General features: G+C 36.9%; 1 protein-coding gene across 1 annotated transcript; it reads right to left on the bottom strand.

Annotated features, from left to right (window-relative positions):
• Positions 1 to 30,749: 30,749 nt before the first annotated feature.
• GABRA2 (gamma-aminobutyric acid type A receptor subunit alpha2) lies at positions 30,750 to 86,690 on the bottom strand. The gene is made up of 9 exons (XM_010207562.2): positions 86,620 to 86,690; positions 83,982 to 84,097; positions 59,871 to 59,938; positions 49,796 to 50,016; positions 47,047 to 47,129; positions 44,095 to 44,238; positions 43,156 to 43,308; positions 34,983 to 35,185; positions 30,750 to 31,058 (listed from the first exon to the last, which is right to left on the bottom strand). The coding sequence occupies exons 1-9, from the start codon at positions 86,688 to 86,690 to the stop codon at positions 30,750 to 30,752; spliced, it is 1,368 nt and encodes a 455-aa protein (XP_010205864.1).
• Between the last annotated feature and the right edge of the window lie 30,080 nt (positions 86,691 to 116,770).

Here is a 116,770-nt window from a genome sequence, read left to right as displayed (position 1 = left end):
TACGTCTCCTTCACCTTTCAGAAAATTTTGAAGAAAATGGAGGCCAGGACCCTGGATTTCTCAGGAGTCTGGATTTCCCTTCTGCCAAGACACATCTTTGAAAACAGCAGACTTTGCTAGCAAATACAGTGACTGACAAGAAGAGAGGTACTTCCAAGTGTGAGACATGTATGCTGCAGTCAAGGCAAAGAGTCTTCCAGGGGACTGGATCACCAAGGTGCATTCTAGTTCATTTAGGAAGTAAAGTCCAGCTTGGTCTACTTCAATGTCAAGAGCAGGAGGTGAGCACTAGTTCAAACTCTTCTCCCATCTCTGCTGTTTTCCCTGGCAAGGAAGTGATAGAATTCAACCCAGTGAATTACAGTGTTGCAAATGTACAGAGAATAGGTTATATATATTGTCACTTCAGTTCAAATGAGGAGCATGCTTTCAAAGAAAGCCTCCCAATCATCTCCACCTACTGAACTTTGGCTGGCATAACACAGAGGTCCTGGTGTACATGAAGACACTTGCAGCATCTTTTTGGAGGTACTTTCCAGGAGAGCTATAACCTACTACGCTCCAGCACCATGATCTTCAGTCTATAGGTCTTCAGTGTATGGGATTAGATTAGTGCTAGTTTAAAGTCATACATACCCTCCATCAAAACTGGTCAGCACTAGCTAATTCTCTGGGAAGACCTGCTTCTATTCCACCATAGAATTTGTCAATGCAGCCAAAGCCTAGGAGACTGGAGGACGAGAGGGGCTAGGACCCTGGCATTAGTTGTGGCAAATCAGCCTACCAATATAGGTGTTCACATGCTTTGGAATCATATAGAAAAGAACTCTTCATTTTGCTGATTTTTCTTGTTTCCAAGTAGGATGGAAATTCTGTGCAAATGGTAAGAACAAGAACCACTTCACAGCTTACAGGATGTTCTCGGGAGACCAATATTTGATTATCTGCCTGGTCTTATTTTGTTAGAGGCTAACAGAGTGGCTGTTCCACCTGACTACTGCAAGCACTTACTGTTCCAGCCAGATCAGGAGGACAAAGACATGTGAAAATGAAAAATAACAGGGCAGGCAAAAGACTTTGGTCTGTACTTTCTCCAGTTTCAAAAAGATTCAATTGATACTTGGCTCAGCCTTTGCTGAAAGTTAAAAGTGGCTTTTCAGTATACCCTATCCTGACCAATCCTCCTTAGAGTATAAGAAGTTTTTTAATCTGAAAAGCACAAGACATAAAAAGGTCTCTTCATAAGACTGGTCTGTCTGATAATTGAAAAACATTCCCTCCAGAATGCCGATTTAAGCTCTTGGTAGCAAATCTAAATGACAGGTAGTATAATTGCTGTCCAGAACATTAACACTCCCTCTGCAATATATTATGTCACTTGCTGAACTTCTGTAATTGTGATTATTTGACCTCTAGACCTTTCAATTATAAAAAAAGCCTGAGATGTTTAGAGATTGCTTTTCGGTATATTAGATTGTATTTTGCTGCGTTTTACAATGGGTATACATTCTCTGAAGTGACATTAATTTCCTCATTTCTTTGGCATCTCCGTCTTTCTTTGTAAGTTTCTTTTTTCATCTTCCCATTATTTTTTTACTATAGGACAACTTAAAACTCAAATGTTTAATTGCCATTTGGAATGCATTACGATCACCACTATCTCCTGTGATTACTAGGGAAACAAGCAAAGATCTGAACTTCAAATTATTGTTGTTGTTACTGAATATTCACTACGTAATCAAACAGTATTGTCTTACAATATAGCTTAGTGTAAACTCAACTGTCAGGTCAATAGATTTATTTGCAGTGTCAGGAATAGGTCAAATCACATAATGTAAAACCAGCATTGCTTCCAAACTTAATTATTGAGAGAAAAGAAAAAAAAAAAAACAAGCAGCCTTCTTAAGTAGTGAGTCATGACAGATCTTCACTAGATCATGGAAAGAAAGTTATGTTAATTACCAGTAATCATTTGTTGATGATAGCAAGCTCTTACTTCTGTAGTTGTCTTTAATAACTGTCTTGCATATCTGGCATACGAAAATTCATCATTCTAGCATGACAAATAATTGTTGCTGCACAGAGAGAACTCTAGTGAATGATACAGAAATCAACTATTTTAAAAAGTGGGAAAATTATCTTAGGGTTTATCATAAGCTCTCAGGAAGGTCATTCTCAGGTGTGATTATCAATACCAATTCACTCTTTTGATTGGAGACTAATGAAACAGCTGCTTCAGTGTGTATCATTGATGACTCTATTATTCTTGAGAATGATCTTTCCCTGGGATATTCAACCACTCTTTTGAAAATATCTCCTAAAATACTTCCACTGACAAGACCAGTGATACTCATCCTTTTCTTCAGCTGTGTTGCAAATGATATACTGGATGTTAGAGCCTTTGATTTCCCTAATAGTTGTTAAATGCATTGCACGTTCTAATGAAGCTTCACCTCAGCTACCATGCTCTATTGGTGATGTAAAACAGATTTTTATTTAGTTTGAAAAATATCATCCTCATTTAATCTGATTTAGTAAAATAAAATGCAATTAAAAAGCCATTTTCTAATCTGTTTTGTTTCATAGTTCCTTTACTTTAAAATATTACTTCTAAACTGCTAATCCTTTTTTACCATTAAAAACTCATTAGGTCCTGACAAAATGTCCACTCAAAGGCTAGCCTTCCTCTTTAGGACGGCAAAGACAGCAATATGTCTCAGAGGGTCATAGGCTTGTGGCAGGTATTGAGTAGAAGCTACCATTCCTGCAGAATTTGACAGTGTGTCCCATAGCTGTGGGATTTCCACCATTCATCTTCCACAGCTCTTTATCCACAACATGGCTATCTGTTCACAAGAGTTTGCAGTTCCTCCTAGATCAAACTCGTTCTAATAAGAAAAAATTCTTTTAGGAGGACTGTACTTTCATCTTCATTTTTCCAACTTGCTTTTTTCTTATGCAGAATTTCTTTAAGGTATCTACTACCATAGCAGAGACTTTGTATAAGTTCTTAAACTATCTTGTTAAATTTCAGTGTCGGTTACACATGCTCCACTTGAGTAGAAAATCCTATCAGAAGACAAAAAAAAAAGACAGAAAGATATAAAGGCAGTCACTCTTGCTGGTGTTGTCTTTCTGCAGAGCATTATGTCCATTATAAATCTTGCTTGCCTTTGCTACAGAAATCTTCCAGTAAAGTATTATGTCATCTTATAAAGCCCTGCCTCCAGATTTTAACATTTATAGCCTAGATTGTGAGCATTTTCCTTAAGACCAGCAGCATTCTCTAGGTGAATCATGGCAAGAATTAGATACTTTACTCTTAGCCAGTCCCAGATTTGGTTGTAGCTCCACAGACTGTAACAGAATAAGTTCTGCCCCTTGGAATAAATGTAGCACCAAGGGAAAAGATGTGTTCATGCTATTGGCCTTGAATCACAGTGCCAACCGTAGTCCCTGTATAAGTCCTAGAAAAAGTGAGCCATAGCTGCACAAATACCAGAGATTGACAGACCCTACTGCAATTGTAAAATACTTTTGAATAGCAGTGGTATAGTTCCCTGCCAAATAGGTATCAGATAACATTTTTGTCATGATGAGTAAATACTAAAACTGCCTTTAAAAAGTAAAGTCACTTGCCTTCTTGGACTGATGGAGATTCTTGTTAACAGCAAATGTTCTTACTGCAGTCTTGTGTGAATGTCCTAGTCAGGAGTATCTGTTTCTTATTTGGACACAGAGTAAGCTGCCTATTCACAAACATATCATCTTCAAGACTCGTGAAAACTTGGTGACCTTCCACACTGCATCTGTTGAGGACAAATGAGTTCATTAATCCTATTCCAGCCCTTGATTATTAGGAGTGCATAGAAAATAAATCCATAGACTAAAGTGCAGCATAAAGTTTTGATAACACAAAGTGGTGGGACATCTTACTCAATGTACCTAATGTAATCTTATCTAATAGATATTGTGGTTGCTTTTTGTTATTATTTAAATGCTTTTCAAGGTAGCAAGATAATCTTTTGTCCTGTAAGAGTGCTCACTGAAATATTGTCAAATTTTTGTTTGAGAATTAATCCAGGTTAAAAAAAAAAAAAAACAAAAAACAAACAACACTATATTGAAATGATCTTACATCTTTTGTATATCCATAGAGGGAAAAAAAAAAAGTTTTGAAAGGTCATCTGTATGGTTTACCAGTGTGTGTGTTTGGAAAGCAAGGTGTTTAAGTCCAAGTTATAGCTTATGTTGAGGAAGGCACAACTTGGCCTCATTAATACCACTGTCTACAGATGCTCCTGAGAACAGCAAAATTATGTCAGTAGCCAAGTGCCAAGCTAAAACTAAGCTTATTTAGTAGCCTACATTATTTAAGCTACCAGATTTCTTTATTAGCACATAGGCCTTAGGAGTACTGTATTGCAGCAGTTCTGTCCTCTCAACCCGAAGTATGGCATTATGACTGAAATGCTATAGTGCTTCTGGGATGAGCAGGTCAGAAAAAGTAAAGCAACTATTATACACACAAGAAGTATTCTTACATTGTAAATTGTGATGGTGGCTTTTAATAGTAATTTTCCTCTGAGAGAAAATCATGCTGCTGAATCTACTGCTATTTCGTACCTGCTATTTTACACAGATTAACTAGTTAGTCTAGTGGGTTTTTTGTTTACCTTTATAGAGATTTTAAGAAATAAAAGGCAAGAATGCTGATATATATATAGTTTAAATATATTTGAATTTGATGAAGACATACAGATCATGGTAGGACATGGATTGGCAGCCCTGTGGACTTCTATTTAGCTGCAAAATAGACACAGAAAATGTAATCCAATTGCATAGTATCTTTCTACCTATATGATGTGAGAGAGTGAAAGCCAAGATCATTCTTTTGGTCTAGACATTTATACTGTCTTTGAATTTAATAAATACATGAAATAGCATTAACTATGAGTGTCGTTCTTCATACTGAAAAGCCACCATCTCATAACAGCAGAAATTACTTCCTGTTACTCTTACTCTGCCAGCAACTGAGTAGGTGACCAGTGATAGAAAGCTTGGCATTGTGTAACTATGTCAAGCTCTCTGATTTTCAGTGTTGCATTGGTCCACTCAATAGAAAAATCTTTCTTTTTTTTTTTTTTCTTCTGTATTTCTGTCTATGGAAGTAGAGATATTTAAAATGTTATAGGTATTTTAGCAGTTAAACACTTGGAAAGTGAATGACTAAGGTGCCCATTTAGCAAGTGGCTAGATAACTGTAACATACAATTGATTTTGATATTGTTCTGAGGTGTTTAAGTTAAGAGATTCAGTTCCCAGGATCCCTATGTAGTCTACAGAGAGGGAGATAATTATCTTTTGGAGGATTCCATTTCTCTTTCATGGCTGCATAGAGAACACAAAGTTTAGCTGTGTGACAAGTCCTTCCCTCCCATTCCTTCAGATGTTGTTCACTGCAGATGGAACTACTGGTGTGGTAGTTTGAGCCTGGCTGGATGCCAGGTGCCCACCACACCGCTTTATCCCCCACCTCCTCAGCAAACCAGGGAAGGGGAGAAAATAAGATGGGAGTCTCGTGGGTTGAGATAAAAGCAGTTTAATAAATAAGCAGCAAAGCCGCACGCGCGGGAAGCAAAGCAAAAGCAGATAAAGCTGTTACTCTCTACTTCCCATCAGCAGCGATGTCCGGCCACCTCCCGAGAAGCAGGGCTGCAGTACGCGTAGCGGTTGCTTTGGGAAGGCCAGAAATGAATCTCGCCTCCCCTTCCTGCTCCTCTCCCCCAGTTTATATTACTGAGCTGACATCATATGGTATGGAATATCTCCTTGGTCAGCCTGGGTCAGCTGTCCTGGCCATAGTCCCTCCCAAGATCATGCCCACCCACAGCTATTGGTGAAGGTGGGGGAAGGAATGCTGGAGGGACAGCCCTGATGCTGTGCGAGCAGTAGTCATAATATTGATATCAACAGTAAGCACAGCACTGCAGGAGCTGCTGTGGAAAATCACTACCGTCCCAGACCCACTACAACTGGTAAATTTTTTTTCTAATAAATTAGTAGATTGCACTCAGTTCGTGGAAGCCCAGTATGATCAGTCTCCCCTCTGCCTTATGCCCCACCATACAGCCTCTTGCACTCTTCCCTCTACAGTGCTGCACATATTTAGAGTTCCAAGGTGCTAAAAGCCAATACCACACTCATTCCACACACACACACTCACACACCCCCCACCCATTGCTTATCAGGGACTTGCAGATCTCTTGCTGCTAATGCTACCTGTGCTAGTTGTTCAGATTTTTTTCTTAGGATAACCAAAAGGAATCTTACATTTCTGACTCACTTCTCTGAAAATACTCTTTGTCAGAGATGAATGCACTCAACTAATTTTACATACCACTTCTCTGAAGGTGGGTAGGCTCTTCCCATTTCCATCATACACATGCCTGTGGTTATTTTTCCTCTCCAGAAGCAACATATAAAATGCCATCTATAAGAATAATCATTGTAACAGATGGTATGGTATCTCTCAATATTTATCATCACCTTAGACAGATGAACTAAACCCAAATTCTAGACTAAGGAGCTTCTACCCTTTTGTGTAATGTGCTTAGGTCTGTGTGACAGGAAGATATTTCTAGACTGGGTCTGCAGAAGGCTTTCTGTACTTATCATGAAGCCTGCTTAATTCTTTACTTTCACCAGACTGAATACTTTACCCATTGCAGGATGCTTTTCCTCTTGTCAGAATCTGATGTTCTAGTCTCTCTGGATGGAAGGTAGACCCCAGACTTCTTGTGTCCTACAGCAGAGATAGGTATGCACAAACTAAGTAATGTAGCTATGTTTCCATCTGCTGTTTTCAGATTTAGTCCTTCATCCTTGGCTATAGTGTTTATAACCTCCATCTCTCTAAATTACGGTTACTTTCCAATATCTGTTTTAAATTTCCAATTATTCCTCCTTTTGTGTGAGAAATCAAAGTATTTCTCAGGCTTACAGGCCTGGAATTTTTTGTTGCATGCAGATTGTCCAACCATATGCCCATATTGCTCTCCCACTCGGGATACCAGAAACACATCTGTTGTGACAAGAGAAACAAATGTGAGATAGTGTATTAAAGTACCTGAAATAGCTGGAGAAAGTATATGAGCTTGCAAGTACTCAGTGACTTAACCAAGTCCGAGAAAAAAAGTGAAAAATTCCAAGCAAATCTCTGTAGGAGGTAAGAGACAAGGTATATTTGTTTAATGATTTGCAATGTGGTACTGAATCAGAATTTTAGGTTTACGTAGCTCTGAGTTTTTGGTTGCTGGACTAAGAGAATTGATGCTTGGTGCTCGGAAGCCTGAAGAAGGTTTGACTTTTTTAAGCAGAATTCTCAAAATACCAAGGGAGTCAAATGCTCTAAGTTTTAATACCTTTTAATGCCTTTAAGTCTTTCATTAAATCCTATTCAACTCCATACTGAACTTAGTCAAATATTTTTTTTTCAAAAAGCAGCTCAAATCTTGTCCTCTGAAGAGGTTCCACTAATAGAGCTCTTAGGAGTTTGCTGCCTAGTTCTTCACTGCAGCAAGTTTTACTTCTTCCCAGAATTTTTACTGATAGCTAGCATGTTTTATATTTATAGCGCTTCATCTTAATGGACCTTAATGGACCACAGTTTTTGGTAAGCAATTCTGAATTGCATTTAGAATGTATAACTCTCATAACTGTTTTTAGATGGGAGAGGACTTGGTAATAGGTATATTGGGCTGCACTTGTTTTAGGTTACCAACCTGCTTAAGTTTGGTGTCATTACCTATGCAAGACATAAATGGATTTTAAAGAGCTGTTAAGTTGGTGACCAGAACTGAATCATGTTTGTAACAACCAGTTGCCAGTGAGTTAGGAATTACATCCCCATGCTACTTACGAATGAATTTTGCATATGTAGTGCACTCAAATAAAATTACTCCACTGTTAATCTTATAAAGCTTTTGACAATGAGCAAAGTACACTAAGGATTTGAGTTCAACTGTTCAAATCTGCTCTGAGCACTAGAAGCCACTAACTTGCACTGACAAGTTACAAACGTGCATTGGGATTGTCACCAAAAATAACACACTGTAAAATTTTTAAAATAGTTACTCCTTTTCTAGTGACTGAAATAATTCCTGTTGTAAAGCAGTTTTGATAACAATGATATTGCCATTACTAATAGGTATTGTTAGCAAGAAGTTACCAAAATATATTGGTATCTAAATAGGTGCGCCTGTGAAGTGTTTTCTTTGTGGTATGAACAAACTCTTGAATGAGGGTATATGCTTAACTAGATTGTGCTAATATAATACTACTTGCATTATTGGGAAAGGACAGCTCCAAGGCTTTTGAACGCAAACACAGACCTCCAAAAATTTAAGCACAAGATGACAGAATAGATCTTGAAAGTGCAAGAGCAGAATGACAGCAGAAGCTTTAGGGCTGCAAAATAGGGTTGTACTGGATATAGGGATAACAAAGACAAAAAAAGACAAGTATCCAACTAATTAAAAACATGGACTATACACTAAAATCAAATGATAATGTGGAATTTTCAGTTCTTTGAAGAAAAAGCAAATAAGTTTGTCAGCAAACGTATAAAAATAACCCCAAGTGAAACCAGAAATGAGGAGGAAGACTTCCTACTATAACTATCATGGTCCTGCTGGTGAAGCATTTGAGGAACAGTAACACCATCAATCTACTGACACAGAATAAAAAAAGTGAGCATAAAAGAGACAAGGATAGATAGTGTAAAGTCTGTGTTTGACAACTGGATTAGAAATAACTGTAATTGAATAAGTTCTACTACACGTGTTAACATCATTGTAACTAGATTAGATTTCTAATACTTTAATTGGTGTAATAAATTCTTGGCTTTGCATAAGGTGTATTTCTTTAGCCCACATACACTGCACAGTGTTTGATCTGGTACCACACCCTTGAAATGTGACTGTAATTCAGATGCATTGCTTCTTAAAGGTACGTAGCATATCTCAGGTAACATATTCTTTTACATCTGGATACATACATCCAATGTAATCATAGACAGATTAATAGAATAGCTTTCCTTTTAACAAAGTACTGTGCATATATGAGAGCCTAGTTAGTAGACACATTTCATCACCTTTTGTATCACATCAATCAAAATGAGAGCAGTGGAAATTTGTTGAAGAGACTGTCATGGTTGCCCTCGAGCCTCTGATGCTCTGGAAACAAGCAGGTATAGTAGTTAAAAGCACAAGCTTTCGCAGCATTGGCTAACTGCAGTCACTAAGCAGTGCTTCCTAAATCACACGAATAAGGAGCTCCCTGTCACATAGGAGCAAGTCATCTATACAGACACCACATGACCTCTTGACCATCTCCAAAATACCTTCATGTTTTTGTTACTGCAGCTGCAGGCAGACAGGTAATTTCATCTTCATGCAGGCTGTCTGGAGGATTTGTGTGTCTAAGTCTTGTCCAGAGGCGATTCCTTTTCTCATGCTCCCATAGAGCACCTGAGGAGGTCCAACTCTTCCCTTTGCACAGAAAGTCCTGCTTCCTTCTGACCACGGAAGCCTTCTGTCTAAAATTATAATATTTTTGAGACGTAAGTGAGATCAAAACAATTCCTTTTATCTTTTATATTTATGTGGGGATAATTATAATTTTTCACTAGTAGAGGTAGTTTAGGGAAAACAAGTGGTTATAGAATAGTGGTAAATGGTGGTATGAAATGAGCTGCTGGAATCCTTGACAAAAATCACAGCCAGTCAGACCAAGTGTCCTGATTTTACCTGGGAGAGAGTTAATTTTCTTTCTAGTTGTTTCTTTGGGGCTATATTTTGGATTTGTGATGAAAATAGCTTTATTAACAAAGGAATCTGCTGTTTTCTGCTGAGCAGTGCTCACACAACTTCAAGACATTTTCTGCTTCTCACTCTGCCTTGCCAGTGAGTAGGCTGGAGCTGGGATGGACCATGGCCAGGTCAGCTGACCCAAACTAGCCAAAGGCCTATTCCATATCATAGAATGTTGTGTCCAGTACATAAACTGGGGGGGGACTTGAGAGGGAAGCACAGATCACTTCCTGGGGTGGGTCTCGGCAACAGTCAGCAGATGGTGAGAAGTTATATTGCTCATCATTTGTCTTTTCTTGGGCTTTGTTTCTCTCTCTTTTTGTTATAATCTTTTTCATTACAACAACAATAATAATAACAATAACAACATTAATAATAATAATTTACTATTACACTTTTAAAATCTCAATCATAGAATCATAGAATCACAGAATGGTAGGGATTAGAAGGGACCTGTAAAGGTCATCTAGTCCAATCCCCCTGGGTATTAATATGTGTCTTAAGTCTTCATACAGTGCTTGGGATAAGAAGAGGCTACTTGGTGTCTCTCATTTACACTACATGGAGCTGAACTTGGCTACTGCATAGTCACCTCCCAGCTGTACCTGTTGCTATGTAAAGACTCTTCTAATGGAAAACAAACTATTCCCACTTAAACTTCATTGCAAAGTTAAGAGGTGAGCTTTAAACACAGCATCTTGAAGGTGCCATGGTGACTGAGTATTGTAATTGTACAGCAGCTCTGACACCCTGACAAAACTGTTGGCAGACAGAGGGTTATAAATGTTCTTTTGCCAACAAATATAAAATGCTTGTGTGAATGAAAACACAATTAAGATGCGAATTGTGTGTGTAAATTTACTTGTAATAGAAATCCACAACAAAACTGAGGAATGACATTTTGTGACACATTACCCCTACAACTACTTTTCCAGGGTTGAAGTGCAAGCAGGTGGGTACTCCCTGTGTGCAGACTCCTAGGAGCATTGTAGTGTTGGAGGGAAGAATTTCAGGGGTTAGCAAAGGTATTATAAAACTCAGAATCAAACTTATGAGATATCTGAGACAACGAGATTTTAAAGTTAACCTTTCTTTGTTACTATTTCTAGAGAAGGAAATAACAGGACCATTTCACTCTTCATACCCAGGCAAAGAAAGGACAGTACAAAGAGGTTATTTGTGCGTGCAAAGCAAGTGAGAAGAATTCTTGTGAGACAAGTTAAAAGACAAGCAAAATTAAATTATTCTTCATACAATTCAGACTAACTGAATTCGGAATGGAAATGCTGAAGGAAAGGAAATTATAAAAGCCTGAAAATGTTATCTGCTTTAGGAGAATTCCCCAGAGATCAATTCAAGGCATTCAAATGCAAGAATTAATATACTCTCTCACTCTATGTTTCAGAAAAAAAATTAAGACACCAGTCAAGTTGGAGGAGGTAGAAAATACCTTAAATAAACTTAACTAAAATATACCTTGTCAGAATATTGTGGTTTATGGGCCAAGAAGATTCTTTAGGTCTATTTAATACTTGTTACAGTTTCTAATTGTCTCCCACATTATCCCAATAACTAAACAATTCCAGTTGCTTCTAAAGGGAAAAATGATTGCCAACATCTGATACACATAGAGGAAATTTTATTCTCTAAGGCACTTTTAAGATACTTGCTATCTTACTGTCAGAACAAGTGTACTCGATAATTATTATTATATATTACTAACATGGGATTTTCTGGGAGTTAAAAAGGGTTTGAATCCTCTCTGGGGCCTTTCTGGACAAATTTTTGTGTCTATACAAAAAAAAATCTCATTCTATGGATCCTCTAATTGACTTAACTGCATATTTTCTTTTACATCTCTCACTCTCTCCAGGAAACACACTAATTCTCCACCGCAGACTTTTGGAATAACTTTTAGTTCATCTTACTCGAGCCTTCTGCTGCAAAAGGATCCTCCCTCTTGACCTGCACAATCTGAAGTCTCTTTGTAAAGGAAAAAGAGGGAAGAGCAAACAACCTGGCTGCTCAGGCACAGAAATGGTGGCATTTCCCCACCTGCCCTTGTTGCCTTGTAAGAGCAGACGGTTCTCCTAGCTTTTTGCATGCATCTGCAGCTGTAAAAGCCCCTCCTTTTTCCCCTCCCTTAAACAGTGGCTGAGGCAGTGCAGGAGAACCAGGCAGAATTTCTCAGGTGATTCAAAAAAGCTAAGGAAGAGGATTATGGCTTTACATACATTATAAATGGTTACGCTTTTGTACCTTCAAGCTAACTGCAAAGGATGTTATATAGTTGAGGTTTGCCTGTTCTTGACTTCTCTCCAATGTATTCAGAGGTTTCTGAAAATGAAAGCATTTTTTTCCCCAGAATTCTATGCCTCAGAAGTAAGAGGTGCATTGAATCTAATCTTCCTTCGGTTTGGGGAGAGATAGGGGACTCAGAAATGCTCTTATAAGCTCTTACACTTTTATAGAAAGAGATATGATGTTAAGTATTGAAGCAAAGGAAAAAATCATTTCACTAAGCTAAGAAGAAATTCACTAGAATGAAAAATGTTACAAAAACAACCAAAACTGAACAAAACAACTGGAAAAGCCTAACACTAAGGAAGAATATTTTTTCTATTTAAGGAAAAAAATCACTAGGATGAAATGTGCTAGCAAAAAACAAAATCAAACACAAAGCCCTTAACCAAATGGAAGTTAGACAAACTCATTTGGGAAAAAAAAAACAAACAAACAAAAAAAAAAAAACATCCACATCAATTGCTGAAAAAGTGGTGGGTTTTTTGAGAAAGTTGAAGTTGAATAGTTTTCTGTTTGTCTGACTTTCTGCTATGAAAAAAAGCAAAAAAAAAGAATATTTTTCCTTTGATAAAACTCTCCCTTCCTTCTATATGTACTACAAAGAACTGAAACACTGTAACAACTGCCTTTATCCTGCACAAGTCACCTTGAGAAGTACAATCTAACCCTGGATTTATTTATGGTGACTATCAAGTAAGACTCTGAAAAGGATATATAGTACTGAAGAATGATTATGAACTACATTTTAGTTGAAGCAGTACATTATTATATAACCTTCCCTTTGTTATGTAGCCTCTTGTAACCTGATAGAAGGCTGCAAGAACAAAAAGGGAGGAAGATTTTCTAAAGTCAACAGCAACAAGAGCTCCCTGTTAAGTATTAAAGTCCAATTCAGTACAGCCCCCTTCTCCAAAATCTCAGTGGCATGGGGTCTGAATAAAAACGGACATCTAAGTATTGATCTTTTGGGGAAGAAAAAGGTATAGAAGAAGAAAGAACAACTCACAGAAAAAGGAGAAATGCATTTTTCTTTCTTTATGTGTGTGCACATTGGAGGGAAATGTGCCCAGGTGAGAGCTACACTTCTACATCATCATTTGCCCAGGGGAAGAAATTAAATCAAGTATTCATTTATTCAGAGATTTCAACAGGATGTGGGTTACCAGAGATATTATCAATTCCTTTTCCTAAACACTTAAATACTTCTTTTAGATTATCCACATATAATACAGGTACTGATATTCATATCCTGCTGCATTGGGTGTGTGATAACTTTGAGTTACTCCCTAATTATCTAACTAACGACATTTCCCTAAACTGAGTTTCTAGTTCACAATGAGGGAAATATACCATGAAATGAAAATTCAACTCTCATCCCACATTAAATTTACTGAAATCCAGTTGCCTGTTAAACATTTTTATGCTTTAAAGAGCGTTATACAGTTGCATGAGCAGGGAGGATGGAAAAGTTTTGGAGTTTTTATTTTTCTAAATATCAATTATGATTACTTTAAAAATAATTCTTAAAGCACTGATGATCTCTCTCATGGAAGAGTTTTTCACTTATTCTGATTACAGATGCTTGCTGTGAATGAGAAACTTCATTTTCATGCTTGTGTATGCAATATAACTCGTGCAATCTCAATTTTTAACCCTAATTTAACACTTTACTGAAATGGCCATAATTCTGACTTGGCAAGAAAAATGTCTGTTGTGCTTTTTACTGAATTACTTTATAAAAGAAACATTTATTGAAATCATGTTCCTTTCTGCAGTCAGATTTTCTGAAGTGCAAAAGATAGTGAAAAGCATCAATTTTTTACAGGTACATCAGGCTGGGAGAAGGTCCAGATTAGAAATAATCTTTTTTTATTATTATTTTATCTTTAAAATCTATTCCAAATATTTAAACATATGAATAATATGCCAAACTGTTAAGGAATTTGTTTGTAACTTGCTATGAAAATAGTGTGAGTTGTGTTCTTAAATATTCTTGAATGCTTTCTTCCCTTCCAATTATTTTCCAATTAATTTGTTTCCTAGCTGCTTTACACATTTTCCTTTTCTTTGGTTCCCTATGCTACTGTACTGTACAGCAGATGGGATTTTTATAGCTTTTTGCTCTTTCATTTAAACCATTTTCGGGTTTTTTTTTTAGTAGAATTCACTGAATTATTGTTTGAGTAGGATGCTAAACAGACATCCAGGTTCTTTTACAGCCTCAACATTGCATCATATTTTAAAAGCTTTTATGCAAAATGGCAAAATATGAACAATAATCGTTCCTGAAGTCTAGATAATGCCTTCAAGCTTAACTTTTAGCAATCGTTCCTGATTAGGTAGGTTCAAGACAATTCTCAGAATAATTCCTGTGAAAAGAACCCCTTGCAACAAGACTAAGCTATGTACCACCGCAATGAGGGGAGAGAGCAGGGGACTCAGCCTCACTGCATGCCATCTTGCATCATTCAGGACTACAATTAAGCTTACAAATGAGCAGGTCAGATAGCAGAGACAACCATGGGCCTTCCCTTCCTGCTATATACCTGCACCATGAGAGGGTGAACAGCACAACACTGATTTTCCTCGGAGAGTTTTTGGTGGCTCACTTACTGTTTATGGAACCAAATAAAACGTAAAAGATCATCTGCATCCCACAAGATGTAGAAGAGAGAGGCATTAAGCTTTACTTTCCTGCAGTGCTCGCATGAGGTGTCTGTTGGTGTTGAGGAGAATCAGAGAACCTGGAGAGGAAAACTAAGGTCATCTGCCCTCATGGCACACCTTGGCAGGAAAGTGCTTTGTGAGGAGCTCCATTAATTTAAATGTGATTGTTTGAGGAAAGTGACCACTGTATGGGCAAGTGAGCAAATCAGACCTAAAATTAATATCAAAAGGTTGCCTCAACAGAATCCTACTCTGCATTTGTGTCACTCTCAGTTTCCCTTAAATGTAGGCTCATCAAGTCCTATCAGCTCGATAGCATGGAATGGGATTCATCTCTTCTGTAAGTGCACTGGAATATTTGGGAGTAGACTAGCAAATTTAGTAAAGAGTCTTTAAACTAAGGGACTTGGGGGGTGGGGAGAGAAGCAAAATAGAACAAACTGTCCCCTCTAGCTAGGAAACAGAGCAGGACAGGGAATGCAAAGATAAGTGCCCTTCACCTGCACACTGGGCTGAGATATGGAAGGCTGACCACCGGGGAGGAACCTCCTGCACCTGACCAGGGAAACCTGTGTGTTTGAGTAAGCCCCTGCGCTGCCTCTACACCAATGAACGCAGCCTGGGGAATAAGCAGGAGGAACTGGAGATATGGGTGCGGATGCGGGGCTACGACCTCATTGCAGTTACTGAGATGTGGTGAGACAGCTGCCATGACTGGAGCACAGCCATGGAGGGCTATGTATTGTTCAGGAAACACAGAATGACAAGGCATGGAGGTACAGTTGCTCTCTGTGTGAGGGAGCAATTAATGTGTACCGAACTGTGCCTGGGTGGGGATGAGGAGCAGGTAGAGTGCTTATGGGTAAAAATTTATGGCCAGGGCAAGGCACGTTATATTGTTGTAGGAGTTTGCTACAGGCCACCTGATCAGGAGGAGGATGTGGATGAGGCCTTCTACAAACAGCTGAGAGCTGCATCACAATCACAGTCCCTGGTCCTCATGGGGGACTTCAACCACCCTGATATTTGCTGGGATAGCCACACAGCCAAGCACACACAGTCCAGGAGGTTCCTACAGATTGTTGACGACAATTTCCTGTCACAGATGATCGAGGAACCAACAAGGAAGGATGTACTGCTGGACCTGGTACTGATGAATAGAGAGGACCTGGTTGGGATGTGAAGGTTGGAGGCAACCTCAGCTGCAGTGACCATGAGATGGTAGAGTTCAAGATCCTGTGTGGAAGAGGCAGAACACAAAGCAGGACTGTGACCCTGGATTTCAGGCGAGCCAACTTTGGCCTCTTCAAAGATCTACTTGGACAGATCTCATGGGTTATGATTCTAGAAGACAGAAGTGCCAATGAGAGCTGGTCAATTTTCAAGCACCACTTCCCGATAGCCTTCTATGAGTGCATAACCGGCTGGCTAGATGAGGGGAGAGCAGCGGATGTCATCTACCTTGGCTTCAGCAAGCCTTTTGACACTGTCTCCCACAACATCCTCATCAGAAAGCTCAAGCAGTGTGGCTTGGATGAGTGGACAGTGAGGTGGATCGAGAGCTGGCTGAATGACAGACCCCAGAGGGTGGTGATCAATGGCACAGAATCAAGTTGGAGGGCTGTGGCCAATGGAGTTCCACAGGGATTGATTCTGAGGCCAGTCTTGTTCAACATCTTCATCAACAACCTGGATGAGGGGACAGAGTGTACCCTCAGCAAGTTCGCTAATGACACCAAACTGAGAGGACTGGCTGATTCCCCAGAAGGCTGTGCTGCCATTCAGTAAAAAATAAATGTCAGAAGTTATTCTCATATGTGGAAAGGGGATAGTTTATGCACCTTAATAAAAAATATCAAGTTAAAAAAAAGAAACTCTGAGCAGAAAATAACAAGATCTGTGATGGGAGTTAGTGGTAAGTAACAGCTGAGACACACTTCTTATCACAACCCAAATACACTGTTAAAATTAACAAAGTATCACTCACAGCAAAATCTCCTTTAATTGTGATTATTCCTTTAGCATCAATGATCACTATTTCATCAATAATGAAATAATGAAAACAGTATCGATACACATATCATACTTACTGGCCTGGAAAGTTAACATGTTACTGTTGTTATAACTTGGCAACAGAGCAACTACACTTCAAGCATAAATACTTAGGCTTTAGCAACAAATTTAATGTGTGAGTAAGTGATAAAGACAATTTCAAGTAGTCAGCTCTATTTGACTTTGTGATAAGCTCAGACTAAATGGAAATCATCTGATTGTCAATAATGCTCCACAAGAGCGAATGGACAATTTCAAAATTTTCATTGTGAAAATAGAGAACATTGAATAAAAATTATGACTTCATGCAACTTTAGGCTAATAAACATAGATATTGAAGTGCAATAAGTCATGCAATAAGGAAGAAACTGCTGACAACACAAAACATATGAAAAGTCTTCTCACATAATGGCTTTTCTGTGGTGGACAAAAAAATTCTCCCTACAGCCATCAAAACAAGGTGTAGCTGCAATTCTAGTCTGTGCCCCACCATGGGAAACTGTCCTTATTAGAGGGCAAGTATTGTTAGTAAAATCTACAGCTTTCTAACAACTTTTATAGGTAACTGTTAAAAGTGTCCTTCCTTGCCTTTCAACCTGTGATACTGAGTAATATTTGTTTTATAATAATGTGGAATTGCATAAATCTCAGTTTGCTCTTCTTTTATGATTTCCCCTTTCTCATCTTCTATAGAACTATAGACAGTTAAAAATATATATTTGTAGCCTAGCAGAGGAAATAAACCTCTTCCTTGCAGGAATTACTTAAATTATCTTAATTGGAGTACCAATTAAATGATTGACTGATTAATCTACAACACACTTAAATGATACTTATCAGAAGTGATCTATTAAGTCAAATTGTCTGTAGATTCAGGGAGTGCTGTAACTTTTGATGTTAAATGTACAATTCAGAGGCTTTATTTGCAACTGTAAAGAAGAGAATGTTTTTCTAACAGAAAACAAGTCATTAGCATTCAAGGGAAGAAGCAGGACAATAGTGATGGGTTGCCTACTGTATTACCAGTTGTGGAAATGCAAAACATCCAACTATTTTTTCCTAAATTCCCTTAATGTAGGAAAAATATCTGCAGAATTGGCAAAAATCCTAGCACCCCTGACAGTAATGTCCTACTACATACAACTAATGCTAGAAAAGATGCAGTTCTTAATGTTGTACTTTGACATGTGACGTCACGCACAAATTGTCCCTAGAGTGCAATGTCTCTTCTAACACAAGTGAAGTTATTCCTGTCACTAGCAGGATATGGGCCATGGAGTTTAAACAGCCAACTTTGCTTTTCTGGGTGGCTAACCAACCAGGCTATGGGAGTATGTCACTGAATATAAAGAGAACTCAGTTGACAAAGAAGGTGCTGATAGGAAAAAATGTCTCCTGTTGACATTTAACTAAAGACTAAATTATACAGCCAGGGACAAACCCTGGAGACAAAAGGAGATCCACAACTTGAAAGAATCAGACCAGGGTATCACCCAAGGATTCAAAATTCAACAGAGCAGACAAAGCTGAAAGATGTGGGTTCACAGCTATGCTAAGCCCTTCCCTCGCCCCTCTTTGCTCATTCCCATTCCTTCCTTTTTGGCTAACACTCACATTCTGGCTTAAGTCAACTGGTCAAATAAAATAAAACATCAACATATAGCATCATTACCAGTAGTGTTTTAACAGTTTGTGCTGTTATACCTATCCAGATTGGGAAACTTCCTTATAGATGTAACAGTTTGATTCAAGGGACATTAACTGTTCTGCTCTAGGTGTTTTATAATGTGATCCAAGCAATAGTTTTTAGTCATTCACAAATTCTAACAAAAATTTAATTGCTGTAAAGTAATCTCTGAGGCCCGTAGCTTATGCAGAACATTTATCTAATAATATATGGTTCATTAATACCAAGTATAACACATATCCCCTGTTCAGTGTCCATCAAGGTTTTTGTTGGAATAGTATTTACCATGATATTATACTCATGGCTTGCATAAAAGTACAAACTTGCACAACGCTGTATCATATTTATAAAGTATGACTGTGACTTCTAGTGAAACGGATATTTTGTTTTCTGAGCCAATTGACATTACGTATGTTTGCTTGCAGTGTTATGTGTGATCAGAAAGCAAGTACTAATCAAAGTCTATGGAAGTTTAGGAATTTGGTCAGGTTTGACAAAATAACAAGGTGGATGTGTTAAGCTATACTGAATCCTTTGTCTTTCATTACTCTCAATGCTTCTCCAATATGAGACTCTTCATCTTCTAAAGGAAAAAGCAAATCACTGTCTGGGCTTGCTCATGATTTGTGTTCCCATACAGAAATGAAGTGCACAACCATTTCTTTCTGCACTTTAGAATTTGAAGATTGAAATGTATGCATACATACTTGCATTTATGTCTACCCATATAAACCGTTCTACCTTTGCTTTTCTGGTTTTATTTTTGTTTGGGTTTGGTTTGGTTTGGTTTTCCTTAAATCAAATATTTTCATTTTACCATGGAATTAATCAAGAATCAAATTATGAACTTTTCAGATTAGTTCCATAACTTGGAGGGCAACAAAAAGCAAGATCAGTCATATACTGCCTCAGATTCAACTATAAAGCTAGGTATATCTTTGGGAGTTTGATAAATTAAGTATTCAATGTCTCTATAGGCTCCTTTTTAAGAAGGTTGGTATAAATTTCTTTTGGTAATAGATTTATATGAAAGTCACTCTATTTTTAGAGTTAAAGGACTATCATTGTGATATTAACTTATTCCCACTTCCTTTGTATAGCCTGTGTTGGTAGTAGAATATGAAGAAAACCTGGCTGCTATGTTTAGAGCTTTTAGTTTTGAAAATGAAGAGGGGAAAACCACATTAATATACAGCCATGAGTTAGAGGGAATGCCACTGTTGATGTCAGGTTGCCCTACAGTCCACCCCAGAAAGGAGTAATTGGAGTAATCCTCTTCTCTTCTCTTCTCTTCTCTTCTCTTCTCTTCTCTTCTCTTCTCTTCTCTTCTCTTCTCTTCTCTTCTCTTCTCTTCTCTTCTCTTCTCTTCTCTTCTCTTCTCTTCTCATAGGACTTGCTCCAGTATGTTCACATCTCCCTTGTACTACAGGGGACCCCAGCACTGAACACAGTCTTCCAAACATGGCCTCACTAATGTTGAGCAGCAGCTTGACCTGCTGGCAATGCTCATTCTGTTGCAACCCAGGAGGCTGTTAGCCGCCTTTGCCACAACAGCACATTGCAGGCTCAATTTCTTTTCTACTAGGACCTCATGGAGCTTCTCTGCAGAGCTGCTTTTGAGCCTGTACTGGTACACACTTATTCTCCCTCTGATGCTGGAATTTGCATTTCCCTTTGTTGAACTTCGTGAGGTTCCTTTCTACCCATTTCTCCAATCTGTCAAGATACTTCTGAATGGCAACACAACCCTGTAGTGTACCAGCCATTCCTCCCAGTTTTGCACTGTATGTAAGTTTGCTGAAGGTGTCACATCACCTGGGTCATTCATGATTTTAAACAATATTGGCTCCAGTATCAAGCCCTGGGTAAAGAACTAGGGATTGGCTTCCAAGTGAAGTTTGAGCTGTTGATAAAATTCTTTCAAGCCTGCCAGTTGGGCCACTTTTCAGTCCACCTCAGCTCTTCTTCATTGGTTTGTTTAAAAGGGTGTTATAGAAGGTAGTGTCAAAAGTTTTACTGAAGTCAGACAAACACCCAGTGCCCCTCCCTTCTCTATAAAACAAGTCTGCTAATCATAGAAGAGTATCAGACTGGTCAAACATGATTTCCCCTTCATAAATCAATGCTCAACACTCCCAATCACCATCTTGTCCTTAAGATGTTTCAAAATTATTTCTAGGATTTCATTTTTATATTTGAGTTTAGTCAGGACTAGCTTGTTCATCCATGCAAGTCTCCTGTCACTTTGGTTTGACTTGTTGCATGTTGAATTGGACTGGTTTTTTTTTTTTTTTTTGAATTTTGGAGAAGGAGATCCTTTAAAATCTAACAGATGTATTCAACCACTTTTCAGTCCAGGACTACTTTTCAAGGGACTCTTTCATGCATAAGACTCAGCAGCCTGGGGCTGAGTGTGGAGCTAGCACTGTGTAGAGATCAGGGTCAATGCCTGTCTGTTTGGGGTTTTTTTAAGACCAGTGCTGAAATCCTGCTTTTTGATATCTTCTCTCAGCTAAGGATTCTGTACACCATCATCTCATGGTCAGTGCATCCAAGGCTTGCACGTAACCAACCAGTCTGTCTCTTTTGTAAGTAGAGCTACAGCAACACATCTCCTGTAGTTAGTTTCTCCGTCACTTGTGGCAGGAAAGGGCACTTTGAGGGTTTTTTGTTTTTTTTTTTTTTTACTCTGTTTCTTAGTGTTAAGTACAAAGGTAATCTCACCTTTGGTAAACAGGGTGACCAGATGGACCTAGTCTTTGATATTCCCAGTACTACCTGGTCACTTCCTCATTACTGAACACTTATTCTAGTGTATTAATGCTGTCAGACTTTTTTTTTTTTTTTTTTAAATAGAAACATTGACCACCATGTGCAGCTCACAGTAAAAGCAGTTGAACTCTGCTTATAAATGCAGTATGAAACATGGTTTGAATAAACTCACATCACTGTCATTTCCACAGATACTAAACTGTTTAGTGTCAGGTGACTGTGATAGAAAAGAAGAACAGAATAGGATTTTGAAGGAAAATGTGTTTCATCTGGAAGGTTTAACAGCAATATGTCAAGCCACAGCTTAGGGGAATTTTCACTGCCATTTCTTGACTATCTCAAAATATAAACAGTTGATTTGGGGAGAAGGAGAGGAGTGCAGCAGTTAAATAAGTTGCTCTGAACAAAACAGTAATATTCATAAAACTTCATCACGTTCTTTGCACTTGATACTCATGTCTAGTATTAGCAAAAAATGATGCTGGTCTTTGGAAAGTGGAAGAGACATTGAAGTCCTTCCTCTTTAATATTTTATATCAGGGTCTCAAAAGATTTGCAGAAAAATTGAAAGCAGAGTTTCTTTTCAATATTTAAACTGTTATGAATATTCATATTTCAGTTTTACAGTGGCTCCTATCCATCACAAACTCAAATGACAACTGTTCAAAACGTTTTCCATACTGTATCTAGTTAAATACTTCTCTCATTTGATTTTTCAGCTTCAAATATTATTCAGGTCTCCTGTTTATTTCATATCAGTATATGAAGTCAGCTGTTGAAAAGGAATCCTCATTTAATAAAATCTGATTTTTTCATTAAAATTTTACTGAAAAAAATATGCTATATTATAGACTGTTTACTGCATTGCTATTGATCCCTCAGCATTCCATATGAACATAAAAATATCCTTTGATACTATTGAAATATTTACAAAAAAAAATCCAAACTAAAGAAAAACACTTTCCAATAGAACAATGGCTATCTCTGGATGATTGCTAATAAGAGAGCATTGTAAGCATATTTTGCCTTCCAAGCATATTTGGTCTGCATACATTTTTTTCATCCAAGAAGGAGGAAATGTATAAAGAGACAAGCAGAACAGATCGATTCTTCACCAATAACTTCATCCTTATTTTTATCCTGGCATTAGGATGTTGCCTTGTTTCATATTGCAACATTATCTCTGAACAGGAAGAAATGAAGTCTAATTCATCCAGTCGCTCTAGGAGGTGTTATTTTTACTCTATAGTCAAGTACCTTCATCCATTTGAAATTCAAAAATTAAGTCCACCAGCCATAGCATAACCAAGAAGGTTAACCTTATGACCAAGAGTAGTCAATGTATAAAAGGGAGGTTTTTCCTCATCTGATAGAATATGCATTTTGTACTACCTCTCTACCTGAAAATTTACCATGGCAAAGGAAGTGAAAAATCACCCAATGTGAGTAAATGAGGATATGCAATAGCAAGGCTCTTCTGCTGCATCTTGTTAATTCACAGAACTCATCATACACAAACAAAAGATATTGTCCTGATTCACTGAGGCAGGTAGCATTTGTTATGCACTAGATCAAGTATCTTTTTTAGGGTACTAGCAAGTAGGATCTAAGCAGTGATCTTTCAAGGTAAACCCTAGGAAAGCTAGCCTTGTGGTGAAGCTTGAGACCAAATGTTAGCAATCTAAATTACCAATAAAGCAAGATTACCTAGGGCTACAGCTTGGACTTATATATATATATATGGGACACTTGTCTCAAAAGTTCAAAGTGATATTGCAAGTAGCAACCAGCACAATTTGGAACATGGGAAATTCCAACTAAATACAAATAACTGGTTTTATTTCATGAGGGTGCTGACAGAGTAACAGAGATCCAGGAAGGCTGTGTGAATTCCATCCTTGAAGAGGCTCAACACCTGACTGGACACAACTTCATGTAATGTGCTATGTTTTGATCAGGAGATTTGACAGAATGACCTCCAGAAATACTTTCCAATGTAAATTATTGCAACTTTATTTATCTATTCACAATATAGATTGCACACACTCTTTTCTGGCATTCCCAGGCACTCTGAGAGAGCATCAGCCAGCTTCAGCCCAGAGACAAGGAGCCCTACATCTCTTCTGATCAGCAGAATACTTCAGTCTTCCATGAAAACTTTAATGTGTTTCTCATGAGAAGCTGCAGCTATACAGATAAAGAAAGGGTCATCCCTGAAATAGTCATAGCTTTTCCACTTGAAAGACATGCATTTTAAAACAAACAAAAGGCCAAAACCAAACCCACACCCACATGCTATTAACAGTATATACATTTGGGGTGTTTCCAAGTAGTCTTTGCCACCCCATGTACCCCTATTGATGAACCAAGTTGTCTATCAGGAGGTTTTTTTACATCAACTGGTGATTAGTGCATATCCTGTGGCAATATGTTTAATAACCTACTAATAGCATGAAACATTTCTGTGCTTAATGTGAATACATGACGACATTCTCATTATATAAATAGAAAACCCTGTTAAACTCTCACCAAGATAAGGGATATTTTCTTTCTAATATATTGTTTTCTTCCTTTGGGAAATTCTATCCTCAATAATAAAAGCACTTTTATGGAGGCAGTAACGGGTTGCTTGAAAACAAACAAACAAAAAAAACACACACAAATCCTGAGAGAAAAGCCACGAGGGGAATTAAACATTGGTGCTGTCAAAGCATTAAAAACAAAAATACAAAATGTGCTATATTTAAATTAACTTTAATAAGAAGTACAAAAAGATAATGTGAAGCAATATTTTGCATGTGGTTAATAAATATTCTTCAACAGCAAGCAGTGACACATTCAAACATAAATCCAGTTATTTCTTTTACATTTTAGAAAAGTGACAACTTTTTCCAGTTAAAACAAGGTCACAAATTACAGAATATTATCATCTTCTTTAATTATTTATAACTATGAAACCTACTAAATAAGTGAGCTGTCACCCAGAAGATTTTATATGATGTTGATGTTCAAGGTTAAGTAGACTTACATTTATCATGCAGTTTCTTACTGTGCATATTTGACTGGTGTTTAATTTTCTTTAATATTATTGTTTCCATCCTTCCCATTTCTTGATTTCTTGCTAATATACTGTAAGCATCTATTTTCAGACTCCACATATTTTCACACCTAAGTGACTCACTAAAGTAGATTTGTCATACAATGCATTAAACACTCTCTGACTCCAGTCCAGCTGAGAAATTGCTAAAAAACATCTGAATCAGACTCCACATTATTTTTACTAGTTCTTTTTAAATCAAGTATAACAAGATTTAGTCTAATCACGTCCCTTCAAAGAAAATTCCTTCAAATGTTTCCTAATAAAGTGATTATTTGTAGAGAGTGAAAGGATGCTGTTGGGGGACTCATTTTTTGACAGTTTATAGATACGGTCCATATTGTACATATGTATTCTAATAGATGTAAAGTACTACATTGCATTCCATGCTAATGCTAAGCTATAGTAGCCTATAAACTGATAAATTCAGCTAAAATGAACATCTAATAAAGAATATCAAAAGCAGTTGATCAAAGCAATGTCTTGTTCCATTCTCTATTTCCATCTATCCTCAACAATGTAGAGAGATCACTTAAGTACTGGAAAACAAATATAAAACTCCAAGTTGTTAAAGCTCACCTCTTTAAATATCAAATGAATGAAAGCACTCAGTGCAATCATTTAAAACCTTGAATGCATAAAGACATGCTTCAGGCCACCTGATAAGTGAATAGTCACAACATTATTTAAGGAATTAAAATTTTAAAGGAAAATGTAACTTTTAAATCATTCAACAATAAAAATATATTCATATATATTTACGTAGACACCAACGCTAGAGGAAGAGTACACCTCATATTGTGTATTTTAAAACATTCTCCAAATTTCTTTTTGTGACTGTTGTCATCTACTCCTAAGTCGTAGCACTTTCACAGTATTCTTAATGAGATAGCCATCAAGTCCTGTGTTTCAGTTCAGATGGCCCTTCTTTTGGGGTTTATTTTCATAGATTGAAGAACTAAACACTTGTATCCAAAGGAGAGCCTAGGTGTACTCTCAGGTGTACTCCCCTTCCGTAAAAAATCCTTACAGACTTCTGTAACGTAGATGAATATCCTGAGGATGCTAAACAGTTTTATTTTAAATTCAGTGTAAATTTTTCCCTGATCTCAGTCGGAGATGTCAAGCCCTCAAAATTAAGCCTCTTCCAGTAAGATGTAAGCACAGACTCCAAAATGTGAGTTCAAACATTCACCTAAGAGATCTGAATCTAGAAAATGAAATGGTTCAAAGGAGAGGAAACCACACTTTTGATGTGATTAACATCTGCCACTCATTGAAACAAAATTTTGAGCCTTTAGCTTCTACTACTAAAGTAATAAAGGGATGAAGTCCCTCACATTCTCACATGGCTGGAATGAACAATTGGATTCAGAATAAAACGTTGTTAGTGAGTTTGGGTTATCTACAGAAATGAGGAGAAAGCGGTCTCCTTGACTAAATAAAAAATCAAGATAAAGTAATGTTAAAGACATAGAACTTACACTTACTTTGCAAACTGACAGTATTCTAGAAGTTACACTGTCTCTGGGAAGAGGTAGAATGAATCCTAAAACTCTGATTTCTAAAGAACCGTTCCTTTACTGGATGCTGGATACTGGATGCTGCAAGTGTGAACTGGCTTTCATACAAATTCATTTAATGACTGAAATTTTTTGAAGTCTTTGAAACAAAAATTTTATATATGACATCAAATTATATCACACTCAGAGATTCTATTTAGATGTGTTCAGACATCTGTTCATTTATCATGCTCTGTGTTTTTTTAATGAAGCTATTTAACTTTCTGGGCTCATTTTAAAATATTTTCCTCCTCTGTTTAAAACCCATTGCATCGCATTGGTTTCTAAATTTTAGCATTATGTGTCTACACATAATTGGTCATAGAGTGATGATAGCTTCATATCCATCAATCATCTTTCATACAGATTTATTAGGGATGAAAATGTTCAGAAGCATAGATTTCATTTATTTAGTGAAAGACCAAGGCAAAAACTTGTGCACTATTAAGCTTTCAGAATAGGAATGAGAGGTATGGAAGATGGATGCTGACTATGTGTGATAAGTGAAAGTCATACCTCTTAAGAAAACAAAACCTAGATTTAAAAAACGTTTTACTTAATCCCTGAACCTTGTTTTCCCTCTCTGCCCTAGATGTCCCATACGGTGGGAAGCATACAACATTGCATAGTTTTCACAAAGTCAGCAGAAGCCTCTCAGTTTCAAAGGCACAAGTCATGTCCCTCAAGTTCAGCAGAATTATACAATATTTGCTCCCTCTCTTTCCTCCTTTCCTCACTCATACATCCCTATCTCCTCTCAGCTGCTTGCTTTCATGCAGACAGTTTGTGGTCACACCACTTTTCAAAAATCTCATCACCTGCCATGTTACCACTGGGAAGGGAAGGTTATTTAGTAAGGCTTCTGTTTGGCGTCCAGTGAAGCTCTTTCATTCTCTTTCACGCTCTCTCCTACAGGCAGACTACATGCTTTATTTAGCATAATATCCAGGGGTATGAATGATCTCCCAAGCTAAAGCTTTTATCTACGAACGTCTACCAGAACATTTTTTTCTAAAAGAGCTCAAAAATGCAGCAGTTACAAATTGAATTAACACAGATATGCATGGTGAAGGTAATTTCAGTGGCTATAACATAATTGAGAAGGTCAGAAACCACTCTTTTAAATGCAATCTGTTAGGAAGTCTTCAGTAGACAACCCTGGCTGATAAATCCTGTTGATCGCTATACTCTTCATGTTGATTTATAAATTACTGATAAATTACTGAGAACATGCATCCAGAAGTACATGCCTCAGTACTACGTTGGAAACCTTTCATAAACCTCATTCAGAATTATGGTATTTGCCATCCAAGTTTACCACAGTGTAATATCATTGTATTCATTGTATTCAGTACTTAAATAACAAAAAATACGACACCCTGACACAAGAATAATGGGAAAATAAATGAGAATAATATGTCAAAAAAAATTTCACTGGTAGATTCCATGTGCAAGTGTTTGATAGTGAAGTGACTTGCATTTGCTCCCTCATGCTATGTCTCTCCACTTTAAGACCAGCAAGTTTTACTAAAATGAATGAAACTTCTAGGTATTTGGCACATAAATTTGTGAGATTAGCTTTAAAATCCCACAGATTCTATACCTCTCAATAGAAAGATCTAACTCTTGTATTCCAGTGCTCCTTACATGACTCTCACATTCACTTCCAAATTTACATTTCAAATTCACTTATCTAGTTGTTAGTCTTACGATTTTTCTATTTATGTACAGTTAGTTTAATCACTATAATGTTTTGGTAGTGAAACAATAAAGCTGACTCCTTCCTCTCACACAAGGATTTTGTTTTAACACAGATCAACTGAACTAAATGTAAAACTGGAACTCTTCTGGAGTGAGCACAGTCAAAAACCTTGCTGATGCCCACAATAGTTGCATGTGGATTTTTAAAACACAGTAGTTTTCACTCAATGAATTTATATTGTATGCTTATTTTTCTATATTAGTGTGTAATAAATGCATCTTTAGCATGTCAGAAACATCTGTTTTTGTGTCTGACTGACTCCAACACAAGCATAGAGAAAATGGTCAGTGAATGAAAAAATAATTGCACCTCATAAAAGCAGTAGCAGCAGAGCTGACTAACATGAGACAGCATCAAGCTTCTTTGTAAATTGAAGATATACTTTTTGCATGCAGCTCTGAATTACACAGATGTTATCTTCCAAATAAGAAGTCTTGTTGGAGAAGACTTGGACTGTTAAAAACCTTTAAGGAGTACCTTCTTGGATAAGGAGGCAAAATCCTTCCTTATCGGGTAATTCAACATGCCTCTGAGCACAGTCATGTTTGCAGTAGGAGAGCTCTGGCTATACAACATCGTGCGTGAAGCAATACACAACATTGTTTCAATGTGGTGAAGGGTTTGGAATATCTGGGATGTGGCCAAGAGCGAAAAACAGATCTCTGTTTCTCATACCCCAGTCCAGTGAGGTTTGGAGAGTCCCTAGATCTTGCTGACATGAACAGAAGGTAAGAACTCCTGCTACGTCACAGGAAGGAGCCTTCAGCTACAGAAAACATAATCAAGCTACTCAAGTTCAAGAGTAGCTTAGCATGGGCCTCCATTAAACTATACAGTCAGAGCCCTTTACCAAAAACAGAGTTAAAAGTGAAGGGATTTTTCTACAGTTCTAGTATTTACAATTATTTGTACATATGTACATATTTATATATTTATTCATACCAATGTGACATTAAAGGGATAATTTATAATTTACAAATGAAACATTTTTTAAATGTATAATTATATCATGAAAAACCTTTTTTTATTGCTTGCCTTCCAACCTTATACTCATAATCACACTACTGCACACATTTCCACATTACATGGAAGATCTATATTTATATAGAAATATATATGAAAATAAGGATATTTTAATTTTAATGTTTGAGTAAAGTGCTCTTTTTTTAACTACTGTTGATGAGAAAGGTTTAATCTGACAGTTTAATCAGAGGGACTTCAAGGGATATACACCTTGTCCATGCTTCTCCCTTTCATTTATAGCATACAAAATGTCTTTATTTTACTGATGTCAACTCTGTCTTAACTATTAATTCTATTCATAGTATGCATTTGTGACCTTGGCTTCTATACTGTCACACAAAGTACAAAACAGAATCACATTAAAAGCAAAGAAAAAGTAAAAAAATGAAACAGCAAACAAAAGCAGTGTTTCTCTTTGTTGGTTTTAGCACATTTCCATGTCCTAAGATACTCTTTTATTTGATTTTAGAAATATTTGTACAACTTTGTTAAACTCTGAACATATCTATTTTATGCACTATACTCAAGTACTGTACAAAACTGCAATAAATGACACTATACGACTACATATGTCTCTACTAGAAGACATCATCATAAAGGTGTATCTTTTTTTTCAAGGTCAACTAATAACTGCTAATGTATGTGTGAATCAAAATATTTTTGATTGGCCAAGTATACTAAAATCTAAATACAGTACACAATTATTACTTATGTCATGATTTGCCAGGCCTTTAGGGGCATAAAGAATCTTTGCAAAGGATCAGATGAAAAATAATTTTACTGATCAGTACTAAATGTTCATATAAAATTGCAAATGGCAGCTCCAATTTTATTTGTGTATATGAAATAGTTGATACCTATTGATGATGCATGACCTTTTATTAAAAAAATAACAATCAAATCTTAGCAAAACCATTTCTAGTATACAAAGTTGTTGTAAAGTTATGTCAGCGAAATGTAAACTTGCAATTTACAAAAGCAGCAGTAAATTTTATTATATGGACAATTTCCTGAACTTAAACCATGGTTCTTCTTTCCATTGAAAACAATGCTTTCTGGGACAAATACTGGTAAAGATTTTAATGGCAGGTTTTAGGATTACATTAAGCAAGAAAAAAAGTGTATTATATTACCAGTATACTTAACCCCTTGCAAAAATTTCAGAGTGTTTTTATGAACTTGACAACAATCCAATTAAGAACATAATCAAAAAGAAAAAAAGAATTAACTTTGCTGAACCAGACAACCTGGCTTAGCAGCATCAAGTAAATAAATCAGTGAAAAGAATAAATGTTTCACTAGTAGAAGTTGGTTGATACTGGGAATTTGATTGACATTTATTTTCTCTGAAATCAATTAGAAGAGGTAATTACAAACTCCAAACAGAAGTAAGAAACTTGTGGCTTTTGCAATATAGTAGTCTTTACTACTTCTTCATCCTAACTAGTATCCAGAATGTTTGTGAACGGTAGAACTGTATGATCTCCGTACTCTGTTATGTACACGGGTACAGCTATTGTATGAAACAATTACATCTTTTTAAAAAAATCACTTTTTTAAATGACAATTTCTTTCATTAAAGTAGAATTAGTTATCTTATAGAAAAATATTTTAACTTTAAATTAAAAAAATACTGTTTCTAAATAATTATGTAGGATCATATCTTCATTTCATTGTACGGAGAGAATATAATTCTGTATATTTGAATCCTAGCTTAACAGAACTCCCCTGGGTATAACTTTTAAAGAGCTGGCTATATTTGCCATGGGTGCTATCTGTTTATAGACCCACGAATTAATACTGTGTTCCTCCTTTGGAGATACACAGATAAGACGTCTATATACACTCTGTACATAATGGTTCACAGATTAGCAGTTATTAGTCGTACTGTACATAGCGAACAATCTATCTGATTAGAATGATGCTTTAAGTCCTCAGTGCAATTCAGCTTTTAGGTTGATGGCGCAAAGCCAAGTAAGACAGGCTCCCTGTTTAAATATGTAGCCCAATACACTAAATTAAAAGTACCAAATAAGACTGGAAACACTATTCTAGACATTCTGTCAATTTTGCTAACACTATTGAATGTCTTCTTTGCTTCCTGTGGCTTCGCTTCTGGTTTTGCCTTGTTAGGTTCTGCAGTTGTAGCACTCTTGGAGATGGTTGGTAGCACTGAGTCCTTGGTAATATTTGGAGCATAGTTGGCAACAGCCACTGCATAGGCATTGTTTTTCTTAATGACAGATGCTTTTTCTTTTTTCTATTGGGAGACAGTACAAAGTTAAATATTTAATGTGTATTTGCCAGAATAGAATTGACAAAACATTATTTCAAATATAAAATAAACAAATTAGTGACTATGTTCAAACAAATACCAGGAATACCATACTGATAAATGCAAATATAAAGATACCTCCAGCCTATCCAAAAAGAAGCTACAGGTAACAAGAATGCTCTAAAAACGTGCACTCTTTTACCATCAAATGTCCTACTGAAGCTGGAAGGGTCAGTTACTGCAGTTGTAAGGATAACTTGGAAATAAGTGGTCTTTTTCTAGCTGCTTTGTAACTAGTTCCTTACAACAGAATTGCAAGATCTTTAAAATGTTCACTGTTAAGAGAACTAGAATAAGTGAATGGGTGGACTGAAAAAAAGATTACCCGGCATTGTAATAAAATGAAAATTAGGCCATCTTTCCCACATAAATCTAGTATTACTACTCTTTGAACATCCAATAAGATATCTCTAATGAATAAAGGAATTTCAGTTCACATTTTGAAGAGATTCTGAGGAAATACGTGTGTGTTTAGATGTGTAGATACGTAGACATGGATGTCAGAAAAAGACTGCAATTAAGAGAAAGCAGGACTCCAGCCTGGTAGTTGCAGAATTGAGCAGAGAACTGCTTTTCAGAAATTATTGTCTAAAAAATTCCTAACAGTGGTAAAAATTGAGATTAGAATCTAAAAAATAACAAAAGATAAGGAAAGTGGGATGGAATTATAAGAATTCAAAGACGTTCAGCAAATGGAAATTTAAATCGTGCACCTGGGGAAGAATAACCTCAGACATGAGTATAAGTTGAGGCTAATGGGCTGAAAAACAGCTTTCCAGAAAAAGCCCAGGAGGTCCTGGTCGACACCATCTTGAATGCAGCCAGCAGTGTGCCCTCACAGCAACAAAGACCAATAGTCTCCTGGGTTGCATTGCTAAGACCTTGGCCAGCAGGCCAAGGAAGCTGATCATTCCCTTTGATTCAGCCCTGGTAAGACACATCTGGAGTACTGGATCTAACTCTGGGCTCCCTAGTTCAATAGACATATGGACATATGTCATATGGGGAAGTCTGTTGAATGACCACAAAGATGACTTAAGGTCTGAAGCATCTGAAATATGATGATAGGCTGAGAGAGCTGGGATTGTTCAGTCTGGAGAAGAGAAGGCTGAGGTGGCAATGTTATCAACATATATAAATATCTGGCAGGAGAAAATAAGAAAGAAGACCAGAACAGACTCTTCTCACTGATATCCACTGGAAGGATAACAGAAGGAAGGCAATAGACACAAACAGAAATATAGAATATTTCATTTAATGTAGGAAAAAAAACCCTTTTCACTGTGAGCATGATGGAGCACTAGAATAGCTTGCCTAGAGATGTTGAGGAGTCTCCATCTGGACATGACCCTGAACAACCAGTATCCCTAACTGATCCTGCTTGGACTAGGGGAGTTAAATTCAACAACTTCCAGAGGTCCCTTCCAACCTCAGCAATTCTGTGATTGATGTGATTGTATATGCTTTCAAATAGCTAAAGTTCAGCCAATCACAGTCCAATGGAGAGGCTATGTCTATAGCTAGATAAAGAGATGTATAGGTGATGATTATAGGCTTGAGTTTGTAGATATAGATACAGATACGTTAGTGCTGCAATAAGACTATAATGCTATAAATTCATTCACTGTTTTGCAGCAATCCCAAACTAAGGAACTTCTAACAACCCACAAGAAAGATTGAAAGGATTAGAGTTTCTCAGGAAGCAAAATTCTCCTCTTAGAAAGAGGCAAATAAATACTAGATTCAGTCCACCTTTCCCAAAACTGGCCCATTTAAGAAAGCAACATCTGTTGTATTGGTTTGGTTTGATTTTTAATCTAAATGGCGTGGCAAAAGTGAGGGAATCGTTGCGACGTTTCTCATGTAGATACATTCTGATTTTTTACTTATGCTGGGATGTATATACCAAATTTCCAATTTTGGTTTTAAATTACCTCCGATTTGATATTTATGTGAGCCATCTACAAACCTTGATAAGGTCATGATTAGATATTGTGCTCCAAATACCTTGACTCAGGATATGGTGTCATGTGAAAAGAAAAGGAATTCAGCACTGTTCCTTATTGACTGGAGTGTGAAAATGGCTGACCAAATATGTAGCTTGTCCCTGCACCTGCTTTCCTGTGAGTCACATTCCATGTTGACAGAACTTACATGAGAATTTCCATATAACATGAACACAGATGACTATCAATAAGGAAACATATTTAGCTTTATTTGGTGAAGAGTAAGCCTGACTTTCAGTTTGTAGAAGCATTCAGCAAAGAGAAGAGCAAATGACCCTATCAAATTGTGAGACAAACATTCTAATTGATCTAAAATTTCTTCCAATCAGACACACTTACTGTGTTTTTAAAAGGTATCTGTAATGTCATTAATGAGATCTGCATAACAAAAAATGAACATTATTTTTGTATGAGAAATTACAAATGTGTCGAAGCTGAGCGTTAAGGCAGTCTGAAGAAAACAAAGAACTGTATGCGTGAATGGCATACAAACCTTAAAATGGAAAGGCTGATTTTGTCATTCCTAGCGAAAGAATACTACTTCGTTCTTAAACAGCTGCCACCCTTAAGATCGTGAGACAAGATTGGTATGTTAAAGAAAGAGTCAAAGGATGATTGGAGAGTTTATAAGGGCTTCCTGCATTATTACAATGCCAAGGCAATGTGTCAGTCTCAAAAGCTTAACTCACTTTATCATGACATGCTGATAAAGTGATAAAGTTGCAGGGAATTGATATCTACTTCTAGAATGAGGGAACAGATCCTGAAGCTACGGATAGTTCATGCCCTTCTGGAAGCCACAGGGAATTATGAACAATATCCTCTAATTCTCCTTTACAATTAACTGAATATTTTGCTTCTTTATGCATTGTACTTTATACATTCAAAGTGCTGAAAAACCATCAGTTAATTAAATTTTGTTTCATGTCTACTATCATCTAAAAAGTAAATCATATTCTGTTTTAAGGAGAACTAGAGAAATCAGAATATTCTTTGTCAGAGAAATCATTTTCCATTGGTAATACAAAGGACTGTGATAGGACAAAATAATATAATAGAGTCAATCCGTCAAAACAAGTCAGCTTTAACATTCATTCTGTGTGACTAAAATTATAAATTGTAAAACTCGACAGAAATTTAGGCATATCACCAGTTCAATTTGCTCATAAACCTATCAGGTTGAAATTTCTTCATGTTGTCACACCTACACTGCTATCAGTAGCAGAAAATTTAAGGCATAACGGTGTTTCTATACTGTCAGAGCATCAACACATTGTAGGTGAAGTAGTCTCAATTTTGAACAACCGCTATATAAATTAATTTAAAAATTAATGTCTACAAATCACTAGAGATAAATTTCAGCATAATGAAAAGGTGCAAAACTTCTAGGTTTTGTTACTAATAGTTTTTATGTATTTGGACATTCTCTTGTTTTTCTTATGCTTAGTGAACAGGATAATTAATTTAGATATTATGTCTTTCTCTAATATTTTTTAATTTCCGATTCAGTTGGATTAAATCATTTTTAAATGGTCAACCAGTATAATTTGGATTAAATTTTCTGAACAACCAGATAAATAGTTGTATCTGAGGATTCAAGAAACAACTTTCAACACTAAAAAAACAATGTGCTTGATAACTAAATCTGAATTATTAAAACCAAGTGAGATTAGCTACATCAGGGCTGACATAATTTTGTTCATGATAGAAAATCCATCTTTATGTTTTTAGTTTAAAAAATTGTGTATAATTTTTTATACACAGAAAATTTTATCAAAACAATATATATTACAGCTGGTTTTGTGCAATTGAATGGAAATAAGGCTATTTCCTTAGGACTTACCTTATCATTCACTACACTTTTTCCATCCCAGGCCCATCCACGTTTTGTGAAATAATTTACAGTTGCAAATTCAATTAATGCAGAGAATACAAACGCATAACAAACAGCAATAAACCAATCCATAGCTGTTGCATATGCTACTTTGGGGAGTGAATTTCGAGCACTGATGCTTAGTGTTGTCATTGTCAACACAGTTGTTACTCCTGCAAGGGGACATAAAAACAGCACATCAACATTTTTTCTCATATTTTGAGTCTTAACAAAAATACAAAATAAAATTTATGATGGTATATTGTGAAACACAGTGGAAAAATGGCTATATAAGTTGGTGACAAACTGCCAGAACTATTTTAAAGGCTGCATCTGGAGTTTTCTTTGAAGAATTTTAGTTCCTTTTTTTTTTCCCCCCCCAAAACTTCCCTCTTTTAAATAGATGAAGATTTTAGTTACAGAAGATAGATTTTTTTGTTGTTGTTTATTAGCTGTCAGAACAGGTAAGGGATTAAACTAATAATTTATTAATGGAATCATAAGATATATATGAAGCATTACAGTAATAAGGATCAATATGTTAACGTTTGGTGCCTGGCTTCACTGCAGTGGCTGCAGGTCTGGTGTCCATCTTTATCGGCAGTACCAGACAAGCTGATCTCACTAACCATCCAGTGACATGGCTGAAGACATAAACAGGTTACAGGCATTTTAGTTTTTTTAAAATGGTAACATGGATTTTTTTCTAGAAAAGTATATTGATTTGAAATGCCATATTATTGTAACTCTGTATTATGTGTTGGAAAACAAGACTTGATGACCCAGGAAGATTGTTCTTTCTTCCACTGTGTCGGTTATTAAAAGCATTTTACAGTACATTGTACATAATGAAGACCCAGTAGGAAGCCAGTAATTATACTACCCCCAAAAAAATCAGAAAAACTATACATGAAAGGAAGGAAGAAAATTTTTTCCGAATCAGTTTTAGCAAGCAGAAACCCACAGCCACAAATGTACTCTCCATTCCTTAAATCAGTTCTCCCCCCTCAGGCTGAATCACACTTAGACAAACTAAACTATTCCCTTTGTGTCATGCTATTAAATATATCTCCAGAATGAAAAGCAATGCAAAGTGATATACTTAGCACAGATCGGCAAACCTATACTCCATTATGACAGGCAAAAGAGATGCCATGGCAGAAATGTTAGTAACAGCACATCACAGTTGCTACAACTATACACTCATAAAATCGTAAGAGGATTCCCAAGAGGAAGTAAAGTCACTCTCTCTAAAACAGATCTTCCACTGTCAGCAATCTGCCACCTGGGTTCTGCCATATCAGCCTAGTTCCATTTTTCCTTCTGCTACAAGAGAATCATTTTTAACCACTATGAGAGGAAAGAAAGGCAGAAATTACACCTACTCAGACCACTTCAGGCTCTGCAATTACCATACCTCCTGTAAAGAATCACCATCTTTGAGGGTGCTGCTACAAGCATGACAGGACAAAGCTAAGTGGACTCAGCCTCAGAGCTATTCTCGTTTGATGTGCTTCCAAAGCCCTGTGCAGCAGGGAAAACAAGGCACAGTAACATCCTGCTGATTCACACAGTAGCCAAGGCATCTTAGCAAGCATAACTCTCTGATTGCTGTTTTTCATCCTTCATAAATTAAAGAAGTGGATTTAGTCTGGAATCAGTTGTAGCATTGTTGGGATCTACTAGCCTATACAGTGAAAAAGAAGTGGCTATCCCACAATATTATATAAAATATGTAAGCAGTATTGCAGTTACACAACATATGGCTTGATTATTTTAAATACCTCAGGGAAAAGGCAGCCTATCTTATCACATGAAAATTTTAACACCAGCCCTGAGTTGCAGATAAATAATTTTAATTATATAGAAGTATCAGAAAAGTGATTGTTTCTCGGAGATAAGGTGACCTTATCCACATGTAAATATATATACAGTTGCTAAAGTACTTTTCTTTTTAAGTCCAAACTTTTAGAATAAACTCATCTTTTGGAAGCCCAATTGGCTTATCCAGAAATCTAATTTAAGATTAACTGCTGACCTTTTCTAGTCTCAATTAAAACATCATGAATTTACACCTTGTCTCTTGCTATCAGTTGACAATTTCTCCAAAAAGTTCAACAAGCCATACCACTTTGTGACCCAAATACTAAACAGCACAGACAATTGCCAATGCATTTTCATTTACTCCTTCACTTTATAAATTCAGTGATGTTCAAGTTACCATTGTCATTTAACCTGAATTGAGTGAGAAAAAATTAGGCAGAAAATTTAATCTTTGATACATGTTAGTTTAAGAAGTCTAGTACTTTTATACTTGCTAGTCTTCAATCAAAAGGCAGATGACTTTACATAGTATAAAATTAGAATTATCAAGTCTTCTTTATGCAAAAAGGACTGAATGGATATAACCTCTGATCTTCTCATTGCTAAATGTGAGAGAACTGGAATTTTATTAACGTGGAGGGATCTGGTCAGTTTGTAAAGCAAAACATATTTATTTCACAAATATTTAACTTAAAACCCCACAAAATACCTATAATGACCGGATCAAAAACATTCCTCATTGCATTATCTCAACTATCACCATCACAACTTTTGTTCTCTGCAGTGCATGCCTATAAAAGCTAAATACCTTCAACCACTACAGGTTCGGGATAAACCAGAGCTGTTTGATTGCCTAGGATCTTTTTGTTTGTTTGTTTTTAATGGTGAAACAGCATCTGCTCACTGGAGAAAGGATTTCCATCTTCAAGACTGTAAATTCAACACTTCACTGGCACAAAATTTACATATGTGGAAAATATCAGGTCTGTCATATTTTGAATTCCAGGATAGATGGACACCAGTCAAGATGTATTTAAAGTTGGACAGTCACCTTTTGGCAAACAATTTCTGTCACTCAACGGTATAGGGCACTGCCATGCAACAGCAGAAGAGGTAAGCTGAAAAGCTAAAAATGGCTGACTAAAAAGATACAGTGGAAATTGCAGGAGCTAGCACATAAATATTAAAGTTCAAATCTGTCATAATGACTAGTTTATGCCCACATTTTTGTGCAAAAGGCAAGCTACTCCTGGACAGTGACAAGTTCTTTTGGACTTTAATTTCACTTCTTGTGTATCAACGGATATTTCTAATTTTAACACATTTTAATCAACTAAATCATGTCATAATAGGCTTCTTGTGTTAGAATGCTGGCATCTCCTTTGAAACTGAAAATAAAAGGCCTAAATAATGAGTTACCAAAGGACATTTCTGTGACAAAATGAGTACTTCAGTTTTACAAAGAATTTATACAAAATGTTTAAAATGTGTTCCATTTCCTATAATGCCATACTACTCCTCTCACAATTTTATCTTCATCACAGCACTTTGAAAAGATACACATAATGGTTGAAGAACATATCACAAAAGGATTGATAAATTACTTCTTTTTTTATTAGGAAGCTAATTTTGTTGCTCTATTATTTTATTCTTTTTTCTTAGTAGTAATCGCAAATGTTGTTAGGTTTGGACTCAACCTGGTCCAAAACCTGAATAGATTTATAAATAAAAATAACATAACATAAAGATGGTTGTCTCTTTTACAGAGATACAGATTACGATTTCATTTTATTACTCCAAAAGTAAGCAGTTGGAGGTTGACACAAAAGCTTTAAAATTCTGGAGATATTGTAATTTTAAAGTATTTTACCATAACACTTGAATACATGTCATACTGTTTCTTTTTTGCTTAGACAATTATGTATTATTTGAGAATACAACACAAAATGGGTGGACATTAATTCTGCTTAGGCACCAGGAGTTAAGTCTGAACAACCATTGAGAGAAAGATTGTAGAAAATAGCTCAAGTGCTCTGTTTACCCTTTCTTCCATAAGAACAGCAAAAAAGGCCAGAAGCCTTTTTAAATAGCATGGGAGGCCACGGGCCATAACATAGTCTATTTCCAAAAAAGTTGTATTCAGTCAGTTGGTTAAGCTACATACACCTGTCGGGAAGTGGGTGCTTGTGTTGCTTCACTGCACCAATACACCAATGCACAGAGTTCTTCATTGATCAATAGCCAAGCTGTTTCCCAAAGCTGAATGGCAAGTTCTATTTACCCTAGCTCCAGTTAAAGTCACATGTCATTATGCCACTATTGGAACATGAGTCAGTGTTTTGAAACATCACTGACCTGAGAAGACTTATTAGTTCATCTGCAGACATCTCAGTCTCTAATTAAGGGCTACAGTTTTCCAGATATGCTTTCCCATTGCATAGCACTAGAGTGTTATTTCTACCATGAGCAGAAATTCCTAAATAGGAAATTCTAGACTAAAATTTGTGAGTGGTAGGATATCTTTAAAGACACAAAAGATAATCTGCAGAACATTAAAGGAGAAACAAATACAGGCAAGATTTTTTTCAACAGAATGGAGAAAAGTACTTTGTATATACAGAAATGTTCAAAAGGAAGGGTATGTGTTATTCATTTCCTATGTGAAAAGAGCCAGTGAGCCTATCTGAATTTTTCTTAGGTTCTCCTTTTTGTAGTTGCACAAGTAAAAAGTCTATTTCAGGTCTAAATGTTTTTTTGCTTCAAAACGTACAGTAATTAATATACGTTCAGCAAAGACATACGAAGAACATGTAGAACACAGGGATAGGAATGCTGTGGAATTAATTTCTGATTTTTGTCACCTGTATCTAACTACTATTCAAGTACATGTGATGTTTCTAAATGCTATGACCCATTAAAAATGAAGTGACAATTCAATAATCTGCATAAGATTACTTTTGCTAATATTGTTGACACTAAATACGTAACAATAAACACTAAACAAAATAGATTGTAATCTTCCACTAAATTAAGGCATTATGAATCAGGCTTATTCCCTTCTGTTAAAAATGCAATTAAATACTTTTCAAATTTATTGGCTAGAGAAAACACATTCAAGACTTATTTAACTAACAAAGATAAAATTTTCTTTTTCCAATAACTTAAAGCAAAGTCACAACAATAATACATCAGGCCATAATTCATTTGGGATAGCTTAGGTCAACAACATTAAACAGATGCCATAAAGAAAAGGAATTAAAGAGCTCAACTGTATAAGAAGCCTCATTATACCAAGCCCTTAATGTTAGCCTAGAACTTGAAAATACGTTGCAAGAATAGAAAGGGAAAAGTAACTTCTTTCAAGCATAAAATAATAAATTCTATGTGGTGCTTTGAATAAATAGGAATTTCTTTTCTTTGAAAGGAACAGTGTTGCAGCAGTTTGTCCTTTCCAGGACTTGGTAGCTCCCAAGAATGTACTAGAAATAAATTTCTTCTTGATTCTGAAAAACACTTTATCAAAACCCATACTTTCTACTTAACCATATTTTAATATTGATATATTTATTATACAATGCAAAGAGAGATATCTAGCAAGTGACTACTCCACATAGAAATGAAAAATTAAGTATGATCAATAAAAATCACAGAATCACAGAATCTCAAGGGCTGGAAGGGACCTTGAGAGATCATCTAGTCCAACCTCTTTTATATTCCCCACTGGAAGTTGCTTGTTTTATTAACTTAGCTGTAGTATGGGCTTTATTTGTCACTGTGTGGAGTCTACCTGAAAGGACTACCCAAATGAGACCTTGAATGTCCAGCTCTAACTGTCAACATTAACTTGGTACAAGTCATGAAATGGTAAAAAGCAGTACATAAGTTTTATTAAGACACTGTGGCCACCTTCACATTTTTGTGACACATTTAGGCAGGAGACCAGAGGACATCATAAATCCCAGTGACAACTGCTGCCAGTAGGTATGGAGAAAGACTTGGAGATTCGCCGGGGGCTACCTGAATAGAGAGGTCACTGGCAGCTTATACTGACAACCTCATCTAGAGCATAAAAGAATGGTAAGAAATAGCTCTTCAGGGGACATCCAACCCAATGCAGAAGCTAGGCCTGAGGTGCAAATGCTGCCTGCAGGGACTAGGCTGCTCCATCGGGAGTCTGGATGTGGCTCATCACCCTGGGTTCAGGATGCTAGTCTAAGCTGGCCTGGAGGAGAAATGGGGTCCTGACTGGTGCACGAGGTGTATATCTGTCTGTCAGAAATTAAATACTGGCATAGAAATTGCTATGTCCTTGATATACTCATGGTGCTTAGTAAATATACTTTAGATTTTATGTCACTGGGTAGTGCAGTTCTGTTCTTGCAGCCATCCTACCCAATTCCCTCAGGACATGCTGGAACAGGACACTACTCAGTTTCATACTACATTAAACACCCTGGAAAGTAAAGCATCAGGTTGTCATGCAGATATTACTTATTAAAAAAAAAACCCACAAACAAATATAAATTAAGCAAAAAAGAAATTAAGAACAAGAAAGAGTTATGCAGGCGGGAACACAATATTCAAGGAAAATGATCCTAATGCCTTGTTACTGATGACACAGTAACATAAACTGCATTTTAGGAAGAGATGTGAGACTTTCTTTGGATAAACCTGTAACACTGTCCCAAATGTATAGGAGGGGGTACAGAAAAGGATAAAGACAGAGATATAGAAGGATTTGACAGTATACTTGCAAGGCTGCAAAACAGGAATGTCCATTTTGATAAGCAGAAATGGACAAATTCACAGAAGACTTTGAATAGAGAGAAAAAAATCTGCCTGATAACTGTCTGGGAAAACATGGTAGAATTCTAGTCCCACTAAAACTATTGACCCATTTCATCTCACTTCAATAAGGCTTATACTCAAACCTGCAATTTTCACGATGCTTTGTGTGGCATTTTCTCTACCAAGAGAGACAGTAAGTGCTTTGTTGTGCATCATACTTAATACGCATTTGAGTTTGGCCTACTTTTTGAAGAGTGCATGGTGTTTACTGATGACTGATCATATGATTTCATGCAGCACTTCTGATGGCTGATTCCACACAGACATTACTTTCTGTTGTGCTAGTCTCTTTTTCTTTAAAAGCAAACAGAAGAACTTTAAGTTATGTAAATTAGAAAGACATTTGTTATTTTGCTTTAACAAAGATGAAAACAAAAGCTTATTGTAAGAGAAACACCATTACTTTGTGCTGCTGAAGCTGTTTGCTGCCTTATAGTACACTCCAATTTGAATTAGTGAGAAAGTTTTGCCCAGACCCCCCAGAACAGGGTTTCCTTTGAAGACCACAGCTTGCAAAGCTTAATCACAGAATCATACACAGAATCACAGGATAGTAGGGGTTGGAAGGGACTTGTAGAGATGATCTAGTCCAACACACCCTGCAGAAGCAGGTCCACCTAGATCAGGTTGCACAGGAATGTATCCAGGTAGGTCTTGATGACCTCCAAGGAAGGAGACTCCACATCCTCCCTGGGCAGCCTCTGCCACTGCTCCCTCATCCTCACAATGAAATCATTTTTCCTTACATTTAAATGGAATGTTTTGTGTTCCAGCTTCTTTCCATCACCCCTTGTCCTGTCACTAGATACAACAGAAAAAACGGGGTGCCCCAACCTCCTGACATCCCCCATTTAGATATTTGTAAATATTAATGAGATCCCCTCACAATGTCCTTGTCTCCAGGCTGAACAGCCCCAGTTCTTGAAGACTTTTCTCATGAGTAAGATGCTCCAGTCCCCTGATCATCTTGGTGGCCCTGCACTGGACTCTCTCCAGCAGTTTTCAGTCCCTCTTGTGCTGGGTATCCCAGAACTGGGGCTCTCAAATAATACTCTCAAATAATTCAACAAGTTCAATTTTAATTTGCTTAATTTACAAAAATATTTTAAAGTGTGCTTATCTACCAATTGCAAAAATATTTGGATAATATCAAGGTAAGATATTTAAAAAAATAATCTAGATTTACTTTTTAAATAGAAGCAGTATCAACTTCTTCCATTCTGTGAAGCTTCTTCCTTTGAAAAGAATCAAGGATATATGAACAGTTCTCTCATATGTGCTAATTTCCAAAAACTTTGGGATTCTCAGGAGATCTGTAAGATGCAGTTGAAAACTGTTTGAACTAGAAATAGTATCAACTTCTTAAACACTCTAACTTGAAAGCAAAAAGCCTTTACCAAACAGATTTCAGAAATGCTTCCTAACAGCTTCAGCTCTTGTAAACAACGCTAATGGTACTCAGTATACTCACCAAAGACTGTCCTGGCAGGTACAGATTCTCTGTTCAGCCAGAATGATACTTGAGAGAGAATGACAGTCATGATACAGGGGAGGTAAGTCTGAATGACAAAATAACCAATTTTTCTCTTCAAGTGAAAATGAGCCGTCATTACTGTATATTCACCTAGGTGCCACAAACAAACAAAATACAATTAAATAAAAGGTTGTGATCTCAAGAAAGTCCATTTTTTTGCTAAAAGAAAGCTTGGTATGTTTATGTGAACCAATGTGCTAGGGTTAAATTTCACACAACCTATTTTGTAGCTGAAAGCATCTCACAGAACATAAGAACCTTTTTGAGTGCAACTACATTTTATTCCCAGTGAGCTTCAGAAAAGATCAGGGTTCCGGAACTTACAGGAATTCTTGTATGTCCTCACAAGACCTTCAGTCCTGTAGGCTTCTGCACATAAGCAACTTTGTATTCACACAAAGGTACCCTGAGAACTTAATCTACAGCTAGAGGGCAATCATGGGGATCCATCACTGTCTGACACACATAAGAACACAATCTAGCCTTGTAGAATAATGGAGTGTTTAATGACAAAAGCATGATGGAAGGAAAAAATGGTTGAAATCTGCATGCTTCACCAGTTAGTAAACAAAAAGGGTAATTTACTATATGAAATTAAACATTTATGCCCATCTTGGGTTACAAACATTATGACTCAAGACTGAGATCCAGATAGCATTAAAAAACAATCACTGAGAACAAGCTCACCTCTGCGATCACCAGTTACCTATTAACTTGAAAGAATCAGTAAGGTGCTGCTATGTGTTACTTGTACCATACTACACCTAACACGTCACATTTTGCAAGTTTATTTCAGTAGCCCTCTGCACCACCAGTACTGCCTACGTTCTTCATAGCTCAGGGAGTGCTTTTTTCTTCAAAATATCTTTTACTAACCTGTACTTGATTTAACTGTCTCTTTTCCAATCGTTTGGCCTAAAAGATCATACTGATTCAATCTTGAGCCATCTGGAGCCACCTGCACTGAGTCAGAAGCATTATAAGTCCAAATGTATGTCACTTCTGAAGTTGTGTATGCATCTGTGGGAAGTAAAAGAAAATATTTTATCAGTAAATTCCATCAAAATCATAGAACTAGAAGAGCTACTTATTTAAATAAAAAACAAAGCAACTAAAAAACTTGATGTGGTAAAAAATATGTTTGCACATTTAAAATAGCTTTACTGTAGGGTAAATGCCTATTGCAGCATAGGAACATTTGTGTGATTCATTAAGCACAATTAATTGCTATTAAATTACAAAAGCCATCTATAATGTTAAAAACTTGTCAGAGATTAGATATTATAGGTGTTTTAAAACTCATGGTAAGCCAGATGAAAAGAACTACAATTTGCAAGATTTAGGACACACAACATTTTTGAAAATTCAATCCTATATTGTTCTGACTTTCCATTGACCCCACTCTCTACTTTTATTAATAGCTGAAGTTCACATGTAAATATAGGAAGTCAGGTTCAGTGATAATGCCCTTATAAACCTATAGTTTCTCTGTGCCTTGCCATGTATATCCTCCTAAATTTCACTCCTTGGTATCTTTTTGTGGGACACACTGACATTTAGCAGACTGCTCTCTCACTTATGATCAAACATACATTTAGCCTAGGGTCTGTCAAAAATAAACTAGAATGAAAGCAAATCAACATTGTATTTTAAATAGCATTAATGCCTCTCCAGTAAGTAAGAAAGGAAAAAAATTGAGTATGTCCTGCAAGTTTTTCTGGTATTATACCCTACTAACAAATGTACTATGAAAGGAAAAGGGTAAATCACTGCTGGAAAAAAATTGTGAACTGAGACACGTTCATTTTAAGTCTTATATCATAATTGTACTGAAGTGAAACAAATAATGATCATTTCTATGGGGCTGAAAACATTTTCAGTTGAGAAAACTTTGGAGGCCTAAAAAAAAGCTTCTTCATGTAACTAGCCATAAATTGCTTGAATAAAAAAATCTATCAGGTGAGTGGCATGTAAAGATTTTAATACTTCCCTTTTATCTCTCCAGTTTCCCACAAGAAGACCTCTGCTTTAATGCAAACCAGCAATACTGCCAGTTGCTGATTTGTCCCCATCCTCCTCACTGTTGGCTAGACTTTGTGATAAAGAACGGCAATCTATTAAGTTACATTTTCTGCAATGTATTCAATTTGGCTTTTCTTTTCTGTATTAATAAAAAACACATGAGACATTTGCACAGGCTGATGATCCTCTTAGCAATGTAAGATTAGTAGCATAAGAAGAGGTGCGACAGATATATAACACTGGCAGACTTGCCTCAGATAAAGAAAAAGTCTCAAGATTCCTGCTTATTATCACCACTATTGATAATTCAAACCCTATGCCAGAATAAAAGCTGAAAAATTCACACTAGTATAGAAATGGGTTCTAGGTAAAGAAATAAAATGACTTTGAGGTCATTTAAAATGAACAAAAATAACAGTCTCCTGGATCTGCCAACAGGCAGGAGTACAGGTGACTATAGGGGAAGTAAAAGACAGCTTTTCTAAAATCACTTTGTTCACAGTTTGAGTTCTCCCGTTTACTAGAAAATAAGAAACCATGGGCAGAGAATCAAGAACAAATTACTAAGCAAAACAAACAAACAAAAAAACCCAACAAAACAAATGAGGGCAGAAAAAAAAATAAACTGTTCACATAAAGTCTAATATACATACTCAGAAGGGTTTCCAACTTAGGAATGGCATACTATAAAGTAGGCTCTTTGTGGGAGTGTTAGTTTCATTATTATGTGGGTTTTTAAGTCGTTTTGAGGCTACATATGAGACTTTTTTTCTCCCTTACCTTATAAATTGAACATACTGTCTGCATTTATGTCTGTAGCCATTTTTGTCTCACATCTCTGGTGTTAGTTATGCTGTATTACGTATCAATAGTATAATATTTAGGGGGTAAGAAAAGGATCCATGATACAAACATTACTAATTCTAATTGTCTTCTATCTCCATGGCTAAGATTTCCCTCTAGTGTGGAAACGTCATCAGAAACAGAGGCTTAGTTTAATTTGCTCCGAACTTCAAGGAAAAGGGATTTGTCAGGGATGCAGAGAGAGTGTGCACAGTGCTCTGACAATGTTCATCCTATTTTGTAACCAGTGATGGCTGCAAGTAATACAAAATCAGCCAGAATTTAAGAGTATTAACTGGTTTCCTCAAAAAACATTCCCTTTACTGGGGCAGGAGAAAATTTAGGCCACAGACAAAGGAAAAAAGGAAATCTCATCATGTACAAAATTCAGGAAATATATATATGATCCTAATTCACAAAGAAGAATAAAGGCTTCACTGTAGTCAAATGAAGTTATGCTGCTATTAAAATAATACTAGTGTGATTAACCTCCATCTGCCTATAACATGCAAATGCACTGAGTGATATTTCTGTTACAAGAAGCCATTTGTTGTTGTATTCATCAACTACAAATGTAAAAACAAGTATCATTAACATTAAAGAGAAAATAAATGTTTCAATAAATGAAAGCAATTAATTCTTTGAAGTCCTTCATCTGCTCTTCATTAAAGATACACAGCCTACATGCATCCAGATCTGCATTCATCGATATGCACACTGGAATAGAAGTAAATCAGTGCAGTGTTGAAATAGGTTCATGGAGTTTATTATTAACTGGAGTTGAGAAAGCTTTAAAATACAATAGAAGACTCTACACTGAATAGAGAAATTTCAATGTGTCAGGTTACAAACTTTGTAAAAGTATCATCTTGTGTTTCATATAACAACTTATTGAAACAAAGTGATGCTAAGCAAAGTTAGATATTCTCTGACCAAAGGCCAAACTTCTCCTCATATACTTACAGCTGCCAAATTTCAGCGGGCATGAGTGTGCATCCATAGGGAAATCCTCCAAGTGCATTGGACATTCAGCCTGGACTGTAAGCCTAAAAAAGGCAAAAGACCGCTATGCATTTAAGTCAGTTAGCAGCACAAGAAAATCAATTCCACAGAAATGAACAGAGTTCATGCTGATTTAGGAGATGAAACTCAAATGTTATATTAAACTAATTAAAATCTAAATCAGCTCTTGCTTCTTCCCTTTTATGTGTTCCTTTGGAAAGCATTGACTTATCACCAAAAACATTGAAGAGCTGACCTCAAAACTATGAGGAAAGGCCATTTAAATGAAAATATAAATTATGTAACTCCAGGTTGCTAAGAACAGTCATTTTCTTCTCATAATATTCTGGGGTACATGTGTGATTATATAGCTCTCAAAGGCTCATTAGAAAAGCACAGAAAATACTCTGAAGAAAGTTTTTGACAGACTTTTCTTTCCCATTATTTTTTATTAAAAAAAAAGGAAAGCAAACACCCTCCCCTCAAATGCTCTGTTATCCTGTAAGTCTCTTCTGGGTACAGATTTTTCTCTGTATGTGTTTGTTCATCTTCGTCAAGCCTCAAGCATTAACTACATCCTCCTGTACTTCCAGTGGTTCATCGTTATTGTATTCCCCACTATGCCCTCCCACTCCTCCATCCAAAACTATTCCATATTTCTATTTCCCCATTTTAAAGAGACAAGAGATAAAAATGGCTGTTTAAAATCTAGACAATTAAAACAGTCTACACAGTAATCTTACACCCTTAGAGGCAACACAGTTGCAAGTCATGAAAATGTTTAGTTAATTCTAGCTGACATGACCATTTTTTTTTTAATCTTCTTAATGGTTTCAAACAGTATTTCTTCATATTAAAATATTACTATTTTAATATTAATATTTCTTGATACTTTAATATTGCCCCATGCAGGGAGAGACCTGGGATTCCTGGTTGACAATGAATTAAACATGAGCCAGCAATGTGCCCTCGTGGCCAAGAAGGCCAATGGCATCCTGGGATGCATCAAGAAGAGTGTGGCCAGCAGGTCAAGGGAGATTCTGCAACCCCCCTCCTCTGCCCTGGTGGGGTCTCATCTGGAGTCCTGTGTCCAGTTCTGGGCTCCTCAGCTCAAGAGGGACAGAGAACTTCTGGAGAGAGTCCAGCACAGGGCCACCAAGATGATCAGGGGACTGGAGCATCTTCCTTATGAGGAAAGGCTGCAGGAACTGGGGCTGCTTAGTCTGTAGGTGAGACTGTGGCTGAGACACTTATATGTATCTAACAGGTGGGTGTCAGGAGAATGGGGCAACACTTTTTCCTTTAGTGTCCAGTGACAGGACAAGGGGTAACAGATAGAGGCTGTAACACAAAAAAGTTCCATTTAAACATAAGGAAAAACTATTTTATTGTGAGGGTGAGGGAGTCCTGGCACAGGCTGCTCAGGGAGGGTGTGGAGTCTCCTTCTCTGATGGTTTTTAAAACCCATGTGTACATGTTCATGTGCAACCTGATCTACATGGACCTGCTTTGGCAGGGGAGTTGGACTAGATGATCTCTAAAAGTCCCTTCCAACTGCTACCCTTCTGTGATATTTACAGCATATGTTTATAGTATCTTCTGGAGGGAGAGAATTTTAGTCAATTTTTACAGATACAAGTTCAAATATTGATTTGAATCCAAGCAAAGAACTCAAAATGGAGATCTCAATTTATTTCCAGCAAACTTTTCTGAACCTCTGCAATCATCACATTATCCAGCACTACTAGCAGTCCACTTATCGATACTATACACTGTTGGGTGTTGTATAATAAATCGGGTTTAAGGGATGCTGGTATGGCTGCATGGAAAAAGTTGCACATCACATGTTTGCCTTATAGCTCACATTTTAAATCTTAGGGTGGGGATTTTAATTCTATATTCACAAGAAATTAAATTTATAAATATTCTCAAAGAAAAAGAAAGAAATTAAGTCAGGGGCTTCTGGAAATTTGGATTAAACAATGCAAAAAAATATCTATTGGTGACATTATTACTAAAAGAAGAAGAAATCAGTCTAATAAAAATTATGCTTATGCCTGTGTAGGATATTTGTCAATTTTCATAACTTATTTTCTAAGTAAATTTATTATCAGCTAAATGTTTATCTTAGCTGCTATTCATGCACAGGATACAAAAACTAAAAGTCTATGTAAAATATTGTAATTAGATTTAAAGAAATAGTTATTACAGAGTAAGATGTATTTTCCCTGTAGTTCTTGCTGGAAAGAATTTGAGGCCTTATTAACCATTTCTTCTTCCTCTTTATTCTTTATTGCCATTGACAGTAATAAAAAATTTGCTTAAGGGTTCACATGGTCAGTACAATGGGTGTAGTAATAGGCAGAAGTCATATACTATTTTATTTATTCTAAGATGAAGTGGTAAACTTTGAGTATTCTTAATGTTTACACAGTGATAACCATCTGAAGGTCTCAAAACACTTTCTATTGGTGGTCAGGATCTTTTAATAGCTTAGAGAAGTATAAAAACAAAGAATGTGTAGGAAAACTGATCTAACTTATAATCAGCCAATAGACTTCTAATAGAACTAAAAACAAAACATACATTTTCCTGGCTTTCCTTCTGCTATGTCTGAAATGAAACAAAAGAGAGTCTTCTTGGAACCTCATATTGTTATCTGGAAAAATCACATCTATAGCTTGAGTAGGGAACAGACAAAAAGGCTTACCTCATGGTGTACAAGAGAGTCCCATCATCTTGGATTCGTAGAAGCTTATTTGGCATTGTCATGTTATGAGCCACTGACTTTTTCCCATTATGAAAAAATGTATCTGGGGTCCAGATTTTGCTGGCCATTAAGTTGTTCAATCGAAGAATGTTCATTGGGCCTTTAAACTTTAATCTCTCATCCTTCCACCTCTGACGGAAGAAAACATCTATTGTGTATTCCTGCAATGGAATAAACAGATACTTTTTTGACACAATGAAACATTCATCTGTTTTTTGAGGACCAAAACAGAAAAGCTCTAGTTGCAAACATTCCTTTGGTAAAATTTTCAAGGAAGAACAACCATAATACAAAATGACATTTTCCTTCATGATTACTAGTTGTTGCTTGCATATCAAACCTTACAAGATTTAGATTTCTGTATCTGATAGATATAGCATGTGGCAAAGGTAATTTTAATAAACACCGCTAGTTTACATTAAGAAGTAAGAAAACAAAAAATCACAGAAGGATATTAAATAGTTGCTGCAGCAATTAAGTCAAAGGAGAGTAACCCAGCGTTTTAAAAGCATGGAGAATGGCTGAGACTGAAAGAAAAGAAACAAGGCTACTCATAAAGGGTACAACAGACACAGGCAAACTGATGTAAGGAAGAGTTTTCCAAAGGAGAAAGTAAGGCTATGTAGTGGTATGGATTTTATTAACAAAAGTACATAGGTAGGGCACAATAGCTGATGATGAACAAGTGATACAAAATGTCTGCTGAACTTTGATGCCTAATCTTGGGAAGGAAGTCTGGAGAAAATTATGCAGGAGAAAATGATACAAGAGAAAACAGACTGACAACCTAGACCAGATGCCTGTGTCACCCAGTGTGCTGGGCATCCCATCTGCTTGGTTTTGTTGCTGTTCTAAACAAACAAACAAAAAACATACTTATTAAACATTGATAATGTAAATTCATCAACTAATTCCAAATTTGATAGGTAAATTCAGTGGTTTGTTACTTTCAGTGAAGCATATAAATTAGAAAAGATAGAGCTTAGCAAACTGTATTCTGTGTATTGGCAAATGTTACCTTGGTGCAATTTCACTTCTGTTGGATAGATGCAAAATGGCTTCATAATTTCAAAATGTCAGTACGTTACAACATATTGTTTTAACAGTTGTGCTATTGCAATTACTCTGCAAATTTATGTAAACCATTTTCAAGTGCATTATCTTCGAATGGACAAGTCCTGATAAAATTCAACCCATGTAAAATATTCAAGTGATTTCAATGTAAAACTGACTTCAAGGAACTTATCAACCCTCATCACTTTTTGCTGGCTCCCTTGTATGCTGATTAACAAGGCTTAAGTTTTGTCTCAGTTAATCACATCCTGGTATAAAAGGAGTGCTGAGCAGACAGCAAGAAGTGACAGCCCTTTTTAGCTCCTTTGGTCTGTGAGCCAAGGAGCTGTGAAGACCTTTTCCAAGTCAGTGCCAGAGGCTATGATGAGCATATGGAATAAAGGAAAGATAATTCTGTTACCTGAAGGAGTATGGCAGGAGCAAGAGAGAAAGCAGTTGTTATTAGGAAATGTGTCAGGTGCTCAGGGAGATCTTGGAACAATGTAATGGGATACTTAAAAACTAATCTGACCAAACCACAAGCATAACTTTTAGTTATATCAGGAGGTCTTACATTACTACAACATATTTTCCTAATTTATCAAATTAAAATTATAGTTACTCAAGCTAATATTAAAGTAACACTATAGTACACTGAAAATTAATTTACTTGGATTTCTCTAATGTCACTTACTATTATCTCTAATATTTTAGCAAATATATCTGTGAAATACAAAAGTATACACTTCTAAAATATGTATTTCGTTGATTTTATACCTTATCTTTTACTCTCATCACTGCCAGAGCAATTCCTCATGACAAGTAATTTGCTCATTTCTCTATATAGATTATGTTCTATTATCCTGGTTTATTTGCTGATTGATATGTTGTTTTATTTTCTAAATATTGTGTAACTCAAAACCCCATTTAAAAATTCCAAGTTATCCATCCATTCAGTTGTAGACTTGGGAAAGTCACAAAATGAATTGAATAAAATCATGGAGGATCAGGAGCAGCACGCTGGAGCGGGGCAAATACATGAAATCTGGCTATCAACACTATGTTTCCAGGAAAATAATTGCCTCAAAAGCCTCCTTGTGGATTCTGAGGGACTTTGCCAGTAAATCATTGCAATGTATGACAAGATTGATGGTTGAGGTATAAATAAGTGGAAAGAAGAGCCTGAAGGAGTAAGGTATCGAAATTCCACTGAAATTCAACAGGAGTGGCAAGACCTATAGGTTCTTTTGACAAACATCCCTGCATATAAATGATTAGAATATAAATCTTAAGGTTTTTTAATGTTTCCATCAATAAAGAATATCAAAGGTCTCACTTCTTCAATGTCTTCCAACATATATAGTTTTTATATAATTTGTATTTATCAAAGGAAGCATTCAGATCTCAGTTTTGTATGGAGGGAAACTAAGGCACAGACACTAAATTAACTGTCTCAGTCCATTTACAGAATAATTATGAATAGCAAAATAAAATCCATGCCTTTTGCATCCCAGTGCTATATTCTCTGATCTCATATACTCTTCCTAGCCAAATCTATTCCACTTATGGTCATGAATATCCCTATCATGATTACTATACAAAAACACTAAAAAAAGAGGAAACCATTACATTATTTTGAAAATAATCAATGTGATAAAAGCTAGCATTTATCAAAAGATGCTACATAAAGACTTTGTAACTATTTCCTATTTCATATACGTACCACTTTGTGGTAAAGGTTGTGTAATGTTTACTTTCCAAGAAAGACTAACATTCTGTTCGAAACTCCAAGTCTGAATTTCAGGAAAAAAAGAATGTAATACCTGATACTCATTTCATACAACTTGCAGATAATCTCCCATATGAAAAAAAAAAAAAGTGCTATCTCTAGATATTACCAAACCACTCTCCAGTATATATTGCAGTATTCCAGAAAATCACAAGAGTATACTTCAAGGACTACAAGGGATTCCTTTGATCATTTATAGACAAGCAAATGCTTCCTACTAATTTCTGTCTGAAATGAGCCTTTCACAGCTGGACTCTAACACAGTACAATTAAACATAATCTTTCTAATATGTATTAGACTAGCTTACATGGAATTTTAGGTACAGTGAGATTCTTCCTACAGTGTTAAGAAGCACTTGAGGCTCTGTCAGTTCAATGGTTAGAAGAATAAAATTGTGAAAGGAATTTCATCCTTTTAATATGCAATTTTTGTGCATAACAGTAGCACATTTGAAAAAAAAAAAAGACATTGGTAAATCTGGGAGAAGCTTTAACTGACCTGAGTATAAGCAATCCCACCTCACTATACTGCAGTCTTCTCTTTTTTTGCCAAGGCCAGATTTGTCTGGAAAAATTTCAAACAACAAAAAATGTACTCTCATCTTTTCAGCTAGTTGTTGGAAGATTTTGGCAGTCTTTGTCTCTGGAGTAAAGATGGAAGTGTTCCAAAAATCTCAAAAATTGTGAACATCCATTAGCAAGCAGAATTTTCATGGAGCAGACTGACATTTTATTAATCACCCTCTGCTTGTAAAGATCTTTCTCAGTCAATTCTGTAAAGAAAGTCTGGCTTTTTCTTGACCACTGTTAGAGTCATTAACTGACATCAATTTAACCATGAAAGTAAATTTTGATTTCTGTAAAATACAAAATTTTTAGAAGATAAATACAAAACATTAGACACAAGGAAAAGGAGAATGGCACACATCTTTTTATTGATTCATTAAAGACAGTCAGATATACCATGGTTGCTACATTGATGAGATTAACATGTAAGATCACTGGACCTAATTCTCATTTAGCTAATATAGGGGCTTCATATTAATTATTTTTACATCAGTGTAATTTCTTAATGTTAGTTCTTAAAAGGCACAGTCTCGATGTCATATCTAGCTTAAGGCAATGTGTAAACTTTCCTTCCGTTTTTCTTAAAAACATCAATTTTAGTATACAACTAATCCTGTCAAATACTAACACTGTCAAACGGTTGGTACACAACTAAGTATCAAAACAACTTCCAAGGAAAGAAAGAAGGAGTTCTAGACAGGAAATTTAAGAAAATGTAATCATTCAAAGCAAAATAATTTACCCACTATATGCATTCCTGCTATAATCTGGTATTTGTGAGTTTGTGAGTTGCAAGATTGTGAAGAAACCTCTGCAAATTAATTTACCAAACTTCTGAACTAAGCATTTGGATCTTGCTTTTAAGTGAATGATGAAATTAGCTTTAAAGTAAGAGGAAAAAATAATTTGTTTGTTGTCTTGGTCATCTCACTCTCAGTGGGACAGATTTATTTGTGGTGCAAAAGGTACCAGGGCTAATGTACTACAAGAGCCTACAAAACACCATAGTTCTTGGCTTTACCTTGGTGTATCTAGAAAACAATGTTTCTACCATCTCCATCTCACTTTCTACTTATCTCTTCTGCAATTCTCCTCTTCCCAAACTCCCCTTAACACTTCAAAAACAAACACTGACTACTCAGAGTCTGTAGTAAGCCATTTGATTAGTTGTGTATAACATCAAATCTCACCACACGCATGTATAAACGGAGTATATTTACTCTTCTCTTAAACTTATCTTCTGATGTGTACAAAACACAGAACAGGGAAGGAAACAGACAAACAAATTTCTTTCAGGTCCAGGTCTTTGGGAGGTGTGGATCCTATACATCAGTAAAAAGAATACTTGAAAATATTCTGAATAAATTCCCATATGAAGGAAGGTTGTGGCTTGCTGGTTATTTTTTATCAAAAATCTTAACAGTCCTGTTAAAAACTTAAATGCTATCCTATAATTGCATTTCAAAAGAACATGTATACCTTTTCAAATACATAAGTAATGTCTGCCAGATATAGACAATCTTTAATACTATAAAGAGTATGTAGTATATATCTAGGGACTTGTAGCATGATTTTCCACTATTTGAAGAATTCATTTAAAGTTTTTTATTTCTGCTTCATCTGCCAACTTCAGTCATTTTTGTCTAAGCATTTAATCTAAACATGAAGTATTTGAAAAAAAATCTGGACAAAAAATGTGTTTAACCAGTTTGAATGATAGTGTCTAAGGAATAGATTGTCTTCCTATTCACATCTATTTCTGAAAAGGACATTTTCTGAACGATTTTCTAGTTCTTTCTTTCCATAAACCTGATGCAGAATGAACTCTGAGTCTAAAATAAGCCTTAAGGATGGATAAGAAAGAGATGTGAAAGATACAAATAGAAGTTACCTAGAAAAGAGATTACAGGATATTATTCACGCTGCTGACATTGAAAATACAAACATTTATCAGTACCTTTTTTTATTCAAACATGGATAAAGTGCAGCCCTTAAACACAATGGATGCCTATTGCCAGGGACTTGAATCAAAACAAGAGGTACACTGAGAAATAATGTCAGTGAAGGGTTTGGTCACAGTTTCTGACAAATCAATTTCCAATATTGATCCACATGGCAGGATACTGCACAGAGGAAGAAGCCTTCCTAACAGAAAAAAATAAGAGAAACTCTGCAAGACATATGTGAGATATCCTCCTCAAAAATTCAGTCTATGGATTTAACTTGCAATTTTCTGTTCTGCTATATTTGAAAAATCAGAAACAGTGAAACATAAATTGAAAACTGAGAAGACAGTAGTGTATGTAGTGATGAACTAGCTGTGCAGGACAATCTCTACAGAAAAATGTTCATGTTTCTGGAGTGAAAAAAATTGAAGTCTATCATCAAGAAACTAGGAAAAAATATTGTTTACAAATAGAGAAAAACATGGATGTAGACATAGTAAACAAAATTCCACAAAGACAATTAAAAGCTTAGGTTTAAAGTTGAAACATCAAACCTTCATAAAGCTTGTTAATTTTAACATTCAAGAAAAACTTGTCCAGATCCTGCCACCTACTAACTGTGTGTTGTAGGAATGCAGGAAAGACTAGAAACTGCTGAGGAAAAATAGGCAAGATCTTGGCAAACCTTGTTTCACAGCACACTTCATATAAAGATTCTCAGTGCCTATATGCTCTGTCTTGAATAACTGCTGCTTAAGGAGTAAATTTGTTTGTCATTTATTATTTATGGTTTTTTTTCCTATCGAGGACATCAATACTTATGGCTATGTGGGAAATTTTAGAAGCAAAAGTTTCAGGAGAGCCTGGAAAGAAAGTAAGTCAGAAAAAGATGTAAAAGTACATTGCTTGCAATGCTGAATTCAATTAGCAGTATAGATGTTTTTAAAGATATTTCAGTCTACCAGATATCAAATAATTAATTTTGAAAAAAGAAGGAAATAATGTTTTGATATTTAAATGAAATTATTTACATTTTTATTGTCATACAAATCATAATCCAACCTCAGAACTTTTAAAATATTAAATATTTAAAATTCAGTACAAATGTTTTAATTAGTCTATTTAACCATAGTTTACCCTTATAATTCTTTAGAAAATTCAGATATGTGCTTTTTTTATATAGTTCTCTTCAGTGTTTGGTTTGTTTTTCTAAACAATGCAGCTTTTCTTCTCTCAGGCTAATGTCAAATTAAATTTGTATCACTGCCCTGGCTGAAAGCCTGTAGGCATAGCATCATAATACTGAACTTAAATATTTCAGAAAAACAATAGCTCAAAAAGACAGAAGAGTGAGCAAAATCTGTTTAATCCCATTTTTGTTTTACCTTCCCATTATAATTTCATGTTTTGGTTGACCTACCTTGATTCTCAGCAGTTTGTAATATCATGTTGAAAATTCCTGTTGTATATTGGCATTTCCTTTGACATACAATAGCATTTTTATGAAACAGCTAATATAGATAGAACAATATTTTAGCCACATCAGTTCGTTTGAAGCACAGATTGCAAAAAAAAATCTGTCCAGGAGTCAATAGATTTGGTGACAGATTATTTCAGTGGAACAAAGTGGCACCTTTTTAAGTTAATCATAATGTTAATCCACAACAAGGATCAAAAGTTTTTGACTCAATAAGTTCAGGAAAAAACCTCAGTCCAGCTTTTATGTCCTAAATTTATCATGACAACCTCAGCTGGCCAAAATCAAAGATCAAATTCCATTGTACTTAATTATTTTTGGCAAAATTGTGATAGTGGAAAAATACATTATATATTAATTAATTTATATTAATTTGATACATTAATAAAACCCTATATTGTAGCAATCATGCTGAGATTGCACAAAATGTACAGATTGCACAAAATACTATATTATCATTAATAGGAACTACTAAGTGAAGAAAACAGAAATTTCACAAATGACTATCAACTGAACAACAAAGGTTAGAATGACATCAACATGAATCAAAACAGCTATGTGACAACTATGTCCTTAACTACAATAATTTTCAGTGTGCCACCTCCCTCTTGCACATTATAAACATATTAATTTTCTCCCATAGCCATTGAATGTCCTTCCCATTTTCAACAGGTATTTTCCTAAGCACTGTAGTTCACCACAAGATACCATCAAAGGGGAAGAAATACTAAACTGGCGAATAAGTAATGCAAATGGGTTCAGTCGTACATCTACTGGCTTTCTTTGCTATGAAAAATCATAGGGGAAGGAATCCCACTGGTAGCAATGACTATAAGAGTTTCAGGCAATAGCAGTGCCCAGGTCTAAAACCTAATGTAACTAGGGCCTCACCACTCACACTGTGAAAGCAGAGGACCTCAGGACCCGAGACTCCACTTTCCTGAAAAGACCTGAGATTGACAGATCCTTTGGAGAGTTAGGAGGACAGGGGCAAGAGTCAAACTTATTCTTCTAATGAAGCCTTTTAAGGACAAAGCTATAAAATTGCCTGACGAGGGTGTACAGGAAAGTCAGAGAGGCACTTTTTACAAGGGCATATAATGATAGGACAAAGAGTAATGGATTTAAATTGAAAGAGCATAGATTTAGATTAGATATGAAGAATTTCATCATTGTGAGGGTGGCGAGACACTGGAATACGTTGCCCAGAGAGGTGGTAGATGCCTCATCACTGGAAGCATCCAAACCCAGGTTTGAGCAATCTGGTCTTGTGGAAGGCATTGCTGCCCATGGAAGGGAGATTGGAACTAAATGATCTTTAGGATCTCTTAAAAATCAAACCATTCTATGATTCTGTAATTGTAAAATGAGTGTATTCCAGAGCTTCCACTATTTACTGAAGAAATATAGTAATCCCTCTTTATAATAGTTTACATTATCAATTTGGTAATGTAATACCTAAATGAAAGAGTACTCATGGGAAAATCTGTAATGTCACCTTCATGTTTGACAGAATATGTTATAGTTTGGAAGCTATTATTTCAAAACTCACATGTTGAAATTTTCTAATTGACTGGTCATACATTTGAAAACGATTTTATAATTATCAACTGAACAAGCTAAATTAACCCTGAAACTTGTAGTAGTATTAAACTGCTCTTACTTACCTATCTACTTATCTGCAAATAGACCTACCCATTACAGTAACAGCTGCTGTTCTGATGCACTGCACAATGTTTTGATTAACACTTCTGCACAGAGTTGTTTGAGCTGTAGCATCAAGTGACCTGTCATAGCTGTACATGTAAATGGATTAGGCTCAGGGAGATTTTCACAAAAGTCTCATTTAAGCACAGATGACTTGCACAGCCTTGAGTACATCTCCTTGTGCCTCAGTGCCACATCTTTAAAATTGGGTTAATTTCATCTCCCCATTTCACAGGAATATTTTAAGTGTAAAAAGTCATGAGAAGCTAGACTAACTAAATGTTCACATCTCCTTTGTATCTAGCCAAGAAAATTTGTGTTTTATAATTAGTAACAAAATAAGAATAATTTCATAAATTTAATATCATCAGGAACAAACCTCAAGAGAATCAGTATCATATGAAGTGACAAAAAGAAAATAAATGTCTATTCTTCCTGTGAAACAACTTTTCATGTGAAGTCTCAGTAATGTAATCATTACAATTGAAACAAAGTTTGAAAACTGAAACTATTACACACAAAAACCAAACACAAAACCCCAGAATATATCTTCCAAATCTATGATTACCTATTAGTGAGTAGATAACTTTTTAAATGTACACTGTACAATCAAATATTTCATTTCATTGCAATCTAGCTTGTAACATCAAGATATTTCCTTTTTTGTGTGATGCATAACCTATAGGTTTTCAAAGAAAAAGCAAATATTGTCTTAAATATTTTTTAAATATTCTAAGTACCTATGGATAAACACAGGTAGTACTTTATGTCTCATGTATAATATTCAAAGCACTTCACAAAGTAATTTCTTGCAGGAATTAAAAGGGCAGCTAAAATAAGTTTCAGATTGTCCTTCCCTTCTTTCCTTTTAGTGATGTTATTTATACCCATGAATATCTTTCTCCTTGGTGCAACATATCCCCCCTAATCATGAGTATGATTTGCAGTGAGCCTTCAAAGGACTCCTTGCCTTAGAGTTTTTCCCATTGCTGTTTTCATGAAAAATCGTAATCCAGAGCAATATTATCATAGTTTCTTTCTTTTTAATGTTAATGACTTCCTTTAAATGTTTACTAAATATTGCAAATTATGAAAGATTGATCTGTAAAGCAACACAATTATGCCAATGACTCAACTTGCGAGTCTCGTACTTCAAGAAGTTTAGTTTAGGCTGACTCCAGTCAGGGTCCCTCAGAATATTGCGAACATTGTGTGCTTCTGCAGTGCACCTTTCACTGTAGTCTCCTGCAAGAAGAATACAGTTCACTCATCTCAAGACTGCTCCAGAATAGGAATCAAAGTACAGTCAGTAGGGGCATTCCATCTTTAGAACTATTGTGATTTGGCACTTTTTGACTTCAGTGAAATTACTCCCAATTTGTCCACAATAAGTAAATGCAGAATACAAGTTTAAAAGAAGTTAATAGTATATATTTTACACCATTTAATATATATGCAGATAATTCAGAAACTCACCATATCAGTGTCTGAAACAGGTCCAAAACTGGTCACATAGATGTTAGTGAAGACTTCAGTAATACTATCTGATATAAAAAGAAAAAAAACACCAAGCAAACATTTTAAATTTAGAGAACATGTTCAGACTCTCCATGAAAAATTATGGGACATTTAGAACAAGTTTCTGTCCTTATTCACTTCTAACCAATGCCCTGTTGTAAATACCAGGGGTTTCTACCCCACTTAACACATGCTATTGGTCAAGAGTTTGTCTCACTGAGTAGTTTGTTTCAATTAAATAACTATAAAACCATCAGCAACTATGATTATTATTTCCCATTTCTCCACTAGCAAAAATAACCATGCTGTCTTGGACTTAGCAAGCTGGTACAGTTCTAAACGTAAAATGCCTTTGTTGCATAGGTGTTACCTCTTTGTTGCACATCATTCCTATTAAAGCCTTTGTAGTTCTAGGCTGTTTTCTTCATCCTGGACAGCTTTTTCAAGGCCAAAGACAAGAAAAAGCTTACAGAGCAATTATTGACTACCTCAACTATAACACTCAACAGCATCTTACTTTTTAATTGGATATGCTTTAAATGGAATGTATTTTAACATCATAGTGCCTTCCCTTGATAGACGATGCTTCTGATACATTGTTGTGACACTGTAAATACTATAAGAAAACGTTCTTCCTAATCATTGTAGTCAGACAGCCATGAAATCATAATATTAAATACTGTATTGCAGGGAAAAGTAATTGCTGAGTTTTCTATCTTCAGTTTTCAATTAGGCTCAAAACAGAATAATATTCAATAAGAGGGATAACACACACTTGCAGGAAATTTCTTACAGCAGTTGTCAATTACTGTCTGCGTTCAAGACAGTCCACACAAGGAATTCTCTGCCTTAAAGCCAGTTTTTGGCTGGATAATAAATGTTTTAATACAACTAGCTGCAATTTAACTCATCCCAGAATTTCCCATTCCTAAAATAATACAGCTGCCTGTTACATGAGTGATCCAGCTGTTATGATTTCCACATTTATAATCATCACTTAATATGGATATTTAGTAGTTTCTATATTCCTAAAACTACTTTTTGACAAACATGTGACACAGATAGATTTAATTTTAATTGCATTGAGGTCAACAGTATAATCACTGCCCTTTCTTGGGAGGAACCATCAGTGCTCACCCAGGACATCAGGCATTCTACCAGGTACCAGGCAAAGGCAAGACTTCCCTGAGCAGCTGCATGGAGAGCAGTGTATTTTCAAAGGGATTTTCAAAAAAAAACAGAGATGTACTGAAAGCAGAGATGGGGTGATACTGTTCTTTCAGAAAACTTGTAGGGCATGGGGGAGGCATGTTCCTGCACTCTCATCTTTAAAGGAACAAATTTCCTTCTCTAGTCAAATGTTAAGTCACATGCTTATTACAATACAGGACTTTGTAAAGCCTTTAAAAAAAAATTCCTGGATCATCTCTGTTTTTTAAGCAAATAAATAAAGGAAATAAAAGTTGACTCTTACTATGTGTCACTCTGAAAGAGACAGTGAGGATAACAAAAACTTCACTGTAACTACCATTGAATGCTATTACAACAGTCTGTAGATTCCCCTTGCTGATGTGCATTACCTACTTAAAAACACTTCATATCCTAGGAGCTAAATATCTAGACTTAAGGAGTAGAAGGATGATGGACTGGAAAAAGAAGAGTCTTGCTATCCACGAATCTTCAGCTGCAAGATCGTTACTTCAGGTTGTCATAATCAAGCACTTCAAAGTATATAAAAAGTGTTGGGGCAAATTCATCCCTGATAGCCTCAGGAATGTGAATGGACGCAAATTAACTGTACACATTTATTTCTGCCTCTTACTTTTTCTTAAAATTATGCATAAAGTTTCTATTTCTACTTCATGTACAAGTAACCTGGTCCTTAAAGACAAAAGAAGCTGAAATGTAATAAGGCTTGAATTATTCCTGTTACCATCTGTTAGTGTTACCCACCTAAGCCTTGTTGTCTGTTTCTTCTTTGTTATTTTACATAGTGTTACAATAAATATTCCTCTGAATTACAAATTTGAACTCTGGGTTTAAGAATCAATGTCTATAAAAAGTAAAAATGAATCCCCTCTGTTACAACAAATATTGTGGTTATTGCTTTGAAAGAACACATGCTCACCAAATCAAGTGTGTATTAAAACATAAGTTTGTCCCACTAGCAACTTTAAAGTTGACTCTGTGGTCAGAATTCATCCAGCACACATCACGGTTGCAGGCTTTTTATAACTGACATTCTGTCAAAAACAGCATAGTCATCACACTTAGCCTAGTTGTTCAACACAACACAACAGGTGTTCATGCACAAATCTAGAGTTTATTTTTGGAGAAAAACTGACAAATTTTTCCACTAGAATTATAAAATCTTTTTCTTCAATTGATGCATAAACATATAACTAAAAGGCTGAATTTGCAAAAGTGCCTAAATCAGTGAAGGCCCAGTGCTTTTGAAAAACAGTGTAGTTTTTGAAGAAGAACCCTCTGTTAGGAGGAGGAGTGGCTGACTCACTCATTCTTGTGAGCTACTCAGTTATTCTGAATCACTGCCTTTGAAGGTTAAACAAAGAAACAGGAACAGGAAAAGGCAAGCCTAAAAACGTCTGATGTTTCTTTTAAGAGAAAAAAAATCTCAGGCGAAGAACAGGACATGCAGATGCCATGGTCACACGAGGAGCTTTGAAATTCAGCAAATTATATTATAGCATTATTTCTAACTTGCCTTGGTCATAAACGTTAAAAGAGAAGCCTTAACTGACTTAGCTTAGGCCAGTTTCTCAGAAGACAGAAGTCAAACTAACAAAAAAAAAAAATCAAGAAAGTTAAGAATAAAGAGAGGAGGAAAAACACATCCTATGGAAGTAGCAAAAATAACAATTATTAAGATTAAATTTCATGTGGTTCTAAAGCACCAGTTTCTTCTGATTCCCTTTTCTTTATTTAGCTTTCATAATGCCAATACGGAAAAAAAATCAAAAAGTAAGAAAAAGCAATAAACACATCAAATAGCAGAAGATTTTTAGATCCTTATCTCTCCTTAGCTGGATAATTTACTGTGTGCTTTAATTACATTTAGGATTTTGCAAACATTGATTATAGTAACTTCTCTCTGAAGATAAGAAATTTTTATCTTCATTCTTCCATGCTTAAGAAGCTGAGGTAGAAAGATTAAATGAAGTGCAAGTAATATGAAGTACAGATCTTTACCACATCTGGCTTCAGTTGTCCAACATTAAGTATCCATAGGGGAAAATGTCTACATCGTTGACTCTTCAAAAATTAGAGAATGAGTTCAGAGCATAGTTTGAGTTAGTATCAGTACCTTTACCATTCATTATGCCAATGTCCTGCTGCTGGAATACTCTTTCTGGTGGTCTGAAGTCCTGCTAGCTTGTTCCTCCGTACAGTTGGTTCAGTTGAAGCAGACTTCTTGGCAGAGAATCTGCAGTGGCTGAAGTCTAAATCAACCACAAGTTGAGCAATAGAGATTGTCAGAAAAGTCAGATGAAGAGACTCCTCATCAGCATTTACCAATTTGTCCAAATGCCAGGTAGTTTTAAAAACCTCTACTTTCTTTCAAATCTCTTCTCAGTTGCCTGTATGTCTGAAGGGATTCCAGTGTCTGCGACGTGGACACCTGCAAGCTCTCCCTGTCCTGAAGAACTCCAAGGTCTATATTTCCTGAAAGAAGTTTTCTGAATATTTCTTCTATTTGAGAATTATCTATGTTTTGCTCATTCCTTCTTTCCACTCACCAAAATAATCTACAATTCTTTCTTCACAGAAAGTATGGACAAAACACATATTGCTCATACTAGGTATGTTTAAAGGAAGAGAAGAAAGGGGTGTGATCACCATGAAGTTTCCAGAGACCATCAGCAAGGTTCCAGATGTTAATTTGCATAAATTTGGCTATATTATCCATTAATATGTCAAAGCTATTTTCACAAGAAAGCAAACTAGTAGATTGAGTTAGTTTTTTATTTCATTTATTTGAATTTTCTGTCAATAAATCTGTAAATCCAGGGTATGGGCAGCTAAAATAAAAGCCAATCTGAGGTAATCCATAACCATCAAAACTATTTTTGGTGAGACAGAGCTTTCAAAATGTATACATGCAGCTCTAATGCACAGCATAAAACGATTTCTTAGAAACTTCATTTTAAATGTGGAGTAAATAGCATCCAGGAGAACGCTGCAAGGCTGTAATTGAAAATCATGTTTCACAACATGAAAAAAAAAAAGTGAAAATAAAATACTGCTCTCTAATTATGTCAACAAAAAATCAAAGAGGTCAAGTTGCAGTGCTTGGGAGACTTAATTGAGGATCTCTGAGTTTTTCTGGAAATGCTGTCAAAACCTTGATGTTACTTTAACTATTTTGCTATAAAATATTATTTAACTGGAATTGACATTGTTCTGACATGGTATTATGGTCTCCAAGGGCATGCTTGGCAATGTTGCCCAAGGCTTTGAGATTGTCATTCATAATACAAGTCAGGAATTGCACAGGTGAAACAGCCAGAGTCTTAATCCATCAAACACTATTCCAACTCAACATGTTGCTCTTATCTGACAAGCTCCTTAGTGAGTCTGTTGACAGCTCAAGACACTGTCTAGCTGGCAGGGAATGAAGGTCAGAGGAGGTCATGCGACGGAGAAATGTAAGAGAAAAAAAATCCATAGGAATGCAGATTTTTCAAAACACCATCCTGCTAGTGCTTCTTTTTATTTAGGTTTGGTGCTTTATGTGAGTTTTATCTATCCAACTACCCAGCATCTTCATTCATCATCCACTGCTAAATTACAACAGTTTCACAGCCACATGTGCCTACATAAATACACTTCTAATTTGTAAATTGCAGTCAACTGTGAAAAGAAATAACTTCCCTCCTTGACATCAGCACATCACATCCAACAGTCTCAGTCTATTCTTGATCTTTCAACACAATTTCTCATTATGAGCCACAAGTAAAGTTCTCTTTCAAATCTCCATCTTTAATAAAGCATATGTAGAGTAAGCTTACCAATAATACCTGTGTTACTGTTAGCAGTAGCTCTTTTGATGCCCTTCATGTAAATAAGACCTGAATCAGACATCGCACTTGATTTCTGATGGCATTGACCAAATCAAGAATGCATTCTGCAGAAAATATTCTGGAGAAAGATAGAGGAGTTGAAAGCCAGTAGGCTAACAGACTCCAACTAATTTCCCTCTGAAGCACTTACATCTATTAACAGACATTATGTCAACTTAGTAAATAGCTCCATGTAAAGACTGAGATCTTCCAAAAACCTACACAGAAATGATGAAGTTAAGCAATCCTGTAAAGAAATACCACATTCTTGAAATAAATACCATTATATCATTTAGACCAATGGAATACTTGGTGCTATTTATAAGCCTGTTCTTGAATTGGATTTTTTATTTCAGAAAAGTAGTATTTATTATTCTGAAATTGAATATAACTGGTTCAAAATAGCAGGAAAACCTAAACTTGAGGGACAATTTCCTGTAATACAAAACTTCAGTCAAAAGTAAGTGTATCTTTAGAGATGAGTGAGACCTTTTAACCATTAAAAATATACACATTGACCTAAAAAAATTGTTTCACTTAACTGTCAAAATCCTATTATTCTGTAGAAAAACAATATTACTTGAAAAAAACATTTTCTGATGTTTTATTAACTGAGTTAACATCTTTTTTAGGTATAAGTGTATTGGGCCTGGGGTGGTGGTGATTTTCCACAGCAGCCCTTGTAGTGCTGTGCCTTCTGTTGTTGGCTAAATGCATGTCTCAATAGCACATCAGTGTTTGGCCTACTGCTCAGGGAGCATCAAGGCTGTCCCTGCACCATTCCTTCCCCCAGCTTCACCAATAGCTGTGGGTGGGCAGGATCCTGGGAGGGGCTATGGCCAGGACAGCTGACCCAGGCTGACCAAGGAAATATTCCATACCATATGAAATCAGCTCATCAATACAAAGTCAGGGACAGGAGCAGGAATGGAGAGGCGTGATTCACTTTTGCCTTCCAAAGCAAACATTACACATACTGAAGCCCTTCTTCTCAGGAAGTGGCCCCTTTCCTTTTCTTCTGGTGCATGTGGCTTTGCTGTTTCTTTATTAAACTGCTTTATCTCAACCCACGAGGCCTTTATCTTATTTTCTCCCCTCCCTGGCTTGCTGAGGAGGGGGGTGATAGAGCAGCATGGTGAGCACCTGGCAACCAGTCAGGGTCAAACCACCACAGCCTATTTGGTGCCCAACATGGGGCTCGATAGTAGATTACCCACCAAATGTGCACAGAATAAATACTTTGACATATCTCCACAATCTCGTAATTACTCAAATTTGTCCTATACATAAAAGACATTGTTGAAAACTGTAGGAGCACTGTTTCCAGCTAGCAAATGGAAAATTTAAAAGTGATACGTTTACACTTCACTAAGAAAATTTTCACATGCATATGACAGATTTGGGGGTTATCTCTCACTCAAAAAGAAGAAAAGAGTGCAGATCACATGCAGAAGTCTTATATTTACTATTTCTTTTCTAACTCTGGACCAAGAGACCTTTAATTTGCAAATCTTATTACTTTAGGTAACAAAATTAAACACATTTCCAGAGAGTCCTATGAAGGAAGAGCTTTGGATACAAGTAACATTTGAGGTGCAGCTCTAACTTGATTATAGGCTTCCTCTGAAAGGGTAGGGCTAAAGGTTGATTTTGGTGCTCAATTATCTATTTAAGTATATTTGACAAGCTCCACAAAGTTATTTAAGGATCAAGTTTCCACTCAAATCAATAAAATTTAATCTGAATGTCACTCTGGTCCTGAATATAATGACTAAATTTTGCACTTAGGATCCCCTTCAGTCCCAAATTCCTGTCTACTGTTGTCTATATGTAATATTCCCTGGATGCTTATATTTCCACCTTGAAGCAAAATTATCCTCATGCTGCCCAGCAGCTTAAAGAATTGGCTCTCAAGCAAGTCTCAAGGAGTTCCTCAAATTATAAATAATTACAAATTTACTATGCCAGAAAGACTTTATGAGAGAAAGCAAGAAAACAAGCCAGAGGCTGATTCCATAGCGTGGTAGCACTCTTGGGATATAGCAGACATAAAATGAAGTCTCTACTCAATAGCTAATTATTTACACAAAGTAGATCATTCGCTTCCAAAGATCAAGGAAGCATAATCTGTCTTAGAAAAAATTCACCTTTATGGTCAAGACAGACTCTGACACACAGCAACCTGAGTTCATGTCTCTGTTTCAAAACAGAGCATACACTTGACAAGAGGTGATCTCTCTCTCACAAGCAAGTTACCATCATCCTAGGCTATCAGCTGCTCTCATGGCTCCTTTAGGAAAGGAGAATGGTATGAGCTCTAGAAGGGGGAACATCACTGTGAAAAGATGACTGGTAATGTTTTTACACCAAAACCTGGATGTTTCACCTGTGCTGTTAAGAAAGGGCTCCAGCTGCATTTCTTTCTTCAGCATTTTTTACTTGATTAGCTTGGCATATTGACTTTATATTTATTTACTTTTTGAACCCTTTACAGATAGTTAAGGCTATGCCTACACCACTTCTGAGGTCTGTCAACATGCCTAGCTTTCCCCATGTTCCACAAAGGAGACTTGTCTGTTCAAAGCAATGAATTCCACTACACATGGGGTCCACGAGGTGTAGGCATTGCCAAACATCAGCCCTCAGTCTCTATACAGTCAAAGACTGTGAATGGCTCCAAAGTTACAGAATTGCAGAATCACAGACTCCTTTCGGCTGGAAGATGCCTTTAAGATCGAGTCCAGCCTTTGTCCCAGCCCTATCAACCACTAAGACCACTTCCCTAAGTGCAACATTCAACAGTCTCTTAAATACCTCCAGGGATGGTGACTCCACCACCTCCCTGGGCAGCCCGTGCCAGTGCCTGACAACCCTTTCAGGAAAGAAATTCCTCCTCATATCTAGCCTGAACCTCCCCTGGTGCAACTTGAGGCCGTTCTGTTCCTCTTGTTCTGTTGCTTGTCACTAGGGAGAACAGATCAACGCCCACCTCGCTACAACTTCCTTTCAGGTAAATGTAGAGAGCAATAAGGTCTCCCCTGAGCCACATTTTCTTTTCTCCAGGGTAAAAAGCTCCAGATCCCTCAGCCATTCCTTATATGAGACATTCTCCAAATCCTTTACTAACTTAGTAGCCTGCCTCTGTATCCTCTCCAGCATCTCAGTGTCCTTGTAGAGAGGGGCCCAAAACTGGACACAGTATTCGAGGTGTAGTCTCAACAAAGCCAAGTACAGGGGAATGATCACCTCCCTGCTCCTGCTGACAACATTGTTCTGGATACAGGCCAGGATGCCATTGGCCTTCTTGGACACCTGGGCACACTGCTGGCTCATGTTCAGCTCCTGTCAACCAACATTCCCAGGTCCCTCTCTGCCTGGCAGCTTTCCAATCACTCCTCCCTAAGCCTGTAGTGCTGCTGGGAGTTACTGTGGACAAAGTGCAGGACCCAGCACTTCACCTTGTTGAAATTCATTGAATTAACCTTGGCCGAGCCATCCAGCCTATCAAGATCTCTCTGTAAAGCTTCCCTACCCTCAAGCAGTTCAACACTTCCACCCAGCTTGCTGTCAACTGCAGACTTACTAAGGGTGCCCTCCATCCCCTCATTCAGATCATTAATAACGATATCAAACAAAAGTGGCCTTGCTACTGAGCCCTGGGGGACACCAGTCGTGACAGGCTGCCAACTGGATTTAACTCCACTGACAATGACTTGTTGGACTTGACCATCTAACCAGTTTTTCACCCAGGAAAGTGTATGCCTGTCCAAGCCAAGAACAGCCACTTTCTCTAACAGAACACTATGGGAAACAGTGTCAAATGCCTTACTAAAGTCAAGTCTTTCTGGACTTTCTAAGTCCAGTATTATGAAACATACAGTCTGTGTTCTGACACATATACAGATATTGTATGCAAAATGAAAAATTTCCAGTAGAAAAAAACACTCTCGGAACACTCAAAAGCCTCATGTTTAGTTAACACAGATGAAAAGTGGGAGACAAGGATTCAGATCTCTTTTCCAAATTAGGCAGAGAATAAATGAGAATTTTAAGCTGGAACACAGTTCATCCCTGATGAGAAGCCTGCTGTATGGACTGGTGCATCCCATATCACATAGGACTAACCAATCAACCAGTGTCTGACTTGAATCCTGCTGGTGCTTAAATATTATAGAAAGTTCAAATCAGCCCAGAAGAACTTACTGTGTTCTTTGCACAGGCAAAAGAGGAAATGCAGGTACTCTCGGTAACCGCTGTTGGAGTCATAGACTTTCAGCAACCCAAGCAACATCTTGATCTCAACTGCCAAGTGATCACGACACCAATTAACTATCTTAAAGTCTTTCTGGATTTTTTTTTCCCTATCTTCAAATAGAGTATTTCGCCAATTTATTTCAAGATAATTCAAATAAATTCCAAGATCTGGACCAGATCCATGTCTCCAAGGCCCAGTACAGTGCTCTGTTTCACAGGTCAAACATTTGATCTGAGTGGAGAGGTTTATACAGAAGATATATTCCACCTGGAAATATAACTTCTAAATGAGCTGTGTTTTGAAACTACTTTTCCTTCTTCAAGTGTTTACACACTGCTTGCATTTGTAATCTTTCATGTGAATGAAGTTTCCTGGAGTTACCTGTCTGTGTTTAACACCTTCTTCTGTTTTAATTAAAAAAATGCATCTTCTTGATCCCTTAAATACCTGAATGCCTAAATGTCAGAAAAGCAATGTATCTTCTGACTAAAAGATTTCTCTGTTGTTAGAAGTTCATCTTTTTGTTGGCCTCTTTGTTGGCTCCATTGGTTGGTGCTGAGTCTCTCATTCAAGAGAGGTAATTGTCTTGCAGCATATTCCCTGCTTTTTCTTTTTTGTATCCCTTCTCAGTTGTCCTAAGATATCAGTTTTTTCAGATCACTTCTATAAGGAGATTGAGTTATTACAGCCATCCTTTTTCATTCCCTCAAGTGTGTGACCCTTTCAGCATAAAAACAGAGAGTAGAAAGGGAATAGAGGGAGGAGAGTCTGCATTTTTCTTAAAGAATTTAGAAGTGAGTTGAGGGGACAATTCCTGCCCTGAATATGTCACCCTAATGTTCTAGGTATTTCCTTCTGACTAATAATCTGAAAGCTACTATAGATGCCTTTTTATCCTCATGATTTGAAATATTTTATATTTTTGACAATTTATAGGCTCACTGAATGAGGAATGAAATCCCTCTGGATGAGAAGAGGCTGAGGAGCATCTGTAGTGTAGAGTATATAGTATATAGATGAGGAAAAACAGAAGTTTGTGCCTTAGATTCAATGTTGTGTTCATAAAACCCCTCTGCCATCCTGAGGGCATGACATGACCATTTCATGGACTGTCCTTACCAGTGACCATACTGTTGAGTACCAAACAGTGAACTTCCTTCTACTAGATCTTTAAATATGAACTTAGTACTGCATTGCCTCATACAGTTTCTGTACAAAAGAGAAAATACTTCCTCGTGGAAAAATAAATTAAGAAAGAAAGATGTTGTTTGAGATAAAGGAATGGTCTCAGCCTTAACGATCTCTTTCCATCTGTTGGGTGCTAAAAGCTGTCAGAGAATTCATTTTGGTTTGGGGTTTTTTGTTTGTGGGGTTTTTTTTCCCCCAGGCATATTTTTTTCTTTAGTTTACCATAAAAAATAGAATGAACAGACGACCTTGCTTTCTACTGCATATGCTATTTTTAAAATAATCAATTCTTTTAAAATCGTGTTCTAAGGTAGATACTGTCTGCATTTTCATAAAGCCATAGAATTTGCTTAGAAGAAGATGCAGTTTAAGAAACTGAATTCTAATTAAATTCATATTAGGCATTATCTCAAAGAAAAAAATCCAAAACTGTTAATTTATTATTAAAAGTAGATTCTTGTCCCAAATATATAGCCTTTCCACATATAGAAACCTCATGGGTTGTGAAAGTCCCACAGACAGCCAGAAGTGAATTCTCTCGTCACAGGCAACCATAAACAACAAATCTGAGTCTGCTTAATTCAAGCTTTGGCAGTATCCTGGGAGTACGTTTTAGAGGAGATTCTGGGAAACAGTGCAATCTCTAAAGTAGCTTGGAGACATTCAAGTGACTCAGTTGTGCTACTGAACACTTCTTGTAGGCACATTACTCAGCCTTAATCTCAGATCTTTTTTTTAAAATTATTAACTAGACAACAGAAAGATTACTGACAACTGTATAATATGTTAAAATGGGATTTTTAAAAAGATTGCCTCATTACTGTCCATGTTATATTTTGCTCATTTTGACAGTACTTGTTCAATTTATGTATTAATATGATTCTCTCTTGGGTAAAGCCATGAACTTGTTGTTTGTTGGGATTCCTAATTAGCAAGAAGCTCATAGTCCATGACCATTCCACAGGTAGTCCTGTGAAACAAAAAAATGGTAAGAAATAAAAAAAAGGCATCTTATCAGTCTGATTTGTGCTACATCCCAAAACCCATACTTTCGTTCCTCCCTTCCCTGCATTTCAGCAACTGTGCAGATCAAGGAAGTGTAAAGAAAAAGTATGCCTACCTGTTCTTATGGGTATTTATGGTGCTGGCATACAAAGAACCTCCAGCTGATTTTACTAGGTACATGCTAGCTTTTCTTGAGAATATTAAAGTAGCCCAGATAAACATTAATTTGCTGCACTTCATAGTTATTTCACTTGGCTTAAAATAGGAACTGATGTCTGGTTGATAGAAGGATTAGAATGCTGTCTAGTTTTTTGACAGTGTGTCACAATCTTCTGAAATGTTATTACAGAATTTCATACAGCATACCTATTAAAAATAAATTTGAGGCTCCTGCTGAAAAAAAATGCATTAAGAGTGCCCACTAATGTACAGTTTTATTAAATAAAGGTAATATCTTTTTCTGTCTTTAGTTTCTGTCATGCTTCAATGCCAAGTACAAAGCTAGCAAAAGATAAAAGAACTATAGCTCCATTTCTAATCACTGTACAATTCAGGACTATGGTAACCAGGCACTATACATAGACAGTAAAATTAATGTCTGAAAGGAACATAATTTTCAATGCTTTCTTAAGTCTGTTGGTCTCTAGAGGAGCTCTGTCAGCCTTTGGGACTTCAGAATAACAATTTCATACTCTGTTCTGATAGCAGCAACCCTTGGAAAGATGCTTGACCTCTGACAACAAGTGTTTGATTCAGAACAGGAAAGACTGATCTTCCCAGAGCTTCATCCTAGCTTCTGTCAGCTCCAGGATGTCAACTCTTTACTTCCTATGGATGATAGACATTATCCAAAAGCTTCCTCTGAAGTTGGACATCATCAGGGGAAGCCTTTTTCACTGATTTCAGTGGGCTCTGGCATGCTACTCCAATCTTCATTAAATAATTAACAAGGACAATAAGCAATGTGACAGTGTCTGTTTTAGGTTAGACAAAGTAGTGTATAGTCAAAAGGTGAAATTCTGTATGTGTAATACATGTATTATGTATAAATTATCATAGTTCCTGGGCCACATCGATGTGAGCTCTGTGGCCATTTCATATCCTTGATATGGAAGGACCTTGACCTCTGATGTTCTTCCAGGGAATTATGAGAATCTGGGCACTTTTTTTAATGTTTTGAATGTGAGAAGTACTGAAGGAGAGACACCTTTCGTAACTTGTACTTCCACTAGCAAATCTAACCTGAAGAAATTCTAGGCTGAGTGACCTTGGTTAGAAAAGCACCTGGGCCTGTGTAAGAGGAGATGAACACCAAATAAACTAGCAACTAAAGTCTAGTGAGTCAGGAGCCACTGTGCAATAAAGGCATGTCTTAAGAAGCCCAGACTTGGCCACTTCATGACTGTGAAGAGAAACTTGAAGTTGCTGCTTTTTAAAAACGATACTGCTGTTACAAGGAGATGTGGTTTTGAGTACAGGAGGGGCTGTCAGAGTATGACAAATGGGATGATTTATAAATGCTGTGACTTGGAATAAAGCACAAAGATTAGCCTAGAATGGCAATGCAGCAGAATTTGACAGTGTTCTGTGACTCTAAGTACTGAGATCATATAACTCAACCATTTTTTCTAAAAAACAAAAGACTTCTGACCATAAGTTTCTGAAATCAGAGAGGATTTTGGCCTTACCTGCATGTTATAACTTCTTTTCTAATAGCATAAGCCTCTAAGAAGAGTAGATGGAAATAAAGTTGCATGGGAATAATAACTTTGTCATCCCTACTTGTGTGATGACACCAATTCAGATCGGTCCAAATAATTACTGCTCCACTTTATCAAAGTCTGCTCCTTTCCTTTTCCAGACTGATTTGAGTGCTCTTGTTCTCTTTCTCTTCAGCTGTGTTCCTTTAGACAGTGTTTAGGCAGTCTAGTTCATTTTAGCTTTATCATGCTCACCCAGTTGATCCAAGCAATGCAGCATTCCTATTTGTTACTCAGCCTGGTTGTTATGTACAATCTCTTTGCATAGTGATGGAAGCTGTAGTGTCTAAAGAGATAAGAGTTAGTGTTGGTGTTTTATTTATCTCATTTGGCTGCCGTCTAGATTTGGTTTGCTGCCAAATGTGTTGTGTGTTAGCTAAGTTTATTTGACTTCAGCTTTTTAAGTAACCCATCTCAGTAAGATCACATTTCTTCCAGTCAAACCCAACTGTGTTTTCACTTGCATGCTTCCATTGAACATTTTGTGCAACTCCAACTAAAAATGACTCACATTTGTTGTTTATTGTACTGTTGAATGCTTTTTAATTCTTTTTTCCTTTTTTGTTGGTGAGTGAGAATGTAATAAAAAGAGAGCAAATTGGCATTTGTTGGGTTTCATGGTAGTCTGGCTTTATGGCAATAGATTTCATATTACCCACATGTTTAGGTTGCCCTTCTCAATGATTACGTTCAGTCATTGTGGTTCTTATTTTCAGCATTTTTTTCTCCTTTGTTAATTGTACCATAGCCAAGACTACTATTCATAATTACTCGGTTGCCTCAAATGTTCATCAAACCAAAGAACCATGTTGTATTAATATCTTTGCAAAGCACTTAGATCAATTACATATCTCAGTGTCACTGCTATAAGAAAAGCCATGACGTACATATAATGGACATGTAGGTTTTACAGCGTACATCAGTTTTCCACTGATTCTTATGGAACCATTTGTGTCAGAATATAGTGAATGTTGGGGGTCTATGGCATTGAATTTGGATTGCAAACAAGTCTGTTAGTCATAACATTAAAAAATTACAAGATACTTAAATTACAGTTTTTAAAAAAACAAACATTAAAAAATTACAAGATACTTACATTACAGTTTTTAAAAAAACAAAAATTAAGTATATGGAACATGGGGTATCCATGTTTTTCCCAAATAAACTTCAGATTGGGATGCATATCTCTACTAGTTCAATAAACAAAATGCATCAGGGCCAAATATGTACATATAGATGTAACAAACAAATGTAATTTTGTCAGATGCAACCAAAACCAATCTCTGACTTCAGCTAGACAACTTTACTAAAATGTTTCATGTTCTCTGATGTGCACAAGAATCCCAGCTAAGAGGGAAATTGGTTTACAGTGATTTCTGTTAACTGTTCTAATTATTAAATAGCTGTCAACATATGGCAAGGAATTACAGAATGTAAAATCAGGAGGCACGTGCTTCTGCAATAACACAAACGGTTCCCAAATAGCAACACCACTTCCAGAAGGTTAGTAGAATCATTCCATCCTGAAGTACAGACAACTTCAGAAAACTAGTGCTGCCATACTGTATAAAGCATTAAGATGAGAGTGGTAAACAAAGCATCCTTTAGCTTGTGATTAATTTAGTTTGAGCATTAACCTGAAAAAATAGACATAAAACTACGTTTAAAGATTAATCTTGCCATATTAAAGTGCTCTGATTCTTACAATTAAAATTTATTAGACTTTTAACAGTATTAATCCAAAATCTTCTGCTGATGTTTTAATTTAACAGGCTAGTGAATTGTACAGCAGCACAAAACCTTATCTGATATATCCTCTATAGTTGTTTTTTGCAACAGATGACTCATTGTTAAAAAAATTTATGCCAGAAGTTTTAAATATATGCATATACTGTGATAAAACTGCTTATTCTACTTTCAGGTTTCTAAAGGATATTTGAAAAAACCTACCATTCAGCTGTCTTAATCTGCCAGTTGTTTAAAAGTCAACATAGTGTAGTATCACCATTTTATCTGCCTTCTTCAATCTCCATCTCTTTTGTTCTCCCCTCCTGCCCTTTCCTCTGTTACTTGCTCAGAGTGGTTTTTCACCTTGGCTTGTATTACCCTGATGCTAAGTTCTTAAAAACAGTGTTATGTTCTACTTTGTATCTGTTTCTTGGAGTCTTTAGAAGCTACTGTTAGATACTAATATTAGCCAGTAATAAGAGCTACTGATACCAACAATTATACAAGCCAAAATACTGTAAAAACAAAGCAGACTCAGTTTGAAGGTTCAGCCAATTACAATGTCCTTCTACATAATCCTTGTGGATGAAACACCTCTCTCTCCACACCCTATTAATCCTAAAAATTGGATGCACTAGATGGTGTATTGAAAAGGTTATTGTTAAAAATGGTCACAAAATGGAGGCACAGAAGCAGGAATGTGTAGTCAGGATTACTGCCAGAAGCAACTGATCTCAGACCACTCAACACCACCAACAAAACTGTACTTGCACGAAAGTTAGGCCATACAATCTGTTGGTAGGGAAGGATCTTTCCTCTCTACCTACTCAGGAGTTTGCCTTCACACTTCAAACTCCTCAGTTCAGTGTAATCAGACAGGAAATTTTTCACGCAGCTGGATGTAAGCAACCGTATCTGGTAGGAGGGTAAGGCAAGTCTGGGTTTCATACTAAAAGGGAAAGAAAAAATAAAAAAGCAAAACTAGACAACTGCATCTACATGGCATGTCTGGCCTAGATTTGTGGGAAGCCTGTATTTAGATGAAGTGAAATAAATTCATGGAATTTTGGCCAAAGGAGAGTTGGGCATTTTCTAGAAGCATGTATGAAACAGGTATTTAGCAAGGGAAAGGGTAATTATGAAAACGAAAGAAGAAAAAAAGGAAGATCCTCATCAAGACACTTCAGAAGGGCAGGGTTTAGAGGATCCTGAGAACTTCCAGAGGAGATGTTGATTGGATACACAGTGTTTTACAGCTTCTCAGTTCCCTAAAAGATTCCTACCTAATTATGACAAAGTAAACTTGGAATGCTTTGATGAAATACAGTGCTTCTCCTTTATAATATTGACTTCTCTCATATTTAACCTTTTTCAGGACTCCAGGTTGTGGTGACAGTAGGAAGAATGTGGATAAAGTCACTTTTAGATATTAGTCAAGTTCTAGCTTCTGATAGATACTAGAAAATCCAACATAAATATAATTAAAAAGAATATGTCCTCTGCATTTTTACAAACCTTTCCCATGTACCTCAAATCTTCTATTCACCACACTGTTTATGAATAATAAGCTTGAGAGTTGTGTCCCATGTTTCTGTGACTGTGTGATAACACCGTGCATTCTGCTATCCATAGACAATCTAAATCTTTCAGCTACATAGTCAGGACAGATATTCTAAATTTAATTTTTTCACAGTTTGGAAAACTTCAGCCATTAAATCAATGTTTTGCTGGTTGTAAATCACAGAATCTCAGAATCATTCCATTTAAAATGCACCTGTGGAAGGTCTAAAGACAGATCAGGTTGCCCAGGTCATATTCTGTCAAACTTCGAGTGTCTCCACAAAGACGAAGATTCCACCACTTCTCTGAGAAGCCATTATCTCTGAAACTTGTTGAAAATCACCATCATTAGCCTAATAGTTACGAAGTTGCCTAGTGAAGCTAAGAAGGGGGAAATAAATACTATTTCTTCCTTTTTTAAATAATTTTAGATTACATCTCATAAATAAAGGTAGTATTGTTACATTGTTTTCACCCCAACCAGGCCTTGAATGAGTAGAGGCCTGTTGTGTTATGCAGTACACAGCAAGAGGTGGGTCTCATGTCAGTTTCTACTGATGGAGTGCTAAAATACAGGAAATATACTTAAATATATACTTGCCATTAGAGCCTGTAAGAACTAAGTTTAGGAAAACCACTTTTTTTTTTCTACACAAAGAGACTGAAGGAGTTTTGAATGTCCATTTAATCACAAGTTCTTAGTTTCAACTGAAAGTAAAATGTTGAAACTTGACAATGAACCATCTTGAAAGTTATGTATGACCATTTGCTTAAGTATTCCAAGGGAATTCCAAGTACTGTCTGTGTACTGTATATCCAAACCCCAACATTTAAACAGCATCAATGCTTTTATTAACTGTTTGTCTAATAGTTCTTCACCAAAACTTAATACCTTTAGGTAGTTATACAACTGATTAAGAGTTCTCTTTAGCTTTCTTCTTTTTTTGGTGTATCTTAGTAAAGAAAATATTTTAAATGTAACTCATTGTCTCCTATGCAAAGAATGTATGAAACTGAGTAGTCCATAGCTACATCACAGCAGTAAATATTAAAGGATTTCCCTGATAGTCTTTGCAAGTACACCTTTTAGTGCAACCCAGAATACTATTAATTTTGTATTATAAAATGTGTCTTTGTTGCTAAAGAATGACTAACAGGTTTTTTTCATTGTAAGTAAAGTCTACACTTATTCCTACATTTTGAATTCATTTTGCTTGGTTAAAATCCACTACTAAAAATCCTTTAAATCCATTAAAATCCCCCAAAGATTTTCTGAATAAATTTATCATGCACTTAAATATTTCTGAAAACATTTCATAGTTAGATAATTTAAATAATAATTATATTTCCAGTTCAGGTGACATTACACAAACATTTCACAAGGGTAATAAAAATTTTGGAACTATAATATTACAATCCTTTGGTACTTGGCTATTTAAACTAGTCAGCCTGAGTGAAAAGCAGCTCTGTAGTTTCGGTAGTATATTCATTGCAAGACTTACAGAACATGATAAGAGGTCTTACTGGGAAGCAGTCAACAGTAAAATACCATGGATGTTAGCAAGGCCACTGTTTTTCAATCAGTTTCCAAATAATTCAGAACAAAAGTATCACTGAAAAAGGCAATATTTGTCTTATCCCATCAAATCTGGATGAAAAATTAAACCATCTCTTCAGTCTGATTTACAATGAGCTCCACAGAAATCCGCAGTATCTGCTTTCATGTTTTCCTTGTAGCTGAGATAAAAGTAAGCAAAGCCTTAATTCAGCCTTGGTCTCATCAGCAGCATTTCTACCATTAGAAGTATATGCTGATGCTTTCTAAGGAAAAAAAAAACCACCAAAAGTACTGAATATGTGTTCAGTGAATTGAGAGATTCTCTCAGACAAGATCCTTTATAGGCATATAAACTTTCTTGTAAAATACCTTTTTGTTAACTGTTGAGAAGCGCAGCATTTTGCCACTTTGCACAGTGCAACACTTTCCCCTACTGCCATACACTGCACAGTTGTAACGCCACTGTTACGTTGGTATCTTCACTGGTGATTTATCCACAGAGTTTTAAATAAATAATAAATACTCTCTGTTTAGCTCCTCAGCCACTATCCTACCTCATTTTTGCTGCTTTGTTTTTCAGTACTCCAACAGCTTCTGAGGGCTTTTATCCTTCCACTTTCCTAATCATTCATTCTCTAGAATGTTTACAGCTACTGAGTTCTGGGTTTGGATTTCAGCATCATCTGCATGTCCTGGATAACTGATTAAATGGAATTTTCATTTCCTCCTCTCTATTGCTTTTCCACTTTTTACAAGGAATGCTTTCTGTTAAGATACTTTATCCACTACTCAAAAATAAATTAATCAGAGTTTCTCACTGACTCCTCTGAAAGTATTGTTATAGTCAGATTCCATATGACCCTTCCAGGTATGCTCAGGAAAGAGCATACAGTAATCTACTCCTTTGTATTCTGGTGTAACTACATAGATAGCAGGCTTTCAGAAAATGCAAGTGCTGCTCTGAATTGCTATGCATTAGCACTGGCACAGACATTACCATTTCCAAAATATTAATCTGGAGCAAAGAAGGGCTAAGTAAGCAACCAGAACTGAGCAGAATTTCATTTTTTTTCCTTTAAACACAGTAGTGAAAACTTTCCTGTAGTGTTCTGCAGCAAAAACTGTCAAAGGACTTCCTTTTAGGGTACCCTGAATGTGTACTAAGCATGATGAGGCTGACAAACACTGCTAAGTTTTGAATGCCCAGGTCGGGGACTGATACAGCTATAAACTTTTCTAAAGCTGATTAAAAACTCTGAATCACAGAGATATATAAATACACTGCCCTAACTTTAACATATTCCAGGTTATTAGCATATGATCAAGGCCTTGTTTTCTGGCAACTGAAGACCTGCAACTCTTTGATAAACAAGCATACACACACACATACATACCTATATATAAAAACTCATACGTATATATCCTGATCTGAGCAGAGAGAAAAGTTCTCTGTGAAAAAAATGGGATTTTCTGTTTTAGCTCAGATTGGTGAGCACATCATACATTTTTTAATCACAGACTGATACTCTACGTTACTACACTGATTCTATGCAACAATATATTCAGTGCTGCAAAGATGAATGATTATAACAAGTGCTCACTGTTCACCAGCTCTCTGATAGCCATAATCAGCAACAACCCTTCACAGCTCTTTTCGGTTTTCCTGCTTAATTTGTTTACAAAAAGTTAAACCAATAGAGACTCTTGTTTAAAACAAACAAAGTATCTGAAAGTCACCTTGCAGGAGATATGGATCCCTCAAAGTGGAAACACAGTAGCAATTAGTTTTCGCCTACCTGTTTCTGATCTTCATCAGTTTTTTTTTACATTCGCCTCCTTGTTTACAATGATAATGTCATTCCTAAATCTTGTGAGACTGACCACAGTTTGTGGAAAGATCCTCAAATTGTATAAATTTTCACAGCTCTTTTCTATGTCTATATGGCAGTTCCATGTTTAGCCTTCAGGCTATGAAGTCCAGTCCTCTGTCCTCGTAACTTCCCTTGGAGGTTTTCTTCAAGATTTAACTTTTGTATTTTTAAGCCTTGTATTCTTTTTTTTATATATAAACTTGAGAGAGTAGAAGAGACAGAAGTTCTATAGCTGCTGGAAATGACCAATTTCAAACATGAGAGAGTAAATCAGGTAGAATAGTTTACAGACACTACTAATGTATCCAACATGACATCAAAATCCTAGTATCATCTCCATTCCTTCTCCCTTCCTATTTATCATCTTTGAAAAGAAACTACTGTGTTAAGAATATGTATGTCTTTGTCAATAAATCTAATATACAAGAATATCAACATATTAAACGAGGGGATAACATATTAAAAGAGAGAAATGTCTTAATCTATGTCCCTTTATCCTTTCAATCATGTCTGTCTATGTGGCAGAGGAAAATAGAGAATTCAGTCACTTCCAAATTTGAATGCAGTTGTATCTCAGCTTCAACGTTCTGTTGTTTAAACATTCTGTTTGGTCTTTTGCTTAGTTTTAGCATCCATTGTTTTGTAAATTTCTTTTTCTATATGAGAATAAAAATCAAAGTATTTATGGAAAAGTGCTACCATAAGTGTCTTGCAAAGGTTACAGCAAATAAATAGAAGAAAACATCTTCATGATTTTGAAGCAAATAATAAACAATAAAACTCTTTATGATCTGTCATTTGCATGGCTGTATTTCATACAAACTAGTACTGATTATGTAGACAATTTATTTTGAAATTGAACTTGTAATTTGTTTTGATGTCTGAACAGAAATGGCACGGAATGTATAGGTAAAATAGTTCATGTCAGAACTGAAATTGTAGTCAATAGTGTTCCAGCAATCCTGTGCTTAGCACAAAATGAGTAAAGAGAAAAATTTATCTCCCCTTGAATAGTCTCATGCCAACTATACCAACAGGGTAGGTCGAGGTATTATCTAACTCATATGAGATGTCTCCAGCTTCAGGGGACAGTGCAGTGTCTTCTTTCCTCTTCCCACATCCATCTTGCAGACTATTTTGTCACTATAGTGTTCATATAACATTCAAGAACTCCAGCTGCTAGGATAGCCAATAGCCAACACTCAAACCCTGTTTTATAAGACAGAGCTGCATCAACAGTAAAAGTTAAAGCTGACTTAACAGTCTATAGAAAATAATGCTCTGTCCTGAAGTGCATCAGTGTATTGGTAAAGCATTGCTACATACTCTAAGTATTCGTATCAAGTCTCACATTAACATTCATTATCATTTATTATTATTATTATTATTAATTATCTATCCCTAAATTCAAGAAAAAAATCCCAAACAAATGATTACTTAGTTGAATTTCTATGCAGCCTTGAAAGATGCCTATATGTTTCCATTTCACTGGTCAATCACTAGCCACAATGCCAGTGTTAAGCTCACACTTTTCATTATTAAAAACATAGTTTGAGACAAATAATTCTTTACAACAAGCTGAATTTTTGCTGTAAAACATCTCTGAAAATGTCTATCACAACAGGTGAAAGTGGGACAGTGAACAACTCTTGCTTTCAGAAGACTGTAAAAGAATCCATCTCAGATCCTGGACCATTTCTGTTGTGGCACACTAGGCTAGACTGTGATCTCAGTCGTAGTAGTGCAGCAGGATAATGAAAGTTGCTATGCCAAAGTGGATGCTCTATTGGTTTAAATTTAATTATTTCAGATTCATATAAATGCAAGTGGAACAGAACTGACACTAAGTATACTAAATTAATGACATGTGGCATGGTTAAAATGCAGTAGTCCATGCAAAAACACTTTTAGAAACTATCAGGGCTCACTAGACACGTAGTATTTAAAAAAAAAGTGATTACTTACATTTTTGTTTTCAGAGTACAAGTTAATAGAGAAAAAGGAATAAATTGCTAAAAAATTATTGAAATATGAAACTCCATAATTACTAGGCATTACATACAAAAGTATTGTTCAATATACTTCATATCATGGATTATCACAAATCGCTTTTAGAAGCATTCTTCTAAACTAGAAGAATCTCTCCATGCCACAACTGAAGTATTCTCACAGATTGAGATTAATGTATCAAAAATCATCATGGTTTAATAAGCATGACACAGTTTCATTTCACACATGTTCTGCATGGGTTGATTGCCATGTATGCCAATATCAAACAGATGTTAATTCTTTAATTTTTATGCTCTCAAAGTGTATTTTAATTACCTAGGAGGCTTGGCAAAGAACAAGAGGGAGGTATTTCAAAGTAGAATTAATGGAAAATCTCAGATAAAAATCCATCAGAAAAATATTTTTAATTAATATTTTCAACAATATAAATTTTAATATTTAAATAATATGATATGCAAAGGAACTGCAGACTTATTAAATGGGACATTTAATTTCTTTTTGTAAAGAAAAAAGGAATTTTCCAGTATTTTTCTAATTAAAAACCTGATTTTAAAAGTCATGCCAATTAAAAATGAGCTTTGTGATACGACACAATTCTGCAAGTCACCTGCAAGGCATTGTATGTTTATAACATGTCTGAATTCTTAAATTTGGCTATTTTGCAAAGAAACTGGATCTCCATGTAAAACATCACTATTCAAATTCTCACATCGGCATTGCTGTATGTCTCATTTTATGTATCTATCTTCTAAATTAAAAGGTGCTTAAACATGATGTATTTTACAAGTCTCCACTGTACAGAGGTCAGAAATGGAAATGGAAATATATCCTAGGTTAAGATTAATGGCTAATGAGAAAGCTGTTTCCAGCCAGCACCAGCTCCCACTTTATGCTGTGTCAGATGCAAGCCAAGACTCTCCAGAACCAGAAGAGCAGCAGAGTCACAGGTCAGGATGGAAGAGTGTTGGCTAAAAACTGCGAGCTTTTAACTTATTCCTAATTCGATCAAACAGCGTTGTTATAGTCATTTCCACAGAAGTTATAGCAGGTCTCTAGCTTTGGGTGTGATCTTACTGAAATCAACAGGAACAGGAATGGCTCCCAGGGATTTTGTACTAGAATTAGTTTTATCAAGCTGAAAAAGCCTCCAGGTTCAAAACTACAGTTACCAAAAGTATTAAAAATTATAATAATAGTCACAGTGTTGTATACATAAAGATTTATGTTAATATAAATAGCAGATAAACAATAATAGTAGATACAATATTATCAAAACCAAGATATTCTTCCCTACCTCATACCATAGAGATATTTTGCACAGTAATAATTCCAACACCAAATAAAGTATTTTAATTTCTTGCCTACATACTTACATGAGCTGGCATACAGCTTTAAAATGAAAACGTGAACTGACACTTTGAAAAATAACTGACAGTCATGGCACAAGAGTGCAGTGACCCCTGTCCACCAACAGTCCCATTTTCCTTTTTTCTTTCAAAAGCCCAAACATATGCAAGGTACCAAGAAACAAAATGCTAATTACCAATGAAACCTTAATTCCAAGGAAGTAAAAACTATGGCATTCTCGTTGAATTTACTGAGACAAGAAATGAACCTAGAGTGTGGATTTCACAGACACCACACAAAACACCTGTGCAGATTTCTGAAAACATACACTCATCGCATTGCAGGGAATCAAGCCTGCAGTCCTTGCTCAACCAATATTTCCCGACTAGAATAACAGCTTCAGACGTTATTTTTGTTCTCATTCTGGTTTACTACGTAAAATCATCAGATTTTTTTTCTTTTTACTTAAGATAAATGTGTGAAAGTGCCTCCTTTCCATTCATAGATGTTATCTCCTTAAACTTCAGATGATTCAGCTGAGTGAATATAGAGTTATAAATAATTTATCAAGATACACACCAGTTGTTAGGAAAAGTGAAAAAAGAAACAAAAAAACCAACTCTGAAGGAAGACTATCACTGCCTAAAATCTGAGCATTAAAAGTGATTTTTTTTAAATCAAATCAGTTTTTCATTGTTTTTATTACCTCCTAATCCAGGTCTGAGACGATTATCATAACCATCCAGAAGTCTGTCTAGAATTCTTGTAAAGATGGTGATGTTATTCTTAGCTTCGTCTTCCAGGGAGTCAGCCAGCACTGATCTAAATGGACATTTTACATTTTAGAAAGTGCTAAATATGTTTTATTTTACACTCAACAAGCAATTGTTGCAGGCTGGCCTTTAATATTTGGCCTGTAGCCCTCTAACAGGAAGGTTGTATTTATGAGTATATGAAGACACAACTCATATATATGTTCAGAAACATAAGAGTCAATATACCATGTAAAATTTCCAGCAAGTCATTTTCCAGTAGCCTCTGCTTCAAGTCAACACTGCATCACCATGTGGGCTACTTCAAGTTCCACCAACATATTTGGCTATGCAGGTGCAAAAGCCTAAAACATCTTCCCAGGCCTCAATGGCACGTCACTCCCAAACCAACAACGCAGGTTTGCACACACAAAACGGTCTCCTTCCAGCTCTAGCCTATCTGTCATTACCTAAGGAAACTCTATCTCTGGATAAATCCTGTGGATATGCTTCCACCCAATGGTCATGTAATGTACATGACCAGAAGAACTAAGAAGAGGGAAAACTCCAGCGATCATGCTCAGGGAGTCCTCTGATGTCAGTACTTGGTGGGTGGGAACACCAATGCTGACTAGTGAGCTGCAGGATTGCCGTGCATAAGCTTCATGTTTCTAAAACGGTGTTTTATTGCAACAAGCACTATCTGATGTTTCACTAGATGCAGACAAACCTTTTAAACATTGGATTAAAAAAAAAAGATCATAAATGAAATGTCAAGAGGAATCTATGTATCATCGATTGTTTCAAACTTTCCCGATAGAGAAAGAGATGTTACAGCCTTTATGGGTCGTATCTCTGTGGAAAACAGTAGGGGCTGGAACATGAATCTGCTGCCCAGACAGCTGTGGTGCTGCATGGTCCTCCTGGACTTTGACAACCAGACCAAAAGCTTTACACATGCAACTGTTAACTATGTCAACGATTTTGGAGCACCATGCATGTGAAATACCTGAGCTTATCAGTCTCACCTACTTCATACTGGAATATTGGTATCAAGGAAGTTAAGTATCATATGTTAAACAAATTAGCATTTATACCTTTTCCAGACATGTAAATTTTCAACCTGAAATGCTTGAGTGTTTATCATCTCTAAATGAACTACCGATCAAGGCATTCTGAATGGCATTAAAACAAACATGTTTTCTTCCTTCTTCAAACTAAAGTGGGTTTGGGTTACATCTTCTGTAAAGCAAGCTATAAAATTATTAAAGACAGGGCTTTATGTTCTTCCTCAATTCAACAGCATGGAGGAATTATTTAAATGTAAATCATTGCAGTCTGTGCTTTCTATCACATAAACCATAGAATCGAACAAAATCACAAAACTTACAAACAACATGCCAAAATGTCATGTGTGATGTGTGAGGTTTTTCATAATTTTAATTACCAGATGGATTGGGTTGTTTTTTGGGTTTTTTTAATGGATTTCTGTACTGTAAGTCCCTGCCATTTTTTTAGGTTCTTTTCGAGATACAACAGTTTTTTTTTAACTCGGGACACCAATAAAAAATTAGATCATACAATTATATCAAATTAGGGTCAAATCCTGCAAACTTTTCTCTGGCATAAACTCCTTAATTACGCACGTAGTGTCTTTGACGTCAGTGAGATTACTCACTTGAGTAGAGCTTGCAGGATCTAGCCCACTGTGACTCAACTAATACTGCACCATATTTAGGCATAAAGTGAAATAAGAAACAGTTAAAGGAAATATTTTGTACACTAGGAAACAGACAAAACTAAATGTAGACTTTCTAAATCATAGGAAACTTGCATCATTTAGCTTACAACCCTCACGTATTAGGGACAAGACCTACTGCAGTCAGAACCAAAGCAAGTAAGTCAAAGTTACAAATTGCAATTAATTGCATGTTTAGCTACCATGAACATCATAAAACTATGATGTGGTTCAAATTACTTTCTTATGTTTTCACATTAGAAATGGGAGAACTTTAAACAACATAAGAAAAGTTGATTAATAAATGAGGCAATTGTTTTATTATTTGTGATTGTGAAGTTGTATGCTATCTCCACCTAGAGGTCTAAAGCTTAAGTATCATTTCAAATTCTGTTGTGTTGACCAAAAAAAAAAAAAAGACATCAAAAAAGAAAAGTATGCCTGTATTAAAAATATGTGAGCATCACTTTAGAGGCTGTGATTTGCTATTTGACTTCATGCTAATCTATTTCTCCATCTTAACTGTTCTGCATAGTACCAGATCGCAGTGATACAGTAACTCCAACAAATATTTAAGACCTAATAAGGCATTTAAAGGAACTATTTTAATGGTGAAATAAAGCATCAATTCACGAACTGATTAAGGAGACGAGATTAGGCTCATATGGTCCCCCTAGACTACCTTCTACTGCATTTTCCCTGGAAACTATGCAACACCGCATTTAAACACCCAAGAATTTTCTTTTTATTACATTACTATGTCCTATACTTTTATAACCTCTCACACGAGCTTACCCTCAGCAGATCGTAACATACATGTTTGTACCGAACAACAAGATTAAACATCCTCTCACCTTGTTGGTAGCCACACCAATAAAACGAGAAGAACCAACTGCATCTCGGAGAGTGCCAGCTTCCTCTTCATCGCTGCTCTTTGCAAAACCTAACCGTGCGAGAAAAACACAAACCCACTCTTAGCTACAGTCAGTCTCCGCCAAGCAGCGCTTTCAACTTAACCCGAGGAAAAATATGTCACTTCAGTGGAGAAAAGGAACCACTGGATTTCTGCAGCACTTTTCACTACTAGCAACTTATTGTATCTCCATCTTTCCCAACGATCCTGCTCAGTGCAAACGGGCAACGTATGATCAAAAGTGGCATGTGAGCAGACGCATCTGATGCTTTCCTTTTCCGTAAGCTGAAAGCCCCAAGACGAAAAGGAACAAAAAAATAAAAACCGTATGTATAAAAAGATCGGGGTTTAACCATTCCTCGCCTCACTACGGCACACCGCAGCCGGGGGGGCGGGCGGGCGGCGAGGGAGTCATGCCATTCGCCGGGGCTCAGTGCGGGGACCGCGGGCGAGCCGCCCCCAGCCGCCGCCGCGCGCCCAGCACGTTTGACAGCCGTTCGGCAGAGCACTAGCGACAGCCGCCGCCGCGGGGCGTGCGGGGCGGGGGCGGCGGGCCGGGGGGGAGGGGGGGTGGCGGTAGCCCCCGCGGGGCGACAAGTTGCGGACCGCAGCGGCAGAGCCCTGGCACGGGCGGGAGCTGCTCGCGGCCGGCGGGGGGTGCCGGGGACCCTACCTGGGAGCAGCGGGCAGCCGGGGCGGAGAGGGAGGGGCGGGGGACGGAGGGAGTGAGGTGGCCGACGGCGAGCAGGGCAGGAGGCGGCGGGCGGCCGGGAGCGCGGGGCGGCGGCGAGCGCGGCCCGGACGGAGCGGCTCCCGAGCGCCGGGCGCGCGCGCGCGTGCCCAGGGGCGCGGAGGCGGGCGGGCATGCCGGCGCGCGGGCACGGGTCTGCCCCGCGGGGCGCGGCGCGGAGGGGAGCGGAGCGGAGCGGGAGGCAGCGGGGCCGTGAGGGCGCGGGGGCGGCCGCTGCCCCCGGGCCTGGCCGCGCCGCGCCGGGAAGATGCAAGTCACCGTGCCGAGCCGCGGCTCCCGCCCGAGGGGCTCCCCTGGCATCTTGGCCCGTGCAAAAGCTGGCAACTGCCTTTGCCGCGACCCCACTCAGCCCCACCGGCAGCTGCTGCCCGCCCGGCGCGCAGCTGGCAGGGCGCAGCACCGACACCCGCCCCGCCGCGGAGCCGCCACGGGCACCCGGTCCGCCGTGCTCATTAATATTCCTTTCCCCACTTGCCCATCGGCACAGTCTAATTGAAATGCAGGGAGAAGAAAAGTCTGTCAATTAAAGCGAGCTCGGGATGCAGGCAGCCAAGAAAACAAACCTTAGTGCTTTTTTGCTTTTTTTCCCTCGGATTGCATTACTATCTGTTCCATTGTCTTTTAAAGCACGTCGCCCGTCTTTCTTAAACGTGGTCCTTGGTAATAACTGGATTGCTGCTAGGATTCGTTCCAATCGATTTTAGGTTTTCCAGCACAAGCAGGTGAGGACAGGCTTGAAAACTAAATACAGAGGTTTATAATGTACCCTCATTTTGCACTGTTAACTAGGAAATAATTCAGTAACACTCGCAGTAACATTGCAGCTTTTTAAAACAAAGAAAGATGTCCATCTATCTCATTTCCTTTCAATCTGTTACTGACCAAAAACATAGCCCACAGTTATCCTCTTAACATCACTGGCCTACCTGCTTATTGCGTTTTTGACTGAAGGTTTTTTTGCTGAAGTTTGTTTCTGAATTACTACTGGTTCCATAATGAACATGTGAAGTTGCCTGCACAGACATGGAGAATAAAAAAAAAAAAAAAAAAAAAAACACGAGAAAAAAAAAGGAATAAATCTTTGTTAACCACAGAGTCACCCACAAAAATTAGGGAATTATTTTTCCTACTCTCCTTTCTGCTCCTTCCTTTGTTTCCTGCTTCCTAATTGTGGCTGTTTGCAACTGGAGGTTCCCTTGTTTTTCTTTTCCTTGGTGGTTTAGTAACTCCACAACAGAGCATGACAAAGGGAGAAAGAAAAGTACTTGAGCTGTCAAGACAGTTTTTACATCCAACTTTTAGATATTTCATAGCTTGCAGTAAGAGTTATGGGAAGAGAGGGAACAAGTTAGATTTGTTTGGTTTTAAATAACCACTAAAATGACAGCCCAAACTGTGGGAAATGACAGAGATAAGGACACAAGTGCAGAAACTGAAATCTGAAGAACACTCATTCTGCAGCCATCTAACCCTGGCCATGTCGAAGCTACAAAGTCCTCATTTATTCCTTGTCCAAATGTGAAAATGTGTTCTGCTCACAGTTCTTCATTGTCTGAGCAGTTAAGCATCTATGATCAAGCTAAAGTCATCTTTGGATCTTCCTGTAAGCCCCCACATATTAGGAATTAACAACTAATGCTACAGGCAGAATCAACCCTTACATTAAAGAAAACTAGTTTTAACTACTTGTCCTGAGAAAGAGTGACTTCACAAATATCAATATGCAGGGAAAAATAATAATTTAAGAGCACTTGAGATTTATTCTTACGTAAAATACATTACATAATAGATGCAGAATGTTTTTTTTCCATAGATATTCACAACATTTCTTCCCAAAAGACACTCCAAGTAACCATAATACTAGAACTAGAATCTAATCTTTGTGTGTGAGTTGCATCAAAAAATAGAAAAACACTTTCATTAAAGAAAGCAGCCTCAGTGGCTCCTTGTTGCTGTGACAGCATATTGTCATTCTTCAAAAGCCACGTGGGGTAGATATGTATTTGTAATGAGCTTGTGCTCAAAGCCTTCCCCTAGAAAAATGTACTGGGTTTTATGCTCTAATCACAATTACTACTTTTGATGTTCTTTGAGATTTACCAGAGGTTCATGCGTTGAAGTCACACTTCAGATAAACTACATACCTTAAAAGTATCAGAAACTTGAATATAACCCCTCATTCCCATTTTAGACAAGTTGGAGAGCCCTAAGGGTCATGCCAACTCACAGGGAAAATGAGTACAGGGTAGACAGCTGAGGCAGTGTATGAGAGAACAGAGGCAATACAATTACTACCTGAAAGAAGTTTCTGTATGCTAGTCCCACACACTTATAACCCATGCTTGCCAGTGAACTTGGAAGGTATTTGAGGAGGAAGGTGTGATATTGCTGAGTTTTATTGTTTTATTGGATTACATGCATGCATGATTCAGAATCACTAGATGTGTTAGTTTTTGTTGATTGGAAACATGGAACTCTTCTGCGTTATTATTTATGGAGTGGTATTGAATGTTGTCATTCACTGTTGCATTTCAGTTAGTTCTGAGTTATATGCGTCATCCAGCATATCACCTGGGTTTGTGGGACCCTTCCGAGTCCTCGTGCAAGTGCACTGGGATGCAGTCATGCCGTTGCTTTGAATAGGTCTTGTAACAGTCCACTGGAAGGCAGCCGGTCAACAAAGTGTTACTTTCAAGGTATAAACAAATTATTTCATTTAAAAGGTCTTATTTCTTTTCTACCATTTTTGCTGAAATACGTAAATAGAATTTAATCCCTATTTTGATATTTTAAAATAGCTTTTTAAAAAGAACCTTGCAGTCCTATTATTGCCCTGTACAAGAATCTCAAAGCTCTGCACACGCTGATAAAAGTTGTTTCACAATACATTTGTGAGATTGGAATAACTTCCTTTGTGAGGACAAATTTAATAGCAGGGCAGGTATGTGATATTGCATAAGTACTTCTTCCAGTTTAGAGGTAGTAGATTCACAGGAGAGGTTAATCTCAGGCTAGTAGTTCTCCATATTGCAAAATACCACACTGAATGCTTCCTTTAACATTTTACTTAAAAGAACCATTTAGATGACAAAGTTAGACCATGCTTCGGGCAGAACAGATTATTCAAAACCAATATCTCCTATTTGTAGCCACTAGGGAGATGGCAGTAAACATTTTCTGTTATGGAGTAATGTCAAACAGAACTTAACACAGTATGCTGATCTGGGGTACGTTTTCAGTATACCGGATCCAGATAAAAATTTTGGCAGATTGAGGTAATCATCATATCCCTTGTGTTGCTTGAGAATAATCCTCACCTTTATATCTAGGCCAGCAACACTCTTAGCTATAAGGATAAAAACAATAATCATTGCAGTTCAGTGAAGTGACAAATATATGTGAAAATTGAAGTGATGTATCAGTATCTTTTTGCATATGATATAGGAGTGGATTTTTTTGTTATAAAGTATGATTTTTATAAGTCTTTTAGTCTCTAAAAAGGCATATCTCTAAAAACACCTCTTAGTCAACATAATTTTCATTATTGGAAAGACTTTTTAGTTTATCCTTTTAAAATTTGTATTCAGTAAATAATTAACCATCTTTGAGATTTCTGTAAAGAAAAGAAGAGTTAGGTCTCCAAAACTCCTCTAGTCACTGACTTTCTTCAAGATCACTTAGAGAGGTAAAACTATTTTGAGATGCAGCATTCAACAACAGACACTAGTATAATAAACAAGAAAGCAAGAAAAAAACCTTACAACCTTGTGCAGTACCCACTCTTATAAGTGCTTTAGCAACTTTAAATCTTTAGGATACTCCATCTATCTGTGGTACTTCCAGATTGTGAAAAGTTGCTGTCCTTGTTCAAAATCTCTATCACGCAGACTTGGTGATTGAAGAGCAGAAGTAAATGGCAGTGTCATCTTTATTTCAACTGTGTGTAATTAGCTTTAAGTTACTTTCTGAGTAGTTCAGCAGAACAAGAAGTTGAAATGAGCTTTCCCACCTTACATATTGATAGATGTTTTGCTTTTTTCCCCCAAGATTATGCTTCTCCCAAATTTGAGCCTTAAAAACATGTGAAGATTTTTAGTCTTCTTTAAATACACCCAGATCTATAGAAAGAATGATCAGAGAGTGTTTGCTGTCTATCAGGAACAGTGAGATTTGTATCATCCTTTTAGAGTAAGTCTTCCTTGATGGGACAAACATAAGGCAAGTGTCAGAGGGCAATGCAACGCATGCACTGGCTGCCACAGGAAAGCTCAGATAAATAGAATTGACTCATAAGTCTTGGTTTGAGTGAGAGGAAGAAGATAGCTGCTTTTGTAAATACAACAGTTTTCTTCAGCTACAAAATGCTGTTTTCACATCTGTGGAATGCTCACATATCATAGCAAGTTAAATATGAGTTTACAGAATAACAAGACCTTTGCTCTGGGTAGACATGACAGACTGCATAAAATGTTAAATAATTTCGTAAATACCTTTACATTTGTGTTACTTGTACTAATACAGTCTATTTTATCTTTTGTCTGTTCACCTCAAGTACTTCTTGGGCTCTGAAGATGTTTTCCATGTAAAGCAACACAGATCTGTGGTCTTTCATGTTGCAGTTGTCCAACTTGGGGCAAGTAGAGCTTGTTTATTAGAGAGACAGAAATATACATTGCTTCAAAAAATCAGCATTACAACATGGAACTGCTTTGAGATAATTTTGTTTGAAAATATTTGGAGGTTCAAAGACAAATCCTCTTCTATTGCTACAAGAAGACTGATATTCAGACAAAATTTTATAAACATAGGGCCAGTTATGATTAACCTTTTTTTCCAGGAATACAAAGACAGGAGACACTAGACATCTGCCACTTCATGTTGCCCACAAAATTGCCGTGTCCTAACTTCTGAGACAACTTCTGAGAGGATATGCTTCTGCATGTCTATTTACCTTACCATAATGTGGTCTGTAGGCAGATGACACAACTGAGCCATGGTATTTCTGTGTCTAAAATATTTAACTAATTAGTTAAATTCTGATTGTGGAGACTCAGTAGCATACAATGTTAATGAAAACAACCAAAAAGTTAAATGGAATATAGCATGACAAACAAAGGGATTACCAAGGGATGAGCTTTCCAGATAAACTGGTTTAAAAGATACTGTCTTTTCTGAACAAGCACAACTCACTCGAGAACAAAAAGCATGATACAGACGTTCAGATTGCCTGAAAATTGCAGAAATTGGCAGTTATGGCAGTGGCAGGTTTAGAGCAGAAAAAAAAATCACTATTCCTACTGAGAGAGCATTGAAATTTTTTATTAAAAAGAAGGATGCTTTTCTGAAGTTCTGATAAAAAATTTCAGCCTTTGCCCTAATTTCAGTGCTGCTTAAAAGAATGGCCAGAATTCATTTAGCAATCTGTTCAGTAACTGTGCCTAGTTGGGAAAGCTTTTGTTGCTGATCCAAGATGGCTTTATCTTGGGTGGCAACAAATCTGCATTTTAAAAATGATTCTGCCTCCCAGCACTTCAAAGAGTTTCCTCCTGTCTGTGACTAATGTTAGATAAAACACATGCAAAGGTGTTCTTCTATCACTAACAACAAATAATCCAAAGACAGTTCTAACATGAAATGTCTTGCCTAGATTCAATAACAACAACAAAAAAATCATATTGCTCCATACTGAGTCAACACAAACGTGGCTTCTTTATCTGTGGAGTATAGATAGTAGAATTTAGGAGGAAGAGTGTTGTGCTATGTCCTGTGTCTGTTAGAAAAAAACATAAACCACATAATTGTTTACGAATATATCTGTAGCCTGTGACAGTTTGCTCCCATTTTGTGAATACACTGAGCTATTTATAAACACATCTGGGTTAAGTAATTACCACTATGGTATTTTTATACAGTTAAAAGAAGAATTTAGTTTTTCTGCATGCTGCAGATGATAGGTTGTGCAGAATGACAATTAAATTGTAGTAAAGACATTTGCATAAACAAACTGCTAAATTTCAGTACCTGCTTCATCTATTATTCTTTCCCAAATTGCCCCTTGCTGTAACAACATTTAGAGAGATCAGGAAGCTCCCTAGCTGGGCAGATGTAAACCGCCCCATATCCTGAGGAGCTGCTTAGCTGAATTCTCAGCCAGACCTGCTGGAGGAGGCTGAAGAACCCAAGGATGCACAAATCCAAAATGCTCACCTAAGTTGTCAGTGTGAGCCCTTCCCCCAAACCCTTCCGTGCTTCACTGCAAGAGATCTTTACATGAATGAAGGTTCTCCGTTTTATCTCTGCTTGCTTTAGTAAGAACAGGTGCCAAGTAAAGCCCAGGGCCCAAGAAAAAGCATCAGACTTTGGCAGTTGTCAATCCAGCTGCACTCCATTGCTTTGTGAATGCCTTGGGCTAAAGTAAATAAATAACCAGATAAATGGATGACATTTGGTGTAAACAGGCCTGAATTGCCTTCCTCTACTTTCAAGCAATGTATCAGTGGTGAAACAGAGGTGAGTCACTAAGGGAATCCAAAACATTCTGCCTGTAAGAGTAAAGGGAATTTTAAGGAAAAACTGAGCTTCCCTCATATCTCACTAACATAGTGACAATGCATAAATAGTTGCATATGGCAGATAGTTTGTGTCAACACAGTGTACTTGAAAACATCTGGGTAGAAACTGCTTGACATGAGAGAGAGCAACTTAGCAGCTGCTAGCGAAATGTTATGTTCCTGTCTACAAAGTAAGTGCTGTGTTACCCAAAAGCTCTGGACTTTGCTATTCAAATCTGTCAGAGAAAACGGGAGAAAACGAAAAGTGTTTTTTTAAACACTTCCAATACTATTCGAGAAGATAGAACTTGTTATGTTCCTTCTAATTGTTTCTGTGGTACCTGGGCTTTATGCTCTGAGCTTTTGCTGATCATCTCTATTGTTTGTCCAAGAGTCCGACAGGTCCTCACTGTGGCCTAGCCAGTCCCTGATATGAATGGTCAACGTTGCATGCTACATTTTGGGAACACAGTGACAGGCTCTCCTGTCTTCCCTGGTAGCACTCTACACAATTTTATCACTGCACTGCCTGGCTTCAGAGGCTTGATCTGTCATATTGCAAGTCCCTTTTTTTCCTGTGAAGTCCTGAGGCATGCTGTGGGGGCACTTAGGTGGCTCCTTCCCTTCCCCATTGATCCACCCCACCTTTCTGAGTAATGCAGTAACACATCTGATAAAGGTAGCTAGCCCCAAATTGCTGCTATGCTGAAAGGCAGGCATCAGCATGGCCAGAAGTCACAAATATGCCTGTTATCCGGGACAGGATCTTCCCTAATCCTGTCTCTCCCAGAATGCCTGAATCTGTTCTCACAAACAGCAGAGGCAGAAGGGCAGTGATCTGGGGTGAAATAGACTTGAGACAGATAGAGGAAAGTCTTTTTTATCTAATTTGCCAGCTTATGGAGTTCCAACTTCCAACTGCATACTCTTCACAGAATTTTCACTCTTGTCTTTTGTTTCACATTTATTACAGGCAACAGTTCATCAGGAACCTCGTATCATATCCTTGACTATTTGTGAGGTTTTTTTAATTTTGTATTTGCTCAGCAGCATTACTTCCACAAAGAAGTGTAGATGTCTGTTACGATTCCAAGTCAGTTCCCCTTCAAGGAAAATAAATGTAACTGAAAGGAATCTTATTTCATTTTTGAAATTTTAAAGGACTAGCAGAGGGATGTGTTTGCATAGGATCTTTTTATTGCTCTGAGCCTAAAGACTGCATTATAGGAAGTATTGAACTAAGACATTAGTCTCTCAAAAATAATCAGCAGCCTATGTGCAAAGAAATTGAAGAAAATATGAAATGTAGTCTTTGTGCATTGTTCTTACAACTCTGCTGCCCAGTTTGTCACATTTGTAGCTTTCATACATTTTTACTGGAGTGCATTGGCTGCAGAGAACAGCTTTCTTCCCTGGTTTTATGTTGCTTAATTCATTCCCTCACAAACACACTCGGGAAAGGAGGGACATTCATATTTATTTATTTCTTTATTTTTCACAGCAATAGTGAAACTCACAGTGTTTCCTCAAATACTTATCCTATTAAAAAAAAAAAATCCATACAAAAAGCAAACAAAAATATCATAGTCTTGAAACAAAAATCAAATGGATGGAGCCATCCAAAGAGACTATAAAGATCTTTTTCTTTAAATCCACATGCATTACCCAACTCCTTTCCCTCTTCAGGGTGACTTTCTTCTCAGCATCCCACATTTTCTACCAGTCTCTTCTATCTTAAGAAAAAAAATATAGGCTTCAAGTTGTTTCCCTGTTACATCTTAAATGCTTTGGGAAAAAAAAAGAATATTTCCAAGTTAAATGTTATTCCATGGTTTTAATTTTTTGTGTGTCATTTTAAATGAAAAATGAGTCTTCAGTTAAAAAACCTAAAAAAATTTTCTTGCAACAAAGAAGTTTGTATTTCACTAATAGATCAAAAGTGTTGAAAAAAATGGCTCAAAAGGCGTGAACAGTACTTGTATATCTCGTCAAATAACACAATATGGTTTTATTTCGTTGAAAGTGGAAGAGTAAATGTAAGTCCTGGATACTATTCCAACACATTATTTAAACAGACTGTACTAGTTTGCAATTTTCATGACTTTATGTCTTCTGTACTTCAACTCTCTCATAAATGCACTTTGTAAAATGGTAATCATATGAATCCAATTGCCCATTGTTACTATGATTCCTCAAGTTCTTATGTATATCTGTGTTCCAGTCATCTGGCAAATCAAGATGTAGTGTTAAAATCCCAACCAATGCTCTTGACTTCCACTGGGCTCATAAATCTTTCCAAGACTTTTCACTTCAGAGAATTATTTTAAGGTGATTCTTTTTGATATATTTCACAGAAGAATAGCAGGGTCTAGCACATTATTCCACCCAAATACCTGTGCTATATCTGAATAAAGTCATGCTTCAAGGAGAGCATCCCTATACTCCAGTTATTTGAGAGAGAAACATGAAGAAGCTTTGAAGTACCACAGATTCTTTTAACAGCATAGAATTTTGCAATATGAGCAAAAAAAAAGTTGCTCAACAAAATCGGCATTTTTGAGATGGCAAGGTAAACACATGATGGCAGATAGCTTCATCTAACCACGTCTTTACTCCGATTAATTTAGGTTTGTCTGCAGATTAGTCCATACTGTATCAAGATGAGTCCCTTTAAAATCTTTATGATGGTCATATAGTTTTTATGAACCATATTGCAAATGCAAATTTTTGCCCGTGTTCCACGATCTCTCTCATATACCTATTATCTGATGGACTATGTAGAGGAAAATTAATACATTATCTACTAAAAATAAAAGGGATTTTCTACATGTATTGGTTTTGAAATAATCCTAAAGTATTATAAGATCATAGAAGGGTTATTAGCATAATATATTTATACAAGGACAATGTATATTTAATCAGTGCTTAATGGTGATATAATAATAAGTTTCCCCATAGAGAATGACAATATGATTTTCAACTTCCTGAATTAATAATCTTGCAGAATACCAAAGACCATTATTTCACTTCACTCACATGCAGAAAGAAGAAATCTTTTTCTGGGCAAGTAAAGAAACCTCTAAAACAAATCAAAGATGTGGGTAGACAGTACAGAGAACTAATTAACTCAAGCCAAGTAATGCAGGAAAATTAATGTCGAATTGTGGATAGTTCAAAGACTTCAAGGGCAAGATTTTAAAATGCAGCATTTATGGCCTTGAGTAGTTGAGACTTTGTGAATTACTGTATTCTTTTCAGAAGGTATTAAACATCAAAGTCAAGAAGGATAGGAATAAATCTGTGTGTACAAAGTGATAGGATAGAGAAAGGAAGAGTTCTTGAATTCATAGAAGGCTAAGATTCCTCAAGATCCTCAGAGTTTACTTAGGAGATAGGAACCACTACTACCACACTATGAATAGGGCCATGGATGCAGAGAGATGGAGAGATGCAGAGAGTTAAAGGAAAATGTGCAGAGATCCAGGCACACCAAGTTCCACTTAGGTGATGTGTGTGGTGGTTGCTCCACTGTGACAAGGTCTTCAGTGAGCAGTGTGTCCCACATCTGTAAGTAGCTCTTTTTTTAGTGTTGCTAAATTCAATGTTCATTAATCAGAAACAGAGAAGAAAGATAGTTCTGAATCACTGATGTAAAGTGGCACCATCAAGTAAATGTGGTAATAAAGCTTTATTACCAATGTAAACGATGCTTGTGTGACACTGTCAGGAACAATAAGGACCAGTTTTTAATCTGATGTTTCAGAAGGAGAAATTGAAACTTGGAACATACATCCAAAAGTGCCACTGAAATGACAGGGCTGCTTGTATTGGAGAATAAAGTTGAGACCTGTCTTCTTCTGCCTACTATAGTGAAGGCTGCGGAGACGGGGCAAAGAGAGAAAGAAAACAGGTAAGATGTCTCTAGAAAACAGTAAAGTAAAAAAGAGATTTTGCCACGGAAGAACAAAAGGAGTGGATATCCACAGGTCCTGAAATGAGATGCCTAAGAAATTAGAGGGTTTCTAGCAAAGGGGAACAACCGCAACACGAAATCGTGAGAGGTTTGCAATACAATAGTTGTTAAACAAAACGGAGCAAAGCATCAATTTGAATAGAAGTCTCCCATTCCTGGATGTTTGCTATTTTGAGGCATGTTTCTCATCCTTTTTTTTTAAACTTTGAAAGTATTGACTGTAAACCCCACTTTCATCATTCTTCAATGGTATGGTCTACAGAAAGAGAGCATTAACTAGGAAAGCTTTGGGCAGGAGCAAGATGTTTTACTTCGGTACATCTTGAATGTTTCAGCACTATTAGTTGATACCAGAAGAAAAAAAAAAATATTAATAATGGCAGTAACAGCAGAATAAGCATGGTACAAAACTGAGAAGCACAGTATCGTAAAACCCTAGAGGCACTTTTAAGGAGTGTCAGGCTGCCAAGTGTGATAACTTCTATTGCACAGCTATTTAAATACCACATTCATCCAGTTTTTGGACAGGGCAATCATTGCAGACAATTGTATTTTAGTACAACAAATAATGTATATTGATTCCATCTCAAGCATACACATGAAACCTCCTCTTTTCACTCAGCCTCACTCTGTCATCTGGTTGTGGTTAAGGAAAAGATACAGTGTTAAAATTTTTATTATGATAAATGGTTATGATGTCCACTCCAGAATTTTCAACTGTAGAATGACCTTTTCTTTAAAGATTACTTATCTGGTTGAGACAAACTATACCTTCTTCCAAAAACACATAGGGAACAGACTACAGCTTGTTTTAATAAGCTGAAGATTTCCCACTTTATGCTCAGTATGGGTTCAGTGACACTATAATTGTATATTTTCTAATCCTATGTATTCTGAATGCCTCAGAATGGTAAAATAAGTGCTTACATAAATCAGAAGTGAGGTTTTTCAAGTTGGATGAAAATGTTTGCATGAGTGAAGGTAAGTGTGGAGATTTTCTGCTGAATGGGAGAGTATTTTTATAAAATTGCCAAAGTATTTTTAAAACAATATCTTAAATAATATAGCATCTTATAATTTTACTGTATAGTAAGAAATACTGGTCCTACAACACTATTGTAATTTTAAGTCCCACTCCTTCTAATTTATTATTTCTGCATCAGTGAGACATGATTTTTATATGTATATGTGTGTATATATATATATATATATACACTCTACAAAACTGATTGATTGAGCCCAATTTTGATTAAGCAGATATGCATTGTTCATTTCCATCTCAAAAGGGATCAAGAAAGTAAAAAATGAATGAAAAAGGTTAGCAAAGTCATTTAAGAATTAATGTGACTAGAATCTGTATCCCTCTTACTATAACCAGACCTTTCAAGAGCAAATGGCAAATATATTCCAGCCACTGGCAAGCAAAGAATAGATAATAAATCTCAGAAAAATGAAAAAGGTTAATGGAAGACTGTAATAAGGAAAGAAAATTATCTCACAAATTCAATTAGGAACTTTGATATCTAAGGCTAAAAGTAGAAAATAGAAACCAGAGGTTCAGACAAAGACACCTGTATGTCATTGAAGCAATAAAATTTAGAACACAAATGGTTTTCAGCAGAGACAAGCCAGTTTTACAAAGGTGGAAAGGACAGAAGTATTTACTTCATTGAAACAGCTTCTTTACTAGCTGGGCTGGATGCTGTTGTTTTGCTATATTAAAGCTAGATTTAACATTTACTGGTTTCCTACAGTATTGTCATCTGAAAAAGCCATTCTTAATGGCTTAATTGATTAATTAAAATAAGATAAATAGTTAAGACTAAACACAGAGAATAAAACAGTTTGCAATGACTTCAGGCTGTTATTTATATGGAATGCAGTTAACAGAGTAGCTTGCAAGAATTATCATCTCCCTTTCAGTTCCTTATCCAGAATTAAGCACCAGAAATAAAGAAGTTTGTGCAAAAAATGTTATGGTCTGATTTTATAAAATACAATTCCCTTATTTTAAATAAGAGAATACAGTGACAAGTGTAGTAAGGCATTCATAAAGCTTGAAGCTAGAACATATGCCTTTCTGCAGAGGAAAAAAAAAAAAAACAAAGCAATTAAGTATTAGGATGAAATAAAGGACGAGTCTCCTGGAGCTCAAGGAGTGGCTGTTCTTAGGCTCGGCCAGAAGAGGGACGGATGAAACCTGAGTCGTGTTCTGCCCAGCAGAAGCTGCCTTAATTATGCAGAAAAGGCACCTCCAGGGCAGAGCTGCTGCCAGGTAGAGTTTTGCTTTTGATACTAGACTGCAGCATGAAAGTGTCCACCTGGAGATTCAATTAAGTGCCCAAGCTTTCAAAAAATGCACACATGCCACAAAATACTGCATTTTCCCCTCATGGATGAAGGGATTTATTTATATTTAAAATGCAACTAAATCTCATCTCAGTATTCAGGTTGTTTGTAGCTAGGCTGGCCCCAGTAGTCAGCCAATGGTCATTCTTTTTCCTTCCTCTATCTCCCTTACCTATTAGGCCAGCCTTTGGCTCTCTCTAGACATTCTTAGTTTCATTCAACAAGTGCAGAACGAACCACTAATTCTTCTGATACCTATGAAAACACATTTATCATCTTTTTAACTTGTATAGTTTTACATTTCACATAAAGAGTGTGGATTCCCAAATAAAGCTTTGAAATACAGATTTTTCTCATCTCTCTGTCCCTTCTTTTATATAATGACCTAATACAGTTTTGTTTCAACATTTTTCAATTTGCAGACCTCTAAAAACCTCTCCGTGGAGATATGCAGTGAATCTAAGCCTACTAACAAAAATACTTTTCATGGTTAAATTTCTGAGACCCTCCTTTAGGGGAGGAATCCATAGACTTTTCAAATTAAAAACCAAGCATTATCTTGATTGCAACCAACCAGTAAACGTGTCCTGTAGCTCTAATTGTATTATTTGATTTTATGGCTCTTTTGCCTGGAGGCAAAAAGGATATAATTCCTGTTGAAATAGCATTAAATTGATGAGCATTGGCTTACATATACTGAACATAATTGTATATTTCATCATGATATTTTTGCCAATGATGATTCATTCTAAAGGAATATATCTATTACAAATTCTTCCTTCAATCAGCTAGAGTATGTTTATTCTTATCGAGAAAGGTAAAACAATAAACTAAAAAAAATCAATTTAACTCTATGCATGTTCTTTAAGACCAGAGGAGTAGCACCCTTGAGAGCAATCTGCCCCTCTACATGCATAAAAGAAGACTCTACACAGAATCACAAAATGGTGAGGGTTGGAAGGTACTTGTAAGAGATCATCCAATCCAACACTCTGCTAAAGCAGATTCACCTCAATTAGGATGCATGAGAACGCATCCAGGTGGGTTTGGAAACCTCCAGAGAAGGAGACTTCACATTCTCTTTGGGCAGCCTGTGCCAGGCAACTTGCTGTGCGTTGCCAAGTTTTCATGGCAAGAATGACGTTCTTTTTTGCCAAGTAAAGATTTTATTTTGGATTTCTGTTTAATTACAGCTTGCATTGCATTAGTGCTCAATAAGAGTACATGATCCATCCTGTCTCTCATTATTGCTGTTGTTGCTGTGTGCACAGTCACCAGGTCCTAGGCATGCCGCGCTGAGACAGGCAGTTAAAGCTCTATCCAAACTAGGACATAAACAGAATCTAGACCCTCTGTTAGACACCTCAGTACACAGAGCATGCAGACACAGACAGAGCTCAATCAAGGTCCAGAACAGCCTCTTGGTAGCTGCACACACACCTTCTCCTGAGTTTACAACTACTTCAAAAATTCAGGGGAGGTTCTTCTCCCCCTCTACTCTGCCCTGGTGAGGCCTCATCTGGAGTCTTGTGTCCAGTTCTGGGCTCCTCAGCTCAAGAGGGACAGGGAAGTGCTGGAGAGAGTCCAGTGCAGGGCCATCATGATGATCAGGGGAATGGAACATCTTTCATATGAGGAAACGCTGCAGGAACTGGGGCTGTTTAGTCTGGAGAAGAGACTGAGGGCAGATCTTATTAAAATTTATAAATATCTAAAGAGTGGGTGTCAGGAGGTTGGGACATCCCTTTTTTTCTATAGTAGCTAGCAACAAGACAAGGGGTAATGGGATGAAGCTGGAACACAAAAAGTTCCACTTAAACATAAGAAAAAACTATTTCACTGTGAGGGTGAGGGAGCCCTGGCACAGGCTGCCCAGAGGGGTTGTGGAGTCTCCTTCCTTGGAGATCTTCAAGACCCACCTGGACACGTTCCTATGCGACCTGATCTAGGTGACCCTGCTTCTTGCAGGGGGGTTGGACTAGATGATCTCTAAAAGTCCCTTCCAATCCTACCATTCTATGATTCTATGAAAAATCAAGCTGGGATGTATTTTTAGAAAATACCAAGGCACTTGATTCTTACACACTAGGCAGATTTTTGTCTGCCAAAGACATTCTCCCACGGTGGCACCCAAGTCACTGTTTTATTTCTGTGTGACATTAACAAACTTGTCTATCGTCATTTAACAGAAGAAACCTCATCTCAACTATGAGACCCCATGCTGTTATATAGAAATAAAACAAATGACTAAACAAGGATGGAGATCATAAGAAGTTTCCTGAGTATTGTGATCAAGACAGGTTCAGAAGTCAGCCCACAGAAACTTTGTTCAGGTTATTCAGGATGTAATTTTTGCTGGAGGGAAAAAAAAGAAGTTTTTGTTCTCTGTAATTCTCACCCACATCCCTGAATAAATTGCTTTAAAAGAAATAAGGGAAAAGTTAAGTTATTGTTTCTTTTTCCCCATATGCTTCAGAATTGTCTAATTTGGATGAAGAGTGGTGGCTGGTTTTTGTGGATTTTCATGGACAGTTGCCCCAGTTGTACATAAAAGCTCAGCATCTATTCCCTTTTTGGCTGAGTAGAAAATGTGTAAGTAGCTAGCAAAGTAGAAACGGCAAAATCTGTAAATGCTTAGTTGAACTTAACCTCTAAGCTTCTGCCTATGGGTGACAGATGTAAATCCTTTTAATCAATGCATTACCTCAAATTAATAGACACCATAAAGTAAAGGCATTTGTATTTTAATTACTTCTGCTGCAGGGTAATACTGTTCTCTTCCTATTGCTAAAGGTGTCTAATACCCAAGTCACACAAAACAATTTTTGGTGAAAATGTTTAAAATCCAGTGGCTTATGCAACATGACACATGAAAGTGCCGCAGGAAAATGCAAGCTGTGCTATGCAGATGTGATTGCAAAGTAAACACTAGTTTTTAAAACTAGTTCTCTAGAGTACTTAAAAAAGCCGTTAACCCAACTACTTATTCCCATGTAGGAGTTTCATAAAAACTAATTTCAGAGTATAAAGCAAATGTCTCCCAAGCCATTTAGAACAGATTATATCCTTTGTTTTTTTAATACATTAAGAAGCTGTGAATATCATCTTATGTAAAGTTTTAATATGCCTAATAAGGTTGAACTAGTGTGTTAAACAATCAATCTTTAAAATAAATGTGGGAAGAGACAAACTAAGCAGGTGTTGTGTTCGTCTTGCTCTGCCTTTGCATACACAGTTCTGTAATTTACCTCTAAATGTTTTATGGTGCATTTGTGATACAGAATTTTAAGGCAGAGAAAAATAAATAAGAAGTTTTAAATAAATATTCCAATCCAAATAGAAGCTTAAACATACAGCTAGAGTTCAAACATTTCTTAAATTTCATGAAGCCAGGGATGCAAATATATCCGATTTTATTTGAAACCAGCTACATTAGTAATTTATCTTCATTTAGAGCCTTTCTCAATATTTAAAGATCACTTTAGCATTAATTTATTTAAAAGGACCTAAAAGTCATTTGGTAAACTCAGTCATCATGACCCAACAGGAATCTTTTCTCTCTTTGATTTCAAGAGAAATGACATCTATTCCATCTCATGGGTATCTTTTCCCGTGAACTCTTGTGATCTACATGGCATGTGTGAGGGCTGGTATGTAATATTTACTTCCATCCCACAGGCATCACCAAACAAATAAATCACTTCTTTTTGTGCAGTAACACTGGTTAGAGACATCTGAGTTACATATAATCCAATTTTAACACTATGTTATATATTATGTGTTATAAAAGCATAGTCTGGGTTGTTTTGCCCACTGTACTCCAGTGATTTTAAAGAACATTTCCAATAATCTCACTTTAATATTTTTGATTGATGCTTCACAAGAGCTGAAGTTGAGTCAATTAAATGTTTGGGTACCAGGACATAGAAGGAAAACAAATTCATTTGAATTATCAGTTTATCTTTTCCAGCAATATCAGCTGTTCTATGAAATACCTCAGCAGCTTTCTCACTGTCCTTGTCCTACACAAAAGGCACTACCTTTTCTGTAAATCATGGTTTTAGCTTTAACACAAGAAAAGAGGTGAGAACAGAGGAATGTGGAATTATTGACATTAGCTATCTTTTTTTTGACTTGTGTCACGGTTTGGCCCAGCCAGCAAAGAAGCACCACAACAGTCTGTCGCTTGGTGTCCCCCATTCACCCAGCGAAATGGGAGGAAAAAGATAAGCAAGATTGTTGTGTATTAAGACAAGGGCAGGGAGGGCTCACTGCCAATTATGGTTCAGGGCAAAACAGACTCCAGTACTCGATTTAGAGAGGAAAGTAGGAAAGTTTATTCTGCTACCTTCAAGAAACAGAACAAAAGCAAAAAGGGAGTAGGATGATTGAGAAGAAGTACAACCAACACTTTAAGATCTCCATCTCCCATCCTTCCTTTTTTCCCAGGCCGAGCTCAATGGTCCTGATATTTCTGCCTTCTCCCCCTTCAATGGAACAGGGAGAGCAGGGAATGGGGGATGTGGTCAGTCTCTCACAGATGGGCTCTGCCACTTCTCTCTTCTCAGATGAGGATGACTCCTGGCATTCTTCCCCTGCTCCAACACGGGGTTCCTCCCCTGGGACACAGTCCTTAACAAACTTCTCTGGTGTGGGTTCTTCCCAGCAACGGCAGCTTCTGCTGATATAAAGTCCTTCACACACGGGACGTAGTCCTTAGTGAATATCTCTGCCATGGATTCTTCCCCATAGCTGCAGCCTCTGTAGACACAGGGTTCCTCCCTCGGAACATGGCCTCTTCTGGGCATCATTTTAATGAGCTTCTTTGGCATGGGTTCCTCTCCACAGGTACAGCTTCTATCAATATTGGATCCCTCCCATGGGACATGGCCTGCTCCAGCCATAGTCACTGCCCTTGGCACAGCATCTTTTTTAGCAAAATGAGTCTCTGTCCTTGATGCAGGGTCTTTAGCAAAATGCAAACAAATCTCAGATTCACCAGTCCTCTCCGTAGAATGCAGGAGAGTCTCTTCTCCAGCACACCTCTTCCTCTCTTCCCTCATTGACCTTGGAGTCCATATGGTTGCTTCTCTCTCTCTTCCCACTCCTTGCACCACCATCAGCCGGAAAAGAAGGGGACAGAAGATGGAACAGGAAGAAGCCTCCTCTTCTGGCTTCTTCTTAAAAAGTGATCATGGAGGCATCTAATTGGCTCAGCCCCAGAAGTGGGTCTGGCTCAGAGCAGGGGAGAGTTTCAAGCAACTTCTTACAGGAGCCATCTTTACAGCCTCTTCCCCCTTACCAGAAACAGTTGTCATGTCAAACCACCTTGAAATTTCTTTATCTCAAAAAGATATTTCATTTCATTAGGTCGTGATGCTTAGACTTAACACTGTAGTTGTTTAAACCTTTAAAAAAAGTAAAGACTCTCTAACTGATAATATCATTTCTCAAATATCATTTAAGCATCACTGCAGTAGAGAATGCTATGAAGAAGCCTAAGGGTATGGCTGAAGTAATTTCCACCTTACATGTTTTGCAAGGATACTCTTAAGAATAGTAAAGCTTTTCTTTGCCTCATGCAAGAATATTTATCATGTTTTTAGAGTTTGAAGAAGATTACTTCAATCCTTGGAAATTTTAATTTCAGCTTTTAAAAGAATCTGAAGGGATACCTAAGATATTTTGAGCCTGTATCTTTGTTATGCTTAGTTACTGTTAAAGCCTGTACCAACCTGGATCATGCTCTCATTTAATGCTTAGCTATGATGAATAGTCCAAGCTCCCTCTCATCAGGGATATGTGCTTTGACATCTTAAAGAAAATGGATAAACAAATTACTTTTGAAGAAAAACTGTCCTATATATCAATCATATTATCAATCTCATTCCCCAGAAGGCTGTGCTGCCATTTAGCGGGATCTCGACTGGCTTGATAGTTGGGCAGAGAGGAACCTCATGAGGTTCAACAAGGACAAGTGCAGAGTCCTGCATCTGGGAAGGAACAACCCCATGCACCAGTACAGGCTGGGGGTCGAACTGCTGAAGAGCAGCTCTGCAGAGAGAGACCTGGAAGTCCTGGTTGACAAGAAGCTAACCATGAGCCAGCAATGTGCCCTCGTGGCCAAGAAAGCCAATGGCATCCTGGGATGCATCGAGAAGAGTGTAGCCAACAGGTCGAGGGAGGTTCTTCTACCCCTCTACTCTGCCCTGGTGAGGCCTCATCTGGAGTACTGTGTCCAGTTCTGGGCTCCTCAGCTCAAGAGGGGCAGAGAACTGCTGGAGAGTCCAGCGCAGGGCCACCAAGATGATCAAGGGTATAGAACACCTTTCATACGAGGAAAGGTTGCGGGAACTGGGGCTATTCAGTCTAGAAAAGAGGAGATTGAGGGCAGATCTTATTAACATTTACAAATATCTAAATGATGGGTATCAGGAGGTTGGGACATCCCTTTTTTCTATTGTATCTAGCAACAGGACAAGGGGTAATGGGATGAAGCTGGAACACAAAAAGTTCCACTTAAACATAAGAAAAAACTATTTCACTGTGAGGGTGAGGGAGCCCTGGCACAGGCTGCCCAGGGGGGTTGTGGAGTCTCCTTCCTTGGAGGTCTTCAAGACCCGCCCGGACATGTTCCTATGCAACCTGATCTAGGTGAACCTGCTTCTTGCAGGGGGATTGGACTAGATGATCTCTAAAAATCCCTTCCAACCCCTATCATTCTGTGATTCTGTAATCATCTCCAATTACTATCCATTCTAAATAAAAATACTTTTAATGTAGACAATTAATAAACATTTCTTACCTCTACATTCATAAAATCATAGAATGCTTTGGTTTGGAAGGAATCTTAACAACCATCTAGTTCCCATCCCCCTGCCATTGACAGGGACACTTTCCACTAGACCAGGTTGCTCAAAGACCCATCCAACCTGGCCTTGAACACTTCCAGGGATGAGGCATCCACAACCTCTCTGAGTAACATATTCCTGTGTCTCATCACCCTCACATTTCTGATTGCCTCTTCACTATTGCATGGGCATGAGCATGGCTAGCTTTATGTAAAGCATTATTCAACCACTTCAGGATGGTATGTAGTGGTTTATAACATTGCACTGTGTACATCAGGGAGACATTGCTCTCCATGAATAACATGTCTATGGTGGCACCAGGAGGATGTAAGAAGTTAATTTCCAAAATTATCCACTGGAAAGAGCCATTTTAAAAAGAACAGATAAAGAGTATGTCAGAATATCGCTGGTCTCTCAATTTCATGCAAGTGAAATCACGCTTAGGGACTGATTTGTGAAGATCTGGTGAGTCACTGCAAAGGGCTGAAGGGACAATGTCCCCCCTGTTGACAATGATAAGAATGAGATTTCTTATTACTGCTGATGCACCTGCTGAAATTACTACTCAAGTACTTTCTGCTATTGCTATTTTCCCTTCTGCTGTAATTAAAGTAACATCAGAGGAACACTGCCTTCTGCTATGTCTCAATTAAACCAAAGCGAGGTTTTTCGAGCAATCCTATCTAGGGGGTTTACAAGAGGAATGGAGACAGTATACTAACTTTAATACTGTCTCAAAGTTCTTAGCACTTTTACAGTTTATCAATCTCTTTATGTCAGAGAACTGTACTTCCAAATATTCATGAGGACCCAGAGGCTTTTAGTTTTCCTGACACCATGTCCTCATTACTAATCTAACAGTAGGATTACTTGACAAACACAGGGGTTCCCATTACACACCAGTGACTCAGAGAAAAATCCCTTTCAGTAGTTGATTTGACTGAAGAAAAGTAAGCATAGAAACACACTTCATTATCTGATACCAAACTTCAGCCAGATTCACAAAACTGATAGTAAATGTAATTCAAATATCAAGATCGGGAGTATTAGCTAATCCCAGAACAACACTCTCTTCTTCTCTGTACTTAAATGGAGCTTGACTGTGACTTGGGTCCTCACCCAAGAATGCTGGCCAAATGAGACCTTGTGCCTGCAGGGGCAGGACCTACTTGCATCAGTTGCAAGATGCGGAGAAGGGAGTCTTCAGCCTTGGCCTTCACACTGAACTTAGTATTTCACTCATCAGGGGGGTGATTACTGCTTAAAAGGGCTGGGATTAAATTACTGTTGTGAGATATGTAGAGCAATTTTCTCTGGAGATTTTTCCCTAAATCAGACAAGCTATGTCTATACTGCTAAATAAAATCCAAACAGACATGGGTCCACTTGACTAAGGACACTTGGACACAGCCTTAGAAATTAAGACGGAATGCTCAAAAACAGGGACAGCTAGCAAGCTAACTCTTAAATAATGCAAAAAATCAGAAGACCAATATTTGACCTCAGTCTCTGGGCCTCTCTTTTAGCAAAATAGAGATGTTATAGGACTGCTTTAGTACACTGAGTGCACAGGAACATGTGCTAAAAATGTCTGCCTTTCTGAAACAGCAACCTCTGCTATGGATAGCACAGGACTCCTTCATTTTCTCCAGACTGTTCAGAGATGAGTTGGCTTAGGACATTGATCTAACATTGAAGTCAAACTGCAGAGAAATGTGCCAGTCACAAGAGAAAGAAGATGATGAAAGCAGCAGAATGGAAATGGCAGTGGATATCAGTAAATATAATGGCAGAGAAGCTATGTCCATTTATTGTTCACTTCTATTGATACAGCTGTTTCCTTAATGTCTGTTATTAGCTTTACATCTATGTACATGCAAATATGTTTATATGCAATTAAGATGCAGTTTCACACTGCAGCTAAGAAAAACTAACCCCTAGCTGCAGCCAAGTGCTCCCATCATTTTCCTGATGCTATTTCGTCATCATTTGTCTTACTTGCAGTGAACCAATATCAAACACTTTTGTTGGCTCTGCTTCCTCAACAAATTCACCATTAAATTGGAACCCATCATGACGAGGTTGTGCTGGAACACAAAAAGGAAAGTGCTTAACTGGGAAGGAGAAAGAGGAGCAGGATGGGCCTTTGTATCAGCCAACAGCTATTTGGCAGTCTTAACTGTACTTCAAACCATATACCTATCAAAGTAGTTTTTTTACTCAACAGAGTCTTGTTAGACCTAACAATGTATATGCTTAGATACAGGAACAGATACATTTGTGGGTTTTTTTCCTCTGTAGCGGGAAGCAATATTAATTCCTTAAGACCTGAAAAAAGGATTAATTAATAGTCAGACACATGGGTCAATTTGAAACTGGAGCACTTTCTACTTCTCAGGATCTGACATATATCCAAGCTTGCTTGAATCTCATATCAAAATAAGGACTCAACAGATACTTGCTGTCCAGCTTCTTGTGAAGGATCCATAAGTACATAAGCAGCAAAAAAACCACTCTATAGTCTGAAACTTTTGCTTATGCTTTTAGAACACTGTTTTCTAGGCACATTGCGAGTAAATCATATCTATGGGCTGAATCTCTTAGAAGGTCATTGCATTGTTAATAGCTGATTCAATTTAGCTAGTTAGAACAAAAACAATGTCTAAAGTAAGACTGGATTTAAAGGACTTTTCCTGCATTTATGTTATTTTTATCTCTGTGTACAGTTTGCCACACAGTCACAATTCCTATATCTTTAGAATACCAAAACATTTAGCTGCTAGGCAATGCTAATCCTTGCTACTGTTGTGACAGAGATTTTATTGTCACTCATGTTTGGATCATTCTCTAAAAAAGGCCTTTTAAGTTCATCTGGAAATGGTCTTGTTGCACTTCTATAGTCATACCTTCCCACTTCTGCCACCTCCCACCATAGTTGTTGGTGCTACTAATTTTCCATTGAGCGCTAGCATATATAACAGAGCATCCTCATCGCATGACATGAGGCAAACTCAGCCATTCTGATTTCAGAGGCTGCCAGCACAAGGACTGTCCTCTACTACCATGTTTTTTTAACTATGAAATTTGCTTTTAGGAGGAATTTTGCAAAGCAAAAATGATATATCAGCACCAAATCCCTTTCAAAAGGCAATAATAATGGCAAACATTTCTCTAGGAGCAAAAATGGAGTATATAGATACGATATTTATATTCCTTTTCTATAACTGAGGAGTTGTGGAGTCTCCTTCCTTGGAGGTTTTCAAGACCCATCTGGACCTGTTCCTATCTGACCTGATCTAGGTGAATCTGCTTCTGCAGGAGGGTTGGACTAGGTGATCTCTAAAGATCCCTTCCAACCCCTACCAGTCTGTGATTCTGTGATTCTGTAATATACAGCAACATTTAGCAATAAAGTCCCAATGATATGTGCTGTATTCACTTGAAAAGCACAATGAGTTTTGTGTCACCAGAGGATATACAGTTTCTGCTCTGGAGCTCTTTCTGACTGAATGAGTTCTTCATTAATCACGACCTTACTTCTATATACAAATAATAAAGTGCTTACACAAAGGATTTAAATCAACATTTACAAATTTCTTAGGAAATTAAGAATGGTAATGGTTTTTCTCTTTGCTACATTTTCAATTGAAACATTGTTATGGATGGTGATATGGAGATCAGTGGATGTGGGGATTTCAAGACAGAGTAATAACAATGTTCACAGAGACAGAGCAAGAAGATGACATAAGCAGACATATTTTTTCCAGGAAAAGGGTGAAAGTGATGGGAATCTTGGAAAAAAAAAAAAAAGAAAAAATAATAAAGTAGTTGTGTAAGATTATGCCTGAATGTGTCAAGCCTCTATGCTAAAAAAGAGAGAAAGGCAAGGCAAAGCTTGGAACTCTGAATCTAGGGAGTATCAGAAACTGGGGCTGTTTAGTCTGGAGAAGAGGAGATTGAGAGGAGATCTTATTAACATTTATAAATATCTAAAGGGTGGGTGTCAGGAGGCTGGGGCATCCCTTTTTTCTATAGTAGCTAACAATAGGACAAGGGGTAATGGGATGAAGCTGGAACATAAAAAGTTCCACTTAAACATAAGAAAAAACTATTTCACTGTTCAGGTGAGGGAGCCCTGGCACAGGCTGCCCAGAGGGGTTGTGGAGTCTCCTTCCTTGGAGGTCTTCAAGACCCACCTGGACATGTTCCTATGCAACCTGATCTAGGTGACCCTGCTTCTGCAGGGGGTTGGACTAGATGATCTCTACAGGTCCCTTCCAACCCCCACCATTCTATGATTCTATGACACCCACCATTTAGATATTTATAAATGTTAATAAGATCTCCCCTCAATCTCCTCTTCTCCAGACTAAACAGCCCCAGTTTCCGCAGCCTTTCCTCATATGAAAGATGTTCCATACCCCTGATCATCGTGGTGGTCCTGTGCTGGACTCTCTCCAGCACTTCCCTGTACCTCTTGAGATGAGGAGCCCAGAACTGGACACAGTACTCCAGATAAGGCTTCACCAGGGCACTCAGAGGACTCTCAGTACTGAGAGTCCTCTGAGTGCCCTGGTGAAGCCTTATCTGGAGTACTGTGTCAGTACCAGAGTACTGAGAGTCATCTTGCATATTTTATGATCAGTATCCCAAGGTAACTAACAACACTCTGAAAACATTTGATGCTTTCACGTTTATTAAATTACAACAAGTTACTTTCCCATTGAAGAATTAAATAGGCAATACTGGAACTTAATTATATATCCCTAAGTTGATCTCCCATAAATCAAGCCCACAGTCAAGTAAGTGTTTAATTATATGCTCACAAACTATTGTGTAAAAAGAAACGTACCTATCAAGTAATATTTTTTACTTTTAACTGGAGAATTTGTTTCTCATTAACTAATTGTGATCCACAGTGAACTTTCACTTAAGAAGGATAAATAAGGGCCTGATATCAGGACAGAATCTCATCTAGGAAGATCCTATTTTTTTACTGACTCATGTGCTTTATTGGGCCCAGGAAATGCATTTGTAAATGGAGCCTAAGACTCAAGAAATCTGTATATTGAGATATATTTCAGCAAACCCGGATTTACACAAAAACCAGGAAAAAACTAACAAAACATGAAGAGTGAAGGCTTATTTCATCTATTGCCACAAGAAAACACAAAGGTTCAAATGCCTTCCAGCACACCCGAGAGAAAAAATCCATCCATTTTCCACGTGCATTAAGAGTACCATGACATCCACTTTTTGTAGACTTAGTAAATAGTTGAACTGTAGCCTTCCTACCAAGGTCCACAATCCATCTTTATTAGTTATTTGAAAGTATCAGCCACCTTGAGATTCTTGCTTGCTTTTAGGAAGTTTTAGCCTAATGAGCAATCACCTGTAATCTGTCTGCACTTCCTTGTTAATGCAAACAACTGAGATCACTGGACTGCTTCAAGCTATTAGGCTATTGATGGACATTTCCAGGACTCCTAATGTAAGTCATTACTGCCCCAGAGAGAGATGTTCTGAGACTGAGTTAATACTTTGTAAGGACAAAGTTATTTGGGATGCCAACCCTAAGTTTCACAATTCTAATTTGTCTCTTAGAAATATCATAAGAAATATGCTGTTAAGAGTCATTACCTCATTATCTCTGATTGGCTTTTTCAATATATTGTTTTCTTGAGAAGCAGCCAGGAAATCCGTATTTCCAGAGTGGCTTGGTGCCTAAAGGGTAACATACGACCATTGTCATCAATGTAATGAGTAAGTCAATAAGACTCAGAGGTAAAGAAGTTTCTGATACCAAAACTTGTTTGTTTGTTTTTATTTTTTTAAGTACATTATGCAGAATCCAGATAATTAATCATCTTTCCCGTGGTTTATGAGTAAAGTGTTTTAAAGGTAAAGTCATCACAGGTTTTCTCCTGTGATCTTAAACTACTTTCAGTTGTAAAAAAAAAGCCTTTTCATGGCCAGATAATCACACCATTAAGAAATTTGTATTCTCTTTCTTCCACCAATTCAGCCTAGACTTGTGATCCTTCCTAGAATTTATTTTTTTAGAAAGGACGGGTCTTATACAAGTCTGACTTGTCTCAGATGTCGTTAGATGTACAGAGAACAGATCACCCTATTACAGTGCTCTTCAAAATCAATGGAATCCTCTTAAAAAAAAATGCATACAGGCACAGGTTTAAACTGTAAACTCAAAAATAATGTAGCTATTCTGATTCATGATGCTAAAATCATTATCCATCATCTTTTACCTCTGCTAATGTTTATGAACATGTTTGGAAACCATAGAGGCTCCTACTGGAAAACTTGATTTCTCCAGGATCCCAGAGTGTCATTAAACCTATAGCTTAAACTTTTGTTGAAAATCTGTGAATTGCATGCTCTTTTGATTGACTTCTAGCCTGCCACAAGAGAACCCCATGTGCACTCAGATAAGTTTATCTGCCAGCAGTACAATTGTAGGTATAAGACAACTTTAAAGCTTTCATGGGAGAATTACAGATGAGTTTGAAAGATTATTTTCAACATCTCATGTAAGCCATTAAGGTTGTGGATCAGGAAGTAGAATGGTCAGATCAAGGCAAAGCGTAAGATTTACAAAAGACACAAACACAGGGTTTTTTCCATCTTATACATCTGTAGTACTTTCCTACATAGCCATCAAAGTATGTACTAAGTGCCTATTTTCACCCAGGCCAATGCTTTCTGGCCTTGGTAACTTTCTGGCTTCCATCTGCTTTGTATTCTGTACTGCTAGGAGACAGATGATGACTGCCCTTGCTACAGTACAGGACACTCTTGAATGGAAATGAAGGTAAAAAATGGTGTTATGCAGCAGATGAAGTGTGGGGAAGGCTGTTGAATTCAACTGATCATTTTGTAGGGGTTTTTGGGTGGGGAAATTCTCCTTCTGCTTTGTGATATTAAAACTTGGGCATTGGCTGCATAGTTAGGCATCAGTGCATATACAGAAAAATGTGGATTGTGATCCCTGGTGTACCAAACACAAAGGTTGATTTGAAATTTGAAAGAAATAAGTCCTCAATATCACTTTGGTACCTAGCCAGTGTGATATGTTGAGGTTTTTTCAGCAGAGTAGGAGAGGACTGCATATTTTTTTCTGAAATAAAAATGTGTGGTATATTCTTTAATTTAGAGCATTTTTTTTTCCCATTTAACAGCTTAATAATTTGTTCTGATTCATCAAGGTACTCAAATTTAAGCCTACAAATCAGAATATGGAGTCAGTAGAACTGCTTATGTCCCCCAGCTAACATGCTTAGGCATAATGATGAATACAGCCTTAATCAGCTTCTAATACTGTTAAGTACATTTTAAGACAAGGAAGATAATGAGTGCACTTTGGCTGGAAAATTTCAAACTCAGCAGGAACCAGGGTTCTTGGCCTAGCCATGAGTGATCAAAGAAATTAACCAGCTTCATGATTTTAAATAAGGAGAGGGATGAGACTCCTGAATTTGGAGTTACTCTGGCATTGTCAATGCTGCAAAATAAATTGTTAAGGCAAATGAAACAAAGAAAACCCCTAAGACAGGAATGCAACCACATCAGCAGGAAGAACTAAGCAACTTCCCTGTTGGTAAAGAATTCATTTAGGTCATCATGTTAGGTGTCTTTGTTCTTTCAAACTAAACTGAATGAGTCGTTTTAGTTCTGTTTACTTAGTGAAGGCCAGTCACTACATTTGTTTAGTGTAAAGGTGGTGGAAAGAAGAAGATGGGTGGACTTGCTTTTGTCAACTTTATGTTTAGATACCTTGCTAACAGGAAATCATGAAAATAAAGGAAATTGAGCCCTCTGTCTACAGGACTCTTAGACAGAGAACTTCTATGTCTGAGTATGTAAGACTACATATGAAGAGAAGAGATAGTTTCAGCGACTAGAAGAAGCAGGAAAATGGCAGATAAGGAACGTGAGTCTTAAAATCCACCTTGTGAGCAATTTTCCAATTGGATACCAAACTAATTAGAAGTTGACGGAATTGTTTTCAACAACATATCTATTTTTGTGTGCCCCCTCAAGTCAGCTTTCTGAAATCTTCATTGGCAGTTCCTGCTGTTACAGAAAATGTGAGACCTCTGCAAGTTTCAAGAATGTACAATGAGTTAATGATTTTCTTCTGCTTTATTTCTTTGCTATTGGGTTGTGCATTTTTAACTTCCAATATTCTTAATTATTCATCTAATAAGGAAAATAAGAGCCACAAAACTACTGGAGTGAAAAATTCGTTGACAAAGATAAACAAAAGTAAATAAAGTAATAGAAAAAGACAGTGCTGTGTATACTTTAAATACAGAAAAAAGCAGCTGTCTGGAGAATTTGTTTTCCCAGAGTCAAAGCCATTTAGCTTGTGTTTAAGAAGAGTGGCAAATAGTAAAAATAATTAATAGAAACAGATGTCACTGGGGCTACTTAAGTAAGAAAAACTAATGTGAAGAAGTACTTGAGGGGATATAACATTTAATAATGGATACTTACAGAGAACTTTATGTGTTCCAGGAACCACACTTACAGCAATTAATCCTTAGGACACCCCAGGGAGACGACTTGGTAAGAAATAGTCTCCTGCTCAGTTTGCAGGAGGGGTTGCAAGTGTGAAAACAAGCTGCTATTGTAATATGCCCAAGACTAAATAGAATTTTATAGGAACAGCAGACCAAGAACTCCTGAGGTTCTGGATTTTTGTTCTGCATTCACACTGTCAAAAGCAGTAGAATCAGAGTGATGTGGGAGATAAGCACACTAATTTTTTGTGTGTGTCTGGTCATTCTGTTGCCTAAGAGTGGATCTCATACACCAAAGTCTCATGGAAAGATATCTTTGAAAATCAGACTGAAAGTCCATAGTTTACCTTCATAATTTTTAATGCTATGACTAATGAAAATTTAGGCTAATTTCACAAAAAGAAAAAAAAAGAAGTAACAGATTATACTATTTTCAGAAATGGTAGGAGAGTATTGGTTTACTTATGTTTTGAGAATGAAGCAAGAGCTGGCATGAGTTGAAAATTTTCCATTGGGCTTATCAGTGATACATTTGAGTAACAGAGGAAAACAAAATAGATAGAAAGTATAAAAGGATAAAATATAATATAATCAGAAAGGAGAGAAAAGGAAGCTTGTAATTTAAAATTCCTGTATCACATATATTCAAAATGCTCTCATTTTTTTCCACAATTTATATAAGCAAATCTTCATCTACCTTACCAAGGTTTTTGTCTTCACACAATAATTTTATGTGCTCTCATTTAAAAGTGTTTTATTGGACATCCCAATTATAGACTATTATTTTTATTACTAGTATAGGGTAGGAATAATAGACCAACATGCCATTATAAAGACAACAACATAATTCCTCCTTCAGACAACTTACATGTTTGTTCTAATGGGATGTGTAAAATGTTATAATGAGAACCATTCTGAATTGCAATGATTTTCCTGATTGAATGGTGTCACATACAGAACATTCAAAGACATTTTTCTTCTTCTAATTCTTACACCTAAAATAACTGGAATTTTCAAGCAAGCTTAGTAGAGAATTAATATGGACATAGTCACTTTAATTCAGTGACAAATAGTAAC

This window comes from Colius striatus, chromosome 3 (assembly GCF_028858725.1).
Source record: "Colius striatus isolate bColStr4 chromosome 3, bColStr4.1.hap1, whole genome shotgun sequence".
Classification (NCBI taxonomy): Eukaryota; Metazoa; Chordata; class Aves; order Coliiformes; family Coliidae; genus Colius; species Colius striatus.
Note: the sequence above shows the minus strand (reverse complement) of the source record. Positions and strands in the feature narration are given on the sequence as shown.

What these genes read in the sequence shown, in the direction of transcription:
- GABRA2 (XM_010207562.2), bottom strand. Translation starts at nt 86,690, where the DNA reads ATGAAGAGGAAGCTGGCACTCTCCGAGATGCAGTTGGTTCTTCTCGTT. An exon ending in TTGGTGTGGCTACCAACAAG is followed by an intron (nt 84,098 to 86,619) that starts GTGAGAGGATGT and finishes ATGTCCATTTAG; the next exon opens with ATCAGTGCTGGCTGACTCCC. An exon ending in AAAGTGTAGTGAATGATAAG is followed by an intron (nt 31,059 to 34,982) that starts GTAAGTCCTAAG and finishes GTCTCCCAATAG; the next exon opens with AAAAAAGAAAAAGCATCTGT.